The sequence below is a fragment of the Aplidium turbinatum genome, chromosome 1 (genome assembly GCF_918807975.1).
Source record: "Aplidium turbinatum chromosome 1, kaAplTurb1.1, whole genome shotgun sequence".
Classification (NCBI taxonomy): Eukaryota; Metazoa; Chordata; class Ascidiacea; order Aplousobranchia; family Polyclinidae; genus Aplidium; species Aplidium turbinatum.
This window is the reverse complement of record NC_137472.1, coordinates 31,332,178-31,476,356: the sequence shown is the minus strand read 5'-3', so window position 1 is coordinate 31,476,356 and position 144,179 is coordinate 31,332,178. Positions and strand designations below refer to the sequence as shown.

General features: G+C 36.2%; 2 protein-coding genes across 3 annotated transcripts; one reads left to right on the top strand and one right to left on the bottom strand.

Moving 5' to 3' along the window:
- The first annotated feature begins 42,725 nt into the window (after positions 1-42,725).
- LOC145774689 (uncharacterized) lies at positions 42,726-66,353 on the top strand. 2 transcript variants are annotated; one of them, XM_082585985.1, is made up of 3 exons: positions 42,726-42,848; positions 61,548-61,675; positions 65,608-66,353. In XM_082585985.1, the coding sequence occupies exons 1-3, from the start codon at positions 42,805-42,807 to the stop codon at positions 65,736-65,738; spliced, it is 303 nt and encodes a 100-aa protein (XP_082442111.1). In that variant the 5' UTR covers positions 42,726-42,804; the 3' UTR covers positions 65,739-66,353. The 2 variants fall into 2 exon arrangements, 1 of the variants encoding a protein (XP_082442111.1); XR_014290044.1 differs by lacking the exon at positions 42,726-42,848 and adding an exon at positions 43,042-43,277.
- Positions 66,354-67,380: 1,027 nt separating this feature from the next.
- LOC145764794 (E3 ubiquitin-protein ligase rnf213-alpha-like) lies at positions 67,381-123,243 on the bottom strand. The gene is given in 29 exon segments (XM_082576474.1): positions 67,381-70,372; positions 71,250-71,379; positions 71,443-71,638; positions 75,129-75,245; positions 75,327-75,410; positions 75,653-75,697; positions 75,969-76,137; positions 76,216-76,421; positions 76,805-76,922; positions 77,336-77,435; positions 78,026-78,168; positions 78,367-78,542; positions 79,644-79,800; positions 80,068-87,335; positions 89,333-89,464; positions 90,545-90,744; positions 90,846-91,002; positions 91,558-91,727; positions 91,877-92,183; positions 92,457-92,620; positions 92,771-92,839; positions 93,563-93,709; positions 93,819-94,063; positions 94,495-94,632; positions 102,656-102,854; positions 110,227-110,431; positions 112,549-112,837; positions 122,808-122,965; positions 123,016-123,243. Coding segments are annotated over 29 exon segments (11,868 nt in total). The 3' UTR covers positions 67,381-70,221.
- Between the last annotated feature and the right edge of the window lie 20,936 nt (positions 123,244-144,179).

Here is a 144,179-nt window from a genome sequence, read left to right as displayed (position 1 = left end):
CGAAAAATATTTCGGGAAAATATTTTTATAGACGCTTAATTGAAGGCGTGTATATACGTTAAAAGCTCTATTTATTTTCAAATACGTAAGACATTTACCCCATTTTTAAACCATTCTGCTCGCGTTTCCTTCGTCTGCCCCACCACGAGCTTGCCATCCCTGGAAAGCAAATTTAATTCTGAACACGATTCAAAAATAAAATTCCGAAAAATATTTCGGGAAAATATTTTTATAGGCGCTTGATTGAAGGCGTCTATAAACGTTAAAATCTCTATTTATTTTTAAATACGTAAGACATTTACCCCATTTTTAAACCATTCTGCTCGCGTTTCCTTCGTCTGCCCCACCACGAGCATGCCACCCCTGGAAAGGAAATTTAATTCTGAACACGATTCAAAAATAAAATTCCGAAAAATATTTCGGGAAAATATTTTTATAGGCGCCTAATTGAAGGCGTCTATAAACGTTAAAATCTCTATTTATTTTTAAATTTGTAAGACATTTACCCCATTTTTAAACCATTCTGCTCGCGTTTCCTTCGTCTGCCCCACCACGAGCTTGCCATCCCTGGAAAGCAAATTTAATTCTGAACACGATTCAAAAATAAAATTCCGATAAATATTTCGGGAAAATATTTTTATAGGCGCCTAATTGAAGGCGTCTATAAACGTTAAAATCTCTATTTATTTTTAAATTTGTAAGACATTTCCCCCATTTTTAAACCATTCTGCTCGCGTTTCCTTCGTCTGCCCCACCACGAGCTTGCCATCCCTGGAAAGCAAATTTAATTCTGAACACGATTCAAAAATAAAATTCCGAAAAATATTTCGGGAAAATATTTTTATAGACGCTTAATTGAAGGCGTGTATATACGTTAAAAACTCTATTTATTTTTAAATACGTAAGACATTTACCCCATTTTTAAACCATTCTGCTCGCGTTTCCTTCGTCTGCCCCACCACGAATTTGCCATCCCTGGAAAGGAAATTTAATTCTGAACACGATTCAAAAATAAAATTCCGAAAAATATTTCGGGAAAATATTTTTATAGTCGTTTTTGTGATGCTTACTTTTCTTGCCATATCACATATCGCAGTCTTAATAGATACGATTTTATGTCTAACTTTTCGCAATTGCAGTTGCTTTATTTTTGACAAGTTGAGTTTTTTATTTAAATTTCTGTGTTCACTGTTCATTTGGCTATGGAAAAAATATAACATTTGCTTTGATGTGGTAAGGAGAAGTGATTTTATCAGCTTCCGAATGTTGCTGCTTTCATCGCATTGTTAACCGCGCAATTTTTTACGGATCATTTTTTTAGGCGGATCGCGCAAAATTATTCTGCCAGAATGACGGTGGTGATCTGAAGATCGAAACACTGGCCTTTGTCCGTAGTTACTTTTCGTAATGTCTTTTTAGACATTCTTTTTGAGTCAATAATAAGTATTTATCTTAATAGCTCTATTTTTCCAGATGAATTAAAGGTTACAAAAATTATTAAAAAAATACGAATTGAAACATGTTGCCACTTCCTTTTTGACGTTTTTAAAAATTCGTATTTCCGTTGGGTGACGCAACGAAACAACGACCAACTGAAGAGTGCACTACAGAAACGTATCGATGCATATTCCATGGTGCTACAGAGGTTTGAGGTTTTGACCGAGTACGACTCCATGTCTGTCACAGACATCGATGTTGCAGGTTTAATTGGTGTGTATTCAAAGGACCTGTCTTCCGACTTCCCATTAGAATTTCGTCAGTTTATGTGCTGGTATATAAAGAGCAAAGACGCGATGAAACAGCAGCAAGCAACAGGAAGTGCCCAGAAGATGTTTAAAATGCTGCACACTACTGGTGTGTTATAATGCATTTTCGAACACTGAAGTAGCACTTAGAAGAACGTACTTGTCTCTAATGGCTACGAATTGCTCGGTGGAACGCTCGTTTTCACAACTGAAACGAATTAAAGACGTTGAACGATTAACAATGTGTCAATAACGTCTTGGTACACTGGCACTTTTGTGTATTGAAAGCGATCTACTCCGTAAGATTGACCTACAAAAACTAGTTAACGCGTTTTCAATCGCAAAAACGCGCAAAGATGATATTTAGTTAGGCATGGGGGGGGCAATGCTCCCCCAAGCTCAAAGTAAAAACTCTGCCAGGCAAGCTACATTTGGTTTTCCAATTCCAAATGAGTAGCCTACGGTAATCCCAGACCCAAGACTTTCTATTATTAATTTTTTTTTATTCTCATATGTCACTTTGTACAATTATCTTGCTTGTAATTTTGTAGTTGTTATGTACTGGTGGGGTAATAGTTATAGGGTTATTCCAGACAGATTGCATGTTCCAGACAATTGTTCACATAATCAAACGTCATATAAAAACCGTTCAAGTCTTGTTCACGAAATTATGGCCAAGTTATCTGTCTCCGTATTGTGACATGGATTGTCGCGCAATCGTGACGTCATCATTGCGATGCACTGTCACGCTTGAGCGACAATCTCTCGTCATTCTTTTTCTAATTTTCTAACTTGTGTTTTCCAAACGTGCTTCGTCTTCCTTTTACGATGTGTGAATCTAACGGACGGACGTAATAAGAGTGTGAAGTGACTATTCCACATCACAATTGAACCCGTCTCTTGTTAACAATATACCATCAATCTTCACTCAACACATGTGGAACTTGAGTTGAAAGTTAAGAAGAAGACAGGTTGGATAGCAGCTCATACATAGCGGTTATCAAAAAGAAAGAACAAGTCTACTGAATATTACGTCATGGAAGTTGCTAGAAAGTGTGCCAAAGTTGCACCATCGTTCATGGACTTGTGTCAAACCTGTTTGGACCTGTTTGGGCTTGTTTCAGTTTGAAACCTGTTTAAACAGGAAATATTGCATCAGCCTCTGGAGCAGGTGTTTGGATGACTTCATAATTGTCTTTCATTATTGCGTCACAGTTACTTTTTACGTGAATTTGAGATATTGCTATCTATTCTGGTCATTCGTGAAATGGTTGCTTGAAAGTTGGCCGCACATTTAACTGTTGGCTTAGTGCTTGCTAGCTGGACAAAAGTTCCGTCTTTTATCCAATTAATCTGTTCTGTAGTGACAGTTTTTAGAGGTGTACGGCGTTGCATCTCGATTTCGATAGCCGCGGGCTAATTTTACAGAAATACAATTCTCGAATAGACGTTTCCTGAGGCGTGTTTCTTGTTCGGTCATTGCATGCAGACGAACGGATTTGGGAATCTTATGTTACAATTTTCCCACGAAGAGATTATGGTTTACCGCTGTGACCATTGCACGATAATGATTTTTAAATTTAGGTGAGTTTTTTTGGTAAGGCATCTCAGGTAAAAGCAATTACAATGGAGTAAGATGCTGGTTTTGGAAATATTGTCCATGAATATCTCTTAAAAACAAATAAATCAACATTGGTATCAGCCTGGATAGCTGTTAGTGTTTTTTGACGTTTACTGCCGAATATTACACCCCAAAGGGGATAAATTGGTTTGGTGGAGACCTGTACCAGACAAAGTCACGAGGGTCATTCCTGACAAAGTTGTGTGTTAAAAATATTGCATCCAGTGGCGTAGCCAGGGGGGGGGGGTTGGGGATTACAACCCCCCCCCCCCCTTTGGCACGTGTGATGCTTTCAGTCTAAAAAGAAATTGCCTAATTTTAAACAAAACTGCATTAAAAGAGCGAGTTTTGTCAATACCAAACATTCAAACATCTCAGCCAGGATTTAGCAACAAGAAAACATAGAGACTTAGCTTTATTTCCGAAAAATGCCGAAGAAAACATGATCTTATTCTTTTGCTGTGCCACCGGACAGCACAATTTTACAGGAATATTCATACCCACATTTTTGTTGAAAATGCTCTCAGAATGCACCAAATTCAAAGCAATTTTTCAAAATTTTCTGGGGGAGGCCCCCCAGACCCCTGCCGCTGGGTCGTCAAAACCCCCCTTTAGAAATTCCTGGCTACGCTACTGATTGCATCTATTCCATTCTGCAATCATTTTGGCTGGAATTACCCATGTTTTGGCTGGAATTATCCCAATCATTCGAAATTACTGCTATCTAGCACCTTGTGACTTTATAACATATGCCATGCCTTTGCCCGAAAAACCGCAAATTAGACTAATTGCAACTACAAATGTTATGTGCATAGCCTTTTAATTCGCAACAGCTTTTCAGCCCCCCCAAGCTAAAATGTATAATTACGGGTCTGGCATATGACCAAGTTTTAGCACGGTACCCTGTGTTATAGTTGCAACAACGATCTTTGTGACAATGATTTGGCAACACTGATAATTCTAATGTTTTTAGTTGGCAACCCTGATTTTCGGGCCACTTATAAAATGTGCCTACAGGCCAGCAGACTCTTAATCCGGCACTGCTAACAACAAGAAGTAATTCTCCTTATATTCCGATATATTGCAAAATTAACACTTGCAAACAATCAATACGGTACATGGGGCCAACAGTTTGGAACAAGCTTCCCCCTACTATAAGAAATGAATGCAAAACTGTAAAAGGCTTTAAATCAATCCTATCTAAGTATTACATGCACCAAACTTACTAATATATATATATATAAATCAAATATAGTTATTACTATCTGAAGCCTTTACAAATTGTTTCACCTAACGGATCATCAGAGGGTCTTATTCAAATAGAATTCTATTTGATTTTTCTATTATTATGATTTTATTATTTTTACTATTATGATTTTATTATTATTTTATTTTTGAAGATTCTATTTGAATAAGACCTTCTGATGATCCGTTAGGTGAAACAATTTGTAAAGGCTTCAGATAGTAATAACTATATTTGATTTAATTTGCTCTGCTTTGCTTTTTTGCTTAGCATTGAGCACTTTTTTGTAGTATTGATAGTTTTCATTGTTTTTTTATACCTATATATATATTTTTTTTTGCCCAGAAATGATAGGCCAATGTGTGTAAATTTATTAGCAAAATAGTAAGGTTGTAAGTACTCCTACTGGCCTTCTGGTTCTTGTGTTTTTTTGTCCACAGAAGTTCGACAGAGTCTGCAGAAGTTTTTCCATCTTCGACCAATCGTCATCTTTCGGTGAAGCGGTGGCCATGTGCTCCAACCAGTTGTTTTACCGTATATCAATATCTTGCACTGGATTGTCAAGCTATTGTCTGATTGTTTATCTATTTTTCTAACATGCCGAATTGGATTTTTTTGTCACTTTAATATGGTTTAACGTGTAAAACATATGGTAACCCAAATTTATCATATTACTGTGACATGCCACTACTACATCCCAGCTGGCGATGCCTGTCGTTTTTGCATTAATTCAACGTTTGCTAACGTTGGATCAGTGTGGAGGTGACGAGTTTAGCTGACTGGGGTCTAAAATTATCACTTTATCAACGCAACTTTTATCAAAGCACGCTTGATATCTTCAAGACATAACTTCCCTGGGTATAACTGAATTTCCGCAAGATGATGATGTTGTTTTTGCTAGTTTGTTTTATTTGTTTTTGTTATTGTTTTCATGTCGTCAAGCTATAGCCTATCTATTTTGTGAGTCGTGCAAGGCCTATGGTGCGTTGCGCTTGAAATGGCTTTGCCCGTGGTAGGATTTCTTTGTGGGGTTTTCTTTGCCTGCCTTGCTCTTCTTTGCAATGAGCTAAACGCATCAAGACGTGTTCCCCTTACGACCATCAGCACTCTTGATAACGCACCATGGCCGATCTTCATAGCAACTGTCCATACAAATCTTACATATATCAGCTAAAGCTATGTGGGCTAATAAAGCTATAGCTTAAATAAAAGCTGTTTTTGTAACATTTTCTTTTTTTATTTTCCCTTTATATCTTAAATTTTTCTGAAGGTGTTGCGACCGTGCCAAATTTCATTCAACTCAATAACTTACTTTGGTCTCAAGCACGTTTTAACGTTCGCGTTTTGTCGCTTCTACCCTTTTCTCGACCTTTGCTATGCTGACGTGTATTGTTTTGATATGATGGTCAGAAATAAAAACAACTGAACTGAACTGGCCTCAACAGAAAAGTTTAAAGATTAGATTTCATCACTGAGCTATCAAAGATAACACAGGCCAATAAAAAATTTTTTTTTTGAAAAGGCACGGCATGTGAGAGTCATTTTAGGGTAGCCTACTTCGAGGCCTCTGATTCCGAAAATGCACTTGTTTTTTTCGAATTGGCCCTAGTTTTTGAGATAGCCTACAGCAGGGCTACTCAACTAATGTTAGCAAAGGTCCATTTTGAGAAGTTGGACATTTTTGCGGTCCGGAAAATATTTCATATGCAACCACGAAAATTAAACCACCAGTAGCCTACGAGCACCGATACACTTTTCAGGTAGTATGTATCACGACTTGGATTTTTGTCTGACACAAACAAAGAAATAAAAAAGGAAAAATGTATTGTGTTTCTTTGTAGTGTAGCTCTGTGGATCGCACATCAGAGAAGACGGCAAAGCGTTTGGGGGTCGGCGAAGCCCCCAGCTCGGATAATCATAAAAATTGCTTTTCCCTAATGGAAATCTGTTTAAAGAGGCCCTAAAATGTGGCAATGAGGTTATTCTTCCAGAAGCCCGAGGTCCACCTTCAACACCCAGAAGGTCCGGATTCGGACCGCGGTCCGCCAGTTGAGTAGCCCTGGCCTACAGCAAAAACATCGTTTGTGCAATTTTGAGCCCCTATAGATTTAACGTCGTGTCGTTTGTTACATAGACAAAACTGAAAGAAATCCCAGGCACATTTCTGAGTTGTATAAACGCTATTTGGAACCAATCACGTTGATTATAACCCAAACAAACGGCTATTTAACGTTTATTGGCCTAGTAACAATCAAAATACGACGTAAAGCAAGCATTAGGATACAAGATGTAGAACATAGGCTATAGCCTAACTTGTGCTTTGCGTTAATATATTTGTTGACTTAAATAGTATCAGACTTACTAACTAAGCTACTAAGTACAAAGAAAATGCATAAGCCTAGGCTACATTGTTTTGCTTAACAAATTAGACGAATAAGCAAAACAAAGCCATCGATGAACAAACGCAATTCTATATTGTGGTAGGCCTACTAGTACTACACTGAGCAACACCCATCAAGGTACGAAGGCCATTTATACAATTACAGAATGTAGGATAGGCTACTCGTTCTTCATGTTCTACAGAACTATATTCATTTCTATAATTACAAAGTTAGGTTCTTCAAATTATTAGTTTCGAAAATTCGAAAAAACCAAGTGCATTTTTGGAATCAGGGGCCCTGAAATACTTTAAAATGACTCTCACATTTTGTGCCAAAATTTTTTTGTTGGCCTGTGTAATCAAACTAGTCACTACTGTGTATCAAATGAGTGAAGAGCTTTTTTTGGAACTCCTTCTCTAATTTTCCGTTTTCGCTACCTTTTCAAAGAAATTTGGCTTTCAAAAGTGGGTGGGCCAGGCCCACCCAGAAAATAAAGTAAGTGGGCCCAGGCCCACGAGGCCCACGTGGTTCCTCCATCCCTGCTAATAGGGTAGGCCTACCTGAATAAGAAGATTCTTGTCCAGCCAAAAGTGTACAAAAGTTAATTAATCTCTCTTCATGTAAGTTCTTGTTGACCTTGGCTTGAACATAGTTGTATTGTCCAAAACAGCAGATTTGTGCTTATCGCGATAGTATATCAATTCATTTTGTACAATCTTCTCTTTCGTGTCAGGATTGGAGCGGAGAATTTGGTGAAGCTCCTCAACACTAGTTGCAGGGCCACCCCATTCTTTGCAAAGCTGGAGACACTTTTGTGTGTCTACTGACTCTTTTTCTTGCCCTTCTCGATTTTTTCAGCAATCCTCATATTAAGAAGTTGCTTCTGTTCATTGTACCATTTGTTTTCCGCATCGTTTAGTACTTTGACAACATCATTGAAGCCTTTGCCTGTATCTTTACGAAAAGAATTCGATAAGAGAAAAGTAGAGTCATTTCTAATTCTTTTGGCAGTGAAATTCTTGTTTTTGTATTTGGCAACTGCTGCTCGCTTGCCAAACCCAGCCAAGTACTTTACAGCTTCCAGATTATTAGTTGGTAACCCACTTAGTTGTTCTGTAGTCAATAAGTTGAGTTCTGTTGCACTTGTTTCCCAAGACGATTGGTTGTTTCTCAAGACGATACTTTCCGAAGCCATGTTCTCTACCAGCCTGTCTATCAAATACCTCAGCAGCATCAGTGCACATCTTTTGCAATATCTTCTTTGACAAAGCTGATGTTAGGTTGACGACTGGGATATGAGGATAATGGATGACATAGTCTTTCAAAGTCTCCAGTTTTGACCTGACAAACAAAAACTGAAAATTAAAGATGCCAACAATAGAGATGGAAGAGTCGCTGCTGACAACTGGTTGACCCTGATGTTTCGGGGTGAAAACCAGGCTTCTTTGAAGCTTTGAAATGGATGATGATGATATTGTTTTTTTCCTATGAGAATGTAAATTCACATATTGCGTATAAGTTATAGGTTTTCGTCATCACACGATTGCGAGAACTAAGACATTGTTTTTTTTTCTGTCTGTTGTTGAGTGCAAACGCTCAGATGAAGACAGTACCAAAGTTATTCTTATGTTACTTGTGGTTTTTATACTCTATAGCAGGGGTCACCAAACTACGGCCCGCGGGCCGTAGCCGGCCCGCCACGTGCTGCGGAAATGATAGCTGGACTACAACTGTTAAGGAAAAAAGTTACCAAACTTTTTGTAAAGGACTGACGTTGCTGTTTATCATTAGGCCACCACAAATGGGGACAGCAGTAGTAAGAGATGTATAGTATTTGCCTCGTGTATTGACGGAAGTGGTGTAGCTATCCATTATTTCAACATATAAGTTTTCCTGCCTTTTACTAAAGTTTCTGTAATTTTCCATGCAACTGCTCCCAAAGAAAGTAGAAAAAAGGGCGCACACAATAAAATGGTTTTTTCGTCCTTTGACGAGAGCTCTATCACATCAAACCAGCTCAATTAGACAAAGAGCTCTATCAAATCGGACCAACTCTATCAAATCGGACTAGCTCACATCAAACCAGCTCAATTAGACAAAGAGCTCTATCAAATTGGACCAGCTCTATCGAATCGGACGAGCTCTATAAAATCGGACGAGCTCTATCAAATCGGACTAGCTCACATCAACCCAGCTCAGTTAGACCAGTTCAGCTCTTAGAAAAACATTAAATTGATTGTCATTTTAATATATTTTTTTTATTTTTGCCTTAACCTAAACATGCAACTAGCATGGGAGATTGCCAGGTTCATGCCTCAATCTCACTTTTTATACAGACGTACACGTGCAGGCACAGCTCTGCAAAGCGTTATGGTGTCGCTTCCAAGCAACCATCCGTGAGTTTGTGCGTCTTTTTACTCCGACAAGGAGATCTCCGAATAGAAGAAATCATTGTGAAGACTTTGCTTCACAACTTTGCCACCCTTATGTTCTCAGCTGAAGCATCAGTTTGTATAACTCTGTGGCGCAAAGACAGGGGAAATTATGCGAAGCCACCCAAAGAGGTTGTAGTTTTCGTGTGCCCCAATTTTTTTTAATATTACTAGGAGCTAACATGATTTAAGAAACGTTGTTTCTGTTTTTTGTTTGCATTGCACTACTGTCTATGCGCAGTTTGTTTTTTTTACCCTGACAATGGAACTTTTTGTGTAAGCTTGCTTGGCATTTAGCAATATCTTTTGTCTCTTGAGAAGGCAGAATCGCTGTCACGTGTGCTGGTGCTGAGATCGACAAAACAGCACTATCTATCACACTTAAACTTTTACTCAGCAAAACAATCCATTGATGATGCCAGTCTCCTTCGACCCAAATGACACTGTATAATTTCTTCTATTTCTATCAAAATATGTCTGATCAACGTTTGGTAACCGTCTTGTAGCATATTGCTGAAAATCTTCAAGACAACCCATACGGTTGACGTGGCAAATCTTAGTGTTCAGGTTGGGTGAACAGTTTTCGATTTATTGTGTTACTGTATAGCGTTTTTTCGTCAACAGTGCTATTATCCCCACAAATGATGTCACACGCTGTGAACAACAGTGATGGACCTTCGAACCCCGGAAATGTTGCTAAACAACAACACAATCAATCAGTGACGTCATCCGCCGAACAGTCGACGGGCAGCTCATGTGATTCAAAGCTGCAATATCTTTCGTTTACGTTGTATTTTAATATTGTAATTACGTAACTTTATACTGTATTTTTTGTGTCTTTTTAACAGCGCCAAGCTGTTGTGCTAAGACGAATGGTCTTAAGGATTGTCCACTCCAGCATTCGTCCATTTGTTTATTTTGCAGTCTGCAGAGCAGCAATGTAGGTTATTTTTGTTTGTTCTAAATACATGTTGTTTAAACCATGCAGTTCTTTGCAGGACAGTTACAGCTTTTTCCAGTATAGCCATCTCAAGTACGCCTACTTCGGAAAGAGATGCATCTCAGCCAATTGGCAATTCTTTTTCAAGTCTCTTGTAGGCTACAAGCTGGCCAACCTGCTTTTCAAAAGCTCTTGCCTATACACTGTAGGTTATATAGCTTCATCGCAGGAAAAATGCAAATATTGCATTAATACGAAATCGTTGTCTTTTTCTCCACTGTCTGCATCTTTTCCAAGGCAGATCCAGTGGTTGTCTATTTCAACCTTTCTCTCTTTATAGGTTGTCTGCTAAGCGTTTTTGTTTATTGTGTATGGTTGAATATGACTGCGAGTGGCATGCAAATGCGCGCATCTAACGGTTGGCATGGCATGTTACTAACCTATTTAACCTATGTTGGGCAAGCATGCTTATGTCCACGAAACATTACTTTCCTTACTGCATGAAACAACCGCATGGTGTTGAATCATGTAGCCTACTGTATCTTTTTTATTTCTGTGTTTTGTTTGCAGTTGCTGAACGACTGTTCAGACTTATCAACATTTACGATTTTGTGAATGGTAGTTAGACCTGTCGATGCCTATGTTCTTTTGTTTTAATTAGTTTTGTTTGCCTTTCAAATCGTATCTTTACATTTTGTACAGGTCGACTTATAAACCAAGTCGCTAAATATTTCAAAGTTGAACTTGTAATCAATTTGCTTTGCCTTTCTCAGAAATCATCATGAACAACCAAGATCAAAAACGCAAGTGTTCTGCCCTTTTTACCGCCTGCAACGAAAAAAGTGCTTCAGAGCCACTTGCAACCGACTCTCCAGCGCCTCACAGCGAATGCAAAGGCCGAATGTCAACGAATGTCAATGATCTCCAGCTGCGTTGATCTCTAGCAAACAAAAAGAAGACAAGGCTGCTGCTGCATTTGCATCAACTCAATCGGCATGGTCTGCTTTTCAACAGAAAGAGCCAGACAAACAATGAATGCCTGCTACGGGTTTCAACGGCGCTTACAAAACAATTAATGTTTCTACGAGGTGGACTCTTCAACACAGCACAAACTCAGACATTCCTTTGCGGAAGGCGGTGGAACCACGCAGTATCACTTCGCGACACGATATCACAATCACAACACCACATCATTATCACAAACACTCAACATACTTATTTTGTACCATATCTGTTACGATTTTATTCCTTACCGTTTTTAACTCCTTAAATTTGAGCTAAACTTGGTACCCTTGGTTCCAATTTAGCCCAAATTTTGGGGGGCCTCTGTAGCGATCCATTATTTCAACATATAAGTTTTCCTGCCTTTTACTAAAGTTTCTGTAATTTTCCATGCAACTGCTCCCAAAGAAAGTAGAAAAAAGGGCGCACACAATAAAATGGTTTGTTCATCCTTTGACGAGAGCTCTATCACATCAAACCAGCTCAATTAGACAAAGAGCTCTATCAAATCGGACCAGCTCTATCAAATCGGACTAGCTCACATCAAACCAGCTCAATTAGACAAAGAGCTCTATCAAATTGGACCAGCTCTATCGAATCGGACGAGCTCTATAAAATCGGACGAGCTCTATCAAATCGGACTAGCTCACATCAACCCAGCTCAGTTAGACCAGTTCAGCTCTTAGAAAAACATTAAATTGATTGTTTAATTAAAATGTAATAACTCGTGATAATGTTTCACTATCCTGTAATTTCATTATTCTGTACTGTTTGAATTCAAATTGTGTTATAGACCTACAACATTATACGAACACCTTCTGATAACTTAAAATTATTATTCGAATAACAATTGTGTGGAAATTATTTCATGAAGTCAGATAGCCAAACTAGATAAATTAGATAGATAGAAATTTCATCAGGCAGTTAGACAGCCTTCATCTTAATTCAAATTATAAACAAACCATTCTCATACTTAAATATAAACTATCCTTAGGCACTTAAATAACCTAAATAAAATATTGCCACAGTGGTACCGCCAGGTACAGACGGGTATTGCCATAGGTAGGGTACAGACGGAAGTGGTACAGACGGAAGTGGTACAGATAGGGTATTGACATATTATATAGGTATATTCGGCGCGTGACATCACTCTATGAAAGTATTGGTTTATTAAATTTGATAAATAATAATTGTTTTTGAAATGTGTACCTTTCTTATTTTTCGAATCTGTTAAGAGTGATATTAATGAAACCGTTTTGTTCTTCACAGCTGTTGGTGGTTAGGCGTAAAACTCTCATAAGCCGTTGTTGCTTTGGATGCACGAACTCAACCTGCTTCCTGTACTGGCTCTGGGTAACCTAGCAAGCAGCTGGTACAACGCACTCTTAGCCAGTTAACATTATCCAGTTTTTGGTTTATTTTTTTTTTAAATACGATAAATAATGATTGTTTTTGAAATACGTTTTCTGCAACAAGGACATGTAGTAATTTTTTGTTCACAAGTTCGGCAACAACATAAATGTCCACACGGTAAAAGTATAATATTGGTTCGTTTATCTAAGCAGACAACACAAAGATTGTTGTCGATGACCTCTGTCTCCACCCTTCTCTGTGGTCGTTGAAGTCCTTCCATGAGTAATTCTCCTGCAGGTTTAGCTGGTTCACTTTGTAGGCGTGAAGTATCAGGTTCCCCGGAAAAGAACATATATCGTTGTTCTGTTCTCGAGCGATGGTTGTTGATCAAAACCCGTCCATCTCTTGTGAAACTGCTATGTGGACCGTTTAAAAATTGACTGGTGATGATTTCTATGAAACGCGTTCCTTTCTTGTTTTTCAAGTATTCACATCTATTAAGAATGATCATGGTAAGTTGTTTTGTTTATTGTTTTAATTTAATTTCATTGGTATATTACTTACAGAGGGCTCCATTTTGCAAAGCTTATGAAATGGATGGGTATATTCTTTATATAAAATTACAACAGGTGGTTTGTTAATTATTTAAACTTAACCAAAAAGCGAACCTACAAATAAAAAGTATTGGCTCCCTTACTGATCATGACTCTTCAACAAATTTATTACAACGCAATACCATAAACGAATGTTTGTTTTTCTTCTCGTACAATACGTAGTGGAAACTGATTGCGTGTAAGTTAGCGAACTGTCTGTATGTATATGTTCTGTATGTGGTCTGTAAGTTTTGTTAATTTTTTATCGGTTTGGTTGCAGCCATGTTTTTTCGTGAAGCTGTTTGCTTGTAGGAATAGAGTTTTCACTATTGATTCTGGTAAGTAGGTCTACTGGTTCGATTCCAGGTCTTTCCGAATACTGTGTTTCATTCTTATGGGCAGTAGATCTTTCGAGTTTCATAACTTGTCATTGATTGGTGGGATCTTTTGGTAATTTTATTGGTATATGAGGTTTCACTGTTGTTTCGAATGTTTAGGTTGATTGAAGATTTCGATGTACTTTGATGAGTTTTTTGATCTGTGGATCGGTTTTAGTTCATTGTACGGAAAATGATCAAAGGGTTGGTTATAATTATTATAATCTATGACTTATCCAAAAACCTTAATAAATACTGCATTTAATTATCTTGAATAATAATAAATACTGCATTTTTTCATCTTTTCGGTTAATTTTCGTTTCGGTTTATGTTAGTTTCGGTAAACCTTTATTTCTTTAGGTCTACGTTTCGCTAAAACAGTGGTTTCAGCTAAACCTTTATAGTAACGTTTGATACATGTAACTAACCTTGAGTAATAGCTTGGTCAAAACAACGTAACTTTAGGCTTATCATGCAGGAATGAATTTTACATTTTTATTTTAGATGATGCTAATACCAGCTAAACAATCAACATTTCTTTTAAACAACGAGAACACCCAAATGAACAGTTATAGAACAAACTGTTGCAACATATACTTTTACAATCTGAGGACTGGAAAAAAATCAACAAACCTAGCGCAATCTATATCACAAATTGTTACCTTAAGACAAGCATAAAAAAAATACAAACTCCAGCAGAATGAGAGCACAAAATTTGCAACACGTAATGACACCTGCTGATAAAAACACACAAACAAATCTCCAAACACAGATTTTAACGTTACAAATTTTGCAACACGTAATGACACCTGCTGATAAAAACATACAAACAAATCTCCAAACACAGATTTTAACGTTACAAATTATGCAACAGAAACTTGTGATATTTTGTTATAGTTTTTTAAGCTTGTAAAAATAAAATTGCAATTTGTTGAAAATATTTTTTAAGTTTGTAAAAGAAAACTTAAGTTTGTCACTTAACATAATTTTTCATGTGTATGTTTTCATGTGTTAAACTTTCAGATTATAATTTGTTAAAACTATTTTTTTTTATGTTCAGTTTGTAAGTTATGGAACTTATAAGTTTGTAGTTTGTTAAAACTATTTTTTAAGTTGTAAATTATGGAACTTAAACGTTTGTTAAAACTAATTTTCAGTTGTAAATTATGGAACATAAAGTTTGCACCTCGTTAGTTAATGTTTTTTAATTTATCAATCATACAAACTGAAAGTTTGTAGCTTGTTAAAAATATTTTTGGTTGTTGGTTTGTGCAATTAAAAGTTTGTGATTTGTTAAAACTATTTTTCAGTTTAATAAAAGTTGAGTTTGTGATTAATTTTTCGTGTGTATGTTGTTAGAATAAAACTTTTTAGTTTACGATTTGTCAAAACTACTTTCTAGTTTGTAAAACAAAACTTAACTATTTTTTTATTTAAAATAATTTTTCGTGTGTATCTTATTAGAATAAAACTTTGTGATTTATTAAAATTATTTTTTTTTTAGTTTTGTAAGTTGCAGAACTAACATTTTTAATTTCTTATTTTTTTTCATGCTAATGTTTTAAAAAAGTTTTAGTTTACAGTTTGTTGAAATAATTTTGTTTTCAGTTTTAAATTATGGAACTTAAAATTTTGTAGTTTGTTAAAAGTATGTTTTAGTTGTTGGTTTTTGCAATGAAAAGTTTATGATTTATTAAACTTATTTTTTTTTTCAGTTTTGTAAGTTACAGAACTAACATTTTTAATTTCTTAAAATAATGTTGTTTTTTTTTCGTGTTAATGTTTTAAAAAGTTTTAGTGTACAGTTTGTTGAAATAATTTTTTTATTTCTCTCAAGAATAATACATCCGCTTATTTATTCTTTTCTTTTTAAGATGAAGTATTTCCAGCAACCATAAGCTTACTCCCAGCAACCTTAAGCGTATTTCCAGCAACTTAAAGCACACTTATGATTTGCATACTCTTAAATTGTTTTTATAATCTTAATCTAAAAATCATAAAACACTTTGGATGTGTCTCATGAGACTTTTAAATGACAACACTGTTTACTTAGGGTTTCACCTCCATTCGGTTCTGAAGGTTTTATTGTTGAGCTGTTGGATCCATGATCGATCCCACGCTTACATTTGTAAAACGGATTAGTGTCTTGTTTATACTATGGTCACAAGTAGTTTTTTTCACATTTTCAACCCCTGTTATTTTTGTTAAACACACGCATGGTTTACTTTGTAGATGATAAAATTTTATACTAGTAGCCTAGTTTTATGAAGCATATTACTTTAAGTGATTTATATTTTCTACCTGCTACAACTACAATTTAATTTCACATTCATTCTTAGCGATTTAGAGATTACTTATGTATATTCTTCCTATTCCATAAGTACAATTCATCTGTAAAGATAATAATTACCTATAACTAACTGTTTTGAAGTAACAACACATTATTTTTGAATCGTGGTAAGTTTTATTGCATAAATCAGTCTTAATGTTGTTTTATTAAAAACGTCTTTGGTAGGCTTCATATGCGTTGCATTTTACAAACTCCAGAACCACTCCACAAGATTGTTTAAAAAACAAAAGAAGTCACGGAGTTGCATTGTTTTGATGAAATGCTTTGACGGGTAAAAATTTTGTAGTATTGACGTAAATTTACCATTCAAGGGTTGGTAGTTTATAACACAAGATTCACTTTAGTTATAACTTAAGATTCACTTTAGCTTCCTTGTTGACTTGCATAAGTAACTAATCAATGTTGTTTTATGAACTTTCATAACAGGTTGCTGTTTCGTTAGGGTTCTTAAGTTTTATAACGCTCAGTGCTTAAACTGTTTTATAATTATATCTTACCTAATATGTAACCTCTAACAAATATACCAAACTATTTTATCACATTGAAAGATGTTTTTCTAGTAACCCATTGTTTTATACGTTCTATATGCCTCTAACTTTATGTAATGATTTTTCCACATCTACTTATAACCTAATTTCAGTGAGGTAAGGTATGTTTAAGCCAACAACTTTCTATGAGTATCAATCCACAACTAAATTTTTCACTTCAATTCATTGCTGGGTGAAAGCACACAAGCAGATCTCGGAAACAAAAGATTATTTTATACCAGTCCTAATACATTGTCTTGTATTACATCCAAACTTCAAAATTTATCTGTTACACTGATTGATTTGTATAAAAACGAACCCACAGTCCCTTAATTTCTATCAAATTCGTCTAACGAAGTGGATCTTACAACTTAATCGCTTCCTTTCTCGTTTTATACCCTTTAATAAACTGCTAGCATCTCCTGTTTGAAAAGCTTAGGCACCTGCTATAGCACATAATTTCATGATCACGAGTTTTCACAGTTGAATTATGACTTTAAACGTCTTTGTTTTATCATAGTCAAAACATTTTTTAAATGAAATTGCAATAAACTGTTTTATGTTGTTTAAAACAGACGTAATATAACAATTTTTAGTTTGGTCATGCGTACTGAACACTAAGTTAAGGTGTTGATCTTAAGAACCAATGAACTAAAGTCCGCGTGGGATCGAAATCCCACATCTAGTATTTCGATTTTTGGGTTACTGTTTAGCACTTAATTCTGTTTGTTTTGTTTCTTAACCTCACGTCAGTTGCTTGTACACACAGTTGTGGTTTTTCTTAATCACAACAAGATTCACTTTTTCACATAAAAAACATAGAAATCTAAAAATTTGCCAATAAGTCCCTTTTGTTTGCTCAGATTCCAACATAAATAGATGAAAAATCGCTTTACCTTTGATCTATTCTACTATTTTCTGACAAACAATCAGGTTTTAGCAACACTTTTGCAACAAATTATTATGTTTTTACGTGTTTTCTAGCTACAATCTACTTATCACGAGTTTACTTATAATAAAAACGGTGGATAAAAATAAAAAAAAACTCAAGTTAGAATGATGTAACCTTCGTGATTTGCAATAATTTTGTGCCTACAAAATGTCAATTTTGAAACTGAATCAAAGTTAAACACATATAACAAATAACATTTTACTTGTTTGTATACAGAAATACCAAAAGTATTAATTATTTCCAACCATATAACGCCATCCATTCGTTTAGAATCGACATAACCCATTTTTTTTAAAAAACAAGTCTGAACACGATTTATATGAAATTAGCGGTTTATTTTAAATCAATTACAATATCGTTTCAAATTGATTTTGTGGCAAAAATGTTTATTTATTTACATCATGTAAAAGTACGATTTTTTTCTTCATTGTGTTATTGTTTGGTAAATTTTTGTTAATATCTCCGCCTCTTGTGTAACTTTAAGTGTTTTACAAGATCTAAACAAAAATCAAGCAGTCTGATGCATTTCATGGTAACTTTTGAACAGGTCTAAACCGGTTTTGATGAAAATATGCTTGAAAACACATGATGATGTTTTATTAAATGATCCACGTTTATCACCACGAGCCAAACCAGTTGCAATAATTTTGTTTCACAACATCAAAAAACTTTGTGTTCGTAGATTTTAACAATTGTTTGGTCTGTAATCGACTTTACCGGTTTGTTTACCATCAACTTACGTTTAAACATAAGAAAATTACTTGAACGTTCTACTTGGATACATAGTACCATAGCATTTACGCGTGATGATTACTTTTAACAACTGCAAACCAATGACGCCAATTTATTCAACAGATCCATTAAGCAAAGATTTGTTTATCATTATCCGCAACTATTTCTATTGTCTTTTCACCATTGAATCAGTTCCTCAGACTTTCTTTTGTCGTATGTTGTGTAATGTTTAATTCTTAAAAATATGTTATTTCAACAATTTTCCGCTTTTATGCTTATCCTTATCTCAAACAGATTGCATGTGAAGACCGTATATTTTAATAGTTTCCATACTTTAGTAAAGATTTCCATGTTTCATTTAACTCTTTTATCTTACCCCTACATCTAAACTTATTGTTTGGTTCCTCTTGAACTGTCTTTTGGTCACATGTTCTTGGTGCTTCATCTTTATTACCTTATCTCACTTAGAATACACTGGTTTGTGGTTAGTCTATGTAATACTGACATATACACCTGGTACTAATTATTACTTCCAGACAGTAGATTCATCCTCTTTATCTTCACTTAATCTTACAGTACAACGGCTTTAATCTCTTCCAAACTCCTCTTCTTTAGTCTTTCTCTGATCTTGTTGGCTCAAAACGTAATAAGTTTACCAACTAGTCTTTCTGTCTTAACATATCCATGGTATTTTACCGCCACTCGTGTGTTTTTCAGATATAAATCCAAAGGCAAAGCTTTAACCCTTTAATGCCCAGTGTAGCCAATTGGCACATCTTAATTGAGGGGCCCCTGTAACTTTTTTAAAAACAAATAAGTTTCCTTGTCATGGTTTAATCCACCATTCTATCTCTTGTGAAGACAATAATAGCAAAGAAATTTATTGGAAACACTAATTACCCACAATTCCCTTCCGAAGAAAGCATGGTGATGAGGTGACCATTGAAAAGTTGAAATAGTCAGAAAATGAGGCAGCTTCAGAGCACTGCAGATTTGTTTATTTGAAGAAATTATTGCACTTTTGTGTGTTTTCACAAAGTCATATCAACAAATAACTAGACTAAATACTTTAATTTTGAAGTTAATGTTTTTAATCTTAGTTATGTTACCCGAAATTTTGATGTAGCCAAATGGCTACATTGGGCGTAGAAAGAGTCCAAATTCGATGGAATAGAATAAATTTCTGATTTTTTTTTACTTTTTATGCAGATACGTTCTTTACTGTAACGCTGCCTGAATTATCTACAATTGATGAAAATAATGTAGATTTGGTGTTGAATGGGATATTGCGATAGTTGTGCCCGCTGGTGACATTTCAGAGTAAGAGAATGAGTCCGATGAAGATGCGGAATGCCTACTTCTTCAGTTCTTCATCAAGGTTATCTTCGGCGCCTTCTACTACAAGACAGCCACAAGTTGAAGTGGTTGAGAAAAGTGTGAAAGAGGTTCAACCGACAAAACGCTCAACCAGTAAAACCACAAAACGCCAGAGTACGTGGAAGAAAGAGGTATTTAAACCCAGTTTGGATGTTCAGTGGGAGGATCAAGGGTATACTCTATCTGAATATGAAACCTCTTTGGAGTATTTTTTAGAGTTTTTTGATGACGAGCTGTTTGGAAATATTGTCCGTGAATCAAAACTCTACGCTCATCAAAAAGACGGACATGTCTTGACTACATCTATTGCTGAAATGAAAAGCTTATAGGAGTGCTCCTCCTACACATCAGTATTGTAAAGATGCCTTCGAGAAGGATGTAATGGGAAAGACGAACGAGATACTCTCTAATAGCTGACTGAATGCCACGCAACAGATTTGAAACGCTGTTGCATGCACTTCAATGATAACACAGATATGAAGAAAAGAGACGAGGAAGGCTATGACAATCGAAGTGAATCCCTTGATAGAGCATCTGTAATCGAAATGTCAGCAAATTCCTCCGGAGGAATATAATATAAATTGCAAATAGCCTGCCAAAGAATCTTAAAGCCATTTTAGTTTTCTGGTTACTCTTTGTAAAATGCATATAACATTTCTTCTTCGGTTTTTGACCTTCAGCGATCGAATTTACAGGATAATTTGCATCTACGAATTTTCATATTTGCGCACTCTGTATGCCCAATGTAGCCATTTGGCAACATTTTTAATTTTTTTATTTAAAACACAAAAAATAAAATTTTTGATAAAAATGGATTTATTGGGTCACAAATGTCACTAAAAAACAAAAAAAAATTTTTTTTTGTTTGTAGAAAGTAGTCCGGGCATTAAAGGGTTAATTTTGTGTAACATTTTCAAAATAACGTCAAACGATTTTTTAAGACATGTACAAAATATCATAAAATTGTGTTTGAACCTAGAAACAAATCGAAAAAAAATGTATATCTACGTAATACTTTTCACTAAACACAGATGCAAAATTGTTAAATCACTCAGTTTTGATGATCACTGTCTGTTACACAACAACAATCTATCTTTTGCTTGAGTAAACGTTTTTTTTTCTTTTAGATAAGTCACAATATCTGTACACACCTTTCCACAGTGATTGTCTACCAAAGTGGTGCTCCTTCCACAACACTTGTTCGAAATATTTGTGGTGACGTACTTGTATTTAATATGATTATGATATGCTAACTGTAAGCTATCAAACAAAATCTAAGACACTGTAAAATATATATCAAAGAGCATTTGTCAAGAAAAACTAGAATATACTATAATAGAAAACTACTTTAACATATTCCATATAATTTTTAATAGGTATAATATGATATATATATATTATATATATATAAAAACAATGAAAACTATCAATACTACAAAAAAGTGCTCAATGCTAAGCAAAAAAGCAAAGCAGAGCAAATTAAATCAAATATAGTTATTACTATCTGAAGCCTTTACAAATTGTTTCACCTAACGGATCATCAAAAGGTCTGCAAAAACATGCAAAAAAAGTAATGAATCGATAATTCCTGAAAAGATATTAGATATTACAACTGTAATTTAATCTGCAAAAAAAACCTTTAAACCTGTACTTCCTGAAAAGATATTAAATATTACAACTGTAATTTAATCTGCAAAAAAAACCTTTAAACCTGTACTTCCTGAAAAGATATTAAATATTATAACCGTAATCCAATCTGCAGAAAAAAACCCTCAGAATTACTAAGGGCTACCTTCATCCATTACTACAAAGTTTCAATTAATTTGTCCATCTGGAAACCAAGCTTGATGGCAACCTCTATGACATCACAAAAAAGCAAAATGCAGTTTGATGATCAATGCAACCTGTAGTAATCTGAACAAAATAAATGGAAATTGTTTGTTTAAAAACCTGTAAAAATTAAATGAGATTTATAACCTGTAAGAATCAAATGAAATTTAATTTTTTCAAAATTATAACTTGTGAAAATCACAAAGAATTGTGATGATGTAACCTGTAGTAACCTGAACAAATGAAATGAAATCTGTTTCTAAACCTGTGAAAATTAAATGAGATTTATAACCTGTAAAAATCAAATGAAATTTTTAAAAATAACCTGTGAAAATCAAAAGGAATTTATTTTATTTTGAAGTGCTTGAGTTTAAATTTGTTTCTATGACGACATTTACCCACCATTTCGGAACGCTTGTTCAAAAGGTGGCCACTATCAGCCTTCAGAATGGCCAGCTTTTCAGCCAAACATAGGCCACAATTATTACGACCACCTCCACTATAAGGCCGAGCACAGCTGTGGATGGACCAAGTTATTTTAGGATCAACACCCTTGTCCTTAAGGTCCCAAACTGCCTTAGATAGTTCGGTGCTGTTTTGTTTAGACCTATCATTGAAGGTACATTTATGGTTGGAAAAACGTTTTTTAAAAGTAGTTTCACAACAACCAATGTAATTAAGGACCTTAGGGCCGTTATCAATGGTAGCTTTGTAAACAACGGCCTTCTGCAAGCATTGCCCATTCAAAGGACAATCTGGCCTCACCCTGCAATTGCAACCAGGCTGCGATGGTTCATTATCAGTCTGCAATATTGCTTTATTGTGGGAGGATATGATGCTTGCAACATTCGGAGTACAACTGTAGCTCAGCTTAATAGTGTTACGGTTGAATATTTTATGCAATCTATGATGGGGCGGAAAGTGTATGGAAACAAGTTTGAAAAATTCCTTACCAATATTGCTATCAACCTGCAAGCTAAAAGGAGGGTTAAACCATAAAATTTTCCGACTCCTTTTCCTAGATGTTCGTAAGTTATTAGCAGGGTTGTAGCAAACTCTCTCCGCAAAACCACTTTTCAATAGAGCATCATTATAAACAGATGCGGTCTTATCAAATTCATTTTGGCCAAATGATGTGGCGGACAATCGCTTTGCAATCATAATCGGGATTTGTCTCTTAATGTTGGGTGGGTGATTGGACTGGGCATGGATGTAAATGGGATCATTATTGGGTTTTCGATAAGGCCAAAATTTACCAGATAGCAAATTCAAAGTGACGTCAAGCAAATCAGTTTCAATTAGACCAGTATCCACAGTAATATTTAAGCCATGTTGTTTAAATAATTGAATGACATTTTTTCTCAAACGATCAACTTTAGGACCAGATAAATTACGCAAAATAGCCAGACCATCATCACGATATAACCCAAGCATGTCTCTGTCAACAATAGCAGAAAGTTCGTTCAAAAGAAACAAGCCGACCAACTCACAAATCTCAGCACCATCAAATGAGCCCATTGTAACATCGAACAAACCATCTTTCTTAGCCCAAGTTTCACCACCATCAAAAAGCAACGATTTCCTAGCATGGAAAATTGTTTGTATGATACAATCATCCAAATCCATAAATGGTTTGGCAAACTCAATTGCTTTACACAAAAGTTCCTCCGTAATGGATGGGTAAAAATTAACAATGTCAAATTTCAAAAAGGTGCATTAACGTTTAGATGGAATAGCCTTAAACCAGGATAACACAGAGTCTGTGTTTTTCCATTGATTCAGTCGTGATGCATCACGGATGGTTACGTTAATAGAGTCCAAGTATTGTTTACTTATACAGTACGGCCAATCTGGGACTTGGAAGGGTTAATCAACCTGCATTTAGGGTTCGATGTAAAGTTAGGTTTATGATCTTTTAGCGTAATAAACGCTGGGTTGCTTGATACTTTTTCAACCCGATCATCAACCTTTAACGCCTTGGCAATCTTTTTAGCCTCAGTATTGATTGTGTCACTGATAGCAGGATTCACCTTTTTGTATTTTGCCGATACATTATCATTAAGTAATTTTTTATAATCCTGGGTTTTAACTTTGTACAAGTTAGTAGTTTTATCTGCTGATATCAACGGAGAGTTAATAATGTTCTTAATGTCATTAGTTAGTTTTCTCTGAAAAGAATTGTAAATGGGTTTGAACTTAATATTACGAACCATCTCGTATAAACCATTCTCAAATGGTATCAAAGCACCATGCTGTGGAGGTGTTCTTTCAGTCGTAAAGCCAAAGTTATTAAAATGCTCAGACTGAGAAACATCCTGCTGGTTAAGATCGAAAAAATAGGCCTTCCAACGTAAACGTTTAATAAAATTTTCAATCTTACCTAACATCGTCTTCAAATATCGATCCTTACTTGGGATAGCAATGTTTTTTAAAGAATAACCGTAGTTAATCTTTTCCAGATTCATAATAACTGGATGGTAGTATCAAAATAAAGTGCTCAACTGACTCAGTGCAGGAGCAATATTAAAACAATGAAAACTATCAATACTACAAAAAAGTGCTCAATGCTAAGCAAAAAAGCAAAGCAGAGCAAATTAAATCAAATATAGTTATTACTATCTGAAGCCTTTACAAATTGTTTCACCTAACGGATCATCAGAAGGTCTGCAAAAACATGCAAAAAAAGTAATGAATCGATAATTCCTGAAAAGATATTAAATATTACAACTGTAATTTAATCTGCAAAAAAAAACTTTAAACCTGTACTTCCTGAAAAGATATTAAATATTACAACTGTAATTTAATCTGCAAAAAAAACCTTTAAACCTGTACTTCCTGAAAAGATATTAAATATTATAACCGTAATCCAATCTGCAGAAAAAAACCCTCAGAATTACTAAGGGCTACCTTCATCCATTACTACAAAGTTTCAATTAATTTGTCCATCTGGAAACCAAGCTTGATGGCAACCTCTATGACATCACAAAAAAGCAAAATGCAGTTTGATGATCAATGCAACCTGTTGTAATCTGAACAAAATAAATGGAAATTGTTTGTTTAAAAACCTGTAAAAATTAAATGAGATTTATAACCTGTAAGAATCAAATGAAATTTAATTTTTTCAAAATTATAACCTGTGAAAATCACAAAGAATTGTGATGATGTAACCTGTAGTAACCTGAACAAATGAAATGAAATCTGTTTCTAAACCTGTGAAAATTAAATGAGATTTATAACCTGTAAAAATCAAATGAAATTTTTAAAAATAACCTGTGAAAATCAAAAGGAATTTATTTTATTTTGAAGTACTTGAGTTTAAATTTGTTTCTATGACGACATTTACCCACCATTTCGGAACGCTTGTTCAAAAGGTGGCCACTATCAGCCTTCAGAATGGCCAGCTTTTCAGCCAAACATAGGCCACAATTATTACGACCACCTCCACTATAAGGCCGAGCACAGCTGTGGATACTCAAGCACAAGCTCAAGCAAGCTTTTCAGCCAAACATAGCTTTTCACAAGTACACTAAACACAAGCTTTCACACAACACAACACAACACAACAACAAACACAACGCAACACAACAACAAACAACAAAAACACAACAACATAACATAACAAAATAACACAACAACAAACACAACACAACACAAGCTTTTCACAAGTTCACTAAACACAAGCTTTTCAGCCAAACATAGGCCACAATTATTACGACCACCTCCACTATAAGGCCGAGCACAGCTGTGGATACTCAAGCACAAGCACAAGCTCAAGCACAGCTGTTAAACTCAAGTACTTCAAAATAAAATAAATTCCTTTTGATTTTCACAGGTTATTTTTAAAAATTTCATTTGATTTTTACAGGTTATAAATCTCATTTAATTTTCACAGGTTTAGAAACAGATTTCATTTCATTTGTTCAGGTTACTACAGGTTACATCATCACAATTCTTTGTGATTTTCACAGGTTATAATTTTGAAAAAATTAAATTTCATTTGATTCTTACAGGTTATAAATCTCATTTAATTTTTACAGGTTTTTAAACAAACAATTTCCATTTATTTTGTTCAGATTACTACAGGTTGCATTGATCATCAAACTGCATTTTGCTTTTTTGTGATGTCATAGAGGTTGCCATCAAGCTTGGTTTCCAGATGGACAAATTAATTGAAACTTTGTAGTAATGGATGAAGGTAGCCCTTAGTAATTCTGAGGGTTTTTTTCTGCAGATTGGATTACGGTTATAATATTTAATATCTTTTCAGGAAGTACAGGTTTAAAGGTTTTTTTTGCAGATTAAATTACAGTTGTAATATTTAATATCTTTTCAGGAAGTACAGGTTTAAAGGTTTTTTTTGCAGATTAAATTACAGTTGTAATATCTAATATCTTTTCAGGAATTATCGATTCATTACTTTTTTTGCATGTTTTTGCAGACCTTTTGATGATCCGTTAGGTGAAACAATTTGTAAAGGCTTCAGATAGTAATAACTATATTTGATTTAATTTGCTCTGCTTTGCTTTTTTGCTTAGCATTGAGCACTTTTTTGTAGTATTGATAGTTTTCATTGTTTTTATATATATATAATATATATATATCATATTATACCTATTAAAAATTATATGGAATATGTTAAAGTAGTTTTCTATTATAGTATATTCTAGTTTTTCTTGACAAATGCTCTTTGATATATATTTTACAGTGTCTTAGATTTTGTTTGATAGCTTACAGTTAGCATATCATAATCATATTAAATACAAGTACGTCACCACAAATATTTCGAACAAGTGTTGTGGAAGGAGCACCACTTTGGTAGACAATCACTGTGGAAAGGTGTGTACAGATATTGTGACTTATCTAAAAGAAAAAAAAACGTTTACTCAAGCAAAAGATAGATTGTTGTTGTGTAACAGACAGTGATCATCAAAACTGAGTGATTTAACAATTTTGCATCTGTGTTTAGTGAAAAGTATTACGTAGATATACATTTTTTTTCGATTTGTTTCTAGGTTCAAACACAATTTTATGATATTTTGTACATGTCTTAAAAAATCGTTTGACGTTATTTTGAAAATGTTACACAAAATTAAAGCTTTGCCTTTGGATTTATATCTGAAAAACACACGAGTGGCGGTAAAATACCATGGATATGTTAAGACAGAAAGACTAGTTGGTAAACTTATTACGTTTTGAGCCAACAAGATCAGAGAAAGACTAAAGAAGAGGAGTTTGGAAGAGATTAAAGCCGTTGTACTGTAAGATTAAGTGAAGATAAAGAGGATGAATCTACTGTCTGGAAGTAATAATTAGTACCAGGTGTATATGTCAGTATTACATAGACTAACCACAAACCAGTGTATTCTAAGTGAGATAAGGTAATAAAGATGAAGCACCAAGAACATGTGACCAAAAGACAGTTCAAGAGGAACCAAACAATAAGTTTAGATGTAGGGGTAAGATAAAAGAGTTAAATGAAACATGGAAATCTTTACTAAAGTATGGAAACTATTAAAATATACGGTCTTCACATGCAATCTGTTTGAGATAAGGATAAGCATAAAAGCGGAAAATTGTTGAAATAACATATTTTTAAGAATTAAACATTACACAACATACGACAAAAGAAAGTCTGAGGAACTGATTCAATGGTGAAAAGACAATAGAAATAGTTGCGGATAATGATAAACAAATCTTTGCTTAATGGATCTGTTGAATAAATTGGCGTCATTGGTTTGCAGTTGTTAAAAGTAATCATCACGCGTAAATGCTATGGTACTATGTATCCAAGTAGAACGTTCAAGTAATTTTCTTATGTTTAAACGTAAGTTGATGGTAAACAAACCGGTAAAGTCGATTACAGACCAAACAATTGTTAAAATCTACGAACACAAAGTTTTTTGATGTTGTGAAACAAAATTATTGCAACTGGTTTGGCTCGTGGTGATAAACGTGGATCATTTAATAAAACATCATCATGTGTTTTCAAGCATATTTTCATCAAAACCGGTTTAGACCTGTTCAAAAGTTACCATGAAATGCATCAGACTGCTTGATTTTTGTTTAGATCTTGTAAAACACTTAAAGTTACACAAGAGGCGGAGATATTAACAAAAATTTACCAAACAATAACACAATGAAGAAAAAAATCGTACTTTTACATGATGTAAATAAATAAACATTTTTGCCACAAAATCAATTTGAAACGATATTGTAATTGATTTAAAATAAACCGCTAATTTCATATAAATCGTGTTCAGACTTGTTTTTTAAAAAAAATGGGTTATGTCGATTCTAAACGAATGGATGGCGTTATATGGTTGGAAATAATTAATACTTTTGGTATTTCTGTATACAAACAAGTAAAATGTTATTTGTTATATGTGTTTAACTTTGATTCAGTTTCAAAATTGACATTTTGTAGGCACAAAATTATTGCAAATCACGAAGGTTACATCATTCTAACTTGAGTTTTTTTTTATTTTTATCCACCGTTTTTATTATAAGTAAACTCGTGATAAGTAGATTGTAGCTAGAAAACACGTAAAAACATAATAATTTGTTGCAAAAGTGTTGCTAAAACCTGATTGTTTGTCAGAAAATAGTAGAATAGATCAAAGGTAAAGCGATTTTTCATCTATTTATGTTGGAATCTGAGCAAACAAAAGGGACTTATTGGCAAATTTTTAGATTTCTATGTTTTTTATGTGAAAAAGTGAATCTTGTTGTGATTAAGAAAAACCACAACTGTGTGTACAAGCAACTGACGTGAGGTTAAGAAACAAAACAAACAGAATTAAGTGCTAAACAGTAACCCAAAAATCGAAATACTAGATGTGGGATTTCGATCCCACGCGGACTTTAGTTCATTGGTTCTTAAGATCAACACCTTAACTTAGTGTTCAGTACGCATGACCAAACTAAAAATTGTTATATTACGTCTGTTTTAAACAACATAAAACAGTTTATTGCAATTTCATTTAAAAAATGTTTTGACTATGATAAAACAAAGACGTTTAAAGTCATAATTCAACTGTGAAAACTCGTGATCATGAAATTATGTGCTATAGCAGGTGCCTAAGCTTTTCAAACAGGAGATGCTAGCAGTTTATTAAAGGGTATAAAACGAGAAAGGAAGCGATTAAGTTGTAAGATCCACTTCGTTAGACGAATTTGATAGAAATTAAGGGACTGTGGGTTCGTTTTTATACAAATCAATCAGTGTAACAGATAAATTTTGAAGTTTGGATGTAATACAAGACAATGTATTAGGACTGGTATAAAATAATCTTTTGTTTCCGAGATCTGCTTGTGTGCTTTCACCCAGCAATGAATTGAAGTGAAAAATTTAGTTGTGGATTGATACTCATAGAAAGTTGTTGGCTTAAACATACCTTACCTCACTGAAATTAGGTTATAAGTAGATGTGGAAAAATCATTACATAAAGTTAGAGGCATATAGAACGTATAAAACAATGGGTTACTAGAAAAACATCTTTCAATGTGATAAAATAGTTTGGTATATTTGTTAGAGGTTACATATTAGGTAAGATATAATTATAAAACAGTTTAAGCACTGAGCGTTATAAAACTTAAGAACCCTAACGAAACAGCAACCTGTTATGAAAGTTCATAAAACAACATTGATTAGTTACTTATGCAAGTCAACAAGGAAGCTAAAGTGAATCTTAAGTTATAACTAAAGTGAATCTTGTGTTATAAACTACCAACCCTTGAATGGTAAATTTACGTCAATACTACAAAATTTTTACCCGTCAAAGCATTTCATCAAAACAATGCAACTCCGTGACTTCTTTTGTTTTTTAAACAATCTTGTGGAGTGGTTCTGGAGTTTGTAAAATGCAACGCATATGAAGCCTGCCAAAGACGTTTTTAATAAAACAACATTAAGACTGATTTATGCAATAAAACTTACCACGATTCAAAAATAATGTGTTGTTACTTCAAAACAGTTAGTTATAGGTAATTATTATCTTTACAGATGAATTGTACTTATGGAATAGGAAGAATATACATAAGTAATCTCTAAATCGCTAAGAATGAATGTGAAATTAAATTGTAGTTGTAGCAGGTAGAAAATATAAATCACTTAAAGTAATATGCTTCATAAAACTAGGCTACTAGTATAAAATTTTATCATCTACAAAGTAAACCATGCGTGTGTTTAACAAAAATAACAGGGGTTGAAAATGTGAAAAAAACTACTTGTGACCATAGTATAAACAAGACACTAATCCGTTTTACAAATGTAAGCGTGGGATCGATCATGGATCCAACAGCTCAACAATAAAACCTTCAGAACCGAATGGAGGTGAAACCCTAAGTAAACAGTGTTGTCATTTAAAAGTCTCATGAGACACATCCAAAGTGTTTTATGATTTTTAGATTAAGATTATAAAAACAATTTAAGAGTATGCAAATCATAAGTGTGCTTTAAGTTGCTGGAAATACGCTTAAGGTTGCTGGGAGTAAGCTTATGGTTGCTGGAAATACTTCATCTTAAAAAGAAAAGAATAAATAAGCGGATGTATTATTCTTGAGAGAAATAAAAAAATTATTTCAACAAACTGTACACTAAAACTTTTTAAAACATTAACACGAAAAAAAAACAACATTATTTTAAGAAATTAAAAATGTTAGTTCTGTAACTTACAAAACTGAAAAAAAAAATAAGTTTAATAAATCATAAACTTTTCATTGCAAAAACCAACAACTAAAACATACTTTTAACAAACTACAAAATTTTAAGTTCCATAATTTAAAACTGAAAACAAAATTATTTCAACAAACTGTAAACTAAAACTTTTTTAAAACATTAGCATGAAAAAAAATAAGAAATTAAAAATGTTAGTTCTGCAACTTACAAAACTAAAAAAAAAATAATTTTAATAAATCACAAAGTTTTATTCTAATAAGATACACACGAAAAATTATTTTAAATAAAAAAATAGTTAAGTTTTGTTTTACAAACTAGAAAGTAGTTTTGACAAATCGTAAACTAAAAAGTTTTATTCTAACAACATACACACGAAAAATTAATCACAAACTCAACTTTTATTAAACTGAAAAATAGTTTTAACAAATCACAAACTTTTAATTGCACAAACCAACAACCAAAAATATTTTTAACAAGCTACAAACTTTCAGTTTGTATGATTGATAAATTAAAAAACATTAACTAACGAGGTGCAAACTTTATGTTCCATAATTTACAACTGAAAATTAGTTTTAACAAACGTTTAAGTTCCATAATTTACAACTTAAAAAATAGTTTTAACAAACTACAAACTTATAAGTTCCATAACTTACAAACTGAACATAAAAAAAAATAGTTTTAACAAATTATAATCTGAAAGTTTAACACATGAAAACATACACATGAAAAATTATGTTAAGTGACAAACTTAAGTTTTCTTTTACAAACTTAAAAAATATTTTCAACAAATTGCAATTTTATTTTTACAAGCTTAAAAAACTATAACAAAATATCACAAGTTTCTGTTGCATAATTTGTAACGTTAAAATCTGTGTTTGGAGATTTGTTTGTATGTTTTTATCAGCAGGTGTCATTACGTGTTGCAAAATTTGTAACGTTAAAATCTGTGTTTGGAGATTTGTTTGTGTGTTTTTATCAGCAGGTGTCATTACGTGTTGCAAATTTTGTGCTCTCATTCTGCTGGAGTTTGTATTTTTTTTATGCTTGTCTTAAGGTAACAATTTGTGATATAGATTGCGCTAGGTTTGTTGATTTTTTTCCAGTCCTCAGATTGTAAAAGTATATGTTGCAACAGTTTGTTCTATAACTGTTCATTTGGGTGTTCTCGTTGTTTAAAAGAAATGTTGATTGTTTAGCTGGTATTAGCATCATCTAAAATAAAAATGTAAAATTCATTCCTGCATGATAAGCCTAAAGTTACGTTGTTTTGACCAAGCTATTACTCAAGGTTAGTTACATGTATCAAACGTTACTATAAAGGTTTAGCTGAAACCACTGTTTTAGCGAAACGTAGACCTAAAGAAATAAAGGTTTACCGAAACTAACATAAACCGAAACGAAGATTAACCGAAAAGATGAAAAAATGCAGTATTTATTATTATTCAAGATAATTAAATGCAGTATTTATTAAGGTTTTTGGATAAGTCATAGATTATAATAATTATAACCAACCCTTTGATCATTTTCCGTACAATGAACTAAAACCGATCCACAGATCAAAAAACTCATCAAAGTACATCGAAATCTTCAATCAACCTAAACATTCGAAACAACAGTGAAACCTCATATACCAATAAAATTACCAAAAGATCCCACCAATCAATGACAAGTTATGAAACTCGAAAGATCTACTGCCCATAAGAATGAAACACAGTATTCGGAAAGACCTGGAATCGAACCAGTAGACCTACTTACCAGAATCAATAGTGAAAACTCTATTCCTACAAGCAAACAGCTTCACGAAAAAACATGGCTGCAACCAAACCGATAAAAAATTAACAAAACTTACAGACCACATACAGAACATATACATACAGACAGTTCGCTAACTTACACGCAATCAGTTTCCACTACGTATTGTACGAGAAGAAAAACAAACATTCGTTTATGGTATTGCGTTGTAATAAATTTGTTGAAGAGTCATGATCAGTAAGGGAGCCAATACTTTTTATTTGTAGGTTCGCTTTTTGGTTAAGTTTAAATAATTAACAAACCACCTGTTGTAATTTTATATAAAGAATATACCCATCCATTTCATAAGCTTTGCAAAATGGAGCCCTCTGTAAGTAATATACCAATGAAATTAAATTAAAACAATAAACAAAACAACTTACCATGATCATTCTTAATAGATGTGAATACTTGAAAAACAAGAAAGGAACGCGTTTCATAGAAATCATCACCAGTCAATTTTTAAACGGTCCACATAGCAGTTTCACAAGAGATGGACGGGTTTTGATCAACAACCATCGCTCGAGAACAGAACAACGATATATGTTCTTTTCCGGGGAACCTGATACTTCACGCCTACAAAGTGAACCAGCTAAACCTGCAGGAGAATTACTCATGGAAGGACTTCAACGACCACAGAGAAGGGTGGAGACAGAGGTCATCGACAACAATCTTTGTGTTGTCTGCTTAGATAAACGAACCAATATTATACTTTTACCGTGTGGACATTTATGTTGTTGCCGAACTTGTGAACAAAAAATTACTACATGTCCTTGTTGCAGAAAACGTATTTCAAAAACAATCATTATTTATCGTATTTAAAAAAAAAATAAACCAAAAACTGGATAATGTTAACTGGCTAAGAGTGCGTTGTACCAGCTGCTTGCTAGGTTACCCAGAGCCAGTACAGGAAGCAGGTTGAGTTCGTGCATCCAAAGCAACAACGGCTTATGAGAGTTTTACGCCTAACCACCAACAGCTGTGAAGAACAAAACGGTTTCATTAATATCACTCTTAACAGATTCGAAAAATAAGAAAGGTACACATTTCAAAAACAATTATTATTTATCAAATTTAATAAACCAATACTTTCATAGAGTGATGTCACGCGCCGAATATACCTATATAATATGTCAATACCCTATCTGTACCACTTCCGTCTGTACCACTTCCGTCTGTACCCTACCTATGGCAATACCCGTCTGTACCTGGCGGTACCACTTCCGTCAATACACGAGGCAAATATTATACATCTCTTACTACTGACAGCCTAGGCCAAATTTGGAAAGATGTAATGTTTTTTCAAGGGCACGATGCCCTGTAGTGCAGGGCTACTCAACTGGCGGACCGCGGTCCGAATCCAGACCTTCTGGGTGTTGTTGGTGGACCTTGATCTTTTGAAAAAATAGCCTCATTGCCACGTTTCAGGGCTTCTTTAAACATATTTCTACTGGGAGGAAGCAATCTTTAATGTGATTATCCTAGTTGCTGAGGGGGCTCTGCTCCCCAGACTTCCCAACACTTTCTCAGAAGTCCAAGTCGAGTTACATTTTACCTACAAAAGTGGTTTGGTACGGTTAACTTTCGTGGTTGCGAGTGAAATAACCTATTTAACGGACCGCTAAAAATATTCAACTTGTCAAACTGGACCTTTGTTAGCATTAGTTGAGTAGCCCTGCTGTAGTGTATCACAGCAGGGGATACATTTTCCAGCAACCTTTCGATTTTCATCACAACTTTGCTTTCCACCGCTGACTTTGTTATTTATTGTGCTCAATTCAAGTCAATGGTGATAAATAGTTGTATATCTTTTCGCAATTTGCATCCGGCCCGCAGCTGTTAATCTCGCAGCAATCCGGCCCTCAGAGAAAAAAGTTTGGTGACCCCTGCTCTATAGCCTAGTCAATGTGGATATAACATTCTCACTAGGGTTCTCACTGTTTCAAGAATGCCGTCCACGTTTTTGAGCTGTCCATGGAACATGACGTGATGTAATTGACAATGCGTTCAATTAGCGCAACATCATGACACACTACAACAAACATGTAACTTTGTAGTCGCTGCATCTTTTTATGTTTTGCACTTCCACACTGATGATTTTCACAAGTGCTGTACAGATGTAAATGGCTAAGTCTGCCTAAATCAGCTTCGACCATGTTTTAGATGTTTTTTATATCTTTTTGATTTAATCTCTCAGCGATTTAGAATCGCTTTAAATCATGATGATGAACCACCCAGTAATTCCCAATGTTTCCAATTGATTGATTTCGCCTTTGAGGTTGTCACAATGCACTACCCAACGACGCTATTCACTAGCCTACTGCGTTTTTTACTGCAGCTATTGTCGACATACACAGGATAATGTCGACTTGTGGTCTACTTAACCTAGCTGGCATCTTACGTCATGGAAATTGCTAGAAAATGTCCAAATATTGCACCATCGTTAGTAAGACCTGATAAAACATTGCATCACCACGTTTAAACACCTGTTTGAATTGCGTGACAATGTCTTTCATTATTGCGTCACAGTTACTGTTTACGTGAGTTTGAGATATCGCAAATTATTCTAGTCATTCGTAAAATGGTTGCTTGAAAGTTGGAGGCATATTTAACTGTTTGCTTAGTGCTTGCCAGCTGGATAAAATTTCCGTCTTTTATCTAAGTAATTTGTTGTAGTGACAAGTTTTAGTGGTGTACGATGTTGCATCCTAATTTCGACAGTCAGGTGGCTAATTTTACAGAAATACAATTTTGAATAAACGGTTTCAAAAGAGTGTTTCTTCGGTCATTACATACAGACGAACGGATGCGGGAATCTTATGTTACAATGTTCCCACGAAGAGATTATGGTTTACCGCTGTGACCACCTTGTTCTTTTGTAAATATCTGTTTCACTTTTTCTCTTGATCTGATTCGATGCCTAAGATGGTGAGATTAAGTGCGATCATGTTTATTCTACAGTAAGATAGTAGTTTTCCGAGCAAATTTGGTTTTAATTGAACTGATGTGTGATTTATATTTGTAAATAAATGTGTATTTTATTAAATATGCGTAGATCCATTTGAATCCACAAGAGTTTCACGAGTAAGCAGCTTGTTTTTTTTAGTCTGGAAAGAGATCTATATATAAAGTTCTGTGGTAGCTGAGACAGTCCTCTTTAAACCAAATCCAATTGTCCTAACACTGGGTATTCAGTTCAAAAATAAAAGTTTTACCTTTGCGAAAAATCTGAAACTGTGTCCGTGTTCTTAAAATTTCGTTATTATTTATCGTTATTCATTCAAAATAAACCTTGTATCGAGACAAAGTAATTGCAACACTTTTGAAGAGGCAAGAACTTCTTTCCAACTTTTCTAGTTCAATTTTTTTGTTTTGCTCTACAGTACACGCAATGAACGTTAATGCTGGATCCTCAGTTAGGTATAGAGCTGTGTGTGGATTTTTAAAGTTGTTTTTGGCTTCTGTGTCCACATAGGCTAATTTTAAAAACTGGCTTCCAATTTATGTTCAAATTTTATAACAACAAACTACCAGAAAACTTCAAAACTTTCTTTACACATGTATCAGCTATTCATTCGTATAACACCCGACGCTCAAGCTCCAATTCGCTTTATACTAAACAGGCAAATACCCAATTATTTCAAAAAAGTTTAAAATGCATGGGAATCAAGGTATGGGACAGTTTACCTCAAAATATGAAAAAAAAAACATGAAAAAAGGCTACTAATTTTTCAGTAAAATGTGAAAACAACACCTTCAACAATCAGCACTTGACGAAATGGAAGTGTTATGTTTTTAAAACAGTTTTTTCATCGGTCCAATTGTGAATCTGGATCCGCTTAACTTGTTCTCAGGGTCCGCTTCCAAATACTCCTGTAACAGATTCAACGCGCATTGCTTTCTTTTCTAAGTTTTTGCGTAAAGTGGTGCAAAAAGTCCTCCGTGGCTCTACCTACCACCATCCACTTCAGTGTCGCTGCTACTCCCCTCTTCAGCAGAGTAGTTTGCTTCTTCAAGTGCTTGAAGCATGTTTTGTTTTATTTTGGTCTTCCATTCAGCATTGTCGCTTAATGATCAGGCATTAAACACGGATAAGTCTAAATTGTGGGTGGAATGCAGTCGCTGTCCTCGAACCAATGACCAAATCTGGTTTGTATTGCTTCCACAAGAACGTCCATCAACGGCAAGCAAACAGCAATGCTGTTGCTCTCGTTTTAATGTCAGACAATCTTTTTAGAGGCATTGCAAGCGTTACACTAAATGCAATAAATTTCAACTTCTTGAAGGTAACTAACTAATTAACTGACTATAAGCATCAACAAATTGCTTTTAATCGCTGCGTGTTTCTTGATGCTTATAGTCATTAGTCAGTTACCTTCAAGAAGTTGAAATTTAGTGCGTTTTTATAAATATTTTCAAGTTCCTGATGAGGGCTTAAGTTAAACCGAAAATGTTTGACTGTTAAACTCATTTGTAAATATGTACAGTAAAATATATTATTATAATGCTCAACCCTGTTGTATTGTTGTGTCTTGCCTGTCTTTGGTACATATTGATTAATCGCCAAAAACAATTAATTTAGCCAAATCAGTTATCAAAAATTGCCAAAAAAGAGCCAAATCATAAACATGAAGCTAAACGTCTTAAAAAATCGCCAGATTTCTGGACTTTGGCGATAAATTCGCCAATATGGCAACTCTTCTCCGCCAAACCACAAAACAAAAGTAGAACCGCGCATGCGCATTGCGCAGTGCTGCGCCGCTACCTGTGCGAGAAAAATGCATTAGTGCGCAAAACGCAGCAAACACGCACTAAACAAGACACAAACACGTGCAGAGAAATAAACGGCAATTAAAAACTAAAATTTCAATACAAAAGTAACTTGTAACTGTAACTGTTGAAAAAGTGCTAAAATAGGAACTAGTTACCGCGTTTCGTTACTTTTGGAAAATAGTAACGACGTTACCGTTACAGTTACTCAAAAAGTAACTAGTTACAGTAACTAGTTACTTTTGTAACTAGTTACTGCCCACCTCTGGTTACAAGTAAGATTCAAAGTGCATGGTTGCAAATGCTTTTGCTGTAATCAAGTCATTGTATGGCTGAAGACATGCTTTCAACCAACTCACACTCTTGACGACAGTTTTGATCGAATGTTCTCGAGAACTGGTGTTTGGGGACCCCTGGAATAGAGCATAGGCTAGAATAATACACAAAGGCATATCACTTGACAATATCATTGATAACCAATTTTTTATTCACAAGGTGTGTCACGCGTTGGCAACAATTCGCGTAGGGCAATTACAAAGCGGTTTGGTCAAACAAAACTACAGAAGACAATAGGCTACTACAACAAGAGACTGCTACTAATCAAGCTTGCAACAATAGAGTTGTTACAACAAATATTTTCAACAAACTAAAGCAATGTACATTGAGTCGCAGTATTTAGCAAGAATCACCTATATCTGTTTCGTTTATAGGCCTACTAAAAAATTCTCATTAGTAAAGAAGCCACATGATTTACTAGAAAATAAGATTAATCTTGCATAGACCAACAAGAAAATAAAGTTTTTAAAAACTTCAATTTTTTTTCACAAGCGTGTGAGAATTACATTTCAAAATTATGGAAAACATATATGTGTTCGCACGACGTAGCAAATTAGTCAATAGAAACTTTTTTTAATAGCGTATAGAAGTATTCATAGATTCGTGTATGAAACGACAATGAGACATTTCACAAGCTTTTTCAGAGGCGTAAGCTATATAGGCTATCCATCAAACGCATACACAACGGGTGAGCAAATTTTGCTGGACGTCTTCAATACCGTAAACATCTTCATTACAGATGCTATTAAATGTCAATTACAATGATGTTATCAGTTACAAATCCGGTTATAACCAGAGATAGGCGAGATCACCAGTTTTGGTGATCTTGAAGATGCAATAAGAATGCGATTTTATGTACAAAACTTAAATTGAATAAAAATTTTAGGTTTAAAAAATATATTACTAAGTAGCCTATTTAAGAACAAAAAAAAACTTGAGAAACTTAAAATACACCTCAAGAATATAAAACTTCATGTTTTAGTTTGAAGGCGGTAATTACTTTCAAGGAAACATCTTTTATGCGTTAATTATGGTGATTACAAACAGTGTGTATTTTTTTAGGGCTCGGGCTCTTTAAAGGGCCCGTGGCAGAGGTTAAATTTGCAAAAATTATGATAGCTTGATAAGTGAGCATACGTCAACATAAAGTATACAGAAGTTGACTTATTTATTATGACCAACTCAGAAAACGTTTCAAACTTTGAAATGGCAACACTCACTAAATTGTTGAAACTTTAAATCGACTTTTCTTGGATAGATATCATATAAACAGTGGCTTAATGTTAGTAAATGCCACTAAATACTTTGTAAAGTACGAGTTCTAAAAAAATGCCTCTATCTTTCACTGTAAGGCGACAATACTAGTGATAAAAGTTTTATTTTTATTTTTTGTTTTTAACTCTAAAAGATAGGAAATTTAATGAAGATTTTGAATAATGTAAAAATTTTACTGAATTTCAAACGCATTTGTGCAAAAAAAGTAGTTTTTCTTACCCTCAGTACCACTTGCAGAACTCTAAAAAATCTATCATTTGGCATTTTTGAACTGGAATTGACTTGTGATAACTGATAAGTAGCCTAAGTTCCTTCTAGCATTCAATGTTCAAAATACAATTTGGATTACAAATTTATCAGTTTTGCAAGCTTTGTCAGAGATGTTAACTTGAGCTAAGTGTTGGCATTCTTAACACTCTTAGCAGTAGGAAGATGCAATGGAAGATTTCGAGGTGGCAGATTTCAGGAGGAAATTGTTGTCATGTTGTTGCTAACTCTAGGCTAAGTGGCGTTTTCTCAAAATGTTGTTTTTTTTTGAACAAAAAATGTATCTATAGCCTACTTCTTCATTTCTTGTCCAATCTGCTTCAACTTTTCAGGAAATGTTCACAACAGCATGAATGAGCATTCAAATAATGGAACATTTTTTTGAAATTCAAACTTATACCCCTTTAATGAAAAATAAAGCAAATAAGTACCTTGTTTTGAAGTGGTATACTTTGTGACACAATATTTTGCGTCATTGATCAGTTAGGAAAAGATTCTCCCATTAATTTTTTGTTAATAGGGCAATATACACTGTAAAAAAGTTTCAACTTAAGAGGGTGCACCTCATATAGGTTTTTAGGTTTAAAAAATATTTTTGGTTAATTTTTTTTTGGCTTCAAAGCCAGCTGACTAGCTTGTTTGTTTTATTTCATGAAAGTTTTGTTTCTATCTTATAGAGCAGGGCTTCCCAAACTTTTTGCATACGACCCCTTTCAATCTCCTAAAATTTTCCGCGACCCATCAGGGTAAAAATGATAAGCAGTGCGAAATACACATTTGTAATATTTATGGCAACGTTTAATTCGAATGAAAACTAAAAACAACCTCACGATGCTTGAAGCCTACTATTTTATATTTTACAGTTTACACGTAGCCTACTGAAAAAAAAAACACATATATTCGTTATTCAGTTTGATGGATGCGACCGCTTTTTGCTACAAAGCAAGTCCAGCCGTGGGTCAATGTTTGTTAATGCTAGTCCCAAGGCTGTTTCAATGATTCTTAGGCGGTTTAGTTTTCATTGCCATCAACGTTGGAAACGCTGATCCGTACAAATTGTTGTCGGCTCCAGTTCGTGTCCGAACATTAGTTTTGTCATCAAATCGAGTTTCGCTTTGGATGGTTATATCGAATGGCCGCTTTGAATTGAATCGTTAGTGAGGCGATCCTCCCAACTAGTGCTTAGCATTTGCTTCAGTTTTCACGGCTGAAAATTTTCAACATAAAAACGTCGATACAAACAGCAGGAGTGCGGTTAGCCCTAATGCTGAATCAATGGTAGGTATTCCACTTTAACGCAAAGCTAAAAAGTGTGAAGCTTTTTTTGCACAAAATTCATAAATTTCTAGAAAATTTAAACTTCAAATCAGAAGATAAATCAATAAGTTCTTCCTGAGAGAGGTGCTCGATAGGCTACTTTGGTTTTGCGTTGTAAGTAGCCTAGGTTTTGGATCCAATATCATACAGTTTGGTAGAAAAAACTTTAATTCAACAGATTTGACAAATGGTTAATAACCAGAGGTCTAATAACATTTGATTTTACATCATTGTTAGCCAAAAACTCTTCAGTAAATGAGAACATTTCAAATGGACCATTTTCAACCTGATGTTCATTTTCAGGCAGATGTTTAAATTTTTTGTACTTGTTTTTGATGAAAGCTTCAAATTTGGAATTCAATGTAAAAACACTGATGTTTTCTGCTTGGAAGAGACAAATTAAGTTTGTTCAGTTTTTCAAGCAAATTTGATGAATAGCATAATTTTGAAAACCAAATGTCATTACGAAAATTGTGGACTCAGTCTGATTTTTTTTTCGTTAGAAAAATCACCACTCCAATTTTCTACAATATAACTATAAGCCTTTTATTTTAAAGCCTTAACTTTTAAAAGCTATCTTACTTTACATTGCAACAAAAAGGCTTTAAATTCTGATTTTATTTTACCACATCAATTTCTAAAAATAGAAGTATTGAGTGTGCGACTCTCAAAGTTAACAACTTACACAGAAGTGTTAATATAAAGTACTGTGTGAAAAATCGGTACACTTTCTGCAACCCCTTGCGGGGTCGCGACCCCCAGTTTGGGAAGCCCTGTATAGAGCATTTTAAGACCTTTTCATAAATATATAACTTGTTGGGGTTGTAACAACATCTTGTTTGATCTATCTGCACTGTCTAAGTAAAAAACATCAAAAACATCTTGTTTGATTTGGACTTATTTATCTGCACTATCAAAAATTATTGCTAGCACTAGTATTGTCGCCTTAAGTAAACTTAAATTAATTTTAAAGTGATCTTGATCTTATTGTTCTTCAAGATCACACAAAAAAAGTAATCTTTAAAATCATGCCCAATGCCCATCTCTGGTCATAACAAATACATAAAACATCGGGTATTCATGCTGTAAACTTGTTTCGTTAAGAAAAATACACATTGTAGTACAATGAAAAACCTTGAAAATGACCGAAGTCACTGGCAAACAGAACAATTCAGCTGTAAAATCTCAACAAGCTGCAACCACTTATGTTGAGAATATGCTGGCAAAAATTGTCGGAAAGAAACTTCAAATCGAGTTGGAATTTCACTACATTTGATTTGACGAAAGAAAAATCGATGCTGCTTGAAAATTTATGATACAAATTGAACATCAAGACGAGTTAAGCAACTGGGGCGTGTTAGCTTACATAAGAATAAAATTAACAGTGTAGCAGTCAAGTAGAAAAGTCAACTTGAGCATATCAAAAAATGTAAAAAGTGTTGAAAAATGCAAATATAAGCTATAGCCTACATGCGCAATTAATAAAGTTTATACAGCATTTCCACATCAACAATAAGGACACTTGAAACCAGCAAACAAGATCAACACATATTGTTAAAAAAACATTACTTCACTTAATAGCTAATTTATGCATGTCGATTTTACATCAATAAAACAAGCAACGCCATGTAAATGTTGTCCTGGGAAGTAAGGATGTTCACAAAGCGCATTTATATACACTATACAGTAGACACTAGAGGTGGTCCAATGAGCAAAACGCAATAATGTGGACATAACTTCTGTAGATTAATAAAAACAGTAACACGGTCATTAGTGAGCTTTCTAGTAGTTCATTGTGCTACAGATGTCAAAATGTTTGACAAATAAAAAGCGTATTGGAAGCTGTAGCTTGGAACATCTTCCTTGAAAAACGCTTGTTCCATTTTGTTTCAACAAAATGCTTCATGGATATTTTGAAAACATAAACCACGTGCTTGCATAAGATTTCGTCAGGTGGATCAGGAATTGTTGACGTCATCATAATTTTGATCTATAGGATCATAATTATGATCATAAAGAACATCTTCTCCAAATCTGAAACGAAATATACATGAGACTGAACTTGCTAACAGCTATGACTGTGAAACAAGTTTTCATTATTACAAATATACAAAACATACAGTATAGGCTGACTGCATACTATTCTAAATGCAAAAACACTGATATAATTTTGAACTTGATAATTGAACTTGATATAATTTTAGACGCCACACACATCATTTTATTTTAGCAAAACATATCAAATTTAACAAATAAAACATAAAAAATGTCAAATTTGTTTGAAACAATTATATATATATAATTATATATACATCAAATATAGCTATTACTATCTGAAGCCTTTACAAATTGTTTCACCTAACGGATCATCAGAAGGTCTGAAAAAACATGCAAACAGCAAAGAATCGATAATCCTGAAAAGATATTAAATACTACAACTGTAATTTAATCTGCAAAAAAAAAACCTCTAAACCTGAATTCCTGAAAAGATATTAAATATTATAACCGTAATCCAATCTGCAGAAAAAAAACTTCAGAATTACTAAGGACAACCTCCATCCGTTACGACAAAGTTTCAACCAATTTGTCTCAATGGAAACTAAGCAACATGATGGCAACATCTATGACATCACAAAGAAGCAAAATGCATTTGTGATGATCAGCGCAACTGTAGTAGCCTGAACAAAATTAATAAAAATTGTTTTTAAACCTGTAATCACGACTGAATCAATGGAAAAACACAGACTCTGTGTTATCCTGGTTTAAGGCTATTCCATCTAAACGTCAATGCACCTTTATGAAATTTGACATTGTTGATTTTTATCCATCTGCAGGGGTTTAAAGGTTTTATTGTTGATTTATAAATGTTTATTCCCCTTTTGACAGCAGAACCGCTGCTGGCGTAACAAAGCTTCAATGGCAACAGACGTAACGCAAATGAGTCTCAAGTTCTTTTATTCGTGAGTTCGAATTGAATTTAGATTTTGAAAAGTTATCTTATGAGTCTGAGTCTGAGTTAATTTTCAGTAATATTATGAGTCTCTGTCTGAGTCTATTTTCAGTAATATTATGAGTCTCTGTCTGAGTCTTATACTATGAGTCTCTGTTAAAATTGTTTTGTGCAGAGGTATATAAACCGCTTTCAGAAAAAGGAAAAAGCAAAGCAGTTACGTAATTTAAAATTGGCAAATTTCAACAATGTTTACGAACTGGAGTGAACTCCTGGTGAGATTCCGTCGCAGAGATGAACTGCGGATACAACGTTTTGTTAAAGCAGAGAAGATTGAAAGCGATGACTTGCCATTAAACAGTATCACTTGAGGAAAGCTGCCGGTGAAAGGTTATTTGAGTAAAAAATGATCCATCAACATTATTTCGGTGCACAACAAGTGAGTTTTCTTAAGAAACGCAACTAGCCTAGATTTATTCTCACTTTTGGGTTCAGTGAGTTTTTAAGAAACGTAAATGTTATGTGAGAATTACATTTTGTAGAGAGCTAAAAACAATGGAAATTCATTCGGGGGTCCCTACACATCCGATACGGAGGAACTTTTGTGTAAAGCAATTGAGTTTGCCAAACCATTTATGGATTTGGATGATTGTATCATACAAACAATTTTCCATGCTAGGAAATCGTTGCTTTTTGATGGTGGTGAAACTTGGGCTAAGAAAGATGGTTTGTTTGATGTTACAATGGGCTCATTTGATGGTGCTGAGATTTGTGAGTTGGTCGGCAGCGGCTTCTTTCTTTTGAACGAACTTTCTGCTATTGTTGACAGAGACATGCTTGGTTTATATCGTGATGATGGTCTGGCTATTTTGCGTAATTTATCCGGCCCTAAAATTGATCGTTTGAGAAAAAATGTCATTCAATTATTTAAACAACATGAAACACTACCAGTGCCGACCGGGCGTATACACGCGGTCACCCCTGGACCGCACTGGTCATTTGATAAATCTGGTCTTTTTGTTTGCCAAACTGCATGAGTCTGACTGTTTTAGAAAGAGAAAGACTTGTATTGTCTAAAAGTTGAAAGAAATTACTAGGTATGTATTTAAATTTTTTCTGCAATTATCAATTATTTACAAAAAACCGTCATTTTTTGTGTAAAGTGAGGTATATCCACTTCTTTCTTCGCAAAACGCGTCAATATCTCCGTGACAACCTTTGTGCAACAAGCGTAGTACTTGCCTGGCATCTACCGGTGAAGTTTATTGCAGTTTGAAAATTTTTTTCAGATATCTAAACGGAAGCGAAAAAACGTCAAAAAAACGCAGAATTTTTGTAGTTTGTCAGAAATTTTAGTAATTTAAGCCATTTTAAAAAGAAAATACACAAAATTTGTGAACATACTGTAAAAGACTGTTGAAAATGCAACAACTTTCATATTTTGCTTGTTTTTCTAGCAGTTACGGTTCTCAAAATACAGCAGTTCAAAAGCAAAGCCTTTGCTCAAGCTAAATCCTAAAAATTTCATCAAAAAAAGCGTGGCACTGAAAGGGTTAAATATTACTGTGGATACTGGACTAATTGAAACTGATTTTCTTGACGTCACTTTGAATTTGCTATCTGGTAAATTCTGGCCTTATAGATGGTCACAGCGGTAAACCATAATCTCTTCGTGGGAAAATTGTAACATAAAGTTCCCGGATCCGTTTGTCTGCATGTAGTGACCGAAAAGAAACACTCCTTGAAACGTCTATTCAATAAGTGTATTCCTGTAAAATTAGCCCGCGGCTATCGAAATCGAGATGCAACGCCTTGCACCTCTAAAAACTGTCACTACGATACAGATTACTTGGATAAAAGACGGAGAGTTTGTCCAGCTAGCAAGCACCAAATAAACCAGTTAAATGTGCGACCGACTTCCAACAAACAACTTCAAGAATGAATCAGAAAAATTTGTGATAACTCAAAGGCACGCCAGCAGTTAGCGCGACGCAACATTTCATGTTTAAACAGGTTTCAACAGGTTTGACGCAGGTCTTACGAACGATGGCGCAATTTTGGCTCATGTTTTAGGAATTTCCATGACGTAATATTCAGTAGACTTGAACGGTTTTTATATGACGTTTGACCAGGCGAACAACCGTCTGGAACATAGCGACCCCTAGTTATGACAGTCTGACATGGCATAACTAAAAAAGAATTGACGACAATTGTGAGCCAATGAATAAAAACACATGATACACAAATTGTTTGAATCACTCACGTTTAAGTTAATACGCAAATACAAAGGGCATGCAAAGAATGAACAGCAATAAGAATAAACACGACGATACATGAAATTGGTACCATAGGTAGTAGGTACACGCAAAAAATGACGCTATATACAATGGTTGCGATAATAACCGACTGTTCTGGGCTCAGACAAGTGTCGGCCACCGCAGACAAAACCAGGCTCAAACCCTAACACTTAGGTGTTCTTTACGGGGGCGAGGCACGAAATATCCCTCAACACACAGTCTACTTTCACTTTCCCCGTACTCTCATCATAGTTGCAGACGGCAACTTTAGCTCTACGAACCACAGGCTTCCCTTTCCTAATTTGTGGAACTACCTCATGCACCCTCCCAAGTTGATACTTCCCACGTTTACCAATGTCCTGGAGAGAACCTACCACTACAAGTTGACCAGGCTCCAAATTCTCGGCCATTTTTAGCCATTTTTTCCGGCCCTGAAGACCTGGCAAGTAAAAATCGATCCATTTACTCTAAAACTGCTGAGAAAGTGACAAATTGAACCGATAATCCCTTCTTAATTGGTCACGATCATGTGGTTGCTCAACAGCACAGTATGGGTCTAAGTATGGGGTCAAAAGTGAGGCAGGAGTGATGACAGCAAAATCCCTAGGGTCGTCACTCAAAGGTACCAAAGGGCGTTCGTTCACGATCCGAACGGCACTGCCTGTGTACGTAAGCAGTTCAATAAAATTGGGCTTACGACTTGAAGAGTCCAAAATGTGAAAAAATGCAATTTTAAATTGTTTAACCATTGCCTCCCAGGCGCCACCTTGCGCCGGAGCATACGGAGGTATAAATTCCCAGTTTATCTCTCTCTGTCTCAGGGCGTTGTGAAATTCAGCTGATCCTATCAACTCGGGTAACTTTATTTGAAAGAAGCATTTAGTCACATCGGCCATGAGACCAAATCTACCAAGCCGAAATCTAGCCAAGACATCTACCAGAGGGTTTAACAAGTCAGGACCCGAAAACATTACATCATTAACACAAGTTCCTCGAAATTCAGACTTGCCATCGTAAACAATTCGCTTTTTTAATTGTGACGTAACAAAGTATGGTAAATACCATTCAAATCCCTTGACATTTCCTGCTTCACCAGTACGCTCAATATAGCCATTTGATTTAAGATCTTTCATGGTGTCAGTAAGGAAATCACGAAGTTCAGGTTGTTTTAAAGCCTTCTTCCTTAAAGCAGCAACTCTATCTGACGCCAACACAAAATTGTTAGGTAGATCAATATCTTCCTTCAACGGAACAGGTATCTCAAATCGACCATCTTTCAACTCAATATTCGGTTCAACAAGTTCTCTAGCCAACTTATCATTGCGAGACAATTCACAGGTTTCATTTTGCAACGTCAAATCCTGAATGACTTTATTCAGGTCTGCTATTTCCATATCACGAGACTCAATTTTACGCTGAAAGCCAGAGATTACATCCGACTCTGAAGACGTCTGCACTCTGCACACTTTAGCAACGCTTTCATCTAAGGGTGACTTACCACCACAAGCCAACCAACCGAGAGGAGTGAGCAAAGCATGTGGTTCACTACGATTTTCACCAACACGCTCTTTTTTTGCACACATCAAATAAGCGTTGTCGTTGCCAATCAGTACATCTACAGTACTACAATCATTCAAATGAAACATATTCACGTCATGAAAATGACGGAAACCATTTAAATCTTGTTTATGCGGTAAAGTTTTAACATCGTCAGCCCAAGCTGGGTTAACCACCGAAGTTATATCACAAAACAGTTCATCTGTCTCTAACGACTGGATGTTGAGTTTGACAAGGTCAGCACAAGTAGCTTTCTGACCAGCCAGGGTATCCATTTTAAACGACGCTTTATCGTACGGTTTAAGATCAAGTTCACAATAGCTGTTTGTTTGGGTTGTAATCAACGTGATTGGTTCCAAATAGCGTTTATACAACTCAGAAAAGTGCCTGGGATTACTTTCAGTTTTGTCTAAGTAATAAACCACACGACGTTAAATCTATAGGGGCTCAAAACTGCGAAAAAAATGTTTTTTGCTGTATCTCAAAAACTAGAGCCAATTCGAAAAAAACAAGTGCATTTTCGGAATCAGGGGCCTCGAAATACCCTAAAATGACTCTAACATGTCGTGCCTTTTAAAAAAATTTTTTTTTGTTGGCCTGTGTAATTAACTAGAATTTATAATATTTATTTGTTTGAATTTATTTGTGTTTTGAATACTTTTGTTTTGTTTTTTTCCTCTCGTCAACAAAACCAATAAAGCTTTGGTAGAGAGTTTGCTTTGTTGAACCATAGAGAAATAAAACAAAGTAACTTCAGCGGGTTTAACATGATGTATTACATACACAAATATAACATAACCAATAAACTGAACTAAACTAAGCTTTGGGTCTTGTGTACTTTAAGCCGTCCACGTTCAATGCGGACATCTTTTGTACAAAAGACCATTACATTTTTTCTGCACAATCTGAGGCTCACCTTCTTTTGAGATCTGAAGTTCCTTTCTTCTTAATTCGACTTGTAATAGAATCTTCCGATAAACTCACAAAGCAATCATCAGTAAAATGCAAAGAACACACCTTAGAACTTTTGCTTGGAACAAAATCTTTTTGAGAAAGTTTACAGATCCATTTTTCCAACAGTTCATGATTTTGAAAAGAAAAACTGTGCTTTGACACACCTTTTGGTGTTTTATGCTTACCATAGCCACTTTTACATCTATAAGCAGAACAACGTCCAATATTTCGAAATTTGTACCAAGCTACACAACCTGCAACAATTCATCAGGTGTCTTGATTTGTAATTTGAATGACTAAATTAGTCTTAACATATAACTGCTGTGATAAGAGAGCTGAATTGGAAACATCACTTTCTAACTGATTTCAACTCTGTATGCTTCAGTTTTGTGGAAATTACAAAATAGGCTACCATAGCTAACTGCTTACTACTACAGTAGAACTTGGATAACTCGTCACTCTAGGGGGAACAGAAAAAGTGACGACTTACGCGAACTGACGACCAATGCAAACAGCCAAATTTTGCCATTTTTTCGTGTCGCATTAATTTCATGGTGCCTCGCGACCTAATTAAATGCGATAGTGGTATTCTCCTTTTTGAGGTGCTATTCTTACCAGATTCATAATCCGCAATAATTTTTTCTGAATTTTTTAGGAGGGTGTTCAACGTCGTCCTTGGTAGGTCATGTTCTTCAGAAAATTTAGTCTTGTTCCTAATTTCGCCTTCTTTGAATTTCGTTACAATTTCATACTTAGCTTGTAAGTTTAAGCACTTTACCTTTCTCTTCGTCATCCTGCGTTGCTGCAACTTTTGTTTACACGAAACAGTATTGTCGCAAATGAATCACGCACGTGGTGAACAGCGCTTCTCTTATCGGCAACAGAGCACGTGCGCGGTGCTCGCACACCCGCAATCGACCAGACCTACATACTCCACGCATGTGCGTCTGGCCCGATAGAGTGTGTGCGTGCACACGTCTTAGCGAAGTAATTTCTTCTCGAAAGAGTCTGTAAATGCCACGCCAGCATTTGGGTGGATGACAACTTAGACGAATTTTACGTCCCAGGGGAAGAAAAACAGTGACGACTTAATCGAATTGACGAATTATGCGATGACCACTTAACCGAACTTGATTGTGTACAAAAGATAGGCTTTCTGCCGGGACCTGGCAATCATTGACGACTTGGGCAAACTGACGAGTTTTCCGAAGACGAGTTATCCAAGTTCTACTGTATTATGTAGGATATTTCTAAAACTTGACTTGCAAACTTGCATGCCTTATTGCTGTGCTGTTATCAATGTCACTCAATGCAAGCCTTCTTGTATACACTGTCAACAATCAAAAATGTGGGGGAAGACGAGGCAAAGCGGGACACGGGGCAAAGCGGGACATAGCAATTTCTCACGTTTTGTGTTCTTTGGCTCCCTCTAACCAGAAGCACTAGTTAGGCAACTATTAACTGTATTTGCTGTGAAAAAATGGCGACTGGCAGAGCACAACGCGTGTCGTGAGGAAGTAAAATGTGTTTTGGCATGGTTTGTTATAAGAAAGAGATGGAAAAGTACCGCAGTTACCGCATTCGTTAGCATAAGCGAATTTGTTGGTAGCTTTGTTTTTATCTTAGACATTGAGACAGTATTTGTTGGTAACAAAAGTAACTTCAGGCCTTAAAACTCGTATTTTTTCCCGGCAGCCACCGTGGCCTACCAAGAGCTCCTTCCCGGCGGCCAAATCTGCGTGCTTGGAGGCCAAAATACAAATAACAATAGCACCAGTAAATAGAATTAAACTTGCTACAGTGTTAAAATGATCACTTGGCGTTGTTGAAGTCTGGGCGGCGTCCTGCAATAGAATCGTTGTACCACGCAATAACTGCTTTATCGGGGCTGTCACTGTCACATGCTATTGCGGGACCATCTAACGACACTAAATTGTTGCAACTTCTCGCAGCTCAATAGATTGTTTCAACTGCATAGCCTACCGCCTTTCATAAAACCTGACTATTTATTCCCTTATGATGCTGTTTTTTTTGCGCTGTGACTTTTCGGTCATTTGTCCAAAATGACTTGAAAAAATTCGGTCATTTTTGATTTATTTCGGTCATGTTTTCTGATGCAAATATTTCCTTTCAAGTAGCTGATACAAACCAAAATTTGCACTTCCTGACTTGCTACAACATTAAGTTTCGCTGAGAAAGGTTGTCGTGTTTTATTTGAGAAAAGTTAGAACAGACAAACGTTTCTTCAACGTTCATCAGCGAAACTCAACCTTGCAACACCCGGTCGCAGATATCTTTTATTGCACCGAATTAACTACCGGTATATATTTTTTCGGACATTTTGAACGAATTGACTATATTTTTTTCCGACATTTTGCTAAAAAAATCGGTCAATGACCGATAAATGACCGAAAGAAATACCCAGTTATGATGTCACCATTGGGGGTGTGAAGTAGGGTGTTCCATTTCAAAAAAGTTTTTTTGTAATAGTGATTATGAGATGGGATTTTTGGTCAAACGAAGTATCCTTTTTAAATTTTTGACCAACTCCAATTTTTTGAGGTCCCATACCCCCCTTGAAATATAGAGAAATACCCCCATTAGACATAAAAATCAAATGTTTGAATGGTCATAACTTCTGGTTAGAATGTAATAAAACCATCATCTTTTCATTAATTCTGCATGATTTTTCATGCTAAACAAGATTACATGGTTTTTAAAGTCGTAAAATAAAAATTAAAAAAAAATAATTTTTTAAAAATTACAAAAAAATTAGATTTTGATATTTTTTTTTGAAACAAAGCTTGATAATGGCATTCACTACTTAGAAAATAATACAACGAATTTCAATACAGTCCACAGGCAACTTAGAAAATACAAGATAGGAAAACACAAAAGACTAACCAAAGTTAATGTAACACATTCACGATAACGTAGCCTACTAAATTTTCGTATTAAACTTGTAACATGCTAAACCATAACTAAACAATAAACATGCATTCTTATTGCATCATTGCAACCACATATTGGCGATTATCATTGTCAGTCTTTTCAATTGTATATCATCATCATTGGCATCTGTGCTATCCTTGACTCGTTTTTCGATGACACATCGTTTCAGCAGTTCAATGACTCTTTCTTTGTTTATCTGACTGTTTTTGAACGATTTCCATGCAGCCGGTGTGCCCAATGAAAGACATGGAGAACACTGACTGGTGACATCATAAAATGAAATGAGTGTCTTTTTACCTGATAGCGCAAGCATTGACCCAGTTTTTTTGGTCTCTATTGGCTTCGTTGCAATCTTGCTGACGTTTTTCTGACAAAATTGGTGGTTCATCAGAATGAGATGCCAGGGTGACATTTTTGGGGAAACTCACAAGCTTCCATTCCTTATAAAGCTTGGCATCGCATACTTTACAATAGCATGATCAGACGCTGCCATCAAATCTCTATTGGGAAGTGTAATGGCTGGTCCGTTTACAGCACTGGGGTGGAAAAAAATTGAAATAAACATTGGACCATACACATCAACTATAAATTGGCTGATAGACCTTAATCTAGCAAGTTGAGTGGCATTGAGTGCAAATGGCCTAAAAAGTAGAATACGAAGATAGCCATTGGTCAAACAGCGAGCATGATGGACAGTGGACAGCCTCCTGTGCAACGAACAAGTATTGTTTCAACTCATCAGGAATGTCCTGGAATGTTGCACAACTTAGGACCAAGAGTAAAGCTTGGTCAGCTCTCATGAACTTGTTGCCTGGAGTTGATGTTGCTTTCTTTCCCAAAGAAGAATTTTTTTGGTTTTCTCTGATGGCTTAATTAAAGTATCTCTGTAATTTTGTAGTTCATCGACCATTAAGTGATTTTTTGTTAGTTGGCTAATGAAATTAAACACAGCTCCATTACTTAAAAGATCCGGTGATTTTGTATTGCCATCAATAGCTGTTATGACATCTCCTAACAGCAGCTCAATGCGATGATACAAACATTCAAGCGATATTCAATCTTGGCCGTATTTCAGATTGCAATATTTCACGATTATCGTCACTATTCCTTTTTTTGAGCCTGTGTTAACTGCAGTACTGTCAGAAATTACACACAAGATATTTTGCATGTCATCGATTGCAACAAGCTTTATTTTATAGATGTAAAACTTGCCTCCCCCTAGCACTTTCCTTTTCCCTGAACATTTTGAGGGCAATGAAAAAGCAACCATATATAAAATTGGAAATAACAGCCACTGCCAGTCTTTCCCGAGTGAATAGCTTTTTTCCATTGAAACAAAGCTGATGGATGACAGCTAGGGTGCGGCTTAGGGTGTTGCAAATTTTACAACCTATGTTGGAAGTATGATTGTAAGGTGGGAAATCTTCCAAAACCACACCAAAAAATTTTTTTTTTTTAAATATTGATATTTAGGGGTCCCACACTTACCCCGAAAAGTTCATTTTTGGTCGCAAATAGCAACATTTTTAAATTGTTGTGAAATCTACATTATAAATGATAGATATGTCATGTTACATATCATTTTTGTCAGAATTGAATGTAGAATGAGCTGCAATAAACAAAAATGAGATTTATAGGATTTTGAAAATTTTTAGACAAGTGATTAAAAGTAGATTTTTTTCTTATTTGGCAGAATAGGTTAGAGGCATTCCATTAATACAACAAATTAAAAAAAAAGTCCAATATTTCATAAAATACTTGGTTTAGACCAAAAACAATGCCATTTTTGGATTCTGCATCCTCAAAAATGGTGAAATAGACACTTCAACCATCTTTCTACCTTGAGTATAGCGTCTAAATCAAAAATTAGTTATGCGGATGAAGAGCACCACCTAGTGACGGCCCAAGTCTCTAACACGGCAACCGCTTACCTGATTTTGAAAAATAAATTTTTGATGGACTTGGGCTACAACATAATATTTAAACCATCTTATTCTACAACCTAGTGGTTGCATTGATTTGTTGTATTATAATGGAATGCCTCGTAAACAACATAAAATAAAAGGCCACTTAGACATAAAAAACAACTTTTGAGTGATTGTTAGCATGCAAGCCCTACATGCAACCACTCTTGGCCTCATATTAAAAGGTCAAGTAACACATCATATTAACCAGAATTTTGGCCACAATCTATTTGGAAATAAGCAAACTTTTTAGCACTAGAAAATTAGAAATGAAGTAAAAACTAACCATGGTAAAAGTTGTAAAAATTGTAGCTTACACAAACGAAATTTACGATCCAATGCAAAGCGAGTCCTAAGAAAGGTGTTAAAAACAAGTTTTATCAAGTGTCTCCAGTCTTCACAGTATTAATGACTTGCTTCTGACGTCATAGTGAGAACATAATATGCTCTAACTTTATTGTCTGTTGCTTTCATCTCAGCATCTGTCATATTATCGTCGCTGTTTTTGACCTTTCTGTTCTGAATGCATCTGGTCAAATTTCCTATCAACCTTTCAGTTGCCATTTGATTGTTTTTGAAAGACATCCAGTCGCCTGGTGAACCAACTGAAAGGCAAGGAGAGCACTGACTGGTAATGTCAAAGAATGCAGACAGTGGACGATTGGTTGAAAGTAGTTTTTCTGTATCAACCGATGCTGTCGCAATGTTTTTAACAGCTTCTGGAGTCATCACTTTACTTTTCGAAAAGCATGATAACGCAACAGTTTTAGGTGACAGCCATGCCACTGCATGCTTTGTAAAACAATTTTTAGTATGTTTTACAATGTCGGTTGATGAAGCTCGCAGCAAATCTCGATTCAGCAAAGTTAAAGCTGGTCCCACTACTGCACTCGGCCTGACATATATGGATAAAAACATGGGGGCATATACATCCAATATGAATTGACAGATACATTCAATGGCATTTAGTTGTGATTTTGTGATGTCAAAGGGTTTAAAGATCAGCATCCTTAGATATCCGTTTGCTTTGTTAACCACCTTGCTTGATGAAGTTGCTCTTGCTTTCTGAATAAGTACTTCGTTAGACATGATGGGACATTCATAAAACTATAGCATGATAGTGCCAATAAACATGCTTGATCATCTCTCAGTCTCATAACTTTGCTACTTTTGTGTTGCATACCAGCTATCAAAACTTCAAGACATTCTTGTATAACATGTTGTGCTTTCGCAGTTGGTTTAATCAATGGTTTCTGGATTTTGGAAGGGGTTAGGTAGTCTTTTGTAATCGTAGGAATCAAATTGTAAACACTGTCTTTCTCTAACTTGTCAGGAGCCTTAGTATTTCCATCATAAAAAGTTACAACTTTGTCTAAATACAGTTCAATCACATGGTACATACATTCAAGAACTATCACATCATGACCATACTCTTTGTTTATATGCAAAGCCAATCTTGGACAAATACCTTTCTTTGTTCCAGTATTTAAAGAAGTTGTGTCTGACATGATGCAAATGACAGTTTTCATAACATCTGGATTCTGGATGTATAATATCATAGAGTGCATTAAACAATTCTCTCCAGTGACATTTGTACTCTTCTTGAACGTTTTAAGAGCAACAAAAAAGGACCCATCAAAAAAGTTTGAAAGCACAGCTAATCTTTCTCTTCGAAATATTTTCTTACCATCAAAACAAAGTTGATGTAAAATATTATTCCGTAGTCAAATGTCTCCTTTGCTTAAAAGGCTCTTGCCCACTTGAACAGTTTTTCGATCAAATGTTGTATGGTGGCTTGTTGCATCACAATTTATAGAAGACTCAATATTACTCGCAGCACAATTGAGTAGGGCTTGTAATAGTCTGTATGAAGAAAGCTTTTTGCAATTAATGACACAGGCTTCTTTGTTGACAAGTCCCTTTGATCTTGAATTTGTTCCATAATCTTCATCATTTACAGACTGTGACAAACTGATTTCAGCATCTGATTCATCTGTGGCACTAACACTGCTAGCATTTGAGGTTACTTCATCATTGTCAGTAAGACTAACAGCTGATGTTGTAGGTTCATTTTGAGTGGTTTCTAGTCTTGGACGTTTGTTGTAACGTCTAGCGTTGTATGATGTTGTGACCGTATCAATTGATCCAATCACCATTTTTCTCTCAGTCCTTTGGTCTAGCAAGAATGACAGCTCTTTTGAAGGAATTCGTTTTTCATTGGGCCAGGAGCATTGCATTTTCCCATGATACCTGACTGGACTAGATAATGTACTGGGACTGGAAACCATTGTTAAATCACATTTGCAGGAAGAAATGTCAAATAATTTATCCATTCTAAGTCGAAAATCTTCGAGCTTGTTAAGATACGAGGGAGACTGAAGCCTTTCTTTGGGTTGAGACTGTATTGCTCTCAACCTACTCAGCAGTTCATTGACCATCTGATTCACACGTTTTTCAGTTACATATGGCAGTGAAGACTTTTTCCACAAACTAGTTACAGCAGGCACAATTTCCGAAACCGTTTCGTTAGTCGATGGCACAGCATTGTTTGCAGACTTTTGCATTTGGTTTTGTCGAGCTTGATAAAATCCACGAATCACATCACCATTGGTTGGCAACAAATTGCCTGGAATCTGGGATGGATATCCAACACATTCATGTATGTTACTAGAACTTCGAGTAGGCCTAACTAGTTTCGACATGTTCACAAATAAATCTGAAATAACATAATTTGCTCAGGCTCAACTGTGCCCTAGCTATTCACTTTCCTTTAGGAATTGATAACTGTAGTTTGCTAAGGCTCAACTGTGCCCTAGTTATTCACTTTCCTTTAGGAATTGATAACTGTGATCTTTTAACTATAATGCTTGACTGCTGGTTGCTCATCTAACAAACTTTGAATAGCCGACGTTCAATGTCATTGTTGTTGCATATTTAACCTAAAATTGTGCCATGTGTAAAAAAAAATTTTTAAACGTTTGAAAGTGAATGTTATTTTTACATCAGTTTATTCCTCATAAAATTCTGATTGCAGCAATATGTTGCATACCCTATTTAATCCAAAAAATACGTATTTAACTAAAATATTCAGATTTCACTAATCGCGAGCCCCCCCAAAGTTTCGGGATGAGCGTGGGACCCCTAAAATTTATTATTTTTTTGAAAAATTTTTTCTACCTTATATTTTGGCCATTTCCCACCTCCCATTTATATTTCCAAAGTTAAAGTCAAAACTTTTTTAAAAAATGCAACACCCTAGTGCGGCTGGTGCCCCCATATCAATATTTTTCTGATTACTTTTTTTTGGTGGTGAGGTTCCACTCAAATAACAAAAATATGAAGTTTCAGCCAAAATAGTTAATGTTTAGGACCACCTCATCCCAATTAAAATATTCAAATTGGAGCTGATGTACAATCCTTCGGCTTGCTCAAAGTTGCCTATACATTAGGGTGACTCAAAAAAAAAACGAAAATGACACCTTGTCAAGTTTTGTTGAGATTGGTCCACATTTGACGCCCTAGCAGTGGGCCGGTACCGTCCGCCGGGTCAAAATCGGCCAATCTGGCTGTATCTCAGCAACCGGTAGGCCTAGAGCGCTCAAACTTGGCTTTGAAGAAGCAGAATGCATGGTTTCCTATCTAACTTCCAGAAGGTTTTGGGGTCTAAACCATTTAGTTTATGAAAAAAATTAAAAAAACACATTTGTGACCAAATGTAGCCCCTCCCCATAAACGTGTAATGTTCAACTTTTAGTGTAATATACAACACTAATTGACTAATGACACAAAATTTAAAATACAAGCAACTTTTGCTTAGTCACAGACAAGCTTTATTGCTTTTGCACTTTGGTTTACCACTTAACTTTCAACCACTGACCACTGTAATTACCCATTAAATAATTCAAGACAGTTTTTTTTTCATTTTTCGTATTAGTTTACCACTTATCATTTCTTTAAAATGATTTTGTGGTTGTGTCCATCTTTTTGGTGGACAATGACTTCTTGGCCATATCTCGAACTTTAGGACGGTAAGCATGAGTGACTTTGATTGCTTTGTCCAACTCTTTCTCATTAGCCTACTTGGAGCAGAAACCTTTTCCTCAACATCAGTGACCATGCCCAAAACTCGTCTCGTGGGAGATGAACAATCTCCTCAGATTATTCAATTATAAATGCAACAAGATGCTTTAAAGCAAATCTCCACTAAGAGGTGATTACAAAGAAGTATTAGAACTAGTGCTTTTGTATCTGGATGGTGGAAATACGCAATTCACCATCCAAAGTCCTGGTGCCCTCCATAAGGCACATTGGATGTTAAGGCACATTGGATGTATAAAATTTTATTTGTTTCAAAATGATCATTTTAGAGGAGAAAATTATCACGGAGTTGCGGAAAGGAGCAATCTTTGCAAGTCGTCAAGTTGAAAAGATCGATCGGTTTATAGAGTTCGTTATTTTTACTTAGCCTACTTGCCATGGTGGTATACTGCTCAGTGCTCAGTTTTCTGAAGATGCCCCACACAATGACTTGACACTGTGGAATGCATGTAACCAACATTCTGATCAAGACGTATCCAAGTCTGCAATTTGTTCTGTGTCAAATCACACTTGGTATCTTACTGAGGAACTGGTAGGGCTTTCTCTGTTCAGCAACCAAGTGCACTATGGTGAAAAGAGGAAAATAAGAAAATTGTGGACAAAAACACTTTTGAAAAAGTAACTGTTTTTTTCAAAACGACATGGAACTGGATTTGGGAAGCCAATTTTGCCCACTGTCACAGAAAGTTCCACTCTTGTCTCATTTGTTGGCGGTTCAACTTGGCAATTTTTCAACTTGCTGAATATTCCAACTGATTTTTTCAGTTTTCCTGTAGAGCAATGGGATGATATTCCATCGTACTCAGCCGGAATGGCCCGTTTCGGTGAGTCCGATTCGGTGAGTCCGATTCGGTTAGTCCGATTCGGTGAGTCCGATCCCTTAACGGGGGATTTTTTCAATTTTTTTTAAAATTATCGGGTACCATAGCCTAACTATCATTGCCGTTTTAGGGTTAGGGGTTTGGGTTAGGTGTTAGAAGTTAGTAACTCACCGAATCAGACTCACCGAATCGGACTCACCGAATCGGACTCACCGAATAGTAGCAGACCCGTACTCAGCAGGAAAGGAAATCATTAAAAACATCAGTGCTGTTAATGATAGGGCAGAAAGAGGGGTAAAGTTGGCCTCTGACTTCCTGTCTACCGCACAAATGGAAAAACGGTATCAAAATGTACTGCAAGTGGTGAAGAACGATCAAAATGAAGCACTTCATTTGCGATACCATAACAAGCCCTCAAAGTCTTGGTTTTTAACGTTGTGATTCGGAAAAGTGACTATTTGTTGTTTAAAACATGCAAATACACCATTTTCATTGGAATGGCTTTCGTAATATTTTCGACGAGGGGGGGTGGTCCTAAACGTTAACCGAATTACTTGAAACTTCATATTTATGCTTCTTAAGCATAACCTCACCCATAGTAAAAAGTAATCTTGGTTTTTTCAAGTTTTTATAATTTGGGGGGCACCAGCCGCACCCTAATGACAGCATTCCTCAATTTCAACAAACCATCATCAGTGATCTTCTTTCTATATGCAATGGCATTGCGATGCCATGTTGAATGACTTGTCATTGCTGACGGTGCTGATTGGAATAATAAGACTACCAGTATGCGTTGCGCAATTGTAACTGAGAATCCAAAGTCGGACTTGGTAGAGCTACGTCTTGAGACAGTAAATCAACGTGTAACTCAGCTAGGTAGATAATGGAAATAGTAAGCGGCTGTTCACAGCGGGAAGAACCTATTTAACGAAGGGATTAACCGGGTTTTCATTGGATAAATAGAAGGTGCACGTCCAACAGTGCAATGCCAGGATTTCGCTGTTATGCAATTGTAACATTAATTACGTGAAATACAGCAAAGAAGCGATAAACTTAGAGTAGTATATATCACTAGTGACTTGCAGTGTCACCTATGGCGTAGCAACAGATGGAAGTAGGGGGTCGTTTTATCTGGCGAAGATACCTTAAATCACAGATTTTTGCTTGTAAAGTCAGGGGTCGTCTTATATGCCGCGAAATACGGTATTGTAATTTTTTTTGAAAACTTGCAAAAAAATTTTTTTTTTTAAAAATTACTCTAACACCTTAAAAACCATGTAATCTTCTTGTTCAGCATGAAAAACCATGCAGAATTAATGAAAAGATAAGGGTTCTACTACATTCTAACCAGAACTTATGATCATTCAAACATTTGAAATTTATGTCTACCGAGGGGGTATTTCTCTAAATTTCAAGGGGGTCATGGGACCTCAAAAAGTTGGAGTTAGTCAAAAATTTAAAAAGGATACTTCGTTTGACCAAAAATCCCATCTCGTAATCACTATTACAAGTGTAAGTTCAAAAATTTTTGTCAAAATGGAACACCCTAGTGTGAAGTCACTAACCCACAGCGGGAACATTTCTCAACTATGAAGACACGTGTTTTCCCCTCCGATTTCAACTTACCTAGTTCTCCTTTTTAACAACGATTCAATGTCCGACAACATTGAATCGATATAAAAACGACAATATTGCCAGCCGATGTAAACTAGCGCTTCGGATTAACACTTTGTTAAAACAAACGTCGGGAATTGCAAACAAGACTTACAGCGCTGGTGATCGCAGCTGGATATATATTCCATTTACATACAATAGCAAATGTTCCCGCGCAATACAAGAGTGGTGATTAATGACGCGCTGACCTAATTCTGCGTCACTCTTTGATACTACATATTTTCGACATTTAATCCACGATCATTCTAATGCGAAATTAAATAATTGGCTAGAAGAAACCGGCGGCCAAACTTGGCCGACTGAGGAGGTAGCACCGGCGGTCATTCAAGCACTACTTAGCGGCCATGGCCGCGATGGCCGCCGGCTGCTTTAAGGCTTGTAACTTTTACCTAAAACTTTACAGGTTTTAGCAGAGATGTTATTTTCTAAAGGCTATACTTTGGGGAAAAGTGGGACAGTTGTATTAGGGCAAAGTGGAACAGTGCATTAGGGCAACATGAGACTCTAGAAGTCTAGATTGTAGGCTATCTGTGGTTCTTCTGTAAATTGAATTTTTGTTTATACCTCTTTTAGCCTTCAAGGTTGTAAAATATTTATCAGCATTCATTTATATTGTACCGGTAGACCTACACGATTTAATTCTGACAATGGTTCGTCGCTATAAGAGAAAAACTGACATAGGTAAATGGACGGACAGGCTATCAATATTAAGAATGCAATAGAAGATGTGAAAAGCAAGAAATTGTCTTTGAGAGAAGCGGCTAAACAGTAACAAATCATGCAAAAATGAAGTGTCCCGCTTTGCCCCAGCCGTGGGGCAAAGCGGGACATTTAAAAAAAAAATCTTTTTTGATTTGTACTATAACAGTAGAAAGATTCCGCTTGATCTTCGAACCAAATATGCTGACCAACTAAGGCTTTCAATTAAAAAAGAAATTAACTAAATCCAACCATCACTGTTGCTGAAATTACGTTTTTACGAAAAGTGTCCCGCTTTGCCCCGTCTTCCCAATGTTTTATGCTTTGTAAAGTTGTACATATGCTACTTTTATACCGAGCAGTAGCCTGCCATAGGTTCCATTCTCACAAAGCTTTCCCATGGTTACTGCTGTGCAAACATCACAGTCACGCACACAAAACATTAAAAAAGGTAGGCTAGCCTACCTTTCTACAAAGCACACATTTTCCTTCAAAGTTTAAAACTGAACTATACATTTTTTTTCATAAGAAAACTTAAATGAACTGAATTCTCTGTCTTCTGTCTAGTTTTTGAAAAACTGAAAAAGCGCAATTCCTTTGAGTCCACTGTGGTATGGTCACGTGATGAATACGTCACCTGTGACCAGTACAGGTAGTCTAGAAGTACATGGTAGAGGTATTTGGCATAATAAGTCCTTAGTAGCATTATAATACTTAACCTTCTCCACATCAGAGACACTATCCCAATGTAATGATAAATCATTTGCGTTTTGTTTGAAATCCAGTTTGGCAAGAGAAGTTTCAGACAGCTCAATGAGCAAAGGTCTATGATCAGAGGTAAAAGAATCATGCAGAACAGATATAGTGTTAATAGCATTGTGAGCAGAGCATGAAGATAAACAGTGATCTAACCAGCTTGTTGTACCATGAGCATCACTGATATAAGTAAATGTATCAACAGGTAATAGAATCAGACATGGAAAAGCTCTCCTCTTCACAAAAGCTATCCAAAAGAGGACCAAATGCATTGGTAGCCTATTGCTAGCATTAAAATCTCCAGATATGATAAGATCCCTGCCACTGAGATCATTGCACATTACTTGAAGATTGCCAAGGTAATCAACAAAATCATCATAATTGTCACTGGAACAATATGACAAGTATACATTCAGGACATATATACATTCTAAAACTATTGGTTTGAGTTCTGATGACATCTTCAACGTATTGGTTTGGTCTGTGAACAAGTTGACGATACAACAGCATATTTCACTGATTGCTGAACACTCCTCCTTTACTTCTGATCCGATTTGTAGCACGCAAAATGCTAAAGAACAACAATAGGCGGTTTTTGGACTCGTTGCATTCATTCATTTTTTAGATTCATCGTTTTTCTTTTTCTAGCAGCGTAAATATACTTTTATACATCAATTAAGTTTTGATGTGAGTAGCCTATACATTTTATATTGTTACTGTAAAATCGATTTTTGTAATCTTTTAGTAGGTATTTTATTTTGTTAAACCTTCTGTATAGCCATAGTAATGTGATGACCCTACTGATGTATAGCACCGAATAGAGTTTCCAATCCATAAATGAGAAGTTAGATTTAAACATCACAGATTGGGACATAAGTACTTGCCACCCTTTATCTAACAGAACTGAAAATGTACCGATAATTGTGAAATTTACTAGGAGGTCAACCCGAGATCAGATCTTCAACTCAAAACGCAAACTTAAAGGAAGCGGGATGGCCATAACCGAGTCCCTCACCAAAAGAAGGCTAGCATTGCTGAATCAGGCCAAGGAGAAATTGGGAAAAAGTAATGTGTTCTCATTCAATGGAAAAATTTATGCGTATGTCCACGACAAAAAGCATTGGATTCAGACTGAAGATGAAATAACAAAGTTAAGCAATTAATATTAATTATTTAAATGATTTCTTCCATACATCAAGCTCCATAACTGTTGAGACTCGAAATGTTAAAACCTATTTTAGATGCAGTACTGTAAAGTACTGCTTTTTGATATAGCATTTATTAAAGTCAGCTTGCAGTATGCTGACATAACTTTAAAAGCTCCAGTCAACCTCAACTTTATTATATTACCTTAATTACCTTGTTAAACTACTGTAAACTATTGATAATATACTTTTGACTATTGTTCAATTTTTAGCATATTTTTCTGCTTATTTGTATACTCAGCAGTAGGCTGTATTTAAATATCATGTTCGGTTGATTTCTTCACAGCTACACAGGTAAGTCCATATTATCTATGCCTACATGTAACATCTGTGAGAAAGTTGTTCGCAGCAACCAGAAGTCCATCTCCTGCAGTGTATGTAATTTGTCTAATCATTTTAAATGTACAAACTTAACTCAGACTGATAGATCTTATTTCTGTACAAACTGTTTACATAACTCTTTACCGTTTTTCAATTGTAGTGATATTATATTTACCCAACTTTTTTCAATCAAAACAGCACAACTTCTCAACCAACAGCCTACATTGCTTAATGAACTTTTTTCATCTTCACTTGAAAATGAAGTTGTAAATACTGAAGAACTTGAACCTTGTTTTCAAGCTAATGATGTGTATATGTATTCTAAAAAAGTACATTTTTTGGTAACAAATATGCAAATAAACAAATCCCTAATAACTATGCACCTTAACATTAGATCTTTATCAAACCCAAAGAATTTCTCAAAATTGCAGGCACTTGTAACATCAATGACAGTTAAACCACATATTATATCTATTAATGAAACATGGCTTAAAGTAAACCAAACTGGTGGATTTACCTCCCTAGAAGGGTATGTTTTTCTCGCAAATAGTAGATGTAAACAAAGGGGGGGAGGAGTGGCTCTGTACATAAAAGATAGCATTATGTTCTCTGTAAGAAATGACCTGACTATTATGAAAGAAAAAAAATTTGAATCTCTTTTTGTTGATTTATTTGTAAACAAGAAAATGTTAACTTGTGGTACTATATATAGATCTCCTCAATCACTTTCTGCTGCCAACTCTGAGTTTCTACAAACACTCCTTCCTACAATAAAATCAATATCAAAATCAAATGCACAATGTTTCATAATGGGAGATTTTAATTACAATCTATTGGACCATAATAATTGTCACACCAGCAACTATGCTGATGCTATGTTTGAACATAGCTTCCATCCATTGATAACTAAACCAACTAGAATTACTTCATCCAGTACCACATGTATTGATCACATATGGACAAATGTCTACAATGCCAAAACAAATGCTGGTATAATAGTTGACTGCATCGCTGACCATCTGCCTGTAATACAATGCTCTCAATTAGGTTCAATAGAAGAACTTTCATTAAACAAAGAGAAAAGATGCTACAGCAACATAAACATGTGTCATTTTGTAGAAAAATTATCTAAGCTCAACATTAATAACATCATGAATGAAACCAACACTGATGTAGCTTATAACATGCTTTTCAATAATTACGTTGAAGTATTTAAAAGCAGTTTTCCAGTGAAATCTGTAAGAAATGTAACAACAAAATGCTGGTATGATCATGAACTCAGTGATCTTCACAGAATGAAACAACTGGCATACAAAAAATATCTTAGAAAATCTTCTGAAAAAAAACAAATCTAACTACAATGCTCTAAGAAACTTTTATACCAGGTCGCTAAAGCTGAAAAAACAAAACTATTTTAAAACTTTACTGTTAAAGCACAAAAATAACCTGAAAAAAACATGGAACATTTTAAATCAATTATTAGGTAAAACCAGATGCAATGAACAGTCCCATCTTGTTAAAGGTGATGAAGTACTTATACAGAATATTGATAAGGCTAACTACTTCAATGAATATTTCTCTTCAATAACATCAAATCTGGTGGATAAAATTTCTAATACAAGTAGGCTACCAAATTTTCAGATTATCTTTCAAATCCTATCAGTCAATCCATTTTTTTACGCCCCACTTCTACTGATGAAGTCAAACAAATTTTTTCTTCTTTTCAATCCAAACTTAGTTGTGGAATAGATGAAATACCAACAAAGATATTAAAAGTTGTACCACAAAACATAATCATAGCACTTACCCACATCTTCAATTTATCCTTAACTAACGGTGAATTTATAACGGCATTTAAAACATCTAAAATAATACCCATATTCAAAAAAGGCAAAACTGAAGACTGTAGTAATTACCGCCCCATCAGTCTATTATCTTCCTTTTCTAAAATACTTGAAAAAATAATGTATAACAGAGTGTATAATTTTCTTGAAAACCATAACTTTTTCTACCCCCAACAATTTGGGTTTAGACAAAATCATTCAACTAACCTCGCAGTTTTGCATCTTGTTAGTAAAATTTCAAATGCATTTGAAAAAAAAGAAACCACCCTTGGTATATTTTTAGACCTGTCTAAAGCATTTGACACAATTGATCACAAAATTTTGTTAAACAAGCTTTACTATTATGGTATCAGGGGGGCAGCCCATGACTGGCTCAGTAGTTACCTACTAAACCGATTTCAAGTAGTAGAAATATCTCAATCAATGTCCACTAAACGCAAAATATGTTTCGGAGTCCCCCAGGGTTCAATTCTAGGACCTTTACTGTTTTTGATATATATAAATGATTTCTGTAACAGCTTACAACACTCTGAATCTGTAATGTTTGCTGATGACTCCAATTTGTTTTTATGTGGTAACAGTATCACCGAGCTTTATGAACTGGCCAATATGGAAATGTTAAATGTAACAGACTGGCTGGCAGCAAATAGGCTGTCGTTAAATGTAAATAAAACTAAGCACATTTTATTTAACAATAATAATAATACAAAGTGTTTTAACTGCACCCATACATTATCTGTGTACAATCAACCCATTGAACGTCTTAACACTGTTAGTTTCCTAGGCATTTTACTGAATGAAAATTTGTCATGGAAATCTCATATGATTCACTTGCTACAAAACTGCGACGAAATTTCGGAATAATCTGCAAGATTAAACCTTACTTAAACACTGCGAATTTGATTTCTCTCTATCATTCTCTCATTGAAAGCAATCTAAGATATTGCATTAGTGCTTGGAACCATGGTCATGTTACCATTGTAAACAAACTGCAAAAAATTTGTAACAAATTCTTAAAAATGATCACTAAGCATGAACCACAATGCAATGTTGACAGTTTTTTCACAATTGATAACCTTTATACCATCGAAACTGGCAAATTCATGTTTAAACTAAAACATAATCAACTGCCTAAAAACTTTAACTCACTATTTCAACTTAACAGCAACTTGCATCACATATCAACTAGAAGTAGCAATCGATTTTTTCTCCCCTATTACTCGAAAAAGTTAACCCAACAATCCATCCAATTTAGTGGAGTTAAAGTCTGGAACGATCTCCCTAAACACATTACTGAAATCGAAACCTTTTCATTATTCAGCAGCAAGCTGAAAACCCATCTGCAAACAAAAAATCAAACCGATTAGCATACGTCCATTGTGTAATAGATACCACTTTTGTACATTTAATCTTTCAAGTACTACTGTTTGACACCTATTAGTATCTGCTTAGCTTATTACAGCTGTCACTGTCGTACATCTGCCATCACCACCTAAAACTGTTCAATTTCAATAGGCTGCTATTAGATGCTAATATGTTACCAATGCAATACGCCTTTAATTAGCCGAACTACGTATAATATACTTGTTCACAGAACCTTATAACTCTCTGTTACTTTGTTGTGTAGATTTGTTTGACAAGAGTACTTCAACAATGAAGCTGTATGACTCTCCAGAAGTTTGGTTGGAAATTCATTTCAAAAAACTCCAAAGAAACTCCATCCCGCTCCGATACCGAAGTCACCCGCATGCCATCTAGACCATTTTCATATCATCTTCACTACATTTTTCATCATTCATGACCATCAGTTTAATATCATGCTCAAATAATAAGTTAATTAATCTAAATTCCTGTACCCATCAGTTATCAATTCCTATTCAACATCACTCCACTGTCGTTGCTGCGAACACTCCATTTCACTTAAAACGATGCACTGTACATAGTATTTTGTATGTGTAATATGTAAATAATATGTAATATGTTTAATATGTAATAATAAGCCGTATGTTCATTGTTTATTCTTAAATGCTCGTGTTGTTGATTTTTCTTTTTTATATTGGTCGTAAGGTTCAGTCGTCCCCGCATGGTTTCATCAACTGGCACACCTCCAGTTGCTTTAAGTATGTGGAGCCAACTGGTTCTCCCAACTAATTCATCTACTTTAAACTGTTAGGTTTGGTGGCCGTGCTTAATTTACTTTCGTGTACGTAACCTTTAAATTTGCATCGCATGCACGTTTTAAACTTTTGTAGTTTTGCCACCTTTTCCTTTTGTTGGTTTTGTTCCCGTTCACTATTTGTAACTTTATCATTACTGTTGTTTTCCGACAAAGAAAAATAAATTGAATCCCGTAGTTATAGATATCCCTGCTCACCTTTTAGTGTTGATTTGTGTGACCAACTAGCTATTGAACTTTCAAGTTAATTTTTTCTGGATGAAGAATTTCATTACTAATGTTTTGAATTAACCTGTATGGCGATCACTTTTTGTGAAAGCTAACTGACTGATAGCCGTGAGACCTTTCTATTCGTGTATTGTTGAAGCAATAAAATATTTTCAGAGGTTACACGTCGATACTTTGCTTGCATTGAAAAGGTGGAGCAGCTGAATGTAGGCTAAATCCAAGACGTAAAAAGGAGTGTCATTTTTTGAAGATACTTTTCGGTTGCAGTTCAAACGTTTAAGTAACTCGACAAGGCTGCGTTTATCGGGGCTACACGACTTCATTGTTTTTTTTTATGGAGCCAAACACTACGTCACTCTTTTTCCTTGTTTTTAGTTTCTGCAGTTAAAAAGTGGTGCAATTGCACATTTTGAGGTCGGTGGTTCGGTCAAGAATCGCTTAGATCATCACGATACAGCGTGTAACGATTCATCATTCTTTTGTCCAAAAATAGCTTGCCCCATTGCATATTCTAATTATGTAGCCTACCCTGGCAAAATTGCTCACTTTTCTCATGTCGCAAAATAGCCTAATGACAAACAATCTAGATGTTAAGTCAGAGATATCTAGAAGTTCTTGATTTCCCTGTGTTAAAGTGCAGAAATTGCATCTTTGAAGATATGCAACACCCTGTCTTATACTTTAGTAAGATTTAAGCAAGTTTCGTTTTTGTCCTGAAATCAAGGTGATATTATAACATGCCCAAAATGTTTGCACACATGTTTGTTTTTCAAGCACTCTGAGCGCAATTAGTGTTTTCTCAAAATCTTGACCATACAGTAGGTGCCGCTGAATGGAGAGCTGTGTGACATGCGTAAGTTAAAGCGCACACCCTGAGAGTCGAACGTTGCTAGATCTTACTAAGTCTTTGCAAAATCGGGCGCTTATCCACCTGAGCTATCGTTGCGAACATTGCTGCATTTATGAAGGCTATAACTTTACCACACTATCAACCAATCAACGGTTTGTTTTCTACTACTCTACATTGCTACAACTAGCGTACATTTCAGGTATACACAGGTCTACGTTTGTTACGAAGAATGTTATACAAAGTCACTCATTGGGCATTACAACATAAACACAAGTGCAGATTACTCTTGAAAATTGTCAATCCGTGAATGCTCTTTTCATTCAACAAGCATATTTTTGAAGCGGAAATAAAATACTTGGTTATTAAATCAAATGCTACAAACTAAAAGCGTATGTACACATACCCCAAACTACACAAGTAAAATGCTAATTATGGTATACACACATCTATTGAAAGCAAGTTACACAAAAAATATTGGTATACAGTTTTCATCAAATATGGTTATAATTACTGAAACCCTTTACAGCCTGTTTCAACCAAACACTGCTGGTATCATCAGAAGGTTCTTATTCAAATAGAATCCTGGTATACAGTTTTCTATATACAAAGTACTTGGCAACAAGTTACATAATTGCAACACATAAAAGGACGTTTGTTTGGCAATGTTGCAACAAAAATATCATTGTAAGGATACAACAAAATTATAAGAGCTACAGGATATCACTTGGGGCAGGCATACCACTACAAAGTATGTACAGTTACAGCAAGGATATGAGTCCCATGTTTCTTGCTATTCTTCTTGACCCCAAGACCTGATCAACACAAAGCGTTGGCTCGTTTAATGTGAAAGCATCGACACGCGGATTCTTTCATGAGAAGATAATGCGACATTGCATCAGCTTTTTCAGAACCAGCTATATAGTCGATCCATCAAAAAGCATGTAAAACACAAGACGGGAAAAAAAGATTATACTACAGCATGAGTAAAATTACTTGATGCACGCTATAAACAGTATGCGATAATATTTACAGAATGACTATTGTATTACAAAAGCGTTATTGTCTGCAACTTCCACATGTAAGAAAACTTATTTACAAACACAATCAATGAAATTAATTACGTGATGACGTCAGTAATTTTTCGATCGCAGTAGCGATTTGAAAGTGCGGTTAGCAATACATCAAACAAATAATCAGGTGTCTACAAAAACACTTAAAAACAATGCAACATTTGCCCTTGCAAATAAGAGTATGATGCAAAAAATCAACTATACGTGTTGTGAACTTAATCCATATAAAACATCGTAGCATAACAAAGAAATCAGCCTTTACTGTATTGGCTACACAACACACAGGCTAATGTACGTAAATCCCTGTAAAAGCAAACGACAGAGAAATAACATTTGTTTCACCCCAGCTCCCCAACATGCTGCAATTATGAAAGACAACCAAGTATTTACAAGTTTTGTTAAATGAATAAATTTATGCATAAATTCGTCAACATAAGAGCACTTCAAACCGAAAAACCGTATGTACAAAAGTATGGATAATATTAGAGCCATGCATAATGGTATGAAGTAACCAACTCAACAAGGTAGGCTACAAACATCAATCTCCAAAAATTAAATTGTTCACAAAGCGTACGCCACATTTATATAAATGGAAGTTGGACTAATCAACAAAGCGTAATGATGTGGGAGAACTTCTGTACAGTAATAAAAATACATCATAGTGGGCCTATATGGTAGAGCTCGACCGATATCACTTTGTCAGGCCGATACCGATATTTATAAAAATTTTAGGCCGATACCGATATATATCGGCCGATATATATCAGCTACAAAAAATTTGTTACTAACAAAGTTATTAAGCAACAAACCAGTCCAAGAAAGTTTATGCACTAGTTGCTGTAATGGAAAAATCATTCTTAACAGTAATCACAAAAACACCAAACAAAAAAGAAACAACCCAGGCATCGAAATTCGTTCTTTGATGACGGCGGACAAACGTGTCCGGTCTGAATTCTTCGCCATTCATGAGCTATGGCTACGGTTTAGAAGGCTTTTTAAAATTTCAGCGAAGGTTTTCATCACACCAACGAGGTGCGCTTGGAGAGTCAAAGCGCCGTGTAGCTGCAATACGTGGCATAACTGATTAACTTCCACCGAACGAGCTCGTGTGGCTTCTTGCTCTGGGCAGGGGCACGGGTCGGAAAGCTTCTGCAATGACGCTACTATTTTCTTCTGTGCAAAGTTTCACTAGGCTTTTTTCTTTGGGTTTATTTTTGCATGTCATGTGAGCGAAAGTGAATTTTCCTTGGGCCTTTTCTTTCTTACTATAATACCAAAACTTGACAAATTTCGCTGCATCTTGCTGTGATAGCCTACTCGTATGATCTAATTTTGTAACGAATCTTGCCTTATCAATATCACTCAGAGATCAAAGCAAGACATTGTGACGTAAGACTTGAAATAAGTTGCGCGTGGTTAGTGCAGAAGTATACCGGTACTCCCATCGATTCTTAGCGAAAAATTCACCTTTGTTACACTGATTCAATGTCATCAATCGTTGAAGCAACGTAAAACTCGAAAGTTTTCCTGCTTGAATGGAAGCTAAGGGATAGCCTACAGTATTAACAATTTCTAGATGCGCGCACTAGAATGGGCGGGAAAGTATATTCTCGCAACAATTGTTCGTGCTATGCAAGCACCGAATCACGTTTGAGCATTAGCAACTTGTGTTTCTTCTAAAGGCATGTAGGCTATGGCTGGTTTTGAGTGTGCTTTTGCTGGCCGATGTTTATCGGCGAAAAATAGCCGATACAATATATCGGCTACACCTGATATCGGCCGATACATATCGGCTGACCGATATATCGGTCGAGCTCTACTATATGGTAACTCATTGTGTCTCAGATGTCAAAATGTCTGACAAATGTGAGATGACACAAAATGTTTTGGAATTTTGAGCTTTGGAAAAGTTTTATTTCAGTTTGTGTCCACTAAATGCTTCATCGATATCATAAAAACATGGACAGCGTGTTTGAATAAAATTTCTTCTGGCAATCTGGTGCACCAGGCATTGTCGACATCATCATATTTTCGATCTAGATACGGGTAGAGGACGTCTTCTCCAAGTCTGAAATTTAAAAAATGATGATTGCGGTATTAGGTTCACATTAAAGTTAAATCAACCGGGTTTATCGGCTTCACATCAGGCGGTAAAGTTGTATCTAATCATCATTATGTTCCTTAGGCTACTCATATTGAGGGTTGGATACAATGCGCCATTGTTCGCGATCATGAGCTGTTCGTACTGCACTTTCATTGGTTGGTTTTGAATATTTATCCTCGGTCTGACAAAGCGTTGATAGATTATTCGTGGTGGTTTCGCATAGCCTGCTTGTAGAGGCTTTTGACGCAGGTCGGTTATCGAAATAGATACAGTGAAGTTTTCGATGGTTAAAGTGTAATTGCCGGGAAATTATTCCATCCATTTGTGCCTCTGAATAGAGAGCAGTCTTGAGAATGCGTTGCTCAAGCGCACATCTCGAGAATCGAACCAGCGCCGTTTGATCTTGAAGCTCGTTTATTCACGAAGTCACGCGCTAACTAATTGAGCTATTGGAGCGGACATAATTTAGTTTTGTCCAATTAGAGGTGTTTGTTGTCCAATGTCCAAATCCTTCTTGGTCTACCTTTGTTTCTTTTACCATTTATCTTTCCTTCTATGAATGATCTTTGTAAAAAAATTTGCCTTATTGTGTGTCCGAAATATTTCAATTTTCTTGATTTGATTATTTGTAAGAGAATTTTGCTTGGATTGAATTTGAATAGTAGCCTCCTTCATCGTTAGTGATCTTTCGTTTCCATGAATTTTTTACTTCGCCTGTTTTATCTAAGCAGCAAACTAAATTAGCAGTAAAACAATAATTTTATTGCATGCAAAATTTATTAACCGCCGAGCAACAAACATGATGTCTATATATTGGGAAAATACTGTATTTGATAATCACCTCCAGTCGGGGTCCATTTCCGGTCCCACCATGAGCAACGCGTTGAGTTCAAGTTGCAATCGTTGAACATTCATCGCTTTCAACTCCTCGTTGAGATTCGTAATCAATTCGTCGTCTTCTATTTCTTCAGCTGAATAGGCGGCATGTAAGTGATAGAAAAAATATTGAATAACCCAAAAGCAAAAAAAGTTACCTGAGCTGAAGACGTTTTCAAATGGATTTCTACCATTTTGAATTAATCTTCTTGATCTGTGCCAGGACAGTCTTTCGTACAGCGCCAGACAGTGGCGGACTTGTGCAGATTGAGGAATCATTTCAGTTTCTTCAGATGGAAGCAAAAGTTCCCTCTCCGCGTAATCGCAAATAGTTTGGTCCGGGTCGGCGCCAAGCTGGAATGCATTGAATGGATAACAGTCTTTCGTGAGATAAAAGTTGAATGTCTATTGTCCATTTAAGAAAACTTTTTCACAAAGCGCTGACATTTTCACAAGCTTTTCTAACGTAGTACACCAAAAATGTCGGGAAAATGGAGCAAGTTACCCTGAATGGGGTAAAATATTGCCACAAGCTTTCTACGAATGTTTGTTGACTACACATAAATTTTATTTGATTTTTTGTCGAAATTTTACTGTAACATTCGGTTAAGTTAAAAGCTTTGTCTGAAATGTTTGGAGTAGTTCATGACAAAATAATTACCTAAAAAATTTGCTGCACAATTAGCATACTATATAGACAAACATGTGTTTTTTGTTTCAAACTTGACATCACCTCAATATTTAGACAATTTACAGTTTAATTAGCCACGACAATTTAGGATGTAATCTGTTTTTATCTGCAACCACATAGAAAATTTTGACGACGCAGACTATCAGAGAGCGACGCAGACTATCAGAAGTTATACGGTAACAAGTTCAGAAACAGCCACGTGTAATGTGAAACCTCAACTTGGTATTAAAGAATGCAACACATCAGGGATGGAGGAACCATTTTAAAAGTAGGTGGGCCCAAAGGCGTAGCAGTCAAGGTTAATCAAACTTCTGGGGGGCTTCGCCCCCCAGACCCCCCATAACATTGTTGCATTCCTAATACTTCAAATCGTTTATACATTGTGTTTTCATTATTGGATTTTGTGTCTACCAGCGAAAAATTCCGTTTTTAGGCCCGATTTGGCCAAACAAATTACAAAATTGTTAAATTGCTCTATAACACTGTACAAAATATGGCGATGTACACACAAATAAAAAGGCAAAATACACACACAGTTATAATATCAACCTCGGAGAAATAATCTGCAGCATTACTGTATACAGTAGGCTTACGTGCATGCACTCCATAATATGTAATGTTATTATTGTTTTAACCTTAGAGAACAATTAGATTGATTTGTAGATTAATCCATCAATCACACGCAACCACACCCACATGTACTGCCCATCAACAGTTGGGCTCAACAGAAAAGTTTGAAGATTAGATTTCATCATTCACAGGCCAACAAGAATTTGTTTTTAAAAGGCACGGTGTGAGAATCATTTTAAAATATTTCGAGGCCCCTGATTCCGAAAATACACTTGTTTTTTTCTCAAATTGGCTTTAGTTTTTGAGATAGCCTACAGCAAAAACATTTTTTTTTTGCAATATTGAACCCCTATAGCAGGGGTCGGCAAACTGCGGCCCGCGGGCCAAATGCGGCCCGCGGAAAAACTTTTTACGGCCCTCGAACGATCTTACTTTTAGTGCATCAACTAAAGTTTCATCATTATCTACGCATGAATTTATTTTATATCATAACAAAAAGTCCTTTATGTGTCCCGACATTCCTCGGTAACTCCCATGTACTCTACAAAATCTCTCAAAATTATGGTCTGACGTTACTCCAAATTATGTACCCCACTGTCGAGGAATGACGCAAGCGAAAGCACTCATTGATTATGTGTAAGTACGTATGACAAGCACATAACCCTGATAAGTACATATCACTTATCGTTCCCACTAAAACTAACTTTGAATCTCGATTTTGCAATTTGAAAAATCAAAAAAACAGATTCGATTTATTTGCCATTCCATTTTCAATGGATGTCAATACTGTGCCACATGAGATGCAAATGGAAATAATTGAACTTCAATCATCCAACATAATAATCATTCGCTATCTCCGCTTACAGCAGATTGCGCATCAACATGGGTTACTTGACAGGGCTCCATGTGATTTTATGAGCTGTACTGCTTCCATGCTGGCTCAAGGCAGATTGGAAGAGGGTGATATGTCACCAGATTATTACCCGATTTATCTTCACTGCATTATGCAGGAAAGAACACAATCGGTACCCCTTTTAAAGTCTTTGGTATGACCCGACCTGGAATCGAACCCAGGGCTACCAGCACCAGAGCCGAAGACAATAACCACTGAGCCACGGGTGCTGGTATCATCCAACATATTGAAGGCCAAATACGATTCAGTTCCAATTGCCAACTTTTATAAAGAATATGTCCAGAAATCCACCTATCCTCATCTGTATGACAATGCAAAACGTGTAATGTGCATGTTTGGAAGCACATATTGCTGTGAGCAGCTTTTTTTAAAAATGAATTACGCAAAGAATAAACTTCACACTCGCTTGTCAGATCGTGATTTGAATGACGTATTGCAAATATCATCAACAAAGTTGCCAGTTGATTTAAACACCTTGGCCATGACACAGAAACAACATCATCCTTCACATTGATAAATGATAAGTAAATAAAAACAATGCATTGCGTTTTAATACGTGTTTGATAATAAATATGAAACAGCAACAAACACGTCTCATTGCGCAATAGACACAGGAATAGGAGTTACAGGTGCGCCATGATTTTAAGGATAATGTGGCGATTGTTTATTGGTTAAAATTTATGCGGCCCGCACGTTACCGGAAGTTTGTAGATTTGGCCCAGTAGTACAGAAATTTTGCCGACCCCTGCCCTATAGATTTAACGTCGTCTCGTTTATTATATAGGCAAAACTGAAAGTAATCCCAGGCGCATTTCTGAGTTGTATAAACGCTATTTGGAACCAATCACGTTCATTACAACCCAAACAAACGGTTATTTAACGTTTACTGGCCTAGTAACAATCAAAATACGACGTAAAGCAAGCCTTAGGATACAATTAAGATGTAGAATAAATAACTTATGCTTTGCGTTAATATATTTGTTGACTTCAACAGTATCAGACTTACTAACTAAGCTACTAAGTACAAACAACAAAATACATAGGCTACATTGTTTTGCTTAACAAACTAGACGAATAAGCAAAACAAAGCCATCGATGAACAAACGCAGATCTTTATTATGGTAGGCCTACTATAGGCCTACTGAGCAACACCCATCAAGGTACGAAGGCCATTTATATAATTACAGAATACAAAGTTGTGTTCTTCAATGAAGTAACTGCTCAAAATTTTATCCTTGTTACGGAAGAACGTAATCTTGGTTCGAAATTCAATTCCTGGTAATTTCAAAAATTCGAAAAAACTAAGTGCATGCTTGGAATCAGGGGCCCTAAAATACTCTAAATTGACTCTCACCTTTTGTGCCAAAATTTTTTTGTTGGCCTGTGTAATCAAACTAGTGTGTATCAAATGAGTGAAGAGCTTTTTTTTGGAACTCCTTCTCTAATTTGCCGTTTTCGCTACCTTTTCAAAGAAATTTGGCTTTTAAAAGTGGGTGGGCCAGGCCCACCCAGAAAATAAAGTAGGTGGGCCCAGGCCCACGAGGCCCACGTGTTTCCTCCATCCCTGCAACACATGCCGACGATTACGTGGAATTCAGTCATGCTGTTCCTGGTTTGGTGAAAATTATATACATTACTTAAACAAACTTACAATGACAGCAAATACCAACCTTGGCAAGGAACTGTATGACAAGAGTGAGGGTTCTGACAGCTTCACAGAGGTTTGGTGTCGACGCAACACCAACCAATGCATCGATGTCTTGACACATCTTCAAGGAGAGAATAATCTGCGAAACATCAAACAAATGTAGACCTAGATTGCTGCTAACGTTGGCGGCCTATGCAAATGGTTTGAGCTCGTTTCTAACCTGGTTGTTTGCAGCATTGTTCCGCACAGTATCATAATCATTGGCGAGGCCCACGTCCTGAGGATACCGCATCAGTTGAATCGTCTGTTGAATAATATTAACTTTGTTAGAGAGACTGAAGCTCTTTAAAACTTTTAAAAATCTATCCAAAAAATGAGTTTACAAAAGGTTTAAATCTATTTTTAACGATGCTATTGTCAAATATGTTGTACAGTACAACTCGAGAAAATAATGATTGGTAGATGAAGTATTCTGCTGTGTAGTAGGCTATTGTATAAAGCAAAAATTGCAAAATTAGCAATAAGAAATAAAAAAATTCTTCGCACCTCTTTCTTTATCTCGGCTTTACGCAAAATGAATTTTTCCATCACCTGTTGATCATAAAATAAATCAGTTAATTGCCCTGGTAGTTTCCTCGCAATAAAAGTATTACGACCATCGTCGTCATGAACCCCACGGGGTGCTTCTAAGAGTACACTTCTGTTTGTACAAGAGGGTTTGCACACAAATGCACCAGTAACTTTACAAATAAACATTGCAAGATCTGATCATAACATTTCAATATGCTATCGCACATTATCGAATTGATTACACGAAGATTACTACTTTACAGCTACTGGAAAGAAAAAAGTTTCAGTTTACTTTTTTCTCCAACAAGCCAAGGTTGTAGGTGATGCTGTGTTTGTAACCAGATTCTTCGGCTGTTGTTTCGCATTGAGAGTTTTGCAGCACGAGTGGCATCAAGTCCTTGTTCTCGTTTATGCAGATAATGTTTTTCTTGGTGCACTTTGCCGTGTCAATTGTGACAAAACTAAAAGAAACAAAAATATAAAACAAATTTTATATCTTTCGAGAGTTCAAGTTCAAAGCTTCAAAAGTTGCTGCGTACCTGGGTCGAGGCTTGGTGAGTTCTCGACACCGATGAAGAAGGTTGTTTTGCTTGTCAATTAAATACTCGGCCAAAACAAGAGCACAGCATCCTCGTCCTTTTTTACTGGGAAGGCACATTGATACGGGACTTTCTAGATTCATGTTCTCTTTGAAGAAAACACGCGGCGTGATGTAACGGTCACAATTCGGGAGAAGGTCACGCACCTGACAGAGAACATTTTATGAATTTGTGCAATGATAAAAACCAACCTTTCATTTCTTAAAGTTGAAAATTACAAAATCTATTCAATCAAATAGAGACTTAGCCAAAAAGAGACTTAGCCTAATGGAGTAACAGATCTTTGTCTACCGTACTTAAAATTTTGTCTTCAGGTAGGATTTCAATGATAAATAATAAATATATTAGCTGTATCTTTAATCAACGAAGATCAGTAGAAACATTCATTCATTCGAAGGGTTGGATCTCTTACAAAGCACACCCTAGAAGAACTGCGACAGTGGGCTGAAAATCGCCAATTATGGAGGCGTTTTATTGACGCTATTTTGCACCCTGCTGGTGTGAAACAAATTATTATTATTTGACCTACTTTGTTCCAAATTCTGATGTACAACTTAATCTCATCCTCAAAGAAGTAGTTATCTTCTTCCAGATAATCTTGAAGAGAAGTTTTATCTGCGTCCGACATGTCAAGCTTTTGACGATATCTGAAAACAAAAGTAACAACACATATTCTATAAGGGTTCACCTTAATCACTTTTGAAGACTTTGTGTCGTGCTCACGAATATGTGAATTAAGCTTGTCGCTCACGCAAGAAACAACAACAAGTTCGTACAGAGCGTATGGTAAGAACTTTTTATTGTTGTCTCAACTGATCATCATCCGTTTGTCCCTTCTCCAGTAGATGAGACCTAGCGTTCTGTGCTGTTTCAACTAAGACAAACAAGATGAAAGCAAGGTGTTTGGAACATAAAGTTGGTAAGTATTTCACTTCAAGATCATAAGATCAACATCACAAATTTATCTAAATTTGAACAAAAGTAGTCATTTGTTATACATATCTTCAACTTTCGAAAACCATCACAGCTAGAAAACAGACAAGTTACGGTTCGTTCTCACCTGGCGATCAAGGTCGCCTGTAAGTTGAGGACGGCTGGAATGTGTTGGATAAGTTCCAGGTTTTCAACGCTCAAGATCGTCTTCAACACTGTTCCTTCACCTGTAAAATAAACTCTCCCATCAACACAAACACGAGATGTATTGATAGACGATTGATAACATTCTTCAGCAAAGATACCCATCTTCTTTTATTGTCGCACTTGATTCCAAGCATTGACTGCCTCTTGCATGAAAAGTTTCCAAGATTCTCTGTTGTTTGCTGTGTGTATTGTATGTTGGTGTTGGTTTTGTCGGTTTGTTGGTAGGCCTACTTAATGGAATTTTCAAACGGAAATTAAGCATTAAAATGCGTAAACTGAACATTCATTCCAATGTTTCATTCCTTTTTTTATTTTTTGCAAAATGACCAAAAATTGGAAACACTGCTCGAGAAAACGTCACCAGCGACTAGCGACAGCAATATCAAGTCTTTTCGCGCGCTGGGTTGGAAATTTCGGACGCGTTGCATCCCAAGGAGTTTTGCATGATAGTTTTACACGTTTACTAAGATATTCGTTGAGTAATAGTAGCAATGTTACTAGAAAGGTGAAGTACGGTAGTATAATGTAGTAGCATTGCTAAAAATTAAATTTTTATGTCAAAAAAGTAAAATAAATTAAAATAAAGCATTGCTTGAAGAAAATGTTGTACCTGCTACAGCGGCATCAACAGCTTCCAATTTTTGCCGCAAGTGTTGCATGTCGACGTGAATGCGATATCTCCACAAGTTCGGACAATCCCATTTCACCAAATGGTCTGGCACATTTTTGTCCAAAACCAATTCGTGGACAAGTCTGCAGCAAGAAAAAGATGTAAATCAGAAAAATGTTATAGTTGAAAAAATATACTGTTCAACCAGTACGCTACACTTTACACTGCATCATCAAACGAAAAAATCCATTTTATTCGCAATGTTGGCACATCAATGGGGTTATAGGATTGGCGCAGTTATCGAATCTCAACACCTTTAACAAAAGAACCACTTGTCTCACCGCTTAAGGGGCTTTTCTGCCAGCTTTCCTGTTTCAATTAGGAGAGCTTGTGCTCTATTAATGAAAGCATCTGTGTCTTTGAACACCAAAGAGAGGTAGCTGCGTTGAAACTCTTCTTCCCAGACTTCTCTGGCAGCCATTGTTGTAAAGTTGGAGTTTTGCTGCTGGCCTACAACCTAAAAAGCGTTTGAACAATTCAATATGTGAAGGTTTTGATGAAAAATATTTTCATTCAAAAACAGAAACACTTCAGAAAAAAAGGTGTTTTTTATTTTTAAGCAAGCACAAAAAACTTAACCCAACAAGGATCAGCATTCAGCAGTCCTTAAAATTTCAAATCTGGAAAAGCCAATTGCCACCAAAGACATAGAATCGACACCGGTAGCTTTGTCTGCACAACTAACAAAAAAGAAGTGAACAGTATTTTGATGCAGCCAACTTAAAGAGCTCATGCAATTGATTGAGTTTCGCTTTTAGCAGCATGATCGTTGCTTACTTCACCTGAAACAGATCGTTTAAATCTGCCTTGTGAAGATTGAAGAGCTCACTTTGTAGGATAAATTTTAGTGCTAATCCATAACTATACTTAAACAGTATCTTAATTAACTGTCGGGTAAAAATTACACAAGACAAGGACATAAATAGGCCTTACAATACCGCAAGAATACATTCTCTTTTGGCAAGAATACAAAAATATTCCATAACACCTCAAAGACATGAAGTTTAATCCTATTAACGATTGTTAGTCATGGCATTTGAAGATTAGTTCATTAGATCCAGCTACTGCAGATCACAAACACCTGTTTTGTTGAATTAACATTAGATTAACCTAAACTGTAAGTGTAAATCTAATGCGAGCTGTTTGAGATAAAGTTATGAGATTTTGAGTTAATCTCAGTTATCACTAGTAGTCCAGTTTTAATCCGGTGACAACGGGGACATCACCGGATTAAAGCTGGACTACTACACTACTACAGTTATGTGAGAGCTTTTTGGTTAATAATAAAAAAACATGTTGTCGAAAGTCCGAAACTATTAACTAAATAAAACCACTCTATTCCAAATAGTGACTATGACGTAACGCCAAGATTGCGCAACAACAAAGTGAGCACTGAGCACGCCAACCATTTAACTAAGCCAATCAGACTAATACAAGAGATAACCGGTAAGATGTTATTCTCTGAAAAAATTGTCCCCAGGGAACAACAAGAACCGCTGAAGAGTAAATTTTAATCCATAAAAAAATAAGACTGACTGCATTAAATAATGAGACATACCTTTGTAGATCTCATTCTATGAAGAATTTGGTGCATGACGATAAAAGTGTGATCAATGCTTCGTCCGAGACATTCGGAAAGCTCATCCAGATCTTTCATCAAGTGTTGCAGGAGGATTGTGAAGACTTCGTTTTGCTCTTCATCAGCTTTGATCATTCTGAGGCAGAAAGAAATTTTTGTTTGCAGTTTTCAAGAAATACTCTTCGCTTTTCTAGGTATATAAATCAATACAAACCTTAAAAACCTTAACTAGACACGTTTAAACATGCAATTTAAGTTTTTGCAGCAAGTTAAAATTGTCACAAACAAGTAAAGGTAAAATAAGTAAACCTGAAATATGTTTTTAGAAATTAAGTGCAAATTTGATTCAATAAAATTCCCAATTGACAGGTAGTGTATAAGCATTGTCATAATCTAAACTTACTTCTTGATGTCATTTCCATGTCGTGCACCAAGCAGCATGGCAGCGTGAAGACAGGCTCTGGTGGCACACACCGATAGTTTGGTTAATTTTCGTTCAGTCGTCACTGGCGTTCGTTTATCTGGAGTGCTTAGTTTATATCCGACTTGTGATTCTTCTGTTATTTCACCAGCCGTATTTCCAGCATGCAAAAGCCCGTACTTTTGGCCTCCAATGCGTTGGTGGCATTCAGGGCATACCCCGGCCTGTACAGGATTTGTGCTTTCTCCAATAAAGTAGACGTGGCCGTTTGGACAAAGATATGACTTTGGCGAAGTGTTGTGACTGATCTCTTTTTGCAACACTTCCTTGACCACGAAGAAGTTTGATGCTGGCATTGTTGGTAGAAAAGCACGCAACATCTGACCTGGATTGGTGATGATTCGGGCAAGTTCAGCTAACAAGTTCTCTTCACTACAAAGCAAAGTTACTCCAAAGTTTTCTAACAGTTCAATGATTTGGTACTTCATCTGTGAAGTCATGTCACCAAATGGAATATTATGTAAATCTCCTTTTGCAACATCATTGAAGAACTGCTGATTAATACGGCCAGACAAGTGCATCTGTAACCGTCCGACAACAAAGTCGTAAGCATTTTTCCGAAGTTCTGTTTCAACATCACCATGAGCCGCCCACACGGACAATGCAAGAAGTATTTGTATAATACTGTCTGCAGATTGTTGCAATTCATGAACGATTTTGGTGAAAACCGGCTGGAAATCTTCCTCACGCGCGATATTCATAAGCAAAGTCTTTGTCCTCACATAACCTTCTCCACAAAGAACCAACAAGTCGGATTGCAAGTAATGATTTTCTTTCTCAGCATCTTTTGCAGGAATCAATTTCACTGGAATGAGTGGTCGGTAGGTGCTGTTCATAAGCAGAGTCTGGAATGCATTCATTCCATGACGACGACACAGTATCTTGATGATGTATTGTTGCATCACAAGGTACTTAGGATCCGTGCACAGCTTTCCAACATCATTCATGAACCAAAGCATGTGCTGATAGTCTTTGAAGTAAACTGCTCCTTGGTTTTCCAACGAAACTATGCAAGACACAGCAACTCTTGCAATGTACTGAAGTTTGGCACTGAGATCTAAATGCTGTACTTGAGTTAAGTTCATGGTTGGTTTTATTGTACATTCGATGAGAAGCCTCTGAGCATAGGCAACCTTTACATTGCCATCATCGTCGTCGTCATGTGATCTATACGACTGATTTTCAAACAGATCTTGCATGCATCGAATGAAGATGTCCATCAAAATTCCTCTGTCACTCAAAACGGTTTCCATAGTCCTAAAGTGCTCGTTAAGTTGATTTTCCACAAGTGTTGCATCACAGCGAAGCAAGAGGTGAAGAATGTATGATCGTGCAGTTGGATTTGTATCATAATTGCTCAAAAGAGGTGACATGTTTTTGGTGTTATTGTCACAAATTACAAGCTTTTTCAGAATAAGAGTGATACTTTGATCAGGTGGTGGTACTTGTCTTTCTGCTGCGGAATGTGGAGAAGGAAAGCAAAATGTAGACAAATATTCCAACAAAAAACTGGTGCAGGCAGACTTAAATGCTTCCAATTCTTTTCTTTGCTCTATCGACAGTCGTATTGGTTGCAAATCTTCAGGCTTTTCAATCTTTATCCTGCAGATAGGGCAACTTGTATCAGCAGCCTGAAAGGGAACACACTTTTGGCAAACATAGTGTTTGCAAGGAAGAAGCACGGGCACAGATATTTTGCTTGATTTGCATTTGATGTCGTTCCAAGAACATAACAAGCGCAGCTCAATGTCTTCAGTGCAACCTTGCAAAGTCTTGGTAATGATGTTTAAAAATTTGAGATTGGACAAGTCTTTGAATTTACTTGCACCCATCCAAAGGCGTCTAGCCAGTGGTGCAAGGGTAGTAAGATAATTTTGAGTAGTTTCCTTTGCAGCAGAGGTTGGAATCAGTTTATCGAGAAATATCTCAACAAATGCAATTTGCTTCCACGATTGCTTCGTACTGTTGTGAGAAACGGGTATGAGAGCATCAGCGACCTGCTTCACTTTATTGACCAACGATTTCCACAGTTTGCATGTCTCCCACTTGGCTATGTCTTTTGATGCTTCAGTCTGTAACTTTTGAAGAAGAGTTTTAAACGCCAGCTCGTGCATTATCACTTCTGAAGTTCGCGATTGCTCTTCAACCCAGTCATGCCTATTCGTGAGAATGTCGGAATGAACGGCTACAACGTCTGAAAACTGTTGCAGCTGCAAATGAATTTCCATGAAAATGATGAATACTTCAACGAGAGCGTTGCACTGTGTGTCTCTTGCCTGTTTTTGTCGTGCAGTGAACAATCCAAGAATGCAGTCTTGAACTGTTTCATACTCCATTTCAAAGTTTGTGTCTTGTGTGTTTGACTTGTACAAGAAGTGAACAAGATCGTGAACAAATCGCTTCATTAGTGGCATCGCACTTTTCTCACATGCCAGGACCAAGAATCCTTGTATGAAAGAATCACTAACTTTTGTGACAAACAGTTCCCGTACGTTAACCAACTTTCTTTCTTGAATGATCTTCCATTGTTTATCTAAACTTTCAAAAACAATCCGGAAAAATGGGAAGAAGCAATTGAAATGAAATTGCCTTTTAACAACAAAATCAGTGTTACTCGCAACATAAGACCAATGCAAGTCAAACAATTCACTTGATGCAAACATTTGCAGCCAAAGGTCAATCAAACTGTTGTCGGTAGCTTCATCAGCGATGATGTCAAGGTTATTGTCCACATCTGCACTGCTGATAATTTTAGCTACTGCCACTGCAAAAATCTTTCGCAAATAAAGCCAAAGTGCATTTCTGAATGAGCCACCTTCTTGAAGAGACTGTGCAGAACATGCCACTTGAACTATCCAAAAATCTTGGTTTTGTCGGCGATTTTCTCTGTCTTGCAAAAGAACAAGAATTTGGTAGAAAAGAATTTGACTGAAGTGTTGTGACACCGCACTTTTGAAACACAACTTGTTCATGATTTTGATGCGGTTTCTTCCTTGTAAGCCATCTTGATTTCGGAGCTTAGCCATCGCATCACGAATGCATTCGTTGAGCAAGAGATGTAAATTCAAGTTTTGATTTTCTTCTTCTTTGGTTTGTAGTGCTTCATCCAAAATTTCAGGAATGCTCTTTCCCCACAGTGAACTGACAGGAGCAATGTGATCTCGCGTAGGTCTCAACTCATCAATATACACAGAAGAGCACGATGGGCTGTGGAAACTTGTGAATGATGCCTTGTGCTCAGATGACACATTGTGTCTTTCCATAGTAAATAGAAATGCGACAACAATAGTTGAAGAGAGATGAGGATTTTTCTCCTTAAATTCTTTGACTTTATTCATGACTGAATACTTTGCGCAAGCAATAAGACTGCTGTGCAAATGAGCTTGCGGACACTGAATAAGCAAAATGAACGAAGATGAAGAAAGATCTTCTATTTCATCATTGTCACGATGAGTGAGAGCAAATTCAAAAAATTCGTCAACTCTTCCTGAATATTCCTGTTCTGTCTGAAACTGTTGCAGTGTCAAGAGCATCACGCGATTTTCAAGTTTCAGAATTCGCTGAAGTTCTTGACGATCCTTCTCATTTAGCACCTGAGCAAATGATGTTATTTCAAAAATGCTAACTTGATTTCGGTGTTCCAGATCTTCTCTCAGTTTCTTCCATAAAGTGTCATGGTGCTGATTAGTCATATAGACACTTTGGAATGTTTCTGCTTCGCGAAATAGTTCAGACTTTGACAACCGACAAACACCATCCAAAGACGCAGTTTGTAAGAGAGTTTTTTGAGCAAGTTCGTACTTGTTACCTCCAATACCATCATCCACTGACAACAAGGCTGATGCTGGAGTATCATCTTTGTAACCAGCAAATGTGTCTTCCACTGTGAAATCAGATTGTTGAACATCATCTACATTTCTTAACTTTGAAAACTTCATCAACCACTCCTTCAGACGATCAACAAGAGTTTCGGCATTTGGATCTAAAACACTGTTCATCTCAAACACGTACTTCTCCAACCTGTTGATGAGTGGAATCGGAAATTCGTTGTAAACAATTTCCTTTTCTTCGATCACAATTACTCGAAATCCAGTGGCAACTCTACATTTCACTCGATGGCCACCTAAGCCGAGATCAATGAATCTTTGATCAGCAAAAGTGACGTAATGTTGGTTCAAAGCGTCATACAGAGATTCATAAAGATCCCTGAGATTGAGCAGCACAACTGCTCGTCCTCTCTCCATGCAAACCTTAATCCTGTTGATGTTCCTGCAGACTTCAGTGTAGTCGTGATCGTGGGGAAAGCTAGAGCCAAATATGACTTGATAGTCTTTGATGTTTCCCATAACTTCGTGCAGGAGACTGACAGCGGAATACTGCTTTGTCAAAAGCAACAGAAATCGACTTTCAAACTGGGAATTCAAGTTGCTGTAAATCAATTTCGTTACTGAGATGCGAGGTGGTTGAACATCTGAAAACACTTTCATGCAGTGGTGTTTGAAAACTGGCAAGACATCTTTCGAATACCCGCTGAAGTTGCGCATCACGGCAGTAGCAATTTCAATGAAATTCAACTCTTGGTTTTGAGATACTTTAGCAAAAAGCATTTTCAGCAAAGCATAATAATCTCGCAGACCAAAGAATTCTTTCTTCTGTTCCTTGTATATCTCCATGTAGGCATCAGTGACTGCACTTGCCACGCCAGTTGCAACTTGAAACTTTAACTCGTCTGATTCAAAAATAGCTTGGGCTGTTTTTTGCAAATCATTCTTGGATGGTTCTCCACGAGTCACAAAAATCCCTCGGTTCATCTTGGCTGGATCAAGAGCCCAGTTCGATATTCCAACAAAGCCGACCTTGCAGTGAGAAGGTACAACCAATTCACTGTCAGTGGAAGCATTCTCTAATAAAGGATGAAGAACTTTCAAAGGCATCTTTTTTGAGCTATCAGCCAAACCTATTTCATCTAAAACCACCGTGGCTACATAACGATCCAAATCGCGTTCTTTTTGCAAGTGTGCACATTGACGAAACACCGCTTCAATTCCTACAGCATCGGAAATAGCACTGCACTGGAAAGAAAGAACATGAATTTCTTTTAATTGCTGGAACAATTCACTTCTCGAATTCCGACCTTGCATTGCGTCTGTGACTATGGTTTTAGCCAAAGACTTTGAACTTCCAGGCTTACCGACGAGAAAAAGAGGAATTCGCATTTCAGCACAAACGACCATCATGAAGACATTTTCTCTCAATGCTTCGTTCCTTGCAATGTCTTTGTCAAGCTTGATTTCGTTAATAAAAACACTTTGGCAAGCTACAATTTCGTTCAGGATGTCTTTCTCTGAAACGTGTATGTTTGTCGTTTCTCCGATTTGACGAGACAGCATCACTCTGTATGACTCTTTGTCATGAAGTGTGGCGTGATAACACATTCCCAAAGCTTCGATCAAAGCCCTTATTCCGTAACTGATGTCGGTCTTGGGAAAATGAGCCTTTTCCATTTGCAAATCTATCATTGGGTTGAGAATGAGCAGATGTTTGTAAAACCATTTGAAACTTTGAATCGTTCGTTCCACGTCTCTCAGACTCACGAAGCTGCAAACGTCGCGTCTCTCTCGCATGTACACTTGTGATGCAGCTAATGATGAAGAAATGGCTTCAACCACATCGGCGGAAAGATTGTTAGGTATGTTTTCATTGGCTTTGATGCTTTCTTGCAGATTACGAACCATCAAATTGATGTAGATGGCTTCAGTGTCATTGTTCAGTTGACCAAAGTCCCATACCAAAGGTTTCATACTGGGTGGTAGTGAAATGACTCTATACACCAATTGCCTCATTGGAATTCCAGCAAACTTGTCTGAAGTATCACAAGCTTTGACATGAAAGCCTAAACCAAGCTGTTCCATGTTTTCAATGACTTTTGTAGAGTGGGCTCTGTAAGGATTGCAAGCAGCGACAATCTTCAAACCTGTGTCAAGGAATCTCTCTCCATGCACAGTTCCATCACACACGATTTCCTTGATGGCGTAGATGGCTTCGGTTGTGTTGGCTTCATCCAGAAACAACATGGTTTCCAGATTACCAGTGGATTTATTTTCTTTCGCCAATTCAATCGCTTTTCGAACTTTTTCTTGTATAATCGACACAGTGATCCCACCATGTACTTTCACCACAACCATGTTTTGGATGTTTTCGTTGTCTCCTCGCTTCAATTTGCTCATGAATTCCACCATCCTCGTCTTCCCACATCCTGTTTCTCCCATCACGACAACAGGAATCCCACATCTAAATCTCATGTGAATAGCGAGCATTTTCAAGACATTGTCTGTTGTCAGTTCGTAAGTCGGATCTGGATCAAACACATTGTTTACTCCGAATACTTTAAGCAATGTTTCAAGCTTCTCAGTTCTCTTCAATAGAGCAAAGTCTTGCTGCAATGGTACTTGATATCTTAGCAAGTCCTTTACAAGTTGACCGTCCATAATTTTTTCTTCAACAATTTCTTTTGTTTTGGGATGACAAAGATCTCCATGTCGATTAATGCTGAAATGTACAAAGGACAATGATGCATGATCACCATTGAAAAATAAATAAGGATGAAATTTGCTTTCCCATCGACGGCGTAACTGATGAAGTTCAAAAACAGTGTTCTCTTGATTTTCTTCATCGTCTTTAACTTCATAATCCATATTGTCATCATCATTATCAACATTAAGCGACGGAGTCGCAAAGTCTTGCGACATTCTGATCATGAAACGAACAACAAATTTTCTAAAACCATCCATACCAGCATCACTGACAAGTGCCTTGGCATTGTAGAAACTTGATTTTTCACAATCTTGAAGTTGAACGTTAAGAAATCGTGAAAAATGGCTCAATTCAGACCAAGATGGATCCTTTATGCTGCAATATTTCAGCAACCTTTGCAAACATTCAAGTGGATTGTCGACAGGTCTTTTTGGATTGTATGTAAATTTGTCAAGATCTTCTTTTTTCGTGTACTTTGCCAAGTACTGGAATGGGCGTTGATACATTTCGCTTCTGAATAAGATTTTATCCATCAGAACTTGATGCAATGGTGATGGTTGATTGGGATTTTCCTGAAAGTGTGTTTTCACATCACCAGGGGACAAACAGGTGACAGTTGGTAGAAGATCAAGCAGGTTGGTGAAGGATGGAATTCCCTGTAGAAGAATGAAGCACATAAACAAAATTGATCAGGGCTTGAAACAGATTACGACAGATTACAATCAAGTATACATACATGCATAGGCGTCGATTTTTTCTTAGAAGAGAGGAATTCTGGGTGGGCGAGGGTTTTCAAACAGAATTCAATTTCATTGAATGTGTATGTTCGCAAATTCGCAATGGTTAGTCTTTCTCACAAAGACTGCGTTTAGCGTCGCTGCAGCAATTAAGCTTTAATAGGTTTGATGTTTGCTTTCTTGCGACTTGCGATCTTATGAGCGCTGCTAAACAATACAAACTTCTTTTATGTTTTCCTTTGCGACCTAAAAAGCGCGTGACTCGTGACCTGTTATCTTTAAAGTGGCCTTCGGATTTGCCGCAAAATGTTCGGACAGGTGACTGTGCTGACGGAACCTTCCCGAGCTGGAAGCTGATCCGGCAGCATGCTAACGTCAATTGGAGCAGGTAGAGATCCATGGCTCACGTTGTCTTCTACAACTACAGGTGCATTGCCTGAGACATTGACTTCACCACTGTCCATCCTTGAAGCACTGCTTTCTTCATCAATGTCATCTCTACGTTCATTCGTGCTGGACGTGGCTTCTTCAGCGTTATCATCTCGACGCCTTTTGGAAGCTGGTTTTAAGAATGCGCGAATAGATGTTTGAGTTTGCTTCATGTTTTAACTTTTCAATAATGAAATGACAATATCGGCCTGTGCCCCAATTTATACCCAGCAACAACTTTGTGAGGAAAGATTTGTAAAAAGCGATTGTTTCAATACGTCTTTAGTTTGTATCGGTTATTTTATAGTCATGTTCATTATGATGTCATACTCATATTTCCTTACGCTGACCCGGAACTGAAGTTTGATTGTGACGTAACGAAAGTGAGACCATTCGGAGTAAAGATCAAACGTGGCTTTCTCTCACCAGGAATTGCCAGCGTGTGGCAGTTGCCGTAGCAACAACAGTGCAGTGAGTACCGCCTTTTTTTCAACGCAGTGTTGTTGCGGATGCGGAATTGCTTTGTTTTGTCGGATACCTAGCGAGAGACATAGCAACAAGAAGTTGCGCTGCAGTTGGTTGGATAATTCAGCGTTTAACAAAAAACGGAAATAATTGTAACAAACACTTAATAAGTGTCATGAAAACAGGGTGGGCGAAACATATTTTGACCACCCTCTTTTCACGGCAGGGTGGGCGCCGCCCACCCGGGCCACCCTATTTCGACGCCTATGCATACATGGTACTACACGTACAGAACATGCTGAGAGCGAAAGCTATAATATTTTGGTAATTGGGTGAAAGCTATAATATTTTGGTAATTGAGTTCAAGCACATAGCCCCACTTCCATACAGTATATCTCTGGTTGAAATTACGAGTACACTGTCAAAGACTGACTGTGAAAGGTCATATCAACTGGTAAAATATTAACACACTAATAAAGACAATACGATTGAAAACGCGTAATCCTTTGACGAAGGTGAACTGTTTTAGGCTACCACAGCAGTTTTCAAAATCATAGAATTAATGGTGTAATAGTTTAAACCAGGGGTGCCCAAAGTTTTTTTAGCCACATGCCGCGATTCGTTTTCATAAACTTTCATTCATTTTTTCCCTTGAAATTTGGCCTAAGCTTTAAGATTGCATGTTGTAGAGCTCAGACAGGGGCCACAGATAGTGTTCTCGTGGGCCGCACATTGGGCACCGCTGGTTTAAACAAAATAGATTTGAAAAACTTGACAGCATAGTGAATTACTAAAATTGCATCAAAACGTCGAAACGATATAGTTTCAATGAGAATTGAAAAGTTACCATTTATCAATAAGTTAATCAATCATAGACATTTCAAATGATACAAAATAATTAAAATCCTGTCTTTGGTTGGTTTAGTCTCACACGATTTCAGCACGCAAGAAATGCATCTTTTTACAAAGTCACGGTAAAACTACTGACAAAAAGTAAAAATAACAAACTGATCATGAATTACCTTGATTGATGGAACGGTGTATTCCAAGGCGTAAAAGTGTTCAGGTCGTCGTCTCCAAATTACACCATGGTTGTTTTTGATCAATCCCAGTACAATGAGATCAAATAAAAACTTGTAAATGCCTTTGTGCACCTATAAATAAAACAAATATATGACACTTTGAAATTTAAATGAAAACTAGTTGTTGAACTTTTGGAAATTGTTCCATAGAACAATAATTTTGTAAGAGAAGTGATTTTGCTTCACTAAAAAACAGACGATAAAACACTAAAGCAATAGGGCTTAAAAACATTATTTAAGATGATTTAACATGATCATTGACACAGTGCAGTCTTGTCGGTGGCCGGTCAATTGGTAGACAGACATTTGGTCGACAGGACGTTTGGTCGACAGGACATTTGGTCGACAAGACATTTGGTCGACAAGACATTTGGTCAACAGGACATCTGGGTAAGAGTTAGGGTTAGTTAACCCCAACCCTAAAATGAATCGTTCTGTCGACCAAATGTCCTGTCGACCACATGTCTTGTCGACCAAATGTCTTGTCGACCAAATGTCCTGTCGACCAAATGTCTGTCCTCCAAATGTCTGTCGACCAAATGTCCTGTCGACCAAATGTCCTGTCGACCAAATGTCTTGTCGACCAAATGTCTGTCGACCAAACGTCCTGTCGACCAAATGTCTGTCGACCAATTGACCGGGTACCGTCTTGTCGTAATCACAAAACGTTCAGAAAATGTTAAAATTTATTTTTCTTTGCTTTAATTATATAGAAGTTTCAGTAACGAATATATTTCAACCTATGAGTTTGTAGTGAATTCTCTTTTGTTATTGACGTTTCAGTTTGGTGCTATTGTGTTATTATGCAAGAGGTCATAATTTGGTGCCCGCATCCACCTCAGGCAGCGGCGCACTGCAAACACTTATTCGTGTACTTCGAGATCTCTTGTTTTACAATGCATAGTTGGTGAAAGGTAGCTGATGTTTGAGTTGGTGGGTTTTGTCTTTCGAATATTACGTTTAGAGTTGTTTTAATTATTGATTTGTTTGTTATAGTTTTGTTCAGATTCTTAGTTTGATAAACCTCGTAGTAAGGTTTTGTTATGTAGCTTATAACATGGTTTGTTGTAGATCAACTACTTTTTTAATAATCTTTAATGTAAGTTTTAAGAAATACACTCCACTCTTTCATAAATGAATTTTGACAAATACCGATGGTGTGATGTCAATGTGCACGAAATGAGGATCTTTGTTAGCCACTTCATTCTCAGCACTGCGCAACAACGATTGGACAATGTCATTGATGTCCACATCTTTTTCCAATAGTCGAATGGTGGAAGATTTCCAATAAACAGTTCCTTGAAACATGTCTTCCAAGTTTTCACAGCATCGTGAAATAAATAGAGATTTTCCTAATAAAAAATACGATTACCTATAACAAAGTGTGGTCAACAACAAAACAAACTAAAAGCTGTCAATTTTATTTAACAGACTAAAAAGCCAATTTTGTTACCCATTCCAGCTCTTTTTGATCGCACAAGTCTGACACAGCTCTGGTCACGATCAACTTTAGCCGCAGTGATATCTTTCACATTGTTCACACAGAGATGTTGTTTCAGGTATTTTGCCAATGATTCTTCACTTGATGAAAAGCTCCTACCAACTTGATGCTGAAAGAGTAAAGTAAAGATAATAAAAAAACAGTTAAAAAAACATGAAGTAAGAACAATGGTTTTCAACATCGTCCAATTGGTTTGGTCCCCACTAGAAGAAGTGACCTTTTTTTTTCATACAACAATATTATTGTTTTTACCCCTTTTGTCCATTTCAATCTGCCCATCACATTTTTCATTTAAAAATAACATTTATCAAAATATTAAAAAATGATGGAAACATACTTTTCAACGGTAATGCATCCACAATGCAAGTAATCGAGGAAGATAAGTTTTCAAAAGTTACATGATTCAAATAATACTTTTAATAGCCTATGTAGTATGTATTCAATGAATATGATTCTCGGAATAATTTATTACCCGCAAATTCAACTTCATACAAAAACAAAATGTCAATCAAGCATTTATAACTTGTTATAAATCGCGAAAGCAATTTTGATTAAAAATGATCAACAAACTGCTACAAAACAAATCTTTAAACTAAAAGTTTGTTTTTGATGAACTTTGTATGAAATGTAAAAAACTTTTATCATGAAAAGCATACATACTTGCCTCGTCAAAAATAGAAGTGATGTAATGTTGGGATGAACTGGTCAAAATAACCAATTGATAGTTATCATTTTTATCAGCCATTTGAACGAGTTGTTGAAACTTTTCTTCTGTTGCTTTGGCAACATTGAAAGGCATCTCATCAGCACAAGCAAGACAATAAATCCTTTTACCTAAATTCAAAAATATCTGAAACTTCTAACCTCAAAAATGTGCCAACCTATACTCCAACAAATAAAGAAGCATTACAGAAAATTATATTTTATGTTGTTAAAAATTGTAACATCACCGAACAAAAGTAAATTTACAATCTACAACAAACCTTCTTCATCTACTGGACTCCCAATCGCTCGTCTTAGCAACAACTCCACTTCTTCTGAGCTTGTTGATTGACTGCAGACGAGCACTTCGGTTGCCGATGGTAACGGCTCATCAGGTGATTCCATGTAGATGGACAGAATGGTTTGCCACATATCAACCAGTGGACAAATGATTAGGTTTGGTTTTCCAGTTGCAAACGATTCGGGATAAGATCGATTTGGCAAGCTTGTCATAAAACTAGTCATTCCAAACATTGTCAAGAACTGACCAAGATGTTCCAGACTTACACAGTAATCCAAGGATGTCACCTGTAATTTGTTGCATTGCACCGCAACAGCGACACAATAGCTATCAGAGTCAATTACCCTCCTTTGCGTCACTAAAAATTGCGAAAGCCTAACTACAGGATCAGGTTCATATTTAACCAAAGTTTTTGTTATTTTATTATTCCAAATGAAACAATTTTAAGCTCAGTGAAGTGAAAAAATATTACTTTTTTGTGCCACCATTCGCTAACACTGAAAATTGACACACCCAATCGTAAGTGAAAAAATAACAAGAAAAGTTACAAAAAGACTCACAGCAGTTGTATTAAAGTATCGTTCACAAACTGTTTTAACTGTGATCCCGACACTTTTATCATCACTTTCTTCCAGGTCTTGCTGGATGCGCCTGATCACTTTTTCCAGAGTGAGATTTATGCGTTCGTTAATCACGTTAATGTTTGCTCCATTTGCTTCAAATCCTATAAGAGATTTTAATTAAAAGATCAGGTTATTATGTTGTATTGCACATTAATAAAAATGAGAAAATTATTACTGAAATACCGAAAAGTGAAATCAAATGGGAATCTGCAATACACTTGTTCAAAAACACAACCGAATGTTCACTACACACATTCCGGCTTTTTCATCAAATTGTTTGCGTATTAAAGTTTCAACTTTTTCTTTTTCAAACTCATTCTCTAAACCAGGGGTTCCCAACCTTTTTTACACCGTGGCCCCTTTTGAAAATTTTGAAAAATTAATGGCCCCCCTATTTTTTTCAACCTTTTGAAAAAATTAAGAAACGTCATTTTAATTAAAAAACTTGTTTATACAGTAACTGGTAGTTAGAATGATAAAATGATATAAATACAACACACAATAAACATGATAGTACATTAATTAGTTATTATTATTGCATATGCAGTTAATGCAATGGTTGAGCTTGTTTTTGCTCTGACAATGTCTTAATTGCTGGTTTGGTGGTGGAAAGAGCAAGCCGCATGTCATGTTGAATATCCAAGACACTGCGCTGCTTTGTCTTCAGAAGTAATATTGTTGAAATCCCACATTTACAAAGATATGTTGATGGGAGGCAACAGCAATGGCATGACAATTTCATTAAGCTTAAGGCACAATTTGCTTAGTTTTGCCCAAAATGTGGTCAAACTATCTTTCTCAAAGTTCAATCGGGTTTCCGTCTCTTCTTGCAACTTCAAGAGCTCGCTTTGAGCACCAAGATTTGGACAAAATGTACTAGTATTTTTATTAAATTTTAATTTATTTCTTTTGTTATATAGTGTTGGAGTGGACTTGGAGATAATATATAAAAAAATGATTATTTTTTAAATTTTTTCATGGCCCCCTTGAAAAAGGCTCATGGCCCACTAGGGGGCCATGGCCCCCAGGTTGGGAACCCCTGCTCTAAACCCCAAAATAACAGTCATCAACTTCCAAAGATCTCACAGATTGTACAGCGGCTTTGGCAACATTTTCTGACAATGCAAGCTGTACAAGCTTTCTCACAGTCCTATTTTTCTTTTGAATTATGGAAACATTTCCCTCGTCAGCTGAATGAAAATTTCAGGTAGCAAATAAAAAATTAAACACATTTTTCAAAAACAAAATTAAAGTTAAAAGAAAAATTTTCCACAAATAAAAGTGAAAAAACGTTAATACCATAAACCATGTTGATTTCTTCCTGTTTGTTCTCATCGTCTATCTTCGTCGCTTCATCCAGACAAGCCACAATGTAATCAAAGGTGACATTTTCATTCACGCTGGCAAGTAATGTGTATACTTGATCGGGAAAGTCATTTTCGTCATTGTTGGCCAACTTTTGACAAAGATATAACAGTTGGTGAATGTTGAAGTGGTTGAGATGATAATGCTCATTTCGTTTGTCAGTCAGATACGCCATCCATCTGTTAGAACAAGAATCTTAACTGATGATTTCCTTACAATTGTTAGATACTGAGTCCCATACGTTTTTCATGATATAGTATAGGTTCTTGGTATTACCTAATAAACAAAAACCAAAATGATTAAATTAAGATAACTAATGGCAAACAAATACTAATAAGCAAAAAAAATGTTGCTTAAACTATTTTTGCTGTCACGATGTGTTGCGCGGTGATAACTCGAATCTTCTAAAATATTACATTGAATATGTAGGCCCAGTAATAAATCAGAAGTGATAGTTTTATATCAATCAAACAGGTAGACAAAAATAGTAATACAAAAGTTTACAGATAGATATAGAATGATCATCTGCCCCTCAGTTAATAAGTGAAAAATTAATAAAATGTTTTTGGTTAACAACTTGTAGAACCAGTTTAAATGCAATAATACTCACTGCTTGTGTGCGTCGCTTAAGACCCTGGTAAGCTGCTTGATTTCTTGAATGACATCCTCACTACTTGAAATAGCAGGACATGTCTCATCAAAATAAACTTCCACTGTGACGTGCTGACTTTCATTATCATTGGTGCATCTGAAATAGATGCCTGTTATGAAACACCTTACACCTCTTCTTAGACCTGTTCAAAATTCAAAATTTTTTCACTTTTTTAGCTTGTCGCATTGTTTCAACCTGTTCCAATTTTTGATACCTCACACTCCCATGACTTTTGAGGCACTTTTTGGCATTGGTTACTTGCAGTGATTCTTTCACTCAAACAAAACGTTTTGTTTCAGCAGTTTTGCGTTGCTCCATTCTTAAATTGTGAAGGACACTCAACTACTCCAACGTTTATCATCTGTGCTTCTTTTTTACTCTCAACAAAGCATAAAACTTGTTAAGTGTTTTGTTTATACCATATCATGAAATTACATCTCAAGTTGGAGTAATGACGTAACATCATCTCAACATGCTATCGAATAATGAATCAACAAATTCGTTGACCACGGGTGGTTTGGTATGTGAAAAATAAATACGTTCAGTGGAACAGAGTATCTGAAATCGTCAATTTGCACGATATTTCGTTTGTCAGACCGTAACTACGCACGCGGGTTATGTAGTCTACGAAAGTACAGGCGTTCAAAAATAAATTTCAATTTGCTTTTTACGTTTCGCTAACATTTTTAATGTAATTGGGAAGAACTGAAACGCTCAAATTTATATGAAACAATAATCTCGAATTGACTGAAAGTGAAAAATATAATTGTTCATGTTTTGAGGATATCTGTCAGCTACTCTCAAAATTTTGATCTAAAGAAATAGCCAAAAAAATCCAACATTGCATCAACCAAACGCAATAAAATTGCTGGTCACAGTAATTCCAGATCATGTAGCGTCGAAATCCCAGCCAAACACTAGCAACTCTTAAGCGAGATTATCCAGGATTATCACAGTTCTGAGGCATAGACTGCTTCATAGAGATGGACTGGAAACACTGCGGGTTTTTTATCGCGAGTGGAATAAAGTTCAGGCGGAAGTTCATACTGTGCTCTGTGTTGACTTGATTGACAACAACTAGTTGACAACAGTTATCGAGCTGGCATGTTAGCTTAAGTTTTACTTCTAGTATCAGTATGTTTCTGTGCTCAGAGTACATATTTAAAGGATGTTGAGTTTTCAGGTGCATAAACTAGGATTACAAAAACCAAAGTGACATAGTTTACTTGGATGCATATTGACGAATACTAAAATACAGATGAAATATGGTGAGCTGGAATCTGAGTTTCCTGACTTCAAAAGAATTTTAATTTAGGCAATAGGCATGTTTTACATTGTGAGCAAGCTGACAGTTGCATTACCTCATCTATACGAATGTTACCTCCAAAATTTTGTCACATTTTTACCTGCTAAGCTCAATCTGCTCTGATGCACGTAACTTTCTTTCTACACAGTGGCTATGCTTATCAATTATGGTAAATATAAACTCTGCATTTTTTTAATTGAAGTCGCTATTTTTCCACATTTAATGCCATGGTTCCAATCAGGTGTTGCCAGAGTTAGGATTAAAGCTAGGAAGGGTTAAGGTAAGGGTTAGAGTTAGGAATAAGATTAGGGTTTTGATCTTTGCCCAGGACTAAAAAAAATTTCCAAAATACAAGTTTTTGTTTTCAACAGCTTTAAACTTTCTCAAATTAGGACAGAATTCCTTATCTGGCAACACTGTTGAGGTTATTATTACACTATATAGTGTAAATACAGCCACAGCCTTTTTTAATACCAAATGACCCATTGCAATCCTTCAAAAACCTTTAAAATTAGTGCAGTAGTTGTAGTATAATACGAAAACGGTACCCGATCATTTGGTCGACAGGACGTTTGGTCGACAGACATTTGGTCGACAGGACGTTTGGTCGACAGGACGTTAGGTCGACAGAACGATTTATTTTAGGGTTAGGGTTAGTTAACTAACCATAACCCTAATCTAACCCTGACTCTAACCCTAACCCTAAAATAAATCGTTCTGTCGACCTAACGTCCTGTCGACCAAACGTCCTGTCGACCAAACGTTCTGTCGACCAAATGTCTGTCGACCAAACGACCGTGCACCTACGAAAACTGTGTGTTTATGACTAATTAAGTTTCAGTCAATTGGACAGAAAATAAATTAAACTTCAACTAGCCTTCCAGCCAACATCAGCCTTCTTTTTACATTGATTCAATGTCTGCAGTCGGCTATGTAACCAACTCTTTTTTCAGCAGTTAGCTAAAGAAAAGTTTTTTTTTCCCAAATTACAGTGTTACAAAGTCATTAGTGTATGACTAGCCTGTTTAGACTTATGTTTGATCCCTGCAGCACTGCCTATTTCTTTGTTGTATGTGTTTAATATCTTCTTTTTGGTATACAGTGTTACATGTTACTTTAGTACAAGCAAAGTTTGCATAATGGGTTACAAATGTGCAGCTATGAATTGCAGATCTGTTATGAAAAAATAGATCCGGGTATAACACTCCATTCCTTTCCTTTTAAAAATGAAGAAATTCAGAAAGTTTGGACAAAGAGAATTGCTAGAAATGGCTTCACACCAACAAAACATTCAAGACTTTGCTCTCTACATTTTAAACCAAATGATTTCACTGATGAAATGAGTGATCAGAAGATGAGACGAAAGGTGAAAAGGGAAAATTCAAAATTGTTAAATAGGCATCTGAGAGTGGACACTGTACCATCTGTTTTCACTGATATGCCAACATATTTTACATATGACAACACAGCATCACGATCTGGTCTTTCTCTTGCTTCTTCGAGACGTGACAATGAAACTTGCATTGTTGGAAGAACGCTGTGAAGCGTTTTTGCAGGACGACCAACTGACAACTTCCGACGAACTGAAAACCAAACTTTCCGATGAAGATCTAAAAGGATTTGTGTTGCACCAGACAAAATACGGAATGAACATAATTTGTTTATCTGAAGATCAACCATCAAATATTGTGTCCACTGTACATATTGACAAAAGCCTTGAGGTCACAGTGTATCATAAGCAGCAACAAGTATCTAAATCTACATACAACCACATTATTTCATCTACCGTACTAAAATATCACTGTTTTCCCAAATAATTAACTTAATGGCTTATGTTAAGAATATCAAAAGCAAAACCTTAGATCCATCATCACAGTTGAAGGACAATGTCAAAAAAATCATCGATGCATATCTGGATGTGACTATTAAAGGTCAAGAAATTCGTCTGCTTAAGTTTTTAACAGAGTAAATAGACTTGGTATTTCGAACGAAGTGCCAAAGATACTCGGTTGACTTGCTTCTGATTTCATATGTACTTCATGCTACCAGTTTCTAGCAGACTTTGCAAAATACACCACATTTTGGGAAAGTTGTAAGGTGAGTGAAATCTGAGCTACCTTAGATATGTTTGTGTTACCAATATGATAATATAATGACACTCATGTCAGTAAGTTGCCTTAAGTAATGAAAATGGTTGAAAATGATTTTGACAATTCAAGGTAGTTCAATTAAGACTAAAAAAATCTTGTAAAAGTATTGCTTGTTTTCTACCAGGCGACATTGTCACTGTTAGTTTTGTACACTGTACTTTGATTGGTGTTTGTGGCACCACAGGCATTTGTAGAAGTAAAATACATAAAATATTACTCTGTTATCATTTCTATTGCAGCTTCCAGGTCTTACAAAGGAAACAGCTCTTGCTCTTCGACAGACCTGTCAAGCTCTCACTGGCTTATCTAAGTATCTGTTTGATAACTGTGGCTTTGATTATGTGCTTCTGGGAAAAATCCAATCAGACAACATTGAAAGACGATTTGGGCATATTCGTCAGCTTAGTGGAGCTAACTATTTCATTTCAATGAGACAACTGCTTGAAAGTGATCGTAAGCTTCGTGCAATTTCTCTCTTAAAGTATTCACATATTTCCATTGCTGAAATAGACAAAGCAGCAAAAGGCAGTTCAAGCCCTCAGTGTGAAATCATTTCGAAATCTGAATCTCTTTTTGCTGATCTAAAATTTAACGTTGTGCCAACCACCAGTGATGCTACTATAATATATTATGTGACTGGCTACTGTTGCCGATCGCTTGTAAAGTCAAATAAGTGTCAAGCCTGCATAGGGAAAGTACTACTGCCATTGTTGATGTAGATATTTTTGAGGATGATGATGCTGATGTCCGGAGTAGTGTGCGTGATTTCTTTGCTCAAATCAATCGTGGTGGTCTTTGGAAACCCACTTTTGAGTTTTACAATATTGGCATTTTGTGCTGGAGAGTGTTTGCTGAGATCGCTTACACAGATACGAGAAGAGTGCTTCTGAGTGGCCACGATCAACGTGAAGTGTTTAAAAACACTGTATCCAAGTCCTTTTATGAAGCACGTGTAGTGTCACCTTGGTCTGTTTCAGCTGTTTGCAACAATAGTCACAGCATATTGGAAGGGCTTGCATCACGTTTTTTCAATTGTATGTGCAAAAATTTTATTAAAAGTTTTCATGAAAAATCCAACAAAAGCAGTTTAAAAATAATTCAAAAATTTTCAGGCAAAAAAAATTAACTGCTTTAGCTTTTCAGCTCAGCAAAGTTACGAAGTGTCGTATGATTTTTATTTCCTAAGATTGCAAAAGTATTGTGTGTGCTAGAATTAAACTGAGTTTACCATTTTTATTGAAAACGGGAAGACACATATCTTTCTGCAGTTGCATTTACTTGCCTTCTACCTGCAGTCTGCATTAAAACGCCTTGTATGAACATGCAGTTTCTCCATAAACTTTATTGAATTCGATGCAAACCTATCTTGTGAGAAATATCTATCTGTAGCCTATTTACCAAACCTGTTTGAAGTACTTATTTACATCAGTCAAACACTTTTATGTTATTAAAAACTTGTTAAAAAAACAGAGCAATACTACATATTTTTTGCCTCCCATCGCCTGAAGATATCCTTCGAATATATTGTTTGTATTATATTTACCATAAATTTGTATGAGTAAGGTTATTTTCAGTAAGCACAAGCTAGGTTGATTCATCATCATCATAATCCATCGTCGGTTTGTTCCCCACTAGTGGGGTTGGCCGATTGTTTCCGCGCAGCAATTGTTTTAATCCCTTTTCTCCATTTCACCCTGTCCCTTGCATCTTCCTCCTTCAGTCCGACTTTTTTAAATTCATCCTTCACTTGTTGTTTCCACGTTCTTCTTGGACGACGCGTTTCCTCTTCCCATCCACCTTTAGATCTAGTGCCTTTCTAAGAAAACTTCCTTCCTCCCTCCTTATCACATGTCCATACCATCTTACTCCATTTGCCCTTGCCAGTTGGTCTATGGTCTCTCTCATCTCTAGCATATCCAACAATTCTTCAGTCCTTTTTTCCCTTCTCGTTTTCACCCCACACATTGCTCTCACCAATGACCTTTCCGTTCTTCTCAGGATTGCCTGTTCACTCTCTCTCAATACCCAATACCCATGTCTCGCTACCATATAGCATTGCAGGCCGCACACAGCTCCGATATACTTTTCCTTTCATCCTTAGTGAAAATTTTCTGCCATGCAACATTTCCCCACATTCCCTGAACTTTGCCCAGCCCAATCTTGCCCTTGTTGTCACCGCTGCAATTGGAATATTTAATGTGTTGTGAGTGAGGCTTTGTTTCCTCGATTACTGAAACAGGTTATACATGTTCATAAGTTAACTTTATTCATTATTAGCTCTGAAAAATCATTGTGTGCGAAACGTCAGTAAAGTAGTGGTGCGTTGTATTTTTCTGCTTGCACTTTGAACATCATTCATAGAAAATACATTAATCTTCATATGAAACAAAAAAATTGTTATGATCGGAGGCGCAACCAACAAAACAGTAATCGTATATGTTCTGTTGTATGATTAAGTGTGTCAATAGGCCTGCATTTATTACTTTTTTGTTACATTAGGGCAGTGGTTTTATCATGTAACAATTGTAATATACCACAAAAAGTAAAAAGTTGTCTTTATTGATTGGAAGGGGTTTTGAAATTAAACAATTGGACAAATGTGCCAAAAATAGTATCGCCTTAACTTGGGCACTTACGAGATTTCGCTTCCGGTCCATCTCTATGAAGCAGTCTATGTCTGAGGGGAACCTCGAAACTGGCAACTGCGATGCCAATCAGCGTGTGTATGCTTGTATAACGAATTTGTCGCACTGCTTGCCTGCAATGCCAATCAGCGTGTGTACGCTTGTTTAACGAATTTGTCATCCGTGATGAATAAACTAAATGCGACGCAGAAAAAATCAGAAACATACCGAATTCAATTAAAGATTCGAATTATTTAAATAATTTAGAATTCAAATCGATTTGGATTTGGTATTTTAAACTGCCCATCTCTAGACGCAACTTGGCAACATCACAAGACAACGATGTTCTTTGACTTGTCAGGAGCACGTTGTTGTTAAGTGATGTTGTTGTTGCTGTTGAGTTGTGATTTACCGTTACTATTACCGTTGTTGAGTTCGTTGCGTAGCTCGTAGCCTATTTATGCTGTTATGACCTTCTTTAAGATTGATAACAGTATTACAACAAAAGATTAAAATTAAATCACAAATTGATAGAACCAGTCCATTAAAAACAACCAAATTACATAGGGTTTTTAAACGTCTAGTGACGTAAAAACGATGCAAAATCGTACATTTTACGGCCTGGGTAGACTTATCAAACTTAGCAAAAGCAACAACCAAACAACAAGCGCCCTTAGATTGAACATTAGTTATGAAATGGTTTTTGTATGACTGCACAAAAGACTTGATTTAATTTTACATGTTTTCATTTTAAAATATGACATCCTATTTAGAGAGTTTGCACAAATCCTGTATTAATTTTTCAGAAATCACAATTATGATGTTTGTTTCTTTCCTCATACCCCAGTCCTCAAGCATGGCGGGCTTTTATTACAAAACACTATAATTATGAGACAATGCAGACAAATTGGATTGATTGAATCTGTTTAACTAAATTATGCCAATTTAAAGCTTTTTTTAATAGTTTTATGCAAATAAAATCAAACTTAGCATTTGATCAAACTCCTTGCAAATACCAAAACCGCTTCTTTGTGCAACACTAAAGTAGCCTATCGGCAAAATATCAGTGTCGGCCTAAAAAGTGATATCTGTGTCGGCAAAAATATTGGTATCAGTACATCTCTAGCTTTGAGAAATGTAGGGGCTTAAAGAGATTAAAAAGCACCACTTACCGTCACTAGTGGCGAAAAGGCATTTTGTTAACGATTAACGTTGCATAATCAGCTAGGAACGCCGTACTTTCCTAATTTGGACGAGCTTGATTATTGCCGGATTCAGATCCCTTTGGGGTTGCTCCCAGATCTCTCCGAGATAGCTTGCAAATGAATAATGAATTTGTGGAACTTCTGATTTAACAGCCAAAGATAAGTTTAAAGTCTCTTCCCAGCAAAATTTTTGGTCTTTCATGGTAAAGTCATATCCAGAGGAGTAAAAAAATGTGTGAATAGTCTTTTGCCTTTGCCATCCACTTACAGTTGTGAGCAAGGTTTTTCAAACATGCGCATGATGAACAAATTTCGTGCCAGACGATCAGTTAAGTCGAACGTAACATACGCGTGTGCCTTTCTAAAACCCTTCCCAGAATAGATTTACCAGAGATTCTCTCGCGAAGAAATGTCATCCTCATCCATCACATTAAACTTGTAAAATGATGCTTGTACGATAAGTGCAAACAGACGGTTTGTTGTCTTTGTGTTTGTAGTTGTGTACACTATGCTGCATTATATTTATTGTAAGAGATATGCCATATATGTTGATAAATCGAAAGGGTACGTAGCTAAATGGACGATTTTGGCAAAAATGAAAATGTTTAGATCTCTTGATGCAGAGGAGTATCCCATCATCTGAAAGCAAAATGGTTGTCATTTTCGGATTTCTTATAGTCAAAACCATGGGAAACAATGCGCGAAGCTAAATAATTTGAAATTTTTTGAATTTTGAACAGGTCTAACTGTGCAAAAGTAATAAAGCCGCTACAATTTCAAGTAGTTGTAAGCTTTTTATTTATATGAAATAAGTAAAACATGCATGAGAGTAACCTGATCGTCGCCTTCCAGTTGGTGAACAGCAAACATCCAGACAACTTCAGTCTGACATAAGTCTTAGTCAAGGTCTCAACATTTGAAAGGACATCAATGAATCTGTTGACATCTTGTACTCCTGTGTCGGCTTCTCCAGCAATCAACTTCAATTGTGATTGCAAATCTCGCAGCTCACTCAACGTCATAACAATGTCCTCTGTGGACATAAAAACATTCTGAGTAAAAGTGGTTGCAGATAACTTTTAAGTTAACTAAACAAATTTAATTAAACAGCCATGCTTGTGTAGCAAATGCTTTCATCCCTTGTACATAGTTTCAAAATATTTTTGTCTCAAACATCCAGTCCTCGAATTTAGCGGCGGCACACGGCAATTGCCGTGGTAAATGCCGCCGCAAACGTCATAATGGCCATTCTGCTACGGCAATAAAAATGCCGTCGCAAAATGAGCATTTAATTTGGACAAAAATTGTTCAAAAATTCTTCCTGTTTGATTTGCTCGCAGCGGGAGTTTAATCAGCAGAAACATCGCACCAAGACCTCACCTCGGACTATTTTACTTGCTGTGAGCACTCACGCAGTCTTCGAAATTAGCATATTTTTACTTTGCAAAAACGTTGACGAGGCCAAACGGCAAAAGTTGAAATTGCCTCGGCAATTGCTGTGAACGTTTATTACGAAAAAATTGTACCAAAACATGTAAAACGAGTGGAGAAAAAAATAATCGAATAGTCTATCACGACCGCACGGTTTGATTTGTTGTGATGTAATAAGCTTAATACCAAAAGTAGTGATAAAGCGATCAACGCGATACGCACGCTGTTACGGTGATTCACGTTATAACTCATTGGGGGGGAAAGTAAGTTAATTTTGGGTTGATTCAACGTTCGAGTCAGCACAAATCGATTTAATTTTCCCGGCGAGTAGAGTTATATCGCGTAACAACAATGCCCAATAAGAAATTTACGTTTGTTTTACATTAATTCGACATCTAGCGACGTCAAATTATCATGAAATAACGTTAATTGCTCAATCAGGTACCGATAACAAATCAATAGCTCCCTGCGAGAAGATTGCCTCGATTTACGTATACAGTAGGCTACACTAACATAATTTCGGCACAAATAGGATACTGCGAGCAACACAAAGTCTGTTGGATAAAGAACTAGTCTCGTCCTGTTGCTTAACACAACAAACAGTGTACCAGCCTCATTTTTGTAATCAAATATCGATTTCACTTTTAAAGCATCTTCAGTTTGATATTGTCAAGAGCAAAATAATAATAAAAAATTCTTCAAAGGTTAAAAGTTTAGATACTATTATTTATTATTATTTTGAATTTTTTATTATTATTTTGCTCTTGCCAATATTAAACTGAAGATGTTTTAAAAGCGAAATCGATATTTTTGATTACAAAAATGAGGCTGGTACACTGTTTGTTGTGTTGAGCAACAGGACGAGACTACTGATAAGAGACAGTCAACCGCTTCAAGTGGACAGTTTGCTGGGTGGTTCACTAAAAACAGAAAAGTTTTATTAGTCAATTGGATAAAGAACTAGTCAGAATCGGAACCATCGGAGGATGAGGTTGTCGCGTCGTCACTGGAATACTTGAAGACGCAAAACTGCCAGTTCATGAACGCGCGATGCCATATGATCGGAAGCATTACTTTTCTTTACTGCCTAAGAACCATTTATCCAATTTTGTACCACTTTTTATATTCGCAACGACACCGGTCAAAAATAAGCATTCGATGAAAGAATAACTTTTGCGTAACAATTAAGCCAGTATTTATAAGGTTGCAAACTTTTTACAGTTCACAAGAGCATTGTCAGCGCATAAAATAGCGTGCGTGATGCTCTGGGCTACCGCCGTGTGACACACGATGAAGAAGAAGCGCATAAAATTTGGTTTGATTAAAGCATACGGCAATTGCCGCCGCAATCCAAGGTTTGTTGATTTGGCGACGGCAATGTTTTTGCCGTCGTAGATGGAAGCTAATTTCGAGGGCTGAACATCCATATCCTAATGGCTTCGAAAAACAAAGTGAAAACAATACTTTGGATTTACAGCGCTCACTGCTATCTGAAAGGCGCATGCATTTCGTTTTTATTTTAAGCATTTCGAAAATAAAGTTGCTAAAATTTTGTACAAAAAAACAAAACAATTTGGTATATAAACACTAGGGCTGAGTGATAAATTTTTTTTTTCCAAATCAGAAAACATGGGGTTTGCATTCAGACCAAATGACCCAAAACAGCCTTTAGAAACATTTTTGGGCGGTAGCTGTCAATATTCGCAGCGTTACCGCCACCTGGTGGTCATGAGCGAGCAAAAATTCTCGAATACACCATAACTTTTGATACACACATGCTAGAAGGTTGGTTTTTATGTCTATAAATGCATAATACACATGTTTATATCTGCTTTAAGAGACATGTTTTCTCTAAAACACTTGTAAATTGAGTTAATAGCAAAAAATTATTTTGACGAATTTGACTTATCATTTAAAAGTGGAATTTACTATGTACTGTAAGGCCCTGGTATGCTGGTATAATGTTGTATGTATAGGAAATCTGTAATACATGTTGACTAGTGTTGACTTTTCTATACTAAATTACAACTTTTTTAATTCAACCTTCTTTTTGTAATCAGTATCACATTATATTAATCATAAACCCAATACTATTAGTTGGCAATTAATGACATTTTAAATTTTAATCAAATTCGAATTATTTGAATCAATGACATTTTACATTCTTACTATAGTTTACTAATTCACTGTGATAGCAATATTCTTAACATTAGCTTACCAAGTTATCAAAAGCAATTTATTATTAATTTACATCCATCATGTTGATCATGTTCATATTTTATCATTCATTATCAAATTCAAATTATTCATTACTTTCGTCAACAGAAAAATTGTTATGTTAGTACCGGTCGAGAAAAAGACCGTCCTACATATAGCACGCTAGGCAAATCCGCTATCAAATTTTGCAAGTTTCTTGTGCGTAATGCATAGGCCTAATCGTTATCGATCAAAGTGATAAATTGGCATTTTATTGAAATGAAAGTTCACAAAATACTAAGATGAAAATTAGCAAAGCAACACATCACTGAAACAAGTCATTGCGAAATATGATATTGCTTGAAGCATTTGACATGCAGACCGACATCACATTTTTCGCATCTTGTAGTAGTTTTTGCATGGCAATAGGCGCACCGAGTTTGCTTGTCCTGGGCTAGCACCCAATGCTCATAGGCATCGTAACGTACATCGAATAAAACCTTTTGTGGTCTGCCCCGCTTTCCTTGTTGAGGTGGTTTACCATGTTGTGACAAGTATACTCTGGCAATATATCTTCGAAAGAAAAGCAAATCCATTGAATTGTCGCTATTGCAAATTCTTTGCAGTTGCCATGCATTGTTGACAGAAATATCGAGCATGTATGAAATCAAGTACGAATACCACTTTTTACCTCTCATTGCGATGCGATAGTTTGAAATGTTCTGGTCCATTCTGTCAACACCCCCCATATGTTCGTTATAGAGCTTGAACAAACAAGGTTGTTCAATTTGCACTCGCTTCTTTTCAGAGGATGAATAACGTGTGGCTTTAGAAGTTGGGTAAACTCCACCGTATTCGAGCATAAATTGACTACACTGTTGTCATTCCACTTGCAAACCAGCACGCCGTTGTCGGTATCGGTTCTAAAATCGAACTTGCCTCTTCCTTTTTTTTCAGAGCATCTTTAGCGATCAGCGGACATTTTTCGGTCCTGTTTTCACGAATTGTACCTGTTGCTTCCACTAGTTTGTCCTTCAGCGTCGTAGCCAATTTCACACTACTGAAAAAGTTGTCGTAACACAAGTGGAAAATTTTTCTGCCGCCGCTGGCAAGGACATCAGCAAAATTGTTGACAAGGTTTCCTCCAAGGCCTAAATCATTTTCTTGAGGCCGCGCCGACTCTGACTTTCCTTGATAAGAATCAAACCAAGTACCCCAGTGGGGTGGTACCACACCAAATCTTAAAACCAAAACGTATCGGTTTACCTCTCAAAAATTGCTTGCATCCATGGCGCCCATAATACTTGCACATTGACTCGTCAAAGCTGTAAAATTCTTCATTTGGTGCATGTTGCTGAAAGTTTTATTAGTGGCCGGATTTTTGCAAATTTATCCGCTTCATCTAAGCAATTGTTGTCAGCTAAATGAAAATTTACAAAAATTGCCTCGAAGTTGTCCCTTCTCATAGCATTTGTAACTAGTTCATGATGCGTGTCAGTAGCGTTTTCTCAGAAAAGTCTGCGTCTCGCTGGAGAAAGATATCCAGATAAAAATAGTATACCAATAAAACATTTTATGTCATGCTTGTCAACCGTCAAGTTTCGATTCTTTTGGGAAGCATATCGATTTGTTTCTTCCACAATCAAATTCAGAACCTCATCATCAAAAAAAAAGTTCAAAATAACCTTTTGGGGTCAGCTGTTTGTCCTGTAATTCTTCTATATCGGCATTATCTGCGTTCCACGCTGGCAGGTTGTTTTCCAAGTCTATTTTGACCCAGGTCCGCTTTGATTTGTCGCTTTGCTTTTTTTGCTTCTTTTTTGGTGGCTCTGCATGTTCTTCAACATTTGGATCAATTGAATTACTGTTATCTTCAATTATAGCTGGAGCTAAAAGCATGCTTCCTGCCAAATTATTGATCGTTCCTGGCCCATTCTCATCTCCTGAATCTTCGTCTGTGATATAACCTGTTGCGTTTGCAGGAGGGAGTATTGTAACAGAAAATTGTTCATGTTGATCACTGAACGGCAAAGCATTTTCCTCCGCTAAGTCTAATATTCTACTCAAAGTTGTAAAGGTTTGGTTCCTACAGTTACCATAAAAACGGGCAAAGTTCATATTTAACTTTTGTTCCTGTATGAAAAAACTCACAAAATATGACAGGCTGGTGATAAAGAGCTGATGCTATTTTTCATTTGGCCTACCACTATAACAGTTTTAGAAAGATGATATAGGCTACAGGTAATAAGCTGATAGGCTAAGTTTTGCTAAGTGGTCAAATTCCAAACGAGCACCAAATAACGTATAATCTGGAGCCTATACGCCTTTGCTACGGTACTGCAGCTGTAGGCTAGCTAGTAAATCAAGCCCAAGGTTGAAACAGTCAATACCACTTTATGGGACGACCTATCGACTATTCTAGCCAATCCGCACTGCCCAGATATTGCCTAGCAGACCTGGACTACTAACTCCTGTAAAAACGCCAAGAGAAAACTAAAAATTTATCAAAAAATTTCAGTAAATTACGATAATTATGTTATTATTCTAAAAACAAACACAATTACTTTGTCATACAGCTTAGAAATCGTAGGGAATCGCTGTTTGATACCGCTTGATGCATGGGAAGTGATTGCCGCTTTTGTTTCATTTTGCTAACACGTGTGCCTGGCGACCTACATATAGGACACCAATCTTTTGAATCAATTTTCTCAAAAATTTTGCTGCCAATTAAATTTAAACATTTGCTTCAAAATATGTTGATACATAACGAATAAAGACAATGCCAAATATTTTTGGAAGCTTGTTTGCATAGGCGGATTTATTAATATAATTCGAGATGCACTTTCAAAATTTCAGACTTAGCAAAATCGAGAAAATTGAAAATGATGTGAAGTCTCATTCAAAAAAGCAATTTTTGAAAAAAGTTGTGATATATGCTGCAAAAATACTTATAAATGTATTATGACTTGATCTAAATCTAAAAACTGAATGTGCGAAGAAAAAATTTAATTTTAATAGGTGTCCTACATATAAGACGCTAGGCATAAATGGGTTAAATAAGCTTCTTAGAATGGGTGGTTCTGTCAGCTCCAACACATTCATGTTTACTAGTTTGTAATAACATTTTGCACCAAAGTTTAACTTTGGAATTATGAACTTTCTGACAATGGCTGCACTGGCTGTAGAGGCAGGTGTGTATGATTGTTCATCCTCCTCACTATCTGATTGCTCCAATGCTCCACCATCAAAGTTTTCTGAATCAAACATTGCAGCTGATGTTGTTGTAATACCACACAAAGCATGTATTTTATTGACGGTTATTCTTCTGGTATCCTCATCTTCATCTCCAAGCATGCCAAATAATATACTTTCAGGGTTTGCGAAGAAAGCATTTTGATGCAGAGTTTTCAAAGCAATCTTCTGTACTTTTGAGTTTGGAAAGGGGATTATTCTTCTAATCATGTTGTAGAATTTTTTGGCACCGGCAGATATCGAATGTTTGTGTTTAATTTCAAACCAAGAGGGGAAATATACCTTTATGCAAAATTCTACAATAATGACAAGCTTTGGAAATGGCGTTGATACAAAAACATAAAACCTTAAGATCCTACACGCCAAAGTTAGCCATCTTGAGGGACACAGCCATCAACTTTTAATAATTTTTTAATTATAAAGACCTATTTTGGAAGCTAATAGCAGGAAATTGTGAACCAAAGAATGATGACGAAGATGAAACACCACCGTCATCTTCAGATTGTGATCCACCACCAGGGGATTTCAATGACAAAAAAAGTTGATCATTTGACACTGAAGTACTAGTAGATACAATACTAGCATGTGCTTTTCTAGCAAAAAGAACATCAGGCGGTGTTAATATTTCAACAGAAGATTTGCTTTGGCAAGCCTTGGTCCTTTTTGGTCATTGAAAAATGCAATCATCGTTTGACATTCTCAGTTGATATTGGTTGGTTGGTTTTGAATGCTTTTCATGTTCTCTGCGTTGCACAGTATTATAACAAAAGATATCGAAAAGTTGGTCTGACTTTTCCATGAAGTTTTCTATATCTTTCTCACATGTTGCTCCTCTTTTTGTTTTCAGGTATCTATTTAGGTCAAATAGTTTGTGTCCAACTATGGTGTGATGTAGAGTATAAACATTGCAATAGATCCAATTTTTAACCAATTTTAGTGCAATTTTAATGGCTGTTTTTTCTTTTGTCCAATTAACTTTGTGTAGTACTCGTTGTAAAACATCTTTTGCAGTTGGTAGCTTCCCACCAGGAAATATACTCTCATTTCTGAAAACAAAGTCTTTGTGCAATACTTTTTCAACTTGTAATTGATGTTTTGTTCTCATCATAATGAATAATAAATAGCTTTAAACAGTAAGTTACAGGTAATCAATGATAAATTGTATTTTTGCAATAAAAAAGTCTAACATTTAATACAAAAAAATCATTTTTTGTAAATAATTTAATTTATAAGCCTTTTAAAGAAAACATGTCTCTTAGAGCAGATATAAACATGTGTATTCTGCATCTATAGACAACAAAACGAAGCGTCTAGCACATGTGTATCAAAAGTTATGGAGTATTCAAGGATTTTTGCTCACTTGTGGCCACCAGCGGCCAATATTACCAGCTACCCCAAAAAACGTTTTTAAAAGCCGTTTTGGATAATTTGGCCTGTATACAGACCCCATGTTTTCCGATTTAAAAATAAGTTGTTTTTTCACTCCACCCTAATAAACACCCATAACTAAAACACGAAGCACTAACCTCCATCCTCTTCATCTTTGACCTCTTGTTTGAGCAAGAATAATTTCAAGCAATCATCAAGAATTGGCATCTTCATATTCTCCCCTCCAATCTGGTACACTCCTCGTGTGTTGATTTGCTGCGCTCGAGACAAAGCCGATTTTTGGTCGGAACCACAAAAGTCCTTCACTGCACTGAGCCATTCCAATTGTTTGCTTGTGGCAGACTGAGCAACAACAAGCAAGCGTAACAAGCATATTCATGAGGATTTGATAACTAATAGGCATTTTTAGTAATGTTGCATACACGGTACACGCACAACCAAACAATTGTTACAAGCTGATTAAACAATAAGAAAAAAAGATTTTGCAACGAGTTTGCAAGTTATCAAAATTTTGATACATGCAACAGAAATTCTAATGACATTGACAAAAAGGTGGAGTAGTTCGGTTCATTCAAACAACCGTAAAACTTACACTAAATTTTTTTAGCAATCTACATGTATGTCTAAAACCAAGTATCTATTTTACCATAACTAAAAAATACTCAATCACACCACACAGCGCATGGTATAACACCGATCTACAAAAAAAAATTTTCGAGTTGCTTTCACTTTGAAAACCGTTTTGGAATAATTTGAGGGCGTTGAATCCAAAATTGAAATCAGGTTTTCTCTATCACATCAGCTTTTCTTACAATTTTAAAATTCAATTAAATCATGAGACATGCAAACTTTGAGTGAAAACTATGGCTAAAATAGAAATATTACCTCTCCCATTTTTTCATATGTTATAGAGATGGTATCAAGGAATATTTTTCATGTAGACAAGTTTTTTGTATCACGTTATCCACAGGGTCAAAGTCAAGGTCAAATCAAAGGTCAAAAGGTCATTACCCCCAAACATGCTTATTTTTGAAAATTAACTACAGAAATGAAATCCTTGACCAATTTCTTGCAAAATGACACCAATTTCATTAAAATACACCCAGTAGTTGCGGAGAAATGGCATTTTGAAATAAGCCGGGTACTCCCATTTTCCCCCAAAATACGAAATTTCACAGGGCCATATCTCCAAAACCACTGGCCGGATTTTGATAAAATTCATGCGTTTTTGCCCAAAAACCTAACCACAAACCAAATTTGATGTAACTTGGTGATGGTGGTGTTAACAGCACTGGGTGAATTCAGCTGGAATGGCCCATGTGTAGATATTAAGATGATCAACTTTTATGTTACCATAAGCTGGAATGCAACATGAGCAGCAAAGTGCACTACCAGAAATGTTGTCTGGATAAGTTTCCAGACAATCTGAGTGATACCAGTGAGGAACCAGTGAAGAAAGATTTCATCATGTTCTGTAGTCTGAAAACATCTATCTAGGTAGCCCCACCTTACTCCGTGGTATGTAATGCACATTTTACCTCACATCATACATCGAAATACTCTAGGTTACTTTAATTGTTAACTAGTTCAGTAAGCAATGTGTTTACTTCAGGTATTGCATAATTTTCTTAGTTTTTAAAAGGTACGTACAGAGTTTCTAGTCTTTAAATCAACGTCTGAAACTCTGCTTGCCCAATCTACTTGGACAATAACTTGTGAATGAGTGAGCAATAGAATTAGCAAAAAAGAAAAACTGACATGTCTTATCCCGAATTTTTTTAGAGGAGGGGGGAGCACGTGACAAAATACCTCCCTGGATCTGCTACTGTCTACTTGGGTCAAGTCAACTGCACCCTCTGCTTTACTTCATTACAAAAGTTTGTTATTTTGGCAGTTGTCTGAAACTATAGCTGTGTTTCACTTTGAGCTATGTGATATGTTCTTTTTTATGTTAAAAATGCAAATGTTTTGTCCATTTTGTTTGGTTTTACACATGTGTATCTTGGAGCATTCGTATAGCTTTTGTACTCGTATTTGGCGACAACATATTATAACAAAGGGAACAAAAAAACTGTTTTTTTAACACAACTTTCTGAAACAGACTCCAAGGAATTGATACAAAACAGAAAAAAAAATCCCCCAAAAAAATCCTTTTTTTTCAGAATAAAATAAGTTGTAGCATAAAAACCTTTTGTGATAGGTAAAAACTAATCCCACATTCTGGATCAGAGGGCCCAAATGAAGTAAAATCAATTTCAAATTTAATTCAACCATCCAGGTTTAAACGTTCTTCAGCAGCAAACCTACGGTGGCAAGTAATCTAATGGCAACATGGTGGCATGTATGCAAATAACCATAATGACTGGTATGGAAACTTTAGTACAACGGACGACTGAAAAACGTGATCATGCAGTTTTCTCTTTCTATTTGTGACATTTGTATCTGCATTAACTTTTTACCCATTTCACTGGTAGGTCAGAATCTATTTTCACATTCTTCCAGACTTCTTTACACGCTTGAAGTAATTCTTCCAAGCCAGATTCAGAGGGCAAGTCAAATACAAGTGAGGAAAATCCCATCACAGCGCTTAGAAAACATGAAACCCTGGCAACATCCATGACACTCTCTCCAGCAGAGATCATCGCAAGATCACTCATCACTTCCACTTCTTCGATGTCTGTAATAAATCCCCAAACATAATGCTGGTGAAAAAGTTCCACACTGATGTTGGTATGTGTAAAGATAGTGCTAAAATTAAAAAGAATCAAAAGCACAAATAAAAACAATAATGCATAAAATTGATGTTGGGAGAAAAAGTCTTTGACGCTGTTTATCTACGCAAATGTATTAGCCTATCTGACAAGTTTTAGCCAATTTCTGAAGCTTCTAGACAGTTTGCACAAGCAAAAGTTCTAAAGTTTCTTTTTGTAAGTTTAATGAAGTGTGAAGTTTATCATAACAGAAAAGAAACATGTTAGGTTGTAGTTGCAAGCAATTATGCAAGTATGGTAAGATGTTTTTGAGGCAAAGTTCACATAATTATGAAAATCTAACAAATGGAATAGACAGTTAGACACTGAAACAAACTCAACAACAATGAAACTATGGTCGAAAGAATGTCGGTTTGACATTGATCAAGAGTAGGTGACTGCGCTTTTGGCAAGACACTTGATCACATACCTAAACATGAACACGAAGATTAACTTCCCAGCCTTCACGAATACACTTAAATCTAAATCTTCATATTTATCCACCTAGTGCGTGGCCTAGGCCACGCCTAGTGTAAGGCTGGATAAGACAAAAAATGGTGTATTTCATGGTAACCATATCAATGAGACAGTTAAAATCGCCTAATTTGCAGTTTTTTGGTCAACTTCGCTATTTTCTTCGTTTTGTCAGTATGTTATTGTGTTGTGCCATTTGTTGCTGAGCAGGTTGTGTTTACCTGTTTCAGCCCCCTTGATAAAGCCAATCGTGCTGACCGGACAAAACGTCGGTAATAAAAGCTAGATATCATCCTTAACATCAGAAGGTAACCTTGTAGCCTATAGTCACCAGAAGAACGTAAGTCACTTTATTTATCAAATGCTTTTTTGTTTAAAGTTTTACAAAACATCAAAAGAGGCATATCTAAGTACAGTGGGAAACAAAGCGTCTTTTATGTTTAACAGTATCATTGGGGTTTTAACGAAATAACAAACATTGCATATCCAGTGTCATGTGTTTTTGCTTTCAAAATAGTATGAACATAAAGTTAGTAAACTAGCCAACTACACGCTAGTACTTAAAAACCGATCACGCGTTTTTGTTCATACTTGCTGCAAGTAAAAATCAATCAGAAAACATTAAAAATGTTTGAATACATGCTTAAATTAGCACAATCATCTAGCTAGTGCATACTTTAAACCAGGGGTGTCCAACTTTTTTGGTCAAAGGGCCAAGTGAGGTTTACAAATGATTGCACGGGCCACTTGAGTGTTTACTGCTAATTTGTAAGCTTAGAAATGGTTGTCTTAAAATCCTCACACCAAAATTCTAATCCTAGAAATGTGTATTATCCTCTTTTATAATTATAAGAACAACAAACATACCAAGAGTAAAGTCAACAAAGTTTTTACATGTCAACATTTCAATGTGAAGTTTTGCACTGCTTTTCTCTGACAAGTTTGGCAATAATCGGTGGGATGGACGATGTAGCAATGCAAAGCGAGTTTTCTATATGGCTGTCAGAAATTAGTAATCTCACAGGAGATTTGACATGGTTCATCCGAGAAAAAACTTGCTTGCACAAGCATGTGCTGCCGAATAATGAGGGACTCATGAAAACTGCCAATCTGTGAATCTTCTGATATTTTTCTTTAGAGACATATTTTTTGTAAAAGGGGCAAAAGGGCCTTAAAGGGGCAGACAAGTCCATTTTCAAATGTAAACTGAGAGTTGAAATGCATGAAGTGGATATTCAAAAACACGTTTTACTTGTTTTTATGAAAAAAAACTCATTTGTTCTCACGCAATCTTGAAAAAAAAACTAATTCATTCTTATGCAATTTTGAAACAAAATTTTGGTTTTGCAATTCGAACACACACCACATCAACTGTTGTTGAAATAAATTTTTTCCTTGCATGACATCACAACCAGACTCTGCAAATATATTTTGCTGGTTTGAGGTGCACTATGCGTTTGCAGCAGTAGATAAGATTATCCCAAGTAACAATTTTTGCTCAGATTTAGTTTATTGTAGCCTTAATACTAGCTTACATCATTTTAGAAACTACACTATACATTTTATTGCACATTTAATCTAAACATTTAAACTAGGCCTTGCACTGTTTGCAGGAAACAAGCAAATGCTGTTATTTTGCTTCAGTGCTACAGTATGGTTTTGATGAGATACAAGAGGTTTAGACAGTCAAGGGTTGTATTGATTTTTCATGTTTAGTCATGATTGTGTGCACAACAGGCCTATAAGACAGGCTAAACTAGTATGTTTACCTCAATATGCATGCTTTCCCAGTGCTATACTGTACATGAATAGATTAAGCTAAACCTGTTACAATTTGGTACTCATCATGCCAAGTCGATGTGTTGTAAATGACTGTTCATCTGGCGGTTCTTCTGTCGATAAAATTTCTTGGTTCAAATTTCCAAAAAATTGTACAAGAAAATTGAAATGGGACAAGTTTGTAAACACCTCAAGAGTATGGCCAAGATCAACAGAGACCAGCCCAATATGCCGACTCCAATTCAAGGAAAGAGATTCTCAAAATCTTCTTCAATTTAACATGAAACTTGCCATACACATTTAATTAAACCGCAATGCATGCCCTTCAATTTTTCCAAAAAAATCCATTTCAACAACTCTGCAACCTTTGGAGTCAAGGTCCAGCGGGGAGACAACTCCACAACAAAATTCCACTCCATCCATACAACCAGCTGCCGGGAAACGTCAAGTTCTTGAGGCAATTTTGAGTTAACAATTATATTACTACATGAAGGTGGCACACTTGACATGGTAGCTGACTTTTGCTACCTTGGTGATACAATGTCTTCTGGAGGGGAGTGTGAGCATGCGGCTATAACTCGGTGCAAGTCAGCCTGGAAAAAGTTTAGAGAACTTCTCCCTATCCTCACAAGCAAGCAACTTCCTGCTGCAACCAGAGGACAAGTTTACTCCAGTTGTGTGAGGAGTGTCATGCTCTATGGCTCTGAAACGTGGGCTACTTTAGCAAGCACCGTCAAGCGCCTACAACGTAATGACAGAGCGATGGTAAGATGGACCTGCCTGGTCGGGCCTGAGGACAACACCCGGTTTGAGACTCTGCTATCAAAGCTCAAATTAAAAGACATCAGTGAAGTCCTCCAATTAGGCAGACTAAGATGGCTCGGTCACGTTGAGCGCAGCTCAAGCTGGATCTCACAGGTCAGATGTGTCAACATCGCAGCACAGCGGGGTCAAGGTAGACCAAAACTTTCTTGGGAAGAACTTGTAAAACGTGACCTTGTAGCCCTGAACATGGACTCTGCCAACCCAATAAATCGCGAGGTGTGGAGGGGAAGACTTCGTTCTCGACAGACAGACAGGTCACACCCTCGACATGAGGATTAATTCATGGCCTGTATAGTGTATAATCTAAATTGGTTGATGATGATGATGTTTGTTATAAAGTACATAAGTTGGGGAGTAGCATCCTTGAGAAATTGTTTTTCATACAATTTAGAATATCTGCCGGCTAATCCTATTACATTTTAGTTGCTGCCTGCTGGTATAGCCATTCCTAATTACATGTAATTTTAAAATGACCCATCTATAAGTATAACTTACCAAGTGTATTAACAAAAACAAGTCCTTGATGAACTGGTGTTGATTATTTCAGTTACTGGCTAGCACGGGTCTGCTACTATTCGGTGAGTCCGATTCGGTGAGAGCCTTTTTCGGTGAGAGCCCTATTCGATGATTTTTTTGATTTTTTTTTTTTGAAAATTATCGGGTGCCGTAGCCTAATTATCATTGCCGGTTTTACATCGTTTTAACGTCGCTAAACGTTGAAATAAGACCCTAACCCTTAACCTCCAACCCCAAATCCTTAACCCCCAAACCCATAACCCCCAAACTTATAACCCCCAAACCCTTAACCCCCAAACCCTTAACCCACAAACCCTTAACCCCCGAACCCTTAACCCCCAAACCCTTACCCCCAAACCCTTAACCCCCAAACCCTTAACCCCCAAACCCTTAACCCCCAAACCCTTAACCCCCAAACCCTTACCCCCAAACCCTTAACCCCCAAACCCTTAACCCCCAAACCCTTAACCCCCAAACCCTTAACCCCCAAACCCTTAACCCCCAAACCCTTAACCCCCAAACCCTTAACCCCCAAACTCTTAACCCTCAAACCCTTAACCCCCAAACCCTTAACCCCCAAACCCCTATCCCTATAACGGCAATGATAATTAGGCTACGGTACCCAATAATTTAAAAAAAAAATCACCGAATAGGGCTCTCACCGAATAGGGAACTCACCGAATCGGACTCACCGAATCGGACTCACCGAGTCGGACTCACCGAATCGGGCCATTCCGGGCTAGCACTGGTGTTGTAAAACAAGCTGAAAACACTGAATTACAGGAAGATGTAACAATAATGTAACAGTGCATAAAAATGAGTTTTCTTTATTACTGTCGTTGTGCTGTTTTGTAATGTGCTTCTTGTGTTTATAGTTGTCCCGGTATTCTGATGTGTCATGCCAAGCAGAAATCGCAATGCCGAAACACAATACGACATATCAGATTTTTGTGTTTGTTTGTCAAAAGGATGCCACGCTGCCATGAAGCCAAAGAGTGCGGTAAAAGGTAAGAAATTTTAACTCTATAAACTAACATATGAAATAACAGCGGTGTGTATTTTAATTGCTTTAACCCTATTTCCTGTGGGGGGGTGGGTCGGTGGGGACTTGGTACTTTTCAAAGCAATATCATTAAAGAACTACGCAATCCACAGCTTTGAAATTTCTTGACTTTTCCTAAAAATTATTCAAGTATTTATTCCGCTTTAAATGACGTTGCTATTGTCTATAGTTTTAGAGATATGGCATGATTTTCATAACATACTCTGATATTTTAGCTAGCTGCTAGCTAGCCCTTTTGTTTTCAAATTATACGGATTAATAGAATTACTGAGCGCCACCGTGCGTGGAACTGCGACGCAGATATCTCATGAGTTGGTTTTGTTGTAAAGCTTTCAACTGTAATGATTCCGTCTTTTGTTTGCAAACTCGAGTTTTGAGTTGCTTTGATTAATCTTTTAATTACATCTGAGTTGCTTTGAAATTATCAGAGAGCATCCGATAAGCTATGCTGAAAAAAATGTAATTTTACGTTGTTTTCTATTGCGAATACATTTTGTTTCTAACTTATAACAAGAAGCAGTAGGAAAATTCTTGACAAAACTCTGTTTATCTCATAAAACAAACAGACTGATGTGGTAAGTTTCTTGATTTCTTGTCGGAAAGCAAGGAGTGTGTTCTTGACCCGCCAATAAACTTTTGCATGTACCTGTGCACTTATATTCACATGAATATTTATGGATGTTGTGAAAATGTTTTATGAAAACGAGAGATTGATGGATACTGAAAAGAACTTGACACAGACTATCTAAACTGCTTGGCTTTTGTGGAAAAACACGCGCAGCTAAATTACTGTGCTTTGACAAGCATTGTGCATATTGTATCATCACTGAATCTTTACCTAAATGGTAATTTTGCAGTTGCTTGAGAGATTACAAAATTATTTTTTCTCTACGAGGATTGAAAAGTTTTGATATATCTCAGCAGAAACACTATTAGGACCAACTCAATAATTTCAAACTTTTCATTCAAATGTTGGTCTTCAAAAGCTTATTTTCACAAAACGGTGTAGGCCTAAATCTTTTTCTCCATAAATTTGGACGTTTGTGTCATTTGGAGCAAAGTTGTTTGTTGGGTTAAAAGAATCTGAAATCAATGCCTCGTTTCTGTAACGTATCGTAATCTATCAGTTAGCGCTTTTGTGCCTTTTTGTTTTTGAATACATTTCCGTGACAAAAGATTGGCTTTTGTAATAACGCCATCAACCATAGAGTTGTATTCTCTGACTGCATCTCAAACGCTATACCATACTCAGCAATTTTTCTAAAGCATTGTTACACAAAATGCATATCTGACAAAATAAGGAAAATATGTTGAACTGAATTATATTTTATACGGATCGTTTTCCTTGTCCTTGAAAAAAAGAAAGAACGATTTTTATCGTTTGGCATAAAAATATGTATATTGAGGTTCACCTTGGTTTGCATAATGAAAATCACCCCAAAGAATTGCTTGAAGTGATTTTCGCAGCTATTTGATCCTTCGCGATGATATCAATTATAGTTTCTATCAGATGAAACCTGTTAAAACTATTTTTTTTAAAACTATGGTTCATTCAAGAATATAATACTTTGTAAATATAGCTTACTTCATTTTTGTGTGTTTACTTCGATTTTTTCACAAGCAAGACTTTACACAAAACAAGTTATTTGCAACGTGAGTTGATTGACTATAGTAGCCTAAATGGACCAGAAAGCTGTGGCCAAAACTTGATTACTTTTTATCAAAATGTTTGCACTTTGGAAACAGCAATCACTTTGTTTCAAATCAGCAAATCACTTTTTGTCATTGGTTCAACGTCTGCAGACGTCTAAACTAATATACGACAAAATTGGTTTTCTGGGTCTTGGGTTCGGAAAAACATCATTATGATGTATTGTGACGTGGCTATCAACCAGCAGTAGTTTATGCGTCTTTTGTTTTTGGATGTGTGTCAATTACAAAAGATGGCTTTTGCAGTAACGCCATCAACCGCAAACTGCATCTAAAATGCTATTTCAAAATTTGAACAGAAAGAAATCTTCTAATGCGTAATAAATAACTTGACACAAAATGCATGTCCAACAAATTAAAAAAAAATGTAGAAAACGTTATTTTGCAAATCTAGTTAACAACATGAAAAAAAACACTTCAATCATTTTGACACAAACGTGCATTTTTAATATCAATAACCTTCAATTTTGCCCAAGGAAAAAGTCAACACTTTAGTGATTTTTTGTTTTTTACGACAATAGCACTCGGCCTGAAAAAAAATTTTTTTCTATTTTTCGTATCGTTATGCCACGACTTTGAGTTTGTCACGCAGAACGGGAGTTCCATTTGGCAAACGACCTCTTCTATAGATTTTGATTTGACTACATGATTTGACTAAACGATTATTATCACTACATTTTGTCACAACTGTTTGCAAAATTGTTTCATTCAAAGTGATCATTGTTGGTAAGTATTAAAACATATCACTTTGGAATGCATCGTGACATAGTTTATCAGCCAGGAGTTTTAGACGCTCTTTGTTTTTGGAGTGCATGATGGCCTAAAATGGAACAAGCTCCTATCGAAGCAAGTCACTACCTTTGGATAGGTTGCTGTTCAAATACCACGTGACACCATTAGGCTACCTTACTTTTCTGTATTCAACCACTACCCAGACAGCAAATCAGACACTTTTTACATCGATTCAACCTCTTTAGACGTTGAAATAATGCTAAAAACGAATAAATAGCTTCCTGAGATGTGCTGTGAAATACAAAGTGTTTCTTGATCATGCATAACCAAATTCGACAGTGTGAATGTGAAAAAAAATTTACTTGATTTAGTTCCAATATCAAGTAATGACAGTACGTTTGAAAAAGTGTAGACTATAAACATGTGGCTCAAAAAGAACTTGAAATAGTTTTTTTGCGGTGATTTTGTCTCATTCTCTGCAAATGTTGAAACAAAGCAAATTTTTTTTACAATGCCTCCGGCGAAACAACAAGCAAACGCGAGTCGGACGCCAATTACGATTTCATTGAAGCCTGGACGACGTCTCCGCGTAAGAGATTAAAATCTACACAATGGAATTAACCCGTCACACTCAATTATAAGTTAATTAAGAAGCAATTTCTCAAGTCAAATAAAAAAAATATGACCAACCATCAAATTATTTGATTTTTCAAGTTGCGCTGTTAAAAAAATTGCAAAAGAATTTCGATGTTATGTTGTCAGATAAATTATCTACACCATGTGAAAATTTGATTGATCTATCTTGCGTAGTTTTTGAGTTACACGAGCTCAAAGTGATAGTGTCGAACCGACCCCCCCGTCCGCAAGTCAACTGGCCAAAATACGTCACAGGAAAAAGGGTTAAGGAAGAAGAAGTGAGGCCAAATAATTACAATACTGTACTTGCTTTGCTTGACTTTGAATATGTTTATTGCAGCAACTCAGACAAATCCACCAGTATCAACACAACCTGTAGGCGTGACATGCAACTTGCAAGAAAGTAAATGAAGTCCACCAGATTTCCTTGCTTCCACTTCCAAAAAAGCAAGAATGGCTTTGCAAGACGGATCTTTTGATGATAATGAAATGCATGACCCAAATTTCTCAATTAGTACACTTTTGGAGGTGTCTACCAATGAAGGTTGTTAAAACCATGGGGTAAGTTTATGAACAAGCATACTGTTTTCTGTTGGGGCATATTTTGTTGGGCTTTCTGATGTATGGAAATGATAAAATACACATACTGTAACTGTATGCGGAAGAGCTCAATCTTTTCTGGAAAATCATATCAATGACAATAAAGTTTTTGTGCACTTTGAGTTGTATTGCTTGCTGTCACCAATACATTGGTGTTGCTGTTGCCATAAAACAATCTAAAACAGCTCACTTGTACTGTTTAGATCTTTCAGCTCCTCATCAGATACATCTCCAATTGATGAGAAAAAGTATATAGTATTTCATGCACAGCTGATGGAATTATTTAAGATTTGTCCAGTCTGCCAAACTGCTACAAATGCGACTACTGGTGGTTGTGGGACATGCATCACCATCACAGAAGTTTGCTATGAGTATAACCATTTCAGAGCCTGGTCAAGTCAGCCAATGATGGGACAGATCCCAGCAGGAAATTTGTTAGTTGTTGGTTCCGAACGATTGGCTTCTTTTGGTATGTTGTTCCATTGCAGTACATTGCACTTTGCAGGTACGGAGGCTCATGATACCTTTTCTGAGCTTGTCAACAAACGGCGACATTTGGCAGACATGGAGAAGAAAATGGGCAATCATGTAGTATCACATTCATGTAACCAAAAGTTGTTTTTAAATACGCTATAGGCACATTGCCTACAGACAGTTTGTTCGGTGGTTCTGGGGCTACCTTGGTTGTTCAATCCGTGTGCCTCTGCCGTCATGCTTCGTTTCGGCCATTAGGTTGAAATTTTCAAGGGAAGATAGCAAATATGTTGGATTTAAATATCCTGATTTGAAATAAAAAGTCACAATTCAAAGTTTGCTTTAAGAAAAGCTTTGCCGTGTGCAAAGAGAGAGTGATTTTTGTAAGTACAAGTAAGTGTTTTTGTATGTACAGTAAAATTACCTATCAGAGGTCTTGAGGAAATGTTCTTAGTTCTTTACAAACTAATATGGCGTTTGCCTAAAGCTAGTTTCCTTCAGTGTTCTGTTAATTTTATCAACTACTAAGCTGCTTAACATCGACATAAATAGTTCATTGTATTTGCTTGAAGATTTATCTTTAAGTGGAAAAATACTAGAAAAACGGTCAGGAGGGAGTCAAAGATTCACATTTTTGCACAATTTTCAACCACATATCAAAAACCCTACTAAAATTTGGCAAGACGCACGAGATCGATCAAACTGAAATATCATTGTACATCGCGGGCTGTATCAGCTATGATACCTACAGAGAAACGATCTCTTACTCTGCATTTCAAATGCATCTTGCGCGAACATACGAGCAGCTTGTACCGTTGTGACGTCATGTCTGATTATCGCACGGTGCAGTGCGCAAGCGTCGCTCTGAAACTAAGGCCTAACAAAAAACGGCCCTACAAAGGAAACGCAATGAAATTATGAGAAAATTTCACCGACAACCACTTATTATACATACCTAGAGCTCATACAAACAAAAAAATTGAGAAGTGTGGTTTGGGGTTTACTGGCCCTTTAAATAAGGTGAGCAGTGAAGATCAATGCACTCCATTTGTAGGTTTTCAGATATAACTCTTCTATCTTTACAGAAAAGGGGCAGGAAAACACATTGAAATGCATAGCAAACTTTTTAAAGTCAGCGAATCTGTGGTTGAAGTCTTACCTTAGTTCTGTTATTAGTTGGGATTTTGGAACTTGAAGACTCTGAAGAGTATGAAAATGAACAGAGTTTTTGTTGTTTATCTGGGTTTCCCACAGGGTTACTTTCACACCAAACACCTTGACATGATCGAACATGGGGTGTATCAGTTGCAATTTTCTCTGTAGACGTGAATTTAGTTCGAATTTAGTTAGACGTGAATTATATTCACCAGAAAAACATTTCCTTTGCTCTCCATAAGGCTCTGTATTGCATCATTGAGTTCAAACACTCGTTTCAGCATTTTTCCGCGACTCAGCCATTGGACCTCGGTATAGTATGGAATGGCATCGAAGTTAACATCCACGCTATGCAGTAGCTCTTGAAACTCCCTGTGCCGCAGCCCTTTGGAACGAATGAAGTTTACCGTTTTAGTAACAACCAACGTGACATTTAGCATTTTCAATGACTTGGCACAAAAGTTCTCTTGGTGTATTATGCAATGGAATTGCATGACAGCGTCATTCCCGACTTTACTTGCTTCAAGAAGTAAGGTTGCTAGACCCTGCAGTCTTCCAACCATTGATGGGGTGCCATCAATTGTAATTCCCGAAAGCTTCGACAAAGATAAGCCAAAGCACTTGATTGTTGTCATCACAGCTTCCAACAAATCAATGCCTCTAGATGCCTTTCATTGGGACAATGGCTGCAAATTCTTCGGTAATTTCAAAATCGTCATTAACTCCTTACACGAAGAGTGCCAACTGAGCAGTAGACTTGACATCAGTGCTTTTGTCAAGCGCCAAAGAACATAATGAAAATAAAAGCGCTTTTGCAATTAGTGCTTCCTCTATAGCAGCGGTTCTTAAATTGGGGGGCGCGAAAGGTACACAAGGGGGGCGCGAGCGATGTCAAACTATGTGACTAAACGCATGTGACTAAGTGGATTTATTGCCAGGATAAAGCAAAAAAGTCCCAATGCCATTGGATCTCACTGCGTGATTCACCGTGAGGCTCTGGCCTCCAAGACTCTACCAGCTGCAATGAAAGATAAGCTTACAGTAATCATACGAGCCGTCAACTTCGTCAAAACCAGTGCTGTCAATACGAGACTGTTTGCCAAGCTGTGCAAGGATATGGATTCGAACCATGAGACTCTCCTCTTCCATACATCTGTTCGTTGGTTATCGAAAGGTAATATGTTAGCCCGCGTGTATGAAATGAGAGATGAACTGATGCTATTTTTGGAAGCTCATGGGAAGCAAGATCTCCTTCTGCCATTTTCATCAGAGCAGTTTCAGCTGGAGTTGGCATACCTCGTGGACATTTTCAAGGCCCTCAATAACTTAAATCTGCTCTTGCAGGGCAGAAATACTAACCGGATTAATAGCTATGATTCCATTCGAGCATTTGTGGCAAAGCTGGGGTTGTGGCACCGCCGAATACAAATAAGAAATGCAGCTTCATTTCCCAACCTAGATACTGCACTTGACAAAAAGCAACTTGAACTGGAAGGTGAGCTTAAGGCTGAAGTGGAGACTCACCTTCAGCTTTTGAAACAAGAATTCGAACGCTATTTCCCAGACTTGGGTGACACCGACCCTCCAGAATGGAAGATGACAAGAGATCCCTTTCGTGTTAACGAGGACATTCTTCCCGACGGTTTGCAAGCGGAATTCTTGGAAATAAAGTGTAGCCTAACTCCACTGCAAAAGACGATTATGAAGCAATGCCACTAACTGATTTTTGGGTTAAATATTTGCACATATACAAGGGAGTGGGTAGCGTGGCGATATGCACACTTCTTCCGTTTTCGTCCACTTATCTGTGCGAAAGAAGCTTTTCTACACTTTTGAACATAAAAACAAAACATCGAAACAAACTTATTGATTGTGAAGCCGATCTGAGGTGTGCATTATCAGCTACAAAGCCTCGAAGTAAACTTTTGGTTTCCGAAAAACAATTACATCCCTCACATTGATGAAAGCTAAATATAAATTCCTGTAGTCATTACACATAAATGTTTGCTAATTTTGTAGTTTGGTGGGGCGCAAGTTTGGATGGCACGTCAAAGGGGGGCGCGGCTCAAAAAGTTTAAGAACCCCTACTCTATAGAATTCCCAAGCTCTTGAACACGACAAGTTATGGTCTGTCATGACAAACTTATTTTTGCAAATGTCTCTTTCTTTTCAGGATATATGACACCGCAACACGAACAGGGCTGCGATTTTTTCTTTCTTGTCGAACGACCAAAAATTCTACGCTTGTTTGTCGAATAGTAATATGACGTCACAAGAGTCAGATTATAAGCGTTTGGCCGCGAGTTACCGCACAAGTTGTGTGGTATCAGAGTCACTTACTTTAAGTTTTGAATCGCACGCTGGTTGAGTGATTCCATCTACGACGGCAAAAACATTGCCGTCGCCAAATCAACACACCTTGGATTGCTGCGACAATTGCCGTATGCTTTAATGTTTAATTAAACAAAATTTTATGCGCTTCTTCATCGTGTGTCACACAGCGGTAGCCCAGAGCATCACGCAAGCTATTTTATGCGCTGACACTGTAAAAAGTTTGCCACCTTATGAATACCGGCTTAATTGTTACGCAAATGTTATTCTTTCATCGAATGCTTATCGTTTACCAGTGTCGTTGCGAAAATAAATCATCGTGAAAGAAGATACAGTTAAAAAGTGGAATTTACTTGCTATAGATTATCAAACAGAAGGAAAAGTTAGTTTGGTATTTTGCAAAATTTGTAAAGAATTTATGACGGAAACAAATCGGAATTAGAAAAGCTACGGGGTCAAGTTAAAAAAGTAATACGAAATTAGATACACGGTTCTTCAGCAGAAAAGAAAAATAATGCTTTTGATCATATGGCATTGCGCGTTCATGAACGGGCAGTTTTGCGTCTTCAAGTATTCCAGTGACGACGCGACAGCTTCATCCTCCCATAGAGCGTCTTATGATTCCGATTCTGACAGCTAGTTCTTTATCAAACAGACTCATGTTTGCTCGCAGTATCTCAATTGTGCCAAAATTATGTTAGTGTATACATAAATCGAGGCAATCATCTCGCAGTGAGATGTTAATGTGTTATTGGTACCTGGTTGAACAATTAACGTTATTTTATGATAATTCAAAGTCGCTAGATGTCGAATTAATGTAAAACAAACGTAACTTTCTTCTTGGGCATTGTTACGCAGGCAGCAAAATTCTTTATTTTTGCATTGACTTCACGTCTGTAGACGTTGAATCAATGTAAAAATGACGATTTTTGCTGTCTGGGTACGCAATGTAACCCGCCAGGAAAATTAAATAGATTTGTGCTGACTCGAACGTTGAATCAACCCAAAATTAACTTACTTTTCTCCCTGAGTTATTTAACGTAACAGAGTGCGTATTGCTACTTTTGGTATTATTACATCACTACAAATCAAACAGTGCGGTCGTGACTCATGATAGCCTACTCTAGTGTATTTTTCGCTTCTTGTTTTTTTGATTCAACGTCTGCAGACGTTGAATCAATGTAAAAACGACGGGTTTTACCAGCTGAGTTGTGTGCTTTTGTAAATGCAAATGCAAAATCGCCCATTACGTAATCACAAAAACCCTTTTAGTGGATGGAAGTCAAGTTGCAACCGTGTTTATCTGTCTACTTTTCCTTATTCACATTGCAAAACATTTCTGCAAGCTTGGAACAACAAGTGCATAAGTCAGACATAAATACAAACTTGCAAACTCGTTGACAATTAAAGTCTACTTCAATTAAAGCCTACTTCGGTTATTTTATCTATAAAAGAAACCCGTTGTGTTGAATAGCACAAAACGTGTGTGGCGAAATGTTTGATGTCAGGTGTTGCAACTTCGATCAAAGCATTCTCCCGCAGTGTTCAAAATGGCGGCGCTGACGCCTTGGGAGTTTCTCGTGTGAAGCGTCACTTTTAGACCTTGCTTTGAAGTACCTGGCGCAAGAAAGTTAACATAAGTCAGCACTCTTATGATTGCATCACGTGATGCCCCCCTCCTGATTGTTCCTCGATCTGACGACGTTTAGTCCTCTCAGTTTTTTTTCCTTTTTATTTTCCTTTTTTTTCGTTTTTTTTTTGTAAGGCACGGCGTTTGTCGAATAGTGATGGCACGTGTCGAGTGACCTCGTCACTGAAAAAGGCAAAAATCACAGCCCTGAACACAAACAATGCATTCCTTAACGAATTCTCCATCTGCGAATGGCTTCGATTTTATTGCAGTTATTTCTGCCACCAAGTAGCTCGCTTTCACAACTGACTCCTGCTGCAAAGAAACTTTCAATAAAATCATTTGCTGTCCATGAAAAACTTTTGTTAATTTTTTCACTTTATCTTGTCTGAACTCACTCTGGTATTTATCATAAGCTGATGAATGTCTAATGACGTAATGTCTCTTTATGTTGTATTCTTTGCATTCTGATACAGGTTGATTACATATCAGGCAAATTGGCTTATTGTCGACATCCACAAAAAAAGTAACCACACATCCTCCTTTCTTGGAATATTCTGTTAGCATAGCTTGCTTTTCATTTCCTATTTAACATATACTAGGCTATATCACTGCAAAGTGCAGAAGATATTTCACTGCTAAATGGGTTTTGTGTGAGGCTCTGATATCAGATGTACCTCAATGAAGTACGAAAGCAAGAAATATTAATCACTGGCTGACTGACTCTTGAAGCACGAGTACGATTGCATGAAAAGAATGTGGATATAACAATGTGGAAAATGTGATGTGTAACAATGTGCATTGTGATGCAACAAAATCAACTTGAACAATTGTGCACAATCCCTACACTAGAGAATCAAGTAATAGACAAAAAAAGTACACAATAAATGGCAATTTCTCGGAATGTAAGTTTGCTTTAAATTAAGTAGACGATTAAGTTGATAAGTCATTTCGAAAAATACCGTGCTGGCCACTCAGAACTCTCCCGCGGGCCACCAGTTGGACACCCCTGCATTAAACGCCAGCAAAAAAATGCTTAACTTTTCAAGTATTGTTTAAATTATAGAGAAATCAGTATAACCAGTGAAATATCCAAATCTAAAAAGCTTTGTTAAAGTTTAAATCTTTACTAAATTTATCAATCAAAACCGCCAGACTACCTTTCATGTTCTGTTGCAACCACTCTAGTAGATTGCCTTCAACAAATTGTTCCAAAACGTTCAACTGCGCATCTGATATATCTTGTAGAACCGCAGTGACTGCAGTCGTATCTTTAGTAATGGTGTTTAGTTCTTTCTCATCAGCATGTTCGCTCATTTCCTGAACCCAAAAAAATTCAAGTTTTCCATCAAACAAACTCACTTGAATAGAATCTATTATCAGTTACTATTGAATAAAAACAGTCATACATTTAGTTTCTCGTATTAAACTACACTTGCCATTGTGCACTGATACTATTTAATTAGTGTCTACTTGGTTTAAGTTGGAAATCCTAATATTAAACAATCATAATAGACCAGTGGTTCTCAGCCTTTTTGTCTTGGTGGACCCCTTTTGGTGCCTCAAAGCAGTGACAGACTCCTAAAACATTTTATGTGAAACTTTGGAATATTGCATCTCCTAATCAAATGTTTCATTAGTTTCGAAGCAACACACTTAAAAAAAATGTGCTGAATTCGCGACACATGCCGATTGATGACATTGATGAAATTATGTTAATTGTTATGCTATATGTTGGCACACCGGATTAAAAATCAGTAATCTATATGCTGATTTAATGTTTTTTTATAAATTTTATCAAAAACTAGAAGAATTTTTGCAACCGTTACAAAGAATTTCTCCTTTTTTCATTTGTAATCAATATTTTGTTGTAATCACAGTCATGGTAAAACTGTGAGTGCTGATAGAAGTGCAAATATTAGTCAGCAGTCTAAGTTAAGCATTGATCAACAATCGGAAAAATCAACAAACCTAAAAAGTCTCAAAAATCCTAAAAGAATTAAGTTGAACATATAGACTTATAAAAAGATTAAACTGATCTATATGAATTTTTTTAGTTGGGAAACCAAACCTTTGCAATTGATTGAGTTTCACTTTAAGCAGCATGATCGTTGCTTACTTCACAAGGCAGATTTAAACGATCTATTTTAGCCAGATGCTGCGAGTTTGCTGTGGCAATAGTAAATTGCACTAGCTTTCGGAACACAGTTCCCTAGTCATGTGCTATGACGAATGGTGTTGAAGTTAGTGAGTGGTTCTTTAATGTGGCTCTTTGGTTTAGCTTGAGGCTGCTGGCTGTTGAGTTTCTGTGTTGTTAGGCGTTTTTTATTTAAACAAAATTTTGTTAACAAAATTTTACAACAAAAAACGCCAGCAAACTCGCAGCATCAGACTAAAATAGATCGTTTAAATCTGCCTTGTGAAGTAACCAAACCTTTGTTCAATGTCCTTTAAAATTTCACATGACGCAACGGTGCATTGCGACAAACAGTTTGAGAATCACTGTCATGCACAAATAAAGTGCAACCAATTTTTAAATTTCTTAATTTATCAATCATGCTGCAAACTTGGAAAGTTTCACTTAGCAAATCGAAATCGCTTCGCAAATCCCTTGGGGTCCGCGAACCCAAGGTTGAGAATCACTGATACAGACTATGTATAAAGGCATTTTTTTTTTCACCGTGACTAATGATTACCTAAATTACATTGACATACACTTATAACTTTTCAACAATAAAGATAGTTGCTCTGTGTCGCTGGCTTCACTTACCAAAGCCACTGCAAGTACATCAAAATTTCCTTCAAGTTTCAGCTTTTGTCGTATATTGTTCAGCACTTCAGCAGTTTTAAGCTGTTGTTTCAAAGCAAAGTAGATAGTTATTTGTTTCTTGCGTTTTTCAAAATGTTTCATGGGGGGCGCATTGGCCACTTTTTGTTGCATTTTGTAAAGCAGACAGAACTCCGTGATGGCTTCATCAACACATCCGTTTCGCATGGCTTTCTCAAACATTTTTTTTACAGACTTGAGCTGAATATAACCTGAGCACACAAAGCAAACACTAAGAAAGGTTTGAAAAGATAAATACTGAAAGTGATGCATATCAAAATCTTTTAAATCACAAAGTATAACTGACAAGGGTCTCTACCCTGTATTCATAAAACGTTTTCTATATAAGCACACTTCGGTGCAGCAAAGCATAATTGCAAGATGTGACTATTTATTTTAATTTTTACGCCACAACCAAAATTTTAGGCAACCTACTCTTTAAGAGCCAAAGTATCTTTGGCATCTCTGAAATGTGAAGCATAAACTATAAAGCGTTACAGTGAATTCGGATATATTGTTAAAAATACTCAGTATGCAGGCCTAAAGGAAAAACGCAGGTCTTACAGACTCTTGGATATATTATCATTATGTGCCATGGACTTCATGATGAATGCAAGTTTATGGTTTGTTCTCATAAATACAATAAGAACAATTAATAAAAACTTTAGTAGGCTATGAAAATTATCAACAATAGCAAAAACTTCAATATTTAGTTTTTGATATAATAAAGGCAAACATTACATTCGGTAACTCCTCACTCCATCAGTTCCAACATAGTGGACTTTTATAAGTTCAGGTGTATAACTAATACTTCTTGTAAAAAGAATTGAAACAAAAGTTAAACAAACATAGTGCCAAAATAAATGTTCGTTTCAAAACTTTCCTTTGTATCTTAAACTAAGGCTTAAGTTTAAACTAAGCAATAACCAGGGCCTGTTTTAGATTGTTCAGGTCTCATTTGAAGACGTTTCGATATAGTTAAAATAAAATTAAAAGTTGTTTTGACTTTTTCATGAAATGGTGCTTATGAAAAACTATTTTTTCTTGTGTAACTTTTTGAGTATACCCAAATATTGTGCTATTTCTGTTGCACATGTTTTTTGGAGTTTTTGTACTGTACGAGTTATTTAATACCCAGCTGAAAAGAGCTATATCGTCAACATCTACAAAAGAAGAAGAGATGCTCTGGGTAAGGGAAATTATAGAGGTTTGAAGTTAATTGATCAGACCATGAAAATACTTGAGAGAATGACACAACAACTGATTAGGAAACAAGTGCAGATCGATGAAATGCAGTTTGGCTTCATGGCAAGCCGAGAAGCAACTGATGACATCTTCATCATCGATTAGCTCAAGAAAAGCACCTTGCCATTAATAAAACTCAAATGGCTTTTGTAAACCTTGAAAAAGCTTTTAATCATGGGTCATGCGTAAGCTGAATGTTACAACTAACTAAATCAATACAAACTAAATCAATAATTAAGCAGTAGGTTATAATTAAATTCATGTTATTGTAAGTTCAGTTCAGTTGAGTTGTTTTTTATTTCTGACCATCACAGCGAAAACAATACACAACAACATAGCATAGGTCTAGAAAAAGGTAAACGTGGTTTATAAAACTTGGTTGTTTCCAAAGATTAGTTTGCTTACAACATCAACTCAGTTGTTTAATGCTTTCAGTTCAGTTGTTTTTATTTCTGACCATCACAGCGAAAACAATACACATCAATATTGTTGTTTCGAACTCAGGCACATGTTCCATCGTTGTACCTGATGATGTTATTTTTATGTATTTTGGGCCAACTTTGGGTGCTCTTTATTTGGGAATGCCCCACTTGGGGCATTCGATTTGACTTGTTCCAAAGTCTACAAGTAAAGGCATAAAAATTGGCAAAGGTTTTGTTCTTGTATCTTACGATGTTAATTTTTTGAATTTGGGGGTTATACACCCAAAAATGTGGTTAAGCCCCACTTTGAAGCCATGAAAAAACTTGTTTTGAACTCAGGTACATGTTCCATCGTTGTACCTTATGATGGTATTTTTATATATTTTGGGCCAACTTTGGGTACCCTTTATTCGGGAATGCCACACCTGGGGCACCCAAATCGACTTGTTCCAAAGTCTACAAGTCAAGGCATAAAATCTGGCAAAGGTTTAGCTCTTGTACCTTATGATGCTTTTTGACCTTCAAGCTGGGTTTTTCATCGAGCCGTATCCCCCAAACGCCCCAGCAGTCAAACCTCGGATGTGGGTTTCTGAACATCCCACAGTGGGGTAAGTGTGATACAACACTCAAACCTTTTGTATCTTAAGATGTTACAGATACGTCAAGGGCTCCCAAACTATAACAAGTTGTATGCTAATTTTGCCTTAACCAAAACTTTCCAACCTTGAAATCTTGAATTGACTCTTCACCATAGCCACATTCAACAAATACTGCAGAATACTAACAAAATTGTGAAAACTTTGTGTTTGTTCTTGTAGCGGAATATGAAATTCGATTGATCATGATTATTCAAAAACAATTATTAAATCTTTTAAAAAAAACATGGTGTACGATCACTTTGAAATGTGAATTTTGACAATTTCTGTGATTTGAGATTTTTGTTTATTTAAGTCCATTTTGTTTCAAACGCACAACCAAGAAAAATTGTTTGAACATCGAAACAGAATCAAGACAACTAATATCACTATGAAGTTCTTCTTTTTTTAAACTCTCGATTCAAAACTATATTGGAAATTACAAAAACTAACATGGATAAGTTATGCGCTACCTAAAGTTTCAGACGAGGTGCAAAACTACAAGTTTCATACGAGGACGCAAGACTTATTCAAATAGAATTTATTCAATGTTAGGTTTTGTAATCACTAGCTCTGCTACCAGCATTGAGCACTTGGTTTTGCATTTGCTACAATTTATTTTTGGAATACAATATTGAAAATATATGCAAAGTTATAGAAAAACAAACAGAAGGTAATGTTAAAATACTAACTAGCAGACATCAACCCACCGGTTTCAATTTGCTCCATTATTCCCCATATCTTGTTTGCAGCAGTGCAGTAAATACTATCTAAGAAATCGTCAATAGTAAGAAAGTCTTTCTTAAAATTCACTGCTGCTTCCAGCATGTTGTCTCGAAAGACAATACTTTCCAAAGCCTACATAACACAAGCAAAATGAACTTAATAGTTAACATAAGTCAGTAAAATACAATAGCTTAAAGGTTCATTGCAATGACAAAAATTGTAATTTGCGTTTTCTTGGCAACCACTTGACCAATTTGATCACAATTTGGCGTAGTCCCCTTTTATGGTGTGAGGTTTTGTTTCGGGCATTGGCTTATTGTAATATTGCCACTAGAGGGCAGTGAAGCATCAATTAAGGTGATTTGACTGTATCATTTTTCTGTAACATAACTAAACTTTCCAAGCTTCAATCTTCAATACCTAAACTGTCGGACCTCCAATCAGAGTGATGTTCATCGCTGTCTTTTTGGTTTAAACAAAAATCCTTGTCTACTTTCAGACATCTTAAGAGATGTCAAGTTGAATTGCGGTGTAACTTGTTTGCGTTGATCTTCTGTCAGCTGATATACAATGACCTATATGATGTTTCCAACGTAAGTGCGTATAGCCGACAGCCTGGTTCCTCGCCAAATACGTCACAAGGCACATAGCACCATCAGATGGCTGATTTTCATTTCTACTACTAATACTACTTATATTTACAAAACAGAAAAATATACCAAACAATTTTTTCAAACAATGTAATACTTTAATACTGAAAAATCAAAAAAAAAATAATTAAATTTGACACTTCAGGTCCTCTTTAACTGACAGGTTTGATTGATTACCTTGATTAAACATCAACAAAATCACTTATGATAAAAAACTAATGAACGATTTTCATTGAATGGAAGTCCAAGAGGTTATCAAGTCAGTCGCTCTTCAGCTAGTTCTCTTTCTTACCAGAAGGTCTTACAATAAAGTAGCAAACAATATTTGACCTCTAAATGCCAAAACAGAAAGTGCCAAATATACAGAGAATTTTTATTGCATTGTAAATATAGCTTTTCCCAAACCAGAACAGGGAGTTTTTGATTAGAAATTTCAATTTAATTCAAAATAAGTTCAAAGTAATGCTTTTAAAAAATATGTACTGGAGGTCTTAGATACCGTACTATTGTGTCCGAAACTCAGGTTGTTAAATATCATAAAAAACTTCATCCTCAAAATAGTAAATATTTGCGTCATCAAAAATACAATGCCTCTATATTATTTTGATGCAATAGAGTCAAAAAAACGTAGAAAATACCATAAAAGAAACTACAACAATGCACGTGCCCACAGATAAATTTAAATTTTTTTAGGTGAAATGTCACGGGGTGTTCTGACGGCTTGATTGACATTTCTGGGATTGTAATTTTGTTGGCTTTTATGTTGTTTCATCTTTGTTTTCGATGACGTGACTAGCCTGCTGGCGGCAGGCATAGCCCAACAGTCTGTAATTTACGTTTCTACCATAATATATGCAAATCACAAATCTGGAAGATAACAATTTAGGTCATTTTATTAACAGAACAATCACTTGCCTTGGTGCGGTGAAGATCCATCAGATATCCTTTGATAGATTCAGGAATCTCAAAAAACGTAACATTATGCAAAGATCGCTCAGGCTTGACATGAAAATCAAACATTAAGGTGCAATCAACCAGTTGGGATAGTGGAAGTTGAGTAAAGTCACAAACTATTTTCAGATTCAATGCTTCGAAATTTACTCTTACGCATTCTGAAACATAAGTTGGAACATTGAATGAGAGGATGGAGATTGGAGAATGATATCCTTGTCAAATAATCTAGGCCTAATGATTATGGTGGTGTGCACAACAACATACAAAAAATGCTCCAGTTGTTGGGCCAGATTTTTCAAAAACAGACGTGCATAGCCGTAGGAGATGGAGGAATAAGGGGGCGGTCGCTCTCTTGTTAAAAAAAGCCTTACAAATTTGGGCAAAAATGTCCAGTTATTTGGGCAAATCAAGTTTACCATGATGTTTCGACGTCTCGCCAGTTTAGAAACTTTACAAAACTGTTATAATTTATGAAACACATTGATATTCCAATGAATGTAAAATGTATTATCACTGATTTTGGAAAATAAATTGTATGTGGTATTGAAATTCGGCAGAGTGATAAGTTTCGATTCAACATCTGCAAAAAGTAAGTGTATAAAAGCACAATTGTCAAGTAAAGGTAAGCTTATTACTAATTACGGCTATTGGTAACCTCATGAGGTTTTTTTGCATTTGTCCCCATACCGATATCCTGTTAATGCAGTTATTTTTAAAATTATTTGGGAAAAAATGTCTAATTACTTAGACAAATCAATTCTTATCATGAGTTTTCAACATTTTACCAGTTAAATAAATTTGTATATTTCTTATAGTGTTGTATTTTACATAAAAATACCAATAACATTTTTCTTTGAATGTAAGATGCAGCATCATCGATTTTGGAAACTTTTATATTTAGTTTTGCACAGGCAGAATGTTAAGCTTCGATTCAGGATCTACAGAAAGTAAATGTAAAAAAATGCAATTGGTGAGCAGAAGTAAGTTTATTACAGATATTCATTAGGATACAATTCTTCATCAGTACAATTTCTGCTGGGTAACCTTATGAAATATTTTTCCTTTTTCTCTACGTCCTACTAATCTAGTTATTTGTAAAAATATTTGGGCAAAATGTCCAGTTATTAGTCAAATGTTATTAGGCTACTTTTGCTTATTGGTTGCATTTTATTAGTTTATATGGTTCATTACTTTATGAACCATAACGAGATACTCTCCTACGGCTATGCAGAGTTGCAGACGTGACACAAAGGATTGCAACGGCTAACTTTATTTAATTTTTGAGTGCAGAACTTTTGATAAACTCTTGGAAAAGTTTGGACTGTTGAGTCTGAAAATGACTTCCTTTTCTTTGAATTTAAAGTTTTTGAGAAATCCATATTTTTTGACAAGAGAAATTGTAAGTCATTCATTTTGAGGATGCACATTTCTATGGTGAATGAAACGTTAATAGATCAATAAAACCACACTATTGTTTTTGTTATTCATCAGATGAACATTTCAACCGTTACGAAATACTGCTGATGGACATCTAAAGTGTTAGCACTCAAAAAAAAAAGTTATTGAGTTTACCATACGCAAACATAAGTGTCAGTAACATGCTTAGGCTTTAGAAGGCATTCTTTCTGCTTGACGAGATACTATTTTACATTATGTTTAATGCTTTAAATGTTCTTTAATTCTGTCGAGGCAAGTTGAGCAATACACATATAAATATCAATACATGAAATATATACATCACATGATAATCATGCTCAATCTCAAACGCAGCTAATTTAATGGTGCTTCAAGTCAACCCTTCTAAAATTTTCCAAAACGAACCATTTCTTTCTTGTTTTGCAAAAGCAACTGAAGCAAAAAGGTGCTTTTTACCCCACACTCCCTTATTCTACTGTACATGTTTTTTAAGAATGATTACATAATTTTTTTCTGCAGCCTGCAATAAAGCGCTCACAAAGATTTGCTAAATTTTGTAAAGTAGGTTTGTACCTTCAAACACTAGAGATATGTTATCCTCGGTTTTGTAAGTGAAGTGCATTTTGTGTGTTGTGAGATTTTTTGTTTGCAATGCATCACCTTTTGCAAGCTTTGTTTTTTCACCGTTTCTCTTCAGCTGTCTCCTGTGATTGTGCCTGCATTTGAAAACGCAAGTAATGCAAGCCAACCAATTTTTTTAAAAAACGACTCAGTTGTGTTTTTGTTACTGCTGTTTAACTTCTTCTACGTAAATTTATTTTGACTTATTGTTGTTGAACTAGTACATTGTGTTGCATCTACGTCTGATTTGAGTACCAGTAGCTGGAATGCTTAATATTGCTCTGTTGATGTTATGTGATAAACAAGGTGACAGCACTGATGCCTATATGTCAATTTCTTTTCAAAATAAAATATTTTATAATTAACAAAAAAGATTCTCCAGCAATTACAGCGGTGCAATCTAAACTGTATCCACAAACCTTTCTCCAGTGTGTTAGCAAAATTCACCAGACCTTTGACTGCTTGTTGCATTTCAAACAAAACATCTAATTGAAACAATCGAAACTGAAGCACATTTTCCAGTGCTTTACGGTTGAAAGGAGAGTCAACATCGCACGATGAGTTTAAAATCTACAAAACAAAAATAAATGCAATTTAAAGCAGAATCTAGTTTCACTTTTAATCATGATCAGATTTCCTCGTTGTTAGTAGAGGCTTTGCAGCCACACTGTTGACACTCAGTCTTAATATGCGTTTGATCAACTTTTTGAAATAACCATATGGCAAAATCGGCCTTGCGTATGTTTCTCTGTTTGAAAAAGGTTTTGTGGGCATCAGGGTTGGCCAAGGAGGTTTCCCCTACTTTACTTTTACCCGGGTAAAACCCTGGGGAAAACTGAGAAAAACTTTTTGGGGGAAACTGGAAAAAACTGGGGGAAACTGGGAAAAACTTGAGTTGTTGAAATTTGCAAATGTGAATGAAATAGTGATTACTCTAGTTGATGTTTAATACCATCATATTTTGAATGAACCTATAAGACTTCCTGTGCTCATCCTACGAAAAAAGAAAAAATATTGCGATTTACTAATATCTAATAATAGATAAGCCCAATCCTTAGTTCACAGACGAACATACCAGTATGTTATCAAGTCAGATGCTCCCCTGTACCTAACATGCAGTCAGCGAACAAATTTGTAAACATTGAACAACAAAAACCAAAGAAAGAAAAGATTAAAAGCCAGTATAATCTCAGACATTAATAGCAACAGTCTTGATTGTGCACACTGAACAGCTCTGCATCTGGGGTTTCAGATTCTTTCCATCCAAAGTGTCGATAAACATCCACTAATTTGGCAACCCTCTCATTTCCCAGTCTTTTGATTTGCTTTGTGTAGATTAAAGCCATGCTACTGAACAAGCGTTCTATTCCAGCACTGGATAGTGAGCATGATGATATTGCCATCATCAATGAACAAAACTTCTTTACTGGTACATGGTTTGCAACTTGTCTTACGTATTATTGCCAATATTTAAGTGGTGACAATTTTTTCATTGATTTGATTAAAGAGATGTGTGGAAAAATAGATGTATCCTTAGTTTCATATCCTGCCAATACGAGAATGAAATTGTCATCTTCAAAAGCAAAGTTCAAAAACGGATTATAACGTCACAATTAAACGAAAAGACTGCTTCTGTGCGATAATGAAAACGTCACAGCAGGAATATTGTTACATCAAACCTTCCTCTTCACAACTGTACTAATTTACGGTACACAACAACTGGGCGAGACCATGTGGGCGACGGTAGCAAAAGTTTAGCCGTTCGCAACGGTGGTGACCTATATAATTGATCTAGTTGATTTGCAGCGTCACTGTTTATCGTGAAAGCAAAAGTTTAGCCGTTCGGAACGGGGGTGATCTATATAATTTATCTAGTTGATTTGCGGCGTCACGGTTTATAGTGAAAGCAAAAGTTTAGCCGTTCGGAACGGTGGTGATCTATATAATTTATCTAGTAAATTTTGTCAGTCGCAATGCTGATGGTGCATTCTGTTAAAACATTTTTCGGTATAAGCAACCGTTTTGATTCTGCGTTTCGTTTTGATTCTTTTGGAAATCTCGGGCACAGATAGAGCGGGTGTTGTTGAGTTGAATAATTAGCCTACGGTTGCGCAGAACCTCAATAAAATGTTGCAGTCTAACAGTAGGAACCGTAAATTAACTGAAGGAGGCAGAAGTTTTAATGAAAGTTGGACAAATAATTACTTTTTTTGACAAAAATTTCACTTTTTGGCAAAATATTATACATAATTTTAAAGATATTTTGCGGCAAAACGATCCATATCTCTCAAAATAAGGCTTTAAAATAACAAGGTTCAGCCACAAGCCTTTAAACCAAGGTGTCATCAAGAATTTCAAACATCATTATCGACGGAGTAGTCACTTTGCTTCACAAAAAATATCTTGCAATTAACAGTTTCAGTAAACAAGGAAATGTTTGACACATCGCAATACTGGCAACAGTAGTGACCTGCAAACATATCAGCAAAAAAAGGCTCCAATAACAGGGAGAAAGAAACTAGGCACCATGAAACAAACGCTTGTGAAAATCACCTAAAAAACGTTTCTATCGTAACTCATGAATAGTGTTTCCTTTAAAAAAGTAATGTTGGTTTTTCGTCATTTTTGTGAGAGTCTATAAAACCGTCTTTCTTTGATTATTAGACAACTGTTACTTGCGGTGCTTACCAGCATGGCAAGAATTGTTGATTAACAACATTTTGCAGTAGGCTACTAAGCTAAATATTTACATAATACAACCAGAAAAAGTCTTTGAAAAAATTGGACGAATGATTACTTTTTTTGACAAAAATTTCATTTTTTGGCAAAGTATTATATATAAATCTAAATAAAACTTCTGCCTCCTTCAGTTAATTTACGGTTCCTAATGTTAGACTGCAACATTTTATTGAGGATCTGCGCAACAGTAGGCTAACTATTCAACTCAACAACACCCACTCTATCTGTGCCCGAGATTTCCAAAAGAATCAAAACGAAACGCAGAATCAAAACGGTTGCTTATACCGAAAAATGTTTTAACAGAACGCGCCATCAGCATTGCGACTGAAAAAACCAACTAGATAAATTATATAGATCACCACCGTTCCGAACGGCTAAACTTTTGCTTTAACGATAAACCGTGACGCCGCAAATCAACTAGATAAATTATATAGATTACCACCATTCCAAACGGCTAAACTTTTGCTACCGTCGCCCACTTTGGCCGTCGCCCACTTGGTCCGTCGCCCACTTGGTCTCGCTCAGTTGTCCGTCGCCCACACGGTCTCGCCCAGTAGTCGTGTAGCGACTAATTTAACCCTATCTGTAGCGACACAAGGTTTTATGAGGACGCCCCATACTAGCAGTGAAATATTTCTCAGAATGAAATATGTTAGAAATGTCAAATTTCTTGATTTTTAGTTTTTATTCTTTGCGAATTTTATAAACCCACTCTGGTCACTTTTTTACCTTCGTGCCCTTCACAATAAGCATTTCGTCTCAGGTGGCTAGACTTTTCATGAAACTGTTAAATATTATAAATGTTAGTAAAAGATTATAAATGTTAGTGCAATTACTTTGAAATGTAAAAACGCCCAAAAATGCCTTATATTCATGAGCAAAAGTAATTATTTGTTTAGTTTAGCATTACTTTGTATCTATGTTATAATTCCAGAATATGCGTTCGGTCAATTTTGAAGCTATTTTCGGGAAATTAGAATAAAAACCAACTTTTTGACGTTTTCTCATCTCAAGCACTTTATTTCAATAAATTTGTTGGGTAAAAATTTAATTTCTATATGCACAATACGCATGGCTATTATCTTGTAAAATATTTTGGCTCTGTGATTCTCATAGCTCCCGTTATTAGCGGTTAATTAGCATGAGGCTAAGATGGCCCGTGACGTACTTTCCGCGTACGAAAACAGCTCGTACTAAGATAGGGTTAAATCAAAGTCTTAGTCAGATATAGCTAGACTACAGTTTTCACGACGATCAGTTGAAGTTAGTTAACCAACAAACAGTTAGTTAACCAACAAAATAGTATGCAGCAAAAAGTATTTAGCTTTGGACTAACGTCTAAGAAAAAGAGACCAGCAGAAGAGGAAGCAGAGGATATTACAAAGATACAATCATACAAATGCCTAGTAAAAGTGCAAGCTTATTAGCCGGCTATTATGATTGCGTCGACGTTGTGCCAGCGGGACGGCATTTTAGATACATGCCCGGCTGGAAAATCAATTTGACACTCCGCTTGGGTGGACATACATGTCCGCCGCAAAAATTAAGTTCTGAAGTCACAACAGCACAACACTGACTGGCGTGGTCTTTGAGCTGGAAGTAGACCATCTGAATTCAACAAGAAATTACTATTGGTACTCCCAGAAGACAGTGAGTCAGTACGCAATAATCAGTAAACAAAAAGTACGCATTGAGAAAGTGTAAAGAAATACCTGAAGCATTACTCTGTGATGATCTGGAGCTTTATCTAAGCGTTGGTGCAATTCAGATCATGAGATAACAGCTAAACAGCTGGCTAGTCATTATATTGCATAAATGCATAAGAAACTCCATAAACAACACATTTAGAAGTTTTAAGGGTTTCCCCAGTTTTTCTCTGTTTCCTCCAGTTTTACCCGGCTTCTCCCAGTTTTATCTGGGGGAAACTGGGAGAAGCCTCCCAAAAGTTTTACCCAACCAAACCTGGTGGGCGTTCATTAAAATGGACATTGAGGTTAAAATTGAAAACGAACTTGCAGTAAGGTGCGAACTTCTATGAAGCAAGCGATGTCACAGTCGAAACAGTGGGAATTTATTTTTACAAGGAATATAACGTTTGCTGTAGGCTACCGTGCATAAATTTAACATTACAGAAGAGTGTGGTCGAGGCCATAATGTCGGATAATCTCGAGATATCAAAGACACGATCCTTTACAACCAGTTTACAGATGGACAAAAGAATAACTTACTATCCCTAATCATGATAGATGTTACCAAACACACTATCATCCAATAGCACACATTCCTTGATATTGGCAACAGATATATGTGCTCCATACGATACATAGGGAGCACAAAACGGTACACAATACAAGCCCTATGGGAAATAATGATAAAAACCAAAAACACAACATTCCTTTGTCACATTTCCTTTCCATCTAAACATCTTCTTAAGGTCAGAAGAAAGGAGATTCAGTCGAGTCCCTCTCAGCCATCCCTGGTGGTCAGGATGACTGAGTGCAGCACTAGGTCTCACTAGCTTAGTATGGTCGTAGAGTATCTTAATAGTCACCTAACCAAGGATGTAACAACCCATCTTTAGCCCGTCCTTACTAATCTAAAACGGCCTGATGCTGAAAGAGTGATTGCAGCAGGGAACCTTTAACTGCCTCTCTCCTTCATCCCACTCACATTGAGATAATAGAATATCAGGGGCCTACTTAAATAAAAAATCTAGAGTCAGCAAAGTTAACTTCGCTCTGGCCACCCCTCTCTGCCATCTCCGCATAAATGAGCTGTCAGACTACAGCGGCTCATTCTACACACGGTGCCCTTCAAATAAACAACAATAAAAAATCCATGTACATACACTAAACCCAAACTAATCTCTTGCTTAGAGGATAAGTAAAACTGCTGGATTCGTTGTTGAGTCAAACCGGCTTCAAGAAAAAACAAAATTCATTTATACATAATTTACAACTGTCTCATTTTGTTTCTCGGCAGTCGAGTGTAGCAAGAATTCAGCGATAGACACATGTTTTGCCCATGAAGCTGGGTTCATCAATCATCAGTACCGCACCACTAATTCTTGCCACATAGTTCTCAACCACTGGTTTTGTCAGTCAATTGAATCCTTACCTTTGTGGAAAAAAAACAACTAAACTAACTGTCGCCAAGGATATGAACAGTTGAGAAGGAGCGATCTTCCTGGCGTTAACACTACCTAACCACTCACTATAGAACAGCGAGCATTGTCTCATTTTGGCAGATTTTTATTGTCTCTGCATGGCCAATTTTTCGAGCCTTTACTATCCATTTTTTGGTCACTCAAGACCAGGTCCGTGTTAACCGCCTCCCGTACCCCTCGGCCAGGGGGACCCACGGCTGATCAAGAGCCCACTCATTTTAGTCTGTTTAATGTTTTTTGACTGTTTAAAAAATAGAACGACTGCTTCTCAAACTCCCAGCTGGAGGCCCACCTCTGCCTAGGAGCCCACTCATACTTACAAGACTAGGAAAGAGGTTTCTTTGAATGCTGAGCAAAATATCTGAAAGGAATTCAATTTGGTGGCCAGGGAAGAATAGGACAGCAACTTCTTGCTGATATCAAGGCTTCATATACATATATACCGGTAGTCGCCTACAACGTAGCAAAGCAGTAAAAACGTCACATGATAACAGAAACACTCATATGGCCTTGGGCAAAAGCAATGGTGGCAAAAATCAAGTAAAATACACTGAGTTCTGTGTCCCTGTGAAACAATACAATTCGCAGGTGGGTTAAAGAAATGGCCAAAGATATACTTTTCCAGGTCATTGAAGTCAAATCCAGTTCAGCCAAGTTTTGTCTACGATTTGATAAATCTACCAATATTAGCAATTGTGCGTTCTGCTGGGTTTCATTCGTTGCATTTACATTAACATGATCGTATAAGAATTTCTGATGTGTGGAGACGTGTTTAACACTCTGAGCCATTTTTAGATAGCAACAGGCTGTTTTTGGAGTGTTCAGCAAGTGTCAGTCGACGGTGCGCCTACCATTATAGCAATGCACCAACACTGGCAGAGTGAGTGTTGAACAGTTTAACATCATTCTCGATTACTTACTTGTGAGAGAGCTGTGACTGGCTTGAAAACGTAAAGGGGGAATAGGCTGAACGTGCAAAACGATGCACGTATTACACTGAGTGTTACAGAGCAAATAATTACAGTATTGGCCTCACAAATGCCATCGGCACCGTCACACAGAAAATGACATTTTTTTGCAATGATTGTTTCTAAAACCTTATTGAAAAGTAATGAATAAAACGGTATAAATATGGGTTGTCGGACCACTCAGCATGCGACAACTAAGCAAGTGCTTCAACTCAGCAATTACATTTCATTACTGCCAAGTCAGCAAATGAGATTTGCGTGTTCACGTCGGACTTGCTTGGTCAGTGCTTATCAAACTCATTTTGCTGACTTATGACATGCCAAGGTATGGCTTGCTCATATGTTACTTGCTCAGTTTCATCATTTACCAACTTCAGCCTGACTTGTAGGAAACTCATAAATATGAGCAAATGGTTGAGTTCTATTACGAAGTGAAATATTGAGGATATCGTCATCATCATTTTCAGCCTGTGAGAGCCCACTGCAGAGCGTAAGCCTTCCCCTTTTCATGCCAATTTACATGATCATGTGCTAGTTGGTACCAATTGGTTGTATTGCATTGTTTGTCAATGTCGTCCCTCCATCTTACTTTTGGTTTTCCTTTCTTTCTTTTGGTTTCTCGTGGTGTCCATGTTGTTAATTTTTTAGTCCATCTATTGTCCTGATATCTTGCTATATGACCTGCCCAGGACCATTTTAGTTTCTTGATTGTGCTCAATCTATCTCGTAATTTTGTTTGATTTCTGATCCATTCGGCAGTCTTTTTGTCTCGCCATGTTAAACCCATCATGATTCGTTCATGTGCTCTCTGCATAGTTCTTAGTTTAAGTGTTAATTTCTTTGTAAGATTCCAAGTTTCTGCACCATATGTAACGGTTGGAACGATGCATTGATCGTAGACTTGTTTCTTGAGAGAAAGAGGCAGTTTTGACTTAAATATCGAACTTGCTCTTCCGAAGGCTTGCCATCCAAGTGATATTCTTCTTTTGATTTCATCTTCTTTATTGGAGTTGGTTGTAACTTTTTGGCCAAGATATATATAGTGG

What these genes read in the sequence shown, in the direction of transcription:
- LOC145774689 (XM_082585985.1), top strand. Translation starts at nt 42,805, where the DNA reads ATGGCAACAGACGTAACGCAAATGAGTCTCAAGTTCTTTTATTC. An exon ending in AGTCTCAAGTTCTTTTATTC is followed by an intron (nt 42,849 to 61,547) that starts GTGAGTTCGAAT and finishes GAAATTTACTAG; the next exon opens with GAGGTCAACCCGAGATCAGA. An exon ending in CAAGGAGAAATTGGGAAAAA is followed by an intron (nt 61,676 to 65,607) that starts GTAATGTGTTCT and finishes TTTGTTGTGTAG; the next exon opens with ATTTGTTTGACAAGAGTACT.